This window comes from Musa acuminata, chromosome BXJ1-9, assembly GCF_036884655.1.
Source record: "Musa acuminata AAA Group cultivar baxijiao chromosome BXJ1-9, Cavendish_Baxijiao_AAA, whole genome shotgun sequence".
Lineage (NCBI taxonomy): Eukaryota > Viridiplantae > Streptophyta > Magnoliopsida > Zingiberales > Musaceae > Musa > Musa acuminata.
Window position 1 is genome coordinate 43,387,226 of NC_088335.1, and position 120,990 is coordinate 43,508,215.

Genomic DNA, 120,990 nt, shown 5'->3' on the forward strand with positions numbered 1-120,990 from the left:
AAAGAGGAGGGAGGTAATATTTACTGAAACCTGTTCAAGTCTACTGCCACATTCTTAATGAGGATCCATCAGATCACCAGACGATGATTGATTCAACCAGGCCAACAGCCTCCAGAGCAGTCGGTTGCGCTTCTTGGGTTTGTTCGATAACTCCATCTCCGATATTCTCACCATCTCCCACATAACCTGCACATCCTCGTATCCACACATTTGAACATCATTTTGGAGCTTTATGATTCCACCACCTGATGCAAGGCCACAAAGGTGTTAGCTTCTCTGTGGTTTGCAGACCAAGAACAAGGTAACTGAAAATAACTCATGAAAATCTCTTATAAAGTATATGACAATATACAGATCTATTAATATCTGAGGTCAGTTTAACATTGGACTGAACAATATTCTTCTTCTACAAGTCTTTACCTATAAAGTCCTGATTAGATTTCATTAAATTCTAGGTATTGTACCGAGGGATGTATGTCATGTAACTATAATCATTTAATCGTATCGACCATTATCACTAAAACAAAGCTCATCACCCTGTTAACTAGTCTTTTCTGATTTTAGGTGATTTATGCAAATGTTGAATATTGTCCTCAAACCAGATTGTTCATGTTTGGTGTTTTAACTCTTTTACCTCTCATGGATTCAAGACAACATTGTTCCACCCTCCTATTGTTCTTTTGTAATTAGGAAAAGGCTGATTCATTTCATTCTGAAATCCATAGCATGGACTTCCACAATGTGCACAAATACAAGAGGGCAGAAATAATCTGAGTTAAAAAGCTGCAAAAAAAGGTCATAATATTAAGTTGTTTTTTTTTTATTTGCAATCTGGGTAAACAGGATTTAGGTCACAGAATAGTCTCTTGTTTGAACAAGTAAGACTGCATGCTTCAATCCTTATCAAACACCAGACTGGCAGGGGTGTCATATGAGACATCCCTAGACCCTAGCTTTAGGCATAATGGACTTCTATGAATTGATATGCAACACGAATCTTACAAAAGTTACTACTACTTAGGGATCAGGATCAAGCTTGGTGTGATCAAATACCACAATCGTCTACATGGAATTTGGAGTCTAGCACTAAATCACAAGAAAAATGAACTCCTGTATAAAGAAAGGCAACTATGCCACTTCCGCTGCAGAATGTTCTTCTCTTTTCTTTTGTTGTATAATTTTACTTTTGATACAAGAGCCCTACACCATGGAGATCCACCTCTCTTCCTCTTGACATAAAACATTTAATGATAGAAAGATGAACAAGCAGATGATAGGCTATACAGTAGAAACTATCCTTCGTACCGAAAGACCATCCCGTTGGCAATTAAACAAACACATCATCTCTGAAACAAGCAAGATGAAACACTATGAACTAAGTCCAGGCCAACAGTCTTGTTCCTGAACCATCTCAATTAAATACTATTGACAAACCATATCATCTCATTAATAAGCTTGAATCATTTGGGTGATTCATGACTTGCACCATCAGAGTGACCTCAGTTCTCATTAGTTTGGACAAGACTCAAGCTTATGACTTGATTTGAAGGTTGTTCATTTTGTACAAGTGTCGATTTAAAACCTCAGAATCAGCCTGTGGCTCACACTACAAACTCTGAATATAGACAATCAAGGTGCAACAATCTTGATGAATTATAGTGCGACAACAAAAAATGTCACAAAAAATATACTACTCTGATAGATGGCATCTGCTGAGAGCTCATGAATGTATCTAAAAGTATTTGATCCAATAATTTTGGTGACAATGAGACGAGAACAGAAGCTCAGAATTTTCAACTTAAACAGAGTACTAATGATAAGAAAGGCGAAAAAGTCATAATTTGCATACAAAAAAGCAAAAGAAAGAGAAACAAATATTGAATACTGTGACATTTATAAATCAAGTATGCAAATATAAAAGCATTCTTGAATGCTCAAAGTGAATATTGTAATTAAAAGAAGCACAAAATACTTTCAGGAAAAAAAAAAGAAAACCGAAGGTTGTTCCTAAACGATGCGTACACAACTAAATGAGAAAATCGAAGTCTCTTAAGAGTGATTCTTACTAATCTAACTTTATACAGGTCCGAAGGGATCACTGACCCATTAATTGATATCCCAATAAGTATATGACATATAATACTTAAGTCTAAGTCTAAGTTAATTGATATCCGACGCGCGAGAAAACTAGGATGTTGAAAATCCTGCCTTCACCACAGTATTAACTTATTTGAACATTATATTTAGAGAACAGACAGGAAAAGAACTGTGCATATTCATCATTAGCTATCTAAATTTATAGTAAAGATAGATATAAATGCATAATTACATATGAATTTATATCTAATATCACACAAACTTTTGACAGAAAAAAATAATTAAAGGAGCTAATTAGCTTATTTGCATGCCACTATTAATGACCTATGCACTGATTTATATCTACGAAGTGAAATTTCCCAAGTATTTCTGAAGAGGAGCACCGAATTCATAAAAGGCGAATCGTTCTCATGCTCGGATCGCTATTTACGAGCAGGAGAGGGGAGCGGGTAAGCTTACCGTCGCTTGGAGGCTTGACCCGGGCGGCGACGGCGACACAAGCGCGCTTCACAGGGAACGCCACCACCTTGTGCCACCAGGCCATCACCTTCGCTCCCACTGTCCGCCGCCCTCCTCCAAATCAGCGCGAAGGACCCCAGCAGCCCTCCTCCAAATCCTTAACACACACACCCCCTCATCTGGTACGTCCCCTCCGCTGCCGCCGCAGCCTCCTCCGCCTTCACTGCTCGGCCACCGATCCCCGTCCTTCCTACCCTAAGGAGGCAATTGGTACCGTTGCGTTGTCCGCAACGCGTCTCCGACCGTCGTGCTATTGCCTTTATATCCAAAAGAATTCATCTTGGGGCTTGATATTCTCACGCTCCAATACTTGCGTTTAGCTATCCCACCATAAAAGCCAGGGGGAATAGAGAGTGACTCAGAGCTTTCACATTCTCACTCTCCGATGCTTGCTTTATCAAGCCGCCCACATTTCAGCAGTATCCACACCCATCTCCGCCCTCGTGGCTCTCTCACTAAAGCGGGTCCCACATGTTAAAAGGTTTTGGTGACACGAGGAGAGGGTCGCGCTTTTAATACCATCGGCCCTCCGCAACGCCCTGTGGCCACCGTCTCTCTCGGGAGAATTAGCCACGCGGGACTCGCAACTGAAGCCAACAGCTCCTCTTTTCGTGGGTCCCGCTTTCGGAACCATCAGCAAAAGACCACATCATCAAGAAAAAAATGTTCTCGCTGTTGGTCGTGGAACAGCCAGCATGGTTTGCAAACCACGCAAAGACCGGAAGGACGTGGCCGTTCCCCTTGGAAGGATACGTGGAAAGAGGCTCTTGGTCCAGTTTGGCGCTTGCCTCGTGTCACGTGTCTCACCAGATGGACACGATAAATTGGGGCCTCGGCACAGAAGCACTGCTCCGTCACTCGACTTACCCCACAACTCAACTCTCCACAAACGTCGCATGTTTGTAACTAAAGTCGTGTCAATAACGAGAATGCGGTGAACCAAAGCCCTTGACTCGATCGTCGCTCGTGAGCTCCTCGTCTTGTGAGTCGTTACTCGAGCGGGGGTTCATTAGACGGATCCATTTACCCATAATCTGTAACTCAATTCGTGAAATATACCAGAAGAACCTCCCCACGATAAAAGAGAAAGAATACGATCTAAGCAGAGTAATTATAGAGTAATTATTCATTTACCCATAATCCATAACTCAATTCGTAAAATATACAAGAAGAACCTCCCCACGATAAAAGAGAAAGGAATACGATCTAAGCAGAGTAATTATCCATTTATCCATAATCCGTAACTCAATTCGTGAAATATACAAGAAGAACCTCCCCACGATAAAAGAGAAAGAAATACGATCTAAGCAGAGTAATTATAGAGTAATTACTCCTTATAGTTAGACCCATATGGATATCTGGACTTAAAAAAATTTAAAGACCCTATAATTATGAAAATAAAATATTTGACCCCATTTACCCTAATGCTATTAGCTTTACCAACTAAAGATATAACACACATGAATGACACAAACATGATATACAAAAAAATAATTTCAATGGTGGATAGTTGTTGTGGTGGTAATCGGTGAGAATGATACAGTAATTGACCTTGTCGATGTAACATCAACGACAAGGGGAAAAGGAGATAAAGTGGTGAGGTATCTACTACTAGTCATAGGTGCCCTACAAGTCGATCATATAAGTGATGACACGTGTAACATGACATGTAGTCTTTTTGCTTATTATTATAGCATTTTCTCACTATATAATTGCTCATGTGGGGACATTAGAGTTATAGTGCAGATGCTCATTGGAGAATGAGTTCACTAATCGATTCGCTTATGGAATGCTGAATGGTTGATGATACCTCATTATCATACAATGATCCTATCATCCTAACAGTGCACCTAGTCCTCTGACTTGAGACACCAAGGATATCCTATATAAGTACTTCACTCTTTGATACTAGATTTATAGGTTTAAAAGTTCCAAATCTAGTACAACCATTCATTAGGAGTGACAGCCAACCTTACGAGGGCTATTACTTGTGGACTGCGATCTTGCTTATCAATACCTCATCAGGCCCAATCGTTGAAACTTTGAATGCTTCCCCATTGAATGGGCTTGATGAGGCATTGATCAATAAGACCGCAACCCAACTACTAGAAAGGCGAGGGATCAATGCAAGGCATCAATTGTTTCATTTGCCTTAACATATTTCGGGAGGATGAGGCAAAGTGATGCATCACTAGAGGAGGAAGAGGAGGCATGTGAGGCATTTGCATCGATACCGCATTACTCTGCCTCACCTGCATCCTCTTCCTCCCTTCTCGTTGTCGGTAATGCAAATGCCTCACCTACCAACTCTTCCTTCTCTAGCACTAACACAGATACAAAGCGACGTCGAAGGAGGAAGAGAAGGCAGAGTAGTACGATACCGACACAGATGCCTCACCTCCCTCCACTTCCTCCTTCGACACCGACGTAGATGCCTCACTGCTTTACCTCTTCTTCCTCCTCATTGTCGATATTTAGGTCGATATCATTAAGATCGACTACTATATCATTCTCATTGACTACCACCATAATAGTCACCCATGGTGTCATCCTCTGTCACTATCATGAAAATTATTTTTTTGTCTATCATTTTTGTGTTATTTATGCATATGTTATCACATGTTATATCTTCCGTCGGTAAAATCGTTGACGTTATGATAAATTAAGTTAAATATTTCATAGGTTTCAATATAAATTATCTAAGTATGGAAATCGAAATGTTAAAAACGTCGAACTACTGTAATTAGTCCTACTCTAAGATTCACCACTGCCTAATTATCTTCCGCCTTCTGTTAGCTGACTTCTCCTTCTCTCTCTCTCTCTCTCTCTCTCTCTCTCTGAAAGGGCTGGCGGTAATGGAGCACTAAGCTTGTGTGGAAGAACAATGCAATCAAGAAACAGCAGGATCTCTAATGGATACTGCAACCTTGGTGATGGCCATGCCACTCCGCTTTCCTTTTCCCTTCATGCTTCCTAGGCTTCCTCTTGCTATTGGTCAACCAGAAATCTAGAGAACAAAAACACATCTTATGCGGGTCCTCCCCACAAAAATACTGAGCATCAATGGAGAGACCACCTTGCATTTAGAGTGACCACCAGCAACTTCTTCAGTGTAAATTAATGAAATATCCAGCTTTGTGATGTGTGTGATTGCAAGTCCACATCCAAATCCATTACTTATATTGGTTGTCAAACTTCATGGTATCTCCAATCTAGATTTTGTTATGCTATTGCTCCTGCAGTAGATAAGCATGATACTTCAGCACAGTTCATCAGTTTCAAGTGGGATAGTTGATGATCATGTTGAAACATCATAATTCCTCCATGAAAGTGGCAAAAAGGTAGATCAGGGAAGCCTAGAACGAAGACAGTCTGCTAAGGGTGCACCTAATCCTGTCAATGACTCCATTGTGCTCTTGGAGATAAGCCTTAAGCACCACATTCTTCTTTTGAAATGGAGATGTCAACTAAAATGGCTGTTGCAAAAGTATAAAGTGAGCACTGCTGAAAAGGTAGGCAGCTTCTCCTATAACTCTGCAGAGTTCAAGTTTGTGTTGGTGATACTGCAATCAAGTAGGCATCTTTCTTTCACCTTCTTCCTGTGGCATGTTTCAGAACAATCTTTGGCCTAAATGGCATCCACCTTTCACCTTCTCATATTTTCAGTTCTTGAGATGGGATGATCTCAACACCAAAAAGAATCTATATACCAACTTAGTGTCAGAATTAATCGTTGAGATCCATATCATGAAATCGATTTAAATAAATCCAATTTTCAAGAATTATTGTGATCTGAAAATTAGATCTTAGAAAAAATAATTTAAAAATTATTTTAAAAAAATTATAGGACTCTAATGTTATTGGAATGTAGTTAACAATATCACTTCCAAGCTCAAGTCAGTAAGATGCTTTAGGCGATAACTAAGAAAAGTGTTTTCATATTCTAGGCTATACCTGATTTATTATTGTTAATAGTGAGTGACTAATGAAATCAAGAAAATTTTAGGAAATATTCTTTTGACATGGTCGATGTAATTGATCGATCGAACCCTACATGTTCACTTTGGATTGGGTACAAATATTAATCATGTCACTAATTATTTTGTATTTTACTAAAGAATAACAATAATATTTTAGCTCGAGTTTTTTTCTCTATTTTGGTTCCTTTTTTATTTTTATTTACACTTATTTAATCATATAAATATCCTAATAAATGTTATTGTCTTCTTTAATACAAAATAAAGTGATAACTAAGATTGGTGATAGACTTAAGCATGATAAATCAGGTAAATTCACAATAATTGTATCCTTTGAATTCTCAATAAATAAGATTAGAGTCCTAAATATTTCGAAGAATAAGGGGATAAGTAACTGCAAGATAATCACATAGAGTAATAGCAATTATGTTCTACATGTTTTATTGTCTTTGGAAATTTTGTTGTTGCATATATTTGATATAGATATTGTGATCATGAATATTTTGTTTTGCACTCAGTTAATAGAAATATGCAGGAATATTTTACTAAATAAAAGAAAACATACACTCACCAAGACATACATAGCTTGCTTTCATTCAACCTTTACTTACTGCCAGTTCTATGATGAAAATTCATGTATCAATTAATTGATCATCATAACTATTATATCATTGTACTTTTACATATTTTATGTATTAATACTAGTAAAAAGTTATTTTAATTAAATTTTATCTTTTTATTATAAAATAATATCTAAATCAAAGTAAAATTCTATAGTTATGTGATCGACACCTCGATATCACGTAACAATAGCTTTACGTTAGTGTAAGCTTGAATAGATTGAATGTTATTACGTCTCGGATTTGACTATAAAAAGGAGCTCTTAGAGAGATAGACCTCTCTAAAAAATCAAAAGTCAAATCTTATAAATTAGATTAGCTTAAACATAAAAGAGATATTATTGTGAGCACTCGGATATAGTTTTATATGATTTGATGTGAACCAAATTGGACAAAATTGATATCGATTGAATTCAACTTAGGATTCGATCTTCATTGACTCTGAATCAATATACTAATTAAAACAATCAAAACTAACTTTAGTACAATCAAATAAACGTATTGTAGTAATATGTATTTTTTCCTTTAATTTATGCGATTTTAATGATTACAAGAAATTAAGAATGCTTTATCGCTAATAAATATTATTTGGTCTTATTTTATTAGGATTTAAATTCCACAAATAAGATTTCAATGGCATTCAAAAATGAAAATTCAAATATGATTCTCCATTTCATTTTTCAAATCATAACTCTAAATTATATCAACTAAATAGTCACACACACTTCATACTTTTCAATACATGCAATGGCTTGGAAATTGTCAGCCCCCATTTTTTTATCTACTTTATTATTATTATTATTATTATTATTATTATTTGTATATATATATATATATATATATATATATAATTATAATTAATTAAGAACAAGTCAAAATCTTGTCGAAGACTTTATTTCGAGAAGACGCGAGCTCAAGATGGATCCAGTGTCATCTCGGCCGTTCGTTTGAAAGTCAAGACATCAGACGGCCACGGTTCGGAGGAAAGGATCCAAGTCTCTCTGCCGCGTCCGCTGCCTCGTCCTCTTTCTCCTTCCCGCAAAGCCAAAAAGGAAGCAGAGAGGAAAGCAGGGGAGGGAGAACGATGCATCAGGATCAGGGATTTATACCCAGCTAGCTCGCTACTCGATCTCTGTGCGGAGTTCTTCAGCGATGGAAGCAGGTGCAGGCGACAGGAAGGTGGTGGTTGTGGGTGGTGGCGTCGCCGGCGCCATGCTCGCCAAGCACATGCAGTTTGACGCCGATGTCGTCCTCATCGACTCGTAAGATCCCAATTCTCTCTCTCTCTCTCTCTCTCTCTCTCTCTCTCTCTCATGTGTCCCTCTCTTTCTTCGACACCAGGAAGGAATACTACGAGGTCCCCTGGGCAAGGAGCAGATCGATGGTGGAGCCACCGTTTGCAGAGCGATCGCTGATCCAGCACACCGACTACCTCAGCAATGCCAGAGTCACGGCGTCGCCCGCGATCGACGTCACCGAGTCCGAGGTCTTGACCGCGGAGGGTCGCGCCTTTGCATACGACTATCTCGTCATCGCCACCGGCCATGTGGATTCCACGCCAAGGAGCAGGAAGGACAGGCTCGAGCAGTTCAAGCAAGGCAATTCCAGTGATCATTCTTCTTCTGCTTCTTCCTCTTCAGATACGCATGCAGAAGCCTCTTACCATGCCATCTCATGATTCTCTCAGACAACAAGAGGATAAGATCTTCCAGCTCCGTGCTGGTCATCGGAGGAGGCCGAACCGGCGTCGAGCTCTCTGCGGAGATCGCGGCGGACTACCCGGAGAAGAAGGTGACGCTCGTTCACGAAGGCCCAAGACTGCTTCAAATCCTCGGCCCGAAAGCTTCCGAGAAGGCGCTCAGATGGCTGAAGTCGAAGGGGGTCGACGTGCTCCTGGGCCACTCCATCGACCTGGACGCCATCTCCGAGGGGCAGCGATCATTCACGACTTCCGCCGGAGCAACCATCACCGCCGACTGTCACTTCGTGTGCGCGGGGAGGCCGCTGGGATCCTCATGGCTGCAGCACACCCTGCTCAAGGATAACCTGGATCGGTTTGGGAGGTTGAAGGTGGACGAGAACTTGAGGGTGAGAGGCCGGAAGAACGTGTTCGCCATTGGCGACGTAGTTGATCTTCCCGTAAGTGGTTTCCATCCACTTGATCTGTGCATTACAACCATGACCTTTAGTTGATGTGGAATCTGCTGTGTGGGCAGGAGATCAAACAGGGGTTCTCAGCACGCAAGCACGCTGCGGTGGCTGCCAAGAACATGAAGCTGTTGCTGAGAGGAGGGAAGGAGGAGAAGATGGCCGTGTACAAGCCAAGATCAGCAGCAGCAGCAGCAGCAGCACCGGCAGTCGTTTCCTTGGGGAGGAGACAGGCAGTGGCTCAGTTTCCATTCACCACAGTGAGTGGGTACATCCCTGGCTTGTTCAAGTCCAAGGACTTGTACGTGGGTTGGAATAGGAGAAAGCTGGGGCTGGAAACTGACATTATCTGAATCGATGCAACAGTTCTCTATTCCTTCTTCCCTTTCTGCTTCTTGTTCTTGTCATATGCTTCTTTGTCTGTGCTTCTTGTTGTTGAGCTGCTTTCATGAACATTATGTTTGGGGAATGAAACTAATTACACCTTTTTCAAGGAAAATAGAAGTATATCTTTTTGCCGAATCCTATCGATAGGAGCAGAAGGAAACAATAGGTGAGACATTTGTCTGCACAAGTTTTCGAGTAGGTACAAAAGAATGCATAAGATTGAACTCAGATAAGAGCAGCAATGAAGAGGTACTGAGAAGAAGAAGCTCTACACACACAAAAGAATCAGGCTTTATTGAGCAAACAAGGTGCAAACTGGTTTCCAAACATAAATGTGTTTAGGCTATACTGTACACACATTTCATGCCCTTCGATTACATCATATGACATCATTTTTTTTTTTGGACAACCTCTGTCTCACCTTTGAAACAATTCAGAAATGAACAAACGAAAAAAAAATTGCAAGCTCAGCAAAACAACCTTTGACGACGAAAAGAACACTCCGCACGACCAATAAAACATGGCTCAAACAAAAGAGAAAAATTGCTAAACCTGTGTTGATGGAGAGACTGCGATTTCGGACTCGAAGCAGCAAAAGAATACGATGACCGACACTGTCCCCTTGCAATACTAGGGGTTCTTGCCTGAACTAACTAAAAACCGGATGGGAGAAATCATAACTTGAACTGTACTAGAGTAGGATGCCAGCAGGATCTGGGGGTTTGGCAGTGCTAGAACAGCTGAAGGGCTATTTTGAGTCTGTTCTGCTTCCACTTGGGTAGTTTGTAGAAAGCTTCCTTTGTCATGCCGAATTTCTCTTTAAACTCCACGGAGGATAAATAAGTCTGCGATTGGAATAAAGGAATTAGACCTTGATGGAAGTTCCAGCTAAGCATCAGTCGATTGGATGGATGATATACCTCTCGCTTGGTTACATCAATATCTGTAACAGGATCCGTGGATGCAGTTTTCAGCCTGTCATAGGGGAATATTGACAGCCCCTCTTCATCTTCAGCTTCACCCTCCTTTGCATCTTCCTGTATGGTGAGAGTTTCAATTCTATTGCTCATTGCGATCATGCTCTCCTTGGTGTCCGCTTCTGGTTTTGGCTTCATGTTCTCAGGGCTCACTTCAGCAAAAGAAATTCAAAGGGTTTAAAACGTCAGCACAGAGTGTATTCCTTGAAGACAAACCTATCCCTTCAGAAAATAGGATCACATACCCTTCGATACTTTTGGTATCATCACTTCCTTTGGCCGCTCGAAAGAAGAAGAAAGGGTGGCAATTGCTGCTGATTTTGCAGCCACCGTTGCAGAATCAGGTGACCCAGATTTCGGATAAAGTTTCCTAACTACTGGAGGAGGAGTCGAGAGATTCCTGGCATTTGGATTCTCAAAGTTTGCTGCCAGTGCATTAAATGCAGGAGATCTTCCTCTAACTCGAGCACGTTCAGGGCTGAAAGACATGCTTCTTGAACGCTGAGATTTCTCCGGCACCGCTGATCTCCCACTATGAGATGGTGCCACTCGTCGCTTGGGCTTCTGATAGCAAGAGACGAATATCCAATCAGGAACTTCCCATATAAGGTTTTTCAGGAAAGAAAATCGAACATGAGAGACGAGGTATTATTAGTAAAGGAATATATTGTAAAAGAAAATTGCAAGAGTAGAAAGATTTGATCGTACTACCGGTTAAGACACATGGAAACTAGTAAGAACCAGCTTAGACATAATAAGATACCAAAATTTTTTTCATCTAGCCTTGTAGCTTTACAGTTGCAGAATCTGGCATTGTATTCTTTACTCAATAAGACTTGGGGAGTTTGGCTAAAGAATTCAGGATAAGGATATGTTGTAACTATTCCCTAGTCCACCAAGTCTAAAAGCACGTTGAGGCAACAAAATAAACTTGCATTGCTGAAAAGAAGAAAAGGACAAGTTCTCCCTGTTGGCGATCATGCGAGCTTGCACTGTTGAATAGGGCAACAAGTTTGGCAAGTTCTCATAGACAACATTTCAGAATATTGTATTTTCTCTTCTACAACCAAACAAAAGCATGAAGCAATGAAGAACAGAGCATAACTAGGACATCATCCTTATAACCAAGGAGAGGATTCACATGAATATTTTCCTATGACCTCTAGTTGCTCTATCACCAACTTGAGTTACAGCTGGACATGACACCTATGATTTCGTGCCCATGCTGTCACATGACCAGCCCATGGATCCTTGGAAGAATGAGAACTCACTGACATATGTAATCTATCAGAGAAATCTACCAGCTGAAAGGATTTGTGACTTACATCTGATGTTGGAGTTACTCCGCCTCTCACAATTGCTAGCTTCCTCTGGAAGGAATTACCATGCATCTGAAACAAAAAAGAAAAAGGGGATTCATTAGGTGCTTGTTATATACCTAATTGACTTTTGAGCTACATCCACTAATATCTAATTGACAGGCCATACAAACCTCCAGAGGATGCAGCAAAAGCAAGTTAAAAACAATGTCAATAAAAGGTTATCAGTTGATAATTTAAAGTATTCAACTTTACATCCAAATCCTTACCGCTGATTTTGCAGAGTCCCAGTTGAAAAATCGAGTGAAGAATGGAGGCTCACTTCCTTCCATAATAATGAACAATGGAGTCTCTCTCGAGAGATTTTGCATAAGAAAATCTTGTTCAATAAATTTCTGGTTAAAAAGGCATATAGAAAGACAGACATGCGGATCAAAAAGAAAGGTTGGTAGTAGAAACAAAAATTGCAAAAGGACAAGTACTCAATACCTCTCCAATGTTCAAAGCTTGCAATCTGGTTTTTGAGTCCACCTGTTGTCCAACCCAAACAAAGATGTCTGAATGACAGTCCAGAACAAAAATATCCTCCGTCATCAAATCATCTTGAGTGAAGTTAAAAACCTCTGTCACCTGAAAAGACAGCACAATGCATTTGACAGCTTAACAACCACAGTAAACAAGTGGATCAAAATTTGTAAAAGAGGTTTCCAGAGACTTCACACTACACACCTTCAGAGTGCCTTCAAATTTGCCACACATAGCATCATAAGTTGGTTTGACACACAGAACATATAAAAATTTAGCAACACATGCAAAAGAACTATATGAAAGTTTAGGAAATTAGATAGATAACAGTACCACTGACTTCCTACCTTTTGAGAAAGTACATGAGAACAGGTGGGGATCACTTTCTTGTTCTTTTCCAATTTTCTGACTGGGATATTCAGATTTGCCTCCCAGTAGGCTCCAGAATTGTTCAGTTTCTGTTCCCTCTTTTAGTGGTTTTGTCTGAATATTTGGCTGTAAACGTTGACAAAACATACAAGTAGTTAATACATAATAACAGCATCCTCCCTTCTTCCTTTGCAAATAAACTCATAGAACCTAGGTAAATCTGAATCAACAAAATAAATAAAAGCAGATCTTCAGAGAAGTGGCTAAACTCAATCCATAGGCATTTTACGCTCTGAAAAAATAAATTCCACTAACATTTTCAATTAATATGGCATCCATAGAAACCTATAAAAAGAAAAAAAGAAGCCAGAACATAGTGTAATGACTTTTCTGATGTACTTCAGCAATAATATTAGAACACTTAGTTATGATTATCAAGAAATTTGACATATATTAATAACACCCAATTTATTAGATAAACCACCGGACTAACTTTAGTGGATGTCATCACCTAAACATACTCGATCCAGATATCAAATTGATCAATTAATCAAACACAATGTTTCAAAAATAAAAATAAAAATGTTTTAAAGAACTTGGATGTCTTAGTTATAAAAATTACTTTGACATTAGTTTTAAGTACATATTAGCATTTTTAATGGGCAATTAAAATTCCATGTACAACTCTTAGTTATTTCTACTAGTAGACATCATAAGCTATATGCTAGAGGACTTGGGTCCATGGATATGTGCATGAAACAAATGGTTATTAATTCAACTCTAATAACTCCTTTAAGCTGATGATTGTTTTAGAATGTAACATCAAATTAATTTAGTCTAGAATTGTTATGTAAAATTATAAAATATTAACACCGCTGCATGGCTCTGATTGCCAAAGGCCCCAAAACAGTTGGGCACCACAGCATGTGATGGTTGTATATCATGCCTTACGATTATCATATACTAGCTCAGTTGCAAGTTGCAACTAGATCATAGTTACAGACATATGGTCCAGATGAAAGACATTTCTTTTTATATGTTTCTAGTCAAACGACTTTTGCAAATAGGAAGCTTCCTTGATTTATCAACCTCCCAAAATTAATTGAAAAAAGATGCATGTTCTTATAGCAGTTATGTAACACCTACAAAATCTAAATCAATACAGGATACAAGTAGGAACCTGATAAATGGTGCCAGTGGGGCATAAATTCAAAAAACAAAACAAGACATAAACAGCTAACCATATGGCAAGACATATTTAGCTTGCATGCGACAGAAGACTACAAGAATCACAGGTTTCCACATCTATATAACAATCCAGCTATGAAAGGGGGGAAGATTGGCTCAGATCTTTAGACAAGTTCTCCAAAAGGAGTATGTTATTTGGGTTTGTTGTGGCACACTCTTTAAGAGAATTTGGTTAAGAGATGGGTGATGGAGAACTTAAGAGATAAAAATTTAATCATTATGTACTAGTTGGCTGCAAAATCAAGTAACAAAAACTGAACTGGTTGCTTCCAGTTATGTCCAGTTGAACTGTTATCTGCGAGGTACAAGATGTACCCCAATAAAGATTTGAGGATCAAGAGCATTCACAAGAATTTTAATAATGTACTCACTTAAATCTAAAAAGAAGGGCATTGCAGATGATGGTTTTGTGGAGGTTTGAATATATAAATCATAACTTACAGCTTCCTGCAAATTCTTAAAATGATTATAAAAATATAAAGACAATGGTAATTAAGAAGTAATTTTTGATTTATTCATATGCTAACAAAGCATATAATTTACCACAAAAAGGTTACAAGACCGATACATATATTAAGCAGAACTTGACAAACCTTAATCAGATCTAGCAATCTCTCAGCTAGCTCTTGATCCACAGAGGTGGCCAGGCTTCCAAACCATGTGAAAACAGTATCAGCACTATGTAGTATATAACAGTAAGATGAGTTCAAAGATGACGCTACCTGATCAAACAAAGAGCATGAAGCTTTATCATATATAAAGAAATTACTTGGATGAGTATAAATAATATGAAATATCTTTCTTTCAGTAAGGAAAGCAATTGAAACAGAGTTTATGCAAAACATACAGGTTCGACTTGTATCGCTTGCATGTTTTCTGGCCCAGAACCTTGAACTCGGAAAAGAGCAACACCATCCTTTGAGTATGTCTCATCAGCAATAGTGTTTTCTGCCACAAAATTCTTATATCCAGAGCTAAGACCACCCTGCGAATTCAGCATACAAGCTTAAAGAAAGTAATCAGACTTGGAAAGGAAAAGTGCACCAAGAAGAACCAGTTGCAAAGCAAGAGTCTGCTCCTAGAGAAAAGATTTCTGTGCAAGTAAACCTTGTATGCTAAGAAGCTCTGGAAAATAGAGAAGAATTGTATGGGTTCTTTTCCTTCATAAAGACGAGCCTAGGAGTACATAGACAGGAAATGGTTAGCTCTTTTGAATTTAATATAACAGTGATCTGCATAATTTCAACATTAGTTGCAACTGACAAGTCACCTGAACAGCCTGCGACTTTAGAGATTCAACCGTCTTTCCTGCAAGTGAGATAGCTGCAGTCCTGTCCTCCTGCATAGAGTTGCTTCAGATTACAACAAATACTAGTGAGCTATAAAACGTGTGGTTGATGATTTCTTCACTATTCCACTATTACCAGTTGCTTGTTTAAATGATGACGTGCATAATTCAAAATGGCTATCAGAAAAGAGACCATTTTTAAATAAGCCACAAAGAGTTAGAAGCTAACTGCTGTTGTTATGCCACAAAGTATTTCAGTCATCATGATTTGTCAACCATGAAGTATTTGATCTGACTTAAGACATAAACTTATGGTTCTTAAGTAACTCATCCAGGTCAAACCACGCACAATACAAGAAATGGAGGAATCAGCATGAAAAATGCAACAACATTGCCAAATCAATGTAATCGACCTTATTAACCTTTACATTTAAAGAAAGCATATAAATGCCTATCACATTGATTTATTCAAATTTTAACTATTAGATTTTGAGTAGTTCAGATCGCAATAATCTCATACATCCAGAATGCATCAAGTTTTCAGAAAACAGAAGTTGCACTAGAAATGACCTTCATGGCTTTGTGACTAGAAAATATTCTCTTCTGCCATGCATCAGCATATCTGCTTGAATCCTTTCCGTTCCACTAAATCTCATTTGTTACCTTTAGTTACTCAATATTTTTGTAATTGTTCCCTTGCCATTGTTTTGTTTGGAACATTCCTCATCCTTTTTTACCATCTTTCAAGTTCATTATCCTCTCATCAACCCTAAGCATATTCTCTGGAGGCCCTGATGTCTTGTTTACATTGATGACCAATTTCCTATGTTCCCAGTATATTTTCTACAACACTAATAACGTAAACCCCACCACCAAATTGCTACATCACTCCATCTCATAAAGGATGATAAAACCCTATAAAGATTTGCTACAGCAAACCTCATAGTCAACCATACCATGTATTTCCAATAGAGATACTTGCCCATCAGAATCTATAATCCTATTAACAAGGCAGTGAATTATATTAGTTGCTTAAGAAGGACCAAACACATTACCATTCACCATAAGACCCCTACTATTTTGAATCAGCTTCATGAATCTTTTCCACCAATGAGCTTTATTGAGGGTAACACAGTAGACAAAGTAAGAAACTTTAAATGTCTTTTAATTCTTCTAAGAAAGTTGGATCTTCGCCTATACTTTCTTGCATCACCAATCTGAACTGATCCTTCTAAAAATATTCGGATCTTCCTCTTGACTTCCTTGCACCACCAATCTGAATTGATCCATTATTCCTAACACTCCATGAAAATAAAATCCATCTTAATATATCTTTTCCAATATCTTTACATATTTATCTCAACATTTTCATCTTAGTGACACTAACATTTTGGATATACTGTTTCACAACAGCATTCCAACCCATAAAGCATAAATCGCCTTGCAATTGTCTTATAACCTTTTTATACTTTTCATCTCAAAAATTGTTGTTTCTTTTCCAAAAATCTCTTAATTTGCATACCTTCAAAGATAAAAATAAAGAAACAAAAACTGCAGTATAGGAGAATAATCATAACCTATGAGATGATACATAATATAAACGACCAAAAATTATACAGATATGCTACAAGAAATTGGAAACAAATAAAAGAATGAACTTTGCCACAATGAATATCTAGTCCAGCAAAAATCACTATTCTTGCACAAAAACATTAATTCTTTTAGCAACAGTTTAGCTAGTACAACATCTTAATCTTAAGTACAACATCCCATGTTCAACATCAACATTTTCTAGGACATACTTGGAAAAATGTGCAATGAACTTCTCGCAAAATTTACCTCAATGCTCTTCTTCCCAAACCAAGTACCAATAAGATACTCCTCTTTATCCTCCCCAGGATATGTATATTGAAAAATATAGCAATCTCCACTATAAAACTTAGACTGCTCAGATGGTGGAAGAAGAGTCTTCTCCTTGCCATTTACACGCCAAACCTGTGCATTAATTTGAAAATAGGCTTAGGATGCATTTAAAAGCACAACCTGCAAAGAGACACCAGCCTTTTTATGGAGATAAATCTGAATAAGGACAAAGAATTATAACAGCACCTGTAAATTTCCAGTGCAGTCAATATATGGTTGAGGTTCTTCTCTCGCAGGAGCAGCTTTTGTGAGACCCTTAACATTTAGTCCTTGGCGTCTAAGAAGAGCTACAGAAGGAAACAACAGCCTTATAGCTTGCACAACAAGATCTTTATCTAGATCCAAAATATTTTTAAAAGTTTGGGTGTCATCAACTAACCTGCAACTTTGCCCCTTCCATCCTCAGATACAGCCACTTCAGTTTTCTGTGTCCACTTATCAAACTTGGAGCGAAATGATACAGTCTCAAAACCCTCGATTATGCGAATAAAATGAGCATGTGGTCTGGCAGGTTCACGTAGTAATTCCTGTATGCTATATGTGCATTAACATATAGAACCCACAATGAATTGAAATTAAAGTTTCTAAAAGGCCTTTGAGATTCTAAATGGAATTTTTCAAAAAGCAAGTTGTTTGTGGCCAAGAAAACAGGCTAAAAGACAAGTTACAGTGAATAGAATAGGCTGTCCCATGATCAAATCACACTAACGATACATGAAAATCAAATCAGCGCAACTGGTCCTTTCTCTTTATTTTTAGCACCTCTGATGAACCTGCAATAGGGATTCACCTCCACAACCATTCAAAAGAACCACCCTGACTTTCAAATATGGACATATAACCTAAAAACCACCTCCATGGTTTCACTATGGTTGGCCCTAATGGCTCCTCACAATGCTGCTGCCATTGTCCTTGGTGGATTCCACTACCTTTGCAGGGCCAAGACTTAGTGCCCACACAACACAGGAGGCCAAATGGAAGGTTGAATATTGCTCACCTCTGATTGGCCAAAGTATGACGCACCACTTATAACTTCCAAAAGGACCCTGATTTTCTTAAGGAGGTGGACGTACTATATGCAAAGGAATCATGTCAAGACTTTCATTTCACATGTATGCAGGTGAGATTACACAAATGATGCCCAAGAGAATAAAAGATGAAACTCAAGAAAGCAATGAATTTACTTCTGCTGCGGATGTTGCATTTTTCCTCTCCTCAAGAGATGTGTTTCTGCCCATCCATATATAAACTTCAATTCCACAATCCAGCAAGTAGCATTTATTTGTATCTAATAAGTCCCTTGTCAATGAATCAGCTTCAACGGGCAAAGCTTGCCCTTTCACAACACTGAAAAGGAAAATGGTTCTATCAGTGATGTGCATCAAGTAATTCTGTTACAAGTTGATTCTATGGTTAACGTGAAACTCCAGAAATGTGCCTTGATAATGAATTACCATAGCAGTTTTGTGGAGGAGGGCTCAGCTTTTTTATCTTCTTCAGATGCTGCCTTTCGTGGAAGAGGAGCAAAGCCACCAAACAATCCCCAAAACTCTCCAGCCTCCGCATCAGCCATCAACTTCCCATCCTCTATCAATTATGCACCAAGTCAGAAAGACTAAAAAGTCTTTTGTTGTCAGTAAAACCTCACATCAGAACTTTCAAAAGAGAACTTACCGACAGCTGCCACTTCGGACTTCCCCTCATGGTAAGTATCCTTGAGATGTTGTACAACTTCAAGAGCTTTAGCTCTCTCTTGAATAGATGAATTAGATCCATTAAACTGGAAAATTTTGGACTTTGTATCCAGGATGAATATGTCATCATGATTAAGAGATGATCGAGCAAAAGGAACCTGATGATAAAAAAACTTAAAAATATTAAGTGAGATTCTTCCACTACATAATTTCAAATAAGATTAGTTACACAAATGACTTGCCTCTTTGACATGGACAACATGTTTTCCTCTGCAAACAAATAATCGTGTGGTGTGCTCTTGCTCATTAATTTCAGTATGTTTGAAACCAGATGAGACCCCACCTTGCTGTGGTATAATGCAAGGTTTGAAATAAGAGAGGAATTTCTCAGTCTCATGGCCTTGTATTTCACGATATTGAACAGCACGGCTCCCAAGGGCTGCATCTAGTTCAACAGTTTTAATAGCAGCAGTTCCAGCTTCGTCCTGTAGACATTAATGTTTAAGACCAATCATTGACAACATTATTCTTCAAAAAGTAGTAGTTCAAGCAACAATATATTGAATGTATGGACTTCCATCTGACCTGACTAGTATCTTTACCAAGCCAATAGTGGATATCATGACGAAGGGCACCACTTTTTAAGGCAGTTGTCTGTGCAAAGAACAAAGATTCAATAGCTTCAACATTTGACAAACACTGATCTCACAAAATATAACAGTTTGGAAAAAGTAAATATAGAATCGCAAAGTGGAAAAACAATATACGTAATAATATGTCTAGTTCCTTGAGAACAAAGAGAATTTTGAACTTTACATCCTGAAGAAGACACTATTAAGCATGGAGTAAATTGACAACAGGTAGGATACTCACAAATTTCACCCAATTTGACTAACTACCTAGGCAACCCAAACCCAAAACCAACCTCAAACCCGACTTTTGTCACCTAGTAGACTACTGAACTCAAACCAAACCCAATTAAAAGGTAGCCGAACATGATTTAAACAGGCTCAGGTAGACTCAATTACCTGAAGTACCAACCCACAGGGCTTAAGAGTGTTTGTAACATGACTACCAAAAATCCAATGTGCTGTCATTACCATAAAATATTAGGAATGCCAACAGCACTGGACCCATGAATTTCATCTATTTGAATCCAAACCTGTCTCTGTACCGATTTTTCTAGTCAAACTCATCACAAACCTGATTAAAGGGAACCCAAACCCAGTTTAAGCTGCTCAAGTATATTCAGATATTCAAAAAATCTTGACCAGACGTCGTTCCTATTGGCATGAGGCATGTTCAGTAATTATTCTCAAATTATTGACCTTACAGCATAATAGATTAAAGAAATTGCAAAGACCAAGGAAAGAGGAGACACCATGACTTGACAGTTAACAGTAAAATTCCTCCTATGAGCTGCACCAAAATCATGTTACTTTATCCACAAAATTGAAAAATACTGAATGGAACAACTGCAGACTAAATGAACAAAAGTACATATATACAACTTAATGAGAATGGCATATTGCATTCTCTCATGCTATTTTTTAATATAGTCACAAACTTAATAAATTAAATTTTTTTAACCCCATCTTCTCCAACTTGCCTTAACTGTTTCTTTTCTAGAGAGAAAAAAACCTTAGAGTGTACAAGCATGATCTCAGATGATAGTCTAAGTTCATTCTCATGAATCTACAGAAAAATACTGGCAACAAATAAACGACAGGGTCAGCATTTCTAGAAAAGACTAATAAATAACCTTTAAAATGATGTATGAATCTCCAGTAAAGAATTTTCCATGGGAAGAACTTGGTACAGGGACTGGGCAAAAATTCTCGATTCGCCATATCTCCAATCCACTGTTTGTTGTTAAGGAAATCAAAAGCCAGTACATAACACCATGTGAAGAACCATCGAAGGCTAATAACAGCAACAAATAGACAAATTTCAATAACATATACCACCTTTACCTGCAGGGTACAACATACTACTATTTAGCTATACCGTTTTTATGATTATCTTGCTGAAAAATGTGCACTAGAACAGCTTTAATCTGGACTCAGCCTTAAAAGTCTCCAGGTTCAGGATCCACTTGATGAGAACTGCAAATGCTTTTCCACTGCATTAGTTATTCTACACAATCTTACCACTCTTCAGACCATATATTTGATCTGCTTCCTCCAAAATGTTGTACAATTTTATTTTCAGGCAAGTCAACAATTAACCTATCCAGTTTCCATCTCAACATGGCATCAAGCATTGAAAAAAGAGCCTAGAATTCCACAACCTTTTCATTTACTTGTATCCTAAATTTAGGGTACAAGGTCAAAGGCCAAAGTCGATTCAAACCATTATTGATGATAATCCAATGCAAAAAAACTTTAGGGTACAACTTTGATTAAATTCATGTTCAATTATACAATCAGATGGACGCGAGACATTTAAGAAAGTTCCATCATTTTATAAATTAAGTCTCATCAATCAAGTTAGTCTGCTCTCCGATTTTTGGACCATGTTAACTACATTTCTCTTATGATTTCTTCCAGGTTTTTGGGTAATCTTAATCATAGATGTTGATAATACCAACTCTTCTATTTTGTTAATTATTATGATATCCTTACATATCTCAGATTAAACAACAACAAAATTGGAAGGTGAACCAACAGAGAATTAAGTACGATAAAAGGAAGCTATTGTGAGGATACGCCTTTTGGCCAGCTCCTTGAAAAGCTGAATCAACATTCTTCATGGAGACAGCCATACTAGAAGTGCTATCTAATGGTTTCGGCTTCGAGTCAACAGCAGCAGGATTCTGCATAAAGACAATCAGAGATAGGCATTAGCCCAAAGCAAATCAAGCAATCTAACTTATCACACTTGCTAACTAGACAACATGATGAGTAACTATATATATTCTCAGCGAATAATCATCTCAAACAAATTTCCAATGTGCATCACTTTCCAAATCTGTATATGATTTTAAAAAATATATGGTAGTTTCCTCAGAAGTTTTCATTTCTCTGAAAATCAGTATTACATGCACTTAAAAGAGAAAAGAGGATCCTTTCTTTTTTTTCGGACAACATGTTATAAGAAAATAGTTAGCATCAAAATATAATGCATAACTAAAAATCGACACCACAGTAAAAGGTAAAGAGATACAAAGATCTGTAATAAGCTTGCTCTGTCAAAAAAACTGTTTTCCCATCAAATATGCAAATTGATCAAGCATTTCCATGAAGTTATATGTCAAAATGAAGTTATGTACACAACAACATTCATGACAACTGGTTGGAAACTTTATAACAAGAAAAACAGTCTTTAATGAGAAGTATTCACCAAGAATGATTGCAATTCAGCACTGCACTTTTAAGTCATAAGGTCCACCACAAAAATACACTAATTCAAACAAGCAGACCAACGGAAGAAAATAAAAGAAGAGAATAATGAATGTCACGTCTAAACATGTCAGACCATGTACATGCAGGGAATCAATAAAGAACATACATCAGCAACATGATGGGCAATATTTGTTCATCATACAATTGGAGATTATCGTCAAAAATTCCAAGTTAAAACCTCCAGAGCACTCATATTTAAAGAAAGAATTCTTTAGAAAAAATGCAAATTCCTTGGAGACCCAACAATGACTCGTTGTAACGTGCATTGGAATCACACAAACACAAACAGATGAGATATAGATAACATCATAACATTACAGACTTCAGATTGCGCCAGCGTCAAAACTTCAGGAGGATCATACAGAAAGATGGACTCGGACAGATTCAATAATCTTAAGAGTAACCCTATAGACCAAATTAATCACCAAGCCATCATGCAATCGATCATGTGAAATTTCAGAAACCAATAGAATTCAAGAACTTCCAGATCGCAAACAACACAAAACTCGCAAGAACAAGTTTCAGACGCGTCTTGTGTCAAAATACGAGCCAAGTGGCTCGAAAGACGATACTTTATCAGAAGAATTGAAGCGAATTCCAACCCCAGCACCCTCAAACACAATCACGCACGCAGAAAGATCATCCAAACATGCGATAAGAGATAAAAACCAATCCGCCTCTTCACCTTAGACGAAGCCTCACGACTTGCCATCGCCATACCCAATAAACAAGCACAGAGATCAATTCAGAAACCAGATCGGCCCCTGGGCCGGGAGAAGACCTCGGGAACGATCAGAAAAATTATATAATTCCGTCGCTTTCTCCCGAATCAGGGGTGCGACGGCACAACCCATCTAGAACAAGAGAAGTGTAGGAGTCGGGCAAAAAATCAGAGAAAAATCGCACCTTTGATTACTCAAAGCAAGAAGCGATGACGCCACCACCTATCGACAACCATTGAGCGAAGGGGCAAGTGGTAGGGCAAAGAATAAAAAGGGAAGAAAAACCGCACCTTTGCTCGTTCAAAGCGAACGGCGCGACCGACTCGAGGATCGGACAGGGAGGCACGAAGCGAACCCTACCGAGCAGCTCGATCGATCTCCAAGGCCACCGGTGTCGAAAGAGAAATAGTCGCCACCAAACAGCCCAAAATAATATTAAGGGAGAGAGAGAATGATAGGGGAAGGCGTGCCTGTCACTATTTGGATCCCAAAAGCATCGCCGTAAGTAATAAAATATTAAATTACCCAGACGTATTACCCGAGTTACGGAACAGCTCTACTGTGGCTCCCACACCATCGACCAGTCAACAAGTCGGTACCTTCATCGGTACACGGTTTCCGTCCGTGTCTGTTCCAGAGGTCACACAGGCACCATGATTAATCGCTTCGAGAGTGGGGCCCGCAACGCGTGTGCGCTGTTCGACTCCGTCTGAGATCTTACGTGGCAGGTCCCGGACCGTCGGTTCGGGAGGATGCATGCACGGCATCGCCATTTGGTTCGAGGAATCAGATGCCTCGTGGTTGGTGCCCGATCGGGAACGCCGAGAGCGAGGCGGTCCGGTCGGACCCGCTCGGGCTCCGGCGAGACCGGATTACGAGACGGACACGCCAAATCCCAATCCCGGGAAGCTCGTCAATCAGCTGTTCCGTCCACGACAGCCGTCTGACCACGTGTAGCGTCCGAGCAGGTTCCCGAAGTAGGGACTGCCCCAGCCACGTGTTCACTCCAACAAGACGACATGTCGTACGGCAGCCTAGCTGGATTATTCATGTCGCTTGTGGTCGGTTGAATATCCCCAAAAAAAAAGAAAAGAAAGAAAACTCCGAAGTATTTATTTAATTATTTTTCACTCGTCCGATCTAATTTTAGAAAATATTTTTCAAAATAAAATTGATTTATTAATTTCAAATACCTAATACTATCGATGTTTATAGCATCAGCACTCAAAATATAGGAGAGCAAATCAGGCAAAGACAGATAAGCTTGAATAAGCATATTTTTGTCTACAAATCAGTACATTGATTTTCCACGTAAGAAATATAAAAATAAAAAAAATGAGATAAGCATATCAAAAATACATCGAAGGCTAAAAAAAATTATTAAAAAATATATTTTTTGACATTATTGGAAGGGATTAAAAAAATGATTTGAGAGTCTTTTGCGTACGTAAAAAAGATGTTCATCCCCTCAAGTTTTGTTGAATAAGGATTTCAGTATAAAACATATGGAGGTAAACGATGATATCTTTATTGACTTTTTAAGTACCTCTCGAATTTTTGGAATCTAGTCGCTTCGCGTGGGATGATAAAATAGGTCATAAAAAAATAATAATCAATTAAAAAATAGTGAACTTCATCTAAGTGATTCAACACTTTTTTTTACATACATTAATTTTTAAAATTATAAGTATCGTTGAGTTAATCTAACACTTTTTTTTTTCTCTCGTCCTTCCTTCCGTCGTCTTCTTGCTACTAATGTGACGATGAAATTATAGGAATAAAACGAAACAATACCGATAAATGATAAAATGCTTAATGTATTTTTTTATTTAAAAATATGAAAGAGATTTAAAAAAATCAAATGTTGTGTTATTCAAAACTCCAATTATTACATCTCTTTTTTATCATTTTATACCTTAGAATGTACTGTTGTATTCCTTATAAATAGATAGAAACAATCGAAATAATTGAGAAAAGGAAATTTTTCTTTCTGAGGATACTCAAAAGAAAACGAATATAATGAAATAGTTGGAGCATATAGCTCAAAGGATTATGTCTGATAGATATGAACTATAGTGTCTAAGGGGTTTGATTTCTTCATCATCCATAACTTTTCCTTTTTGGAATGACCTTTCATAAAAAGACCTTTTTAGGGGTTTGATTTCTTTTTTTGAATTGACAAGGGAGAGTAGAAAAATCAAGAGAGAGAAAGGGGACACAAACTATGACTTTTTTAGGCTATATCTCTCCTTCCTCTTCCTCTTCCTCTTCCTCTTCTCCTCCTCCTCTCTCTCTCTTTCTCTCTCTAATAATTTTATTGCCTCTTCTTTTCTCTTCTTCTTCCTTTGGAATTTGTTGAGATAGATGTCCTTTTAATGTGTATATATGATGTTGATATTAATAAAATATCTCCATTATGATTTAATTTGATTTAAAAAAATAAAATTATTATTATTATTATTATTTATGTATATTAAAAATAGAATCACATGAGCCTTGTGATCATATCGGCTCCCATTAGATGTACACAAAGATCCAAAAGAACTACTATGAATCAACTAGGTTTTCCCTCACGTTGACTTGACTCTCCATGTTGACTTGTGCACCGCGTGTTTGACTATTAGATATGCCGTTGGATTCTGTGTCACACGGTTCTAACGTTCTGAAGCCCTTCAGACAACACATGTTTTCCGAATTTTCGCAGCAGTTTTCGCTAACAAGTGCTTCGGTCCAAAAGTGTTTTTATTAACAAAAACATTGTTGCAAGAAAATAATAGGAAGACCGGCGGGAGATCCGGTCACCGACTCGCTTCGTTCTACCTCCTGTCCGAAAGCGCTAAGAGATAGGGTCCGGAAGGGTCGGGTCACCGCTTTCCTTTCTGCCCCCTTTCCTCCTCTCCACACAAAAGAGACGAACCAGCATGCGCTTCTCCTCCCGTCGCCGCCGATGGCTCCCTCCTCGTCCTCCTCGTCCTCCTCCTCATCTTCCCTTCTCTCCCATGCCAAGCGACGCCGCGCCGTCGCCGTCGCCGCCGCCTCCTCCGCTGCTGCGCTCCTCTCCATCTTCCTCCTCGTTATCGCCCCCCAGCGCGCCCTCAAGTCCCCCCTTTCCCTCGTCTCCGACCTCTCAATCTCCCCGTCCCCTCCCCGTCCGCGATCGAAAGCCGCGAGCTTGGCGCAGGTGCCCGCGGATAAGCCGCTTTCCGAGGCGGAAATCTTCCCGTCATCCGAAGCCGCGGTGGAGCCGCCTTCCGAGGCGGAAGAAGCCAGGACGCGTGAAGAGAGGTGCGATCTTTACCAAGGGAAATGGGAGAGAGACGAGGAGGGGCAGTACCCGCTCTACCAGCCAGGTTCTTGCCCGTACGTGGACGAGGCCTACAGCTGCCACGAGAACGGCAGGCAGGATCGCGGGTACTTGAGATGGAGGTGGAAGCCTGACGGTTGTGACCTGCCGAGGTGCCATCCACACCGTCTTCTTGCTTCTTTTTCTGATCATTTTCTTCGCATTTACTCGAGTTTGGTAGCCAAACTTCCTAAGATCACAAATATATGATAGCAAAATGTAGGAAATATTGAAACATGTCATCTTTTTCGAATTATTAGAGGGTTTTCTAAAGGCCACATATTCCAAAATTTCATCTTTGCTCCTCTTTCTTTTCCCCTACTATTTTGTTGTTTTGGCCATTGGAAATAGTATGAAGCTGTTGCTAAACTAAGTAATCATATTCACATGATGTGAAATTTTCACCTGAATTTTTTAGATTGAGCTTCTTCCAAATTCACACATGAATGCAGGGGTCCTGCTCCTGTTGATAGATGGATCTTAAATGTAGATGATCCTGGTCCTTTCCTAATAGGCCTCCTTTTGGGTCTTTTTTTCCGTAAGCACAGATGGGAGAAAGAATCTTAACACTTCCCTTACCGTGTGGAGGGTCGATTGCATAAACCCAACATGTGGCAAGAACATTGGATCTTTTGCTCTAGTACCATGAAAATTTTTTATCAATGCTATGCATCTAAAAGCTTAATCCTTTAGATGAGACTTCATCTATAATTTTATATTCTTGACAATATACTGTTTTAAAACACATTTCTTCACCTTTTTGAGAGTTTTGCTGCATCACTGGTTCAACTTGTTGATCAAATTCTGGGAGAATATTTTGGGTGGAACTGTCATAACTACTAAATGACTTACTCTGATCCATGAGATATATATATATATATATATATATATATATATATATATATATATATATATATATATATAGATGAGGACATGCCAAAGTAGTCATTTGAAAAAAACAGAATCACGGCTGAGAAGATCTTGACGAGATGAATGGTGAAAATTATGTTGGAACTTAAAAGCTTTTGACATAGAGGAGTAAAATCTGAAGCTGACATGGAAGACACTATTAAATTTTAACATAGAGCAGAAAAAATCGATACCGACAAATTAAGTCAGCGCCTGAATAGAAAATTAAATATCCTACTTACATAGATACCCGACAAGCTTAGAAGTATTTTCTGAAGTCAAAAGGAATCCTAATATTTTATATTGTTTCTTACGCTTCTATAGACAAACCAATCTGGAAACACTTACTCTTCGAGATTGATATGACTCTGAGCTTATTTCCCTTTTGTTTAGCAGATATAATTTAGCCACTCTATTGAAGTATCCTAGGTCTATATGAAGAAAGGAATGACTTCTTTATTCATCATTAATAGTTCATTCTCTTTCATTTTTCTTCTTTTTTGTCCTTTTTCATCTTATGTCTTTTATGTTCTTGTGCCATGTAAGTGTAAACTATTAAAATTCTAGGTTCAACATTATAGTTTTATTTCCTCTTCAATATTCACAACCCTCCAGTAGAAGGATTTCCATTATTGTGGTTCTTTTCATAAGCAGTTTCTTCTTTTCCCATTGTCCTTTTACTTTATTCATAGGTTTAATGGAACAGACTTTTTGGAGAGAATTCAAGGTAAAAGGTTGATGTTTGTTGGAGATTCCATGAACCGAAACCAGTTTGAATCGATGCTGTGTCTCTTGCGAGAAGCGCTGCCTGATAAGAGCAAAATGTACGAGACCCGAGGTTATAAAATAACCAAAGGACGTGGCTACTTTATTTTCAAATTTGTGGTATGCCAACTTCTCTTCTGCTTTCATTTATATGCTGCATTATGTTGATCCATCTAGCCTGATTCCAATGTCACATAGATCACTTTCAAGTCTCTAGAAAGTCTATATATTACATCTTATGCACTATGCTTTTATATATTTAATTTTGTGTCAGCTGATGTTTAAATTGAGAATTTGGATGGTTAATTTCACTTTTATTCTTAAGACCTAAAAGTTAGTCAATAAAGGACTGTAAATTATTTCTAATATGCAGTTCTTTGCAGGACTATGATTGTACAGTGGAGTTTGTTCGATCCCATTTTCTTGTTAGAGAAGGAATACGAGTCAATCGACAGGGTAATTCAAACCCAATTCTTATGATAGATCGAATCGACAAGTCAGCCAAACGTTGGAAAAGAGCCAACATTCTTGTCTTTAACACTGGTCATTGGTGGACCCATGGGAAGACAGCAAGAGGGTAAATCCGTGCCTTTAATTCTATTTATCTTTTATTGATGTGTCAAGTTGTTTTACTCAAAGTAGCCAGTTTTACTGCTGCTCTCATGGCGTACATTTGGTAAATTAATATTTTTGATTGACCAGGAAGAATTACTATAAAGAAGGTAATGTTCTTTATCCACAATTTGATGCAACCAAAGCATATAGGAAAGCCATCAAGACTTGGGGAAGATGGATTGACAACAATGTTGACCGATCTAAATTAATCATTTACCGTGGTTACTCTGCTGCTCATTTTAGGTGCTTAACTTCTGGCCTATATATTAGAAATAGCACTTTCTTTTCTTTTATCTTAATAGATTTTGCATTAGAACACTCCATTTTCAAGTATAAGGTCCTATCGACCTGTCTTTTCTCAGAGGCGGAGACTGGGACTCTGGTGGCACATGCAATGGAGAGACAGATCCTATCAGAAGCGGTGCATTTCTAGATAATTATCCATTGAAGATGAAGATAGTAGATAAAGTTATTAGTAGAATGCATGTTCCGGTTGTTCTCTTGAACGTGACAAAGCTGACCAACTACCGTAAGGATGGGCACCCTTCGATTTATGGCAAGAAGCTGACTGATGGGGCAAAGGTGTCCAAGAGGCGGCAGGACTGCAGCCATTGGTGTCTTCCTGGGATTCCTGACTCATGGAACGAGTTGATCTACGCGACTCTTGTCCTCAAACAACATCCACATTTCTTTACATAGACGACGGTTTATCGTCATAGCCGTTGTTACCCATCATGATTCGTATCAAGAAGCTTATGTGCATGCCGAGACAAGAAAACAGATGTAGATGTTCGCCTGCTGATTGAAAAGCTGCTTTGGGGAGGCCGAATGTTCTTGAGAAAGCTCTTTTCACAGCTGCAGTGCTGATTGTGATCAGGGGTACCTCTTTTTTGTTTGATGTTAGAGATAGTGTTCTATTTTATATCCATGTTGTTCAGGAGAACCAATTGTTGTGTCCATAATCAAAGTTGTGTATGTAAAATAATGCATAAGTGATTGGATAAATCGAGAACATATACAAAGATATTCTTATATGAGGATGCAAAGTATTTTGTGATGAGGGTGGATGGATGTAAAACCACCCAAAAGAATAGATGCCTGTCTTTTACTAAACATATTTGCAAATTATCAATTGATAGTGCATGTGAAAATTATATATACTTAATCCTGAATCTTAAAGAAATCATCATGCATAAATATGGTATTGTGAGGGTGTAACTCTCTCTGTCTTCATTTGGTTGAGTGTAAACAAATCTTGTGCTTGCAGTTCAATAGTAAAGAACCGACTCGATCAACATCGGTTCTGATTTGATTTGGTCGAATCGAATTATGATCATGCTTATTAAAAAGGTTTGTGGGTCAGGAAGTTGAAATTAGTGAGAGATGCCTTCGCTTGTAATCTAAGTTAAGAGTGATGGAGTTACAACCAAAAGAACAACTGCGGAGATGCATCAGATCACACTTCATTTGCATGGATGAGATTGATGACCCCCTTGCAGACAAATCCCGTCTGATGTACATACATCTTCAAATGCATGCTTTTACCAACTTAGCACGAACAATTACACCTGCCAACACCATCTGAAACTTCCATGCCTGAGATCTGTAAACCTTAATCATGAGAGCAACTTGTTTAGGCTATGATTTTACTGGAACATATTACTAGTTAGCATGCCAAGTTGATCTGTTGCAAACAAGATGGGGGCAATGAAGACCCAACAGTGAAGAACAGTGAGCAGATCAGCTGTTGATTGTGCAGCTGACATAGAAGAGAGCATATAAATCTATGAGCTATGAATTATCACAAAAAATTATGATTTATTGTAGAAGAGATCTCAAAACTCCAATTCACATTCAATCCTCAGTTGTATTACCTTCACACAGAAGAAGATGAACAAAAAGAACTAAAACAGTATCACCTCTCATGGCTTCCATGCTCGTGGGGAAGACGAGACATCAATGACGAGAATTCGATCAACCTACTCGAATTTTCTTGTTCATCGGCAGCGGGACAAAGATGGAGGCGAGATCGCTCGGCACCGGGTAATATCCGTCCGGTGGAGGGGCTAATCTCCTCTTCACAGGCCGAGGCTTCCTCGGCGGAGGCGGCGGGCACACCAACATCAACGCTTGCTTGACTGCAGGCTGCCCCGACGACCTCGGAGTAACGCACTCTCCCTCTTCGTCGCTCGCCGACTTGGAGGAGCTTTCTGACGTCGTTGTTCGCTTGACACCGATCCCGGGAGTCTGAATTGGTGGGAGGCTTCGCGTTTCCCGATCTACGAGCTCGAACCCCATTGCTCGATGCCTGTGATGTAACGTAGGACAGTCTTACGGCTATGGGGAACTCAAGGCGTGAATATAAGGAGGTGGTGGGCACGTAAAGAAGATGGCCACCACAGCAGTAGCTCAAGGTGGAGAACGCGAGCAAGCATGGGTGATCATTGGCTTTGGCAATGGGAGATGTGAAAAGAAGGGAACAGAATTATATGGTGAGGTAGCGTAAAGAAGAAAAATACTCATTGAGAGAGAGAGAGAGAGAGTGATTCAGCTCATTCTCTCAGAAAGGCCAAGGAATTCAGCAAGCAGCGGGAGATTGATGCCAAAAGCAAAAGCTGTTCACTTTCACATGGCATTTGCTGGATCTAAAGGTGTTTACTTCCTTCTAAGCTTAATATAATTAAACCTTATTTCCTCTACAGTCACAATGCCAGCATAAGTGAGTTTACCATATCATTTGAGACTCATGTGATCTCAATGCAGAATAAATTTGATGTGTAATGGTTGATTACTGCAGAGGGCACTTGATATTCCTACTAATATGTAGATTTCTTTTGATGTTGAGAAAAGTGGTGAAGGGGAAGAAGGCATGAAGGAAGTGATCTAATTGGTGACAGGCTTCTTCTTCATTGCATATATTTTAGTTGTTGAGGAAGATAATAGCTTTCCCATCTTCTCCTTTCTGCTGGCAATTTAACTTGTTTGTTCCTGCAAGATCAAGTATTGGAGAATATGTTTGGGTCATAGCAATGACTGCTTACCTTTGTGGTCTTCCCCACTACTCCACAGACTAAAACATAAAGGAAGAGAAAAAGAGAATGAGAGATCATATGAACAAAAGGGACTGCTTTGGTCAAATTTTGTCAGGGCCAAATGAATTCTACTGTAAGAAGTTGGAATTGTTGGAGTATACAGAAAGAAAGGACTATTCCCACAGACATGAAATCCTCTAAATATAATTAAAATAACAAAACAGAGCTCTTTTATGTGATTATATCATATGAAAATTAAGGAGCAAGCAATGGCTCCTTTAAGATTGATAGACTCCACTAAGATTGTAGCCTGTCAAGTCTTTTAGAGAAGGGATGACATCCTGCAATCAAATGGAAACTAAGCTGATATAATTTCTGTAATAACACTATCAGAAGGCAAAGAAGACTCAGATTACAATGTACAATTAACTGTCAGGAATCAAGAGAGGAGTGTGTTACAAGAAAAGGAAGCCTATGAAAGTAGAAAGTGTAGTGAGACAACAAAGGCTACACTCAGGTGATATTAATCAAAAGAAAGTACAATTAAAGTAAGATTCATGAAACCTCAATAAAGATTCATTATCTAAGAAGAACACAACACAAGATCCTTTCAGAGGATTAGTTCCAAGAACATAGGTTGTCGGTCAAAGAATCAGATTCATAGACAAGAAAAATGAGGTGCAGTAGTTTCATGTTAAAGTATTCAACAGAATCCAAGAACATTAAACTAGTTTAGACTTCTCTTCTTCTCTCATCACCTAAAAAGTATGAAGAGAGAGAGAGAGAGAGAGAGAGAGAGAGATTGCAAAAGGAAATCAAGAAGGCAACCTCCCTCACTTTTGCTTTTGATTTAACAGTTGAGGACTCAACTCATACTGCAGTAAGGTGAGTAGCTTCACATGCTCAACATCATCAGCCACATGGAACAAAGAAAAGATGGAAAAGAAAGAAACAGTAGTGATACATTGACACTGGAACTCACTATATGACATCTACTCCAATCTCCTCCTCTTCATACACTTGAGCATTATGCGAAAAGGTATGGAATCTTCATGAACTTGGAAATCGTAGGATTTGGTTGATGAGCCATATGGCACTTGTGAAGCAGGATTCGGTAGGTTACTCACTGCTTAGATGATCAAAGAACTCCATTTCTGGTTAGGATCTTCTTCTCTCACTCCAACCCTCTACCAAGGAAACTGCACCATTGCATGCCACAACAGCGGGATAAACCTCATTCGAAGCTTAGAAATCTTGTAACCAGCAGTTTTCTTCTTTCTTCTTCCATGTGAAGGTCTCGTTTCAGTTAAATATGTCTTCATGCATGGAAACACGTAAACCCTACTCGAGAACACTCGCGATTTCCAAGTAGGTGACATGTTACCATCTGTGCGGAAAGCGAGAGGAGGAAGAAGAGATCATATGATCCACAATTATGGCTTCCGTTCTGCTAAAAGCAGCGCAAGTGGTGCGCACAGATCCCCATTCTCCGGTGAGGAAACAGCTCCGAGCAACCCTGCGAGTTGAGCTCATCATCATGGCCGCGAGATGATGTTAAGGAAACACGACCCGTGTGGGCCAACCCAACACCTGACAGATTAATGGACTCGGCCCATGTGGGCCACCCTCCATTTTGACCTACCGGTTGTTTGCACCCACAGACGTGCATAACCTCATCCCATTCGGCGTGTGGGACCCACACCTGGGAATCATCCGACGGCGCACAACGCGGACACGAATCCCGGAGGTTGATGCGCGGATCCGACGACCGGCTTTCTCACGTCACCGCGCCGTCGAGGTGCTGTTCCTCGTTTGACTTCCCGCTTGTGCATCGCTGCTTCCTTCCTGACCAAGTAAACGAACCGGCCAAAGGAGTCAGCTTTAACGATTCCCTCCACGCGTCAGCCCTGCGGGCGACGACGGGACACGTGGGCCCCGCTGCCACGCCCCTTTTCGAGGAAACCTCTCTTCCGGTCAACCCCTTCCCGCTCCTTGCACCGTCCGATGCCTCCCCCATTGATCCAACGGCTCCTATAGACCACCGGCAGTTTAATCCATTAATCCCCAGGTTGGAATTAATTATCTGGCTGACCCAATAAAAAGAAGGTTAATAGCATGCATGTTTTCATTTCAACGAGCGTTCAAAGTCCACGATGAATCGTTCAAAGGGTTGACTTGTGAGCCAGAGCACGATGTTTCCATTTCTGCGTTCTTGTTTACCGGGTCGCCTCCAGAAAGTCCACCCATTGGCCGGTTCAACTTCGAGAGGGAGCGTCTGATCTATCTCCATCGAACGTGGACCGTCGGATCCGAACACACGGTTGCGCGTATTCCTTATTGAGCCGGTTTACCGGTGACCATCGCCGCTCTCTCGGCATTATAAATCCTTTTCTATCCTTTGCTTTCGAAAGACTTAATCGCTTCTTCTTCTTCTTCTTCTTCTTCCTCTTCTACTTGGAGGTATTCTAAGGTCGGTTGGATCTGAAGCTTCTGCGGTGATTGCACGAATCTTGGGGGATCCCTGATGGCCGTCGATTCGATGGGCTACCGGAGGATGGACGACCAGATCGCGGTCCGGGAGGCGGCCGACGTGGGGCTTCGCACCCTGGAGCGCCTCGTCTTCCAGCTCTCGCACCAGCAGCCGCCGTCGGACTGCCGCGAGGTCACTGACCATACCATCGCCAAGTTTAAGAAGGTCATCTCCGTCCTGAACCGGACCGGCCACGCCCGCTTCCGCCGCGGCCCGGCCCAGCCCGCCTTCGTACCCCCGGTTGTGGAGGACCCGGCCTTGGTGCCAGCGGCGCTCTACCACCACGCGCCCGCTCCTCCTGCGCCGGCGCCGGTGCCCCTCCCGCAGCCCCCGGCGGTTCCACGGGCCGTGACCCTCGACTTCACCAAACCGAAGGAGAGCTTCAGCGCCTCGGGGACGGTGTCGAGTTCGTCGCTCACCGGCGACGGCAGCGTCACCGGCAAGCAGGGCTCCTCGATCTTGGTTCCCGCCGCCGCGGCCTTCGCCGTCTCCTCCGGGAAGCCGCCGCTCGCGTCGTCCCACAAGAGGAAGGCCCCCGAACACGCCCACCCCCACTGCCCCGAGGACGCCAAGCAGGCGGCCCCCGCCGGCCGCTGCCACTGCTCCAAGAAAAGGTACGTCCCCTCCCTCTTCCCAGCGCACGATATCGGCTCTACGCGTGCATCCGCTAACGTGCGCCTCCTTCAGCAGGAAGAACCGGGACAAGAGGACGGTGCGCGTGCCGGCGATCAGCTCGAGGAACGCGGACATACCGGCGGACGATCACTCGTGGCGCAAGTACGGGCAGAAGCCCATCAAGGGCTCTCCCTACCCGAGGTAACAGAAGCCCCCTTTTCTCTCTCCCTCCACCCCATCCTCCCCCGTCCGATCGCCGCCGCTCATATGCTTGTTGCTCGCAGGGGGTACTACAAGTGCAGCAGCGTGAAGGGGTGCCCGGCGCGGAAACACGTGGAGCGCGCGCCCGACGACCCGACGATGCTCATCGTGACGTACGAAGGAGAGCACCGGCACGGCCAGAGCAGGCCCGGCACAGCGCTGCCCGTCGCTAACGCGGCGTCTGGTTGACTTCGCGTTGACCGGCGTTCTGCTCTGTAGTGTTTGGCTCCTTTTTTTTTTTCCCCTCTCTTTCCCCTTTTTCTTAAAATAGTTTTTTCGAGTTGACTTGTAAAAAGACAGCAAAGGAGATGTTGACCTTTGACCAAGGAAATAGCAAGTTTGGTCCATCTACTGTAGCATAACATATGAATCCATATCATGGTAACTCAATTAGTTTGCCAAAGACATGAATTCCATTACTTGGATCTGAATTTTTCTAACTTCACATTGAATTCCAAGCCACATTCATTGAGCAATAATTTGACCTTTTATTTTCTTTAATAAAATATTTCTATTCAATTGCTTTAATAATAATTAAAAGTTTATAATAAATAATTGAGCTAATTATAAATTACTTTCTATACTTAAATCCTATTAGTATTATGATTTTTATATTTAAAAAATTTATATTGAGAATTTTATGTGTGTGAAAGTGAAACAAATAATTTTATTTATCTTTGTATTGACGAAAAATATAAATATAATACGAAAAAGATAATTTTAACATTTAGGTTAAAATTATTTTTTACTAATAAAATTGTTAAAATAAAAAGTTATTAAAATTATCATTTTACCTATTATTTTCATATATCGATCCAACACATAGTATATTATATTTTTTGTTAATACAGTTAATGATGTTATGATAAATAAGATTATTTATTTTATTTTTAAAATTATAATGATCTTAATATAAATTATTTAAATAAAGACTAATATGATTCAAATATAAGAGACTAATTAGCCTAAATAATCTACTAGTATCTAGACTATCTAATAAATAATAACTAAAATTACTTGGTAAAATAAGATATTTATTTTGATATGACATATATATATATATATATATATTACTTCAAATATTTGACATTCTAGAAGAACAAAATTTTAACTGAGTGATATATATAAACCCACTGAAAGTTGACTTTTTCTTTTGATTTCATTTTATCTCCAATAACTCCATTAGCAAAAATCAGCCAAAAGTCAAAAAAGTCTATATTACATATGTCATTATTTAACTAAGTTGTGACATAGCTTAATGATTCTGATCTCAATGTTAGCTCCAATTCCATGTCAAAAGGGAAATAAAAAACATGTACCAAAATATGCCATGATTCCAATTGCCTCTAATTTTGAGGACTGATTAATATATGGTGCTACATCCAAATCATAGTGTTGCTAGTGGAAGAAATGTGCATTTGACTTTCTAGAAGGAACCCTAAAATAAATTGAGACAGGTGTGTGGATGCTAGAATTTGGATACTTTTAGAGTGTAGAATATTAGACACATAGTGGAAGACTTCCAATCCAACATGTTTAATAAATCATGGTGTTCATTGGTCACCATTTTTTAGTTCATATTGAATTTGACTTTTTTGTGCAATTCCCCTTTTGTTATATGCCAACACATTCAAAAAAATCTAGATGATTTGATTCCTTTTGTTTGACTTGAATCATTATACTTAGAATATTAAAATAACTTAAGTGTTCCACATGCAAAGTGTGTTCCTATCTTTTTCTTTACTTGATCTTATCCCTATCTCCTTTAGTTTTATGCTTGTATAGACTTAAATATAGACTAATGACAATATATTTTTATTTCTTTTATTATACACTTTCTTCTTTGCAGACCTCAAACATGTGTGGAATTGCAATCACTATTAGGGACAAGTCAAAGTCTCAATTAAGTTTGTCAGTGACATTAATGAAACCATTCAATGAAATCAAACTCTCTCTTTTCAAAGTGGAATTTGCAGTTGATAATTCAAATGTGATCATAATTGCTTGGACTATTCAAAAAGTATGAGTACATGGCAAAGCATTGAATATGAAGGAAGCCTAAATCATGTCCTCCGAGAAGAAGACAAACTATATAAATATTATAAAGTTTTATAAAAGGATATTTTTAGGATCATTATATATAATAAGCTTGTATTGTAATAATAAAAACTATGATATATTATATGTAATATATAAAAAAAAATTATATCACGATTGAAATCAAATAATATTATATCATGATATGTACCTTTCGATGTCATCCGAAAAAAAATCTTTGTATTATTCGGACATTATTTTTAGATCCAAAATAGTTATCAATTTATAAGGAGAATTAGACATTATTTTTTCTCTTTTCTTATTTTTTCATAACACCACTTAGATTGATGGTTGGAAATTATAATTTCTCAACTGCGTCCTCTATGATATGATATGCATCATTTAGTTTCTAAAGATTTTGTCTATTTATAGACGAGAGCAAATGGTCTAGAATAAATCTTTCTCCAATCAAGAATATCCCTCGAGTAATCCTATTATAATATAAATTTATTTTTTATTAATCAATATCTATTATCAGAATCCAATTAATTCTATTATATATCTTATTTAGAGCTACTTAATCTAACATGTATAAATCAAATAAAACCAGCCAGTCCAATCCAATTTTGCGATTCTTAAAATTGGATATATTAGGTTATTCTTAGGTGGATCCAATCCCATATCATTGAAATGTTGGTTCGATGGTTCAAGCCAGAAGAGCTCAATGTGAATTTGGGTCAGCTCAAGCTTCAATTTTGGTGGGTTAATTGACTAGACCGGGCTCAAGTGCGGACTCGAGCTCGGTCTCACAAATCCACCGTTCGATCATCCCGCCAGCGGTGAGGATCGTCCAACACATAACGTCCTCCGATGTTTGCACGTATCGCGTGATGCTATCGTGATAAGTCCACCCACCGTCCTGATCATTAGATCAACCGTTTCAGCCCTCCCTCTAAACCCCCCCAACCCGCCCCCGGGCCGGCGATCGTCCGTTTCGTCCGCTCGACGCCATTCCTCTATCCAATTTCCTTTTCCTTCTCTAATTCGAAGGTTTGATCGCTTCTTCCACCTCCTCCATGCAATGCTATCAATCTGTGTTTGCTTTCCGATCACGAAGCCTGTTATTTGATATAGGTAACGAGGATGTCGATGGAGGAAGCGAAGGTGGTGATCCCCGAGTCGGTGCTGAAGAATCGGAAGAGAAAAGCGCATAGGGCGCTGGCGAAGAAGCAGGAGCGCGAGAACCGGGAGCTAATCTTCACCCGCGCCAGCAGTACGCCAAGTAGCACGAGGCACAGGTGCGCAACTCGACCTGATGTAGTATTCTGGCCGTTTTGTAATCTTTTCTGTGCCGTTAAAGATTCTAACGGGGATTTGGGCTGCGTTTAATCTGGTAGGAGAAGGAGCTGATCCGATCGTAGAGGGAGGGGAGGATGAAGGGTGGATTCTACGTCAGCCCGGAGGCCAAGCTTCTATTCATCATCCGCTTCCGAGGGTACGCCACCTTCTTGTGATGCTCTTCTACTGTTTGATTTCTTAGAGCTTACGTTGTCGGTTTGCATTTGCATTTGCTGATTTAGTCATTATTTATGGTTGTTTCTTATCTTACTACTCTTCTCATGTAGTATCAATGCTATGCACCCTAAAACCCGTAAAATCTTGCAGCTCCTTCGACTCAGACAGGTAAAGAGTCAAGTCGCCATCTTTCAGTTTGGTGTAGTTTCACTACTACCCACGCTTGTTAGTGCTATGTTGCAGACAATCAACAGTGTATTTCTGAAAGTTAACAAGGCCACGATGAACATGTTGCAGACGGTGGAGCCTTATGTGACATGTGGGTACTAAATGCTATGCTCTCCGGGATTCATTTGTAGCATTATTATGCTCAGTTTAGTTAGACACAAGGTTTGTCGTGTTCGGTATGGGCGATATATACTTGTCTAATAGGAGGACCGATATAGATGGTACATACTGATTTGTCAATACATTCTACCATACCATGTGTTAGTACATCAGTATAATTTGGTACATGTCAATAAGTTGGTTGGTACATTGGTACGGACCGGTAAGACAAATCATGATTAGACATATTCTAATAAATAATGTGTCTCAGGTATCCTAATCTTAAGATTGTTAGGGAATTGATTTACAAGAGGGGATATGGAAAGTTGAACAAGCAAAGAATTCCTTTGGCAGACAATTCAATCATTGAGCATGTCTGTTATAAGTGGCATGTCTTGTGCCTGTTTGATATGTTCCTGATTACAATTTATTCTTTCTAGTTTACATGTTGAATCTGGTGTATTTGCAGGGTTTGGGGAAGTATGGTATTATCTGCATTGAAGATCTTGTCCATGAGATCATGATAGTTGGTCCACACTTTAAGCAGGCAAACAATTTCCTTTGGCCCTCCAAGTTGAAGGCGCCACTGGGTGGCCTGAAAAAGAAGAGAAACCACTATGTTAAAGGGGGAGATGCTGGAAACCGGGAGGATCACATCAATGAGCTTATCAGAAGGATGAACTGATTTCTGAGTTTGTTCTGCATGTGTTTGTTTATGACAAGAGGTGAATCATTTAAATTTAGGCTTTTAGCTAAGATTTGACTGGTACCCAAGCTCTGCGGTTTTGAGGCTTTTGAATCAATTGTTGGACATGTCGCATATACTGATGTTTTTATTGATCTTTTCCTTCATAGTACATTTTCAATCATCTCTTGGGTAATGTATGCTATGAATGTCATTTGTTGGAAATTAGTTAGTATTAACTTTTATTATGAAAATAGCATTTGTTTTCTCTTATGGTGCCTACTTTTCATGTAGTCTTATTAAAAAAATAAAGTTTGAATATAATGCTAGTGTTCTGATTGTGTTTTCTCATTGTTTTTTCATTCCCAGTATGGTCTCTATGCCTTGGTTTGACCCTTTTATGCAAGTAAAGTTATAAATGTCAAGGACATGTATGCTTGAAAACAGGTTGATGAGAATTAGGTGATGGTTGTTGGAACTATTGAACACTAATAGATGTGGCTTTTTTAAGCCTTCAAACTTGGTTAAATCTGTCAACTGTTGGATGTACTCCTCTTAGAAATTATTAGCTTATACTTTGGAAACCCTTGATTAATCTTGACAATATTTGTAAGGAAATTGTGATGCAGGCAGGAGAAAAATGTTCCATTCCTTCGGGTGTCAAGAACACAAGACTAACCTGAGGCTGTCTCCTTCATGGGCATATTTAGGACTAAACTTGAAGCCCTCCCCTCAGGTTTTGTTTTCTTCCCTGCAGAATGCAGAGGTTTCCTTGCAACTTCTCAATGTGCACCTGAAAACACGTATGTATGATATGTAGAGGAGACATTTTAATGGTCAAGGTGAAGTAATTACAATGCATATATTCAAAGAACGCTTGTTGTACAACTTTCATGTGATTTGAATATGACAAGTTTTGGTAAAGGTTGCCATCACAAAATAGGGACCTGAAAATGAACCTCATCTGAAACATCTCTCTTATGAGAGTGACTTGCAATAGGTGTTGGAAGTGCTAGTAGTGCTAGTAGGTGCCAACACTGTTAGGTTGCAGCATGTTGGAATAAGAAGGGAGAGAGTGTTAGATTCAATTTGTTTCATTCAATAGTTTTCTTTATGAAAGTCTTTTTTTTTTTTTTCAATTTATAGGTGTAAAGAAACCTATTTGGTTCTCCTCATGCCTGCATTGGTAGGAATCTGACAGGTTGATTGGTTAAATTTTGGTCACTAGATAAATATAATTAGGTAATAATAAAATTTTGTATTTGCTCTTTTAAATTTAATTTTTAGATTTTTTGTTATTTAAATTTATTTTTAGATGTTTTTTTTGAAAAAGCTTCTTTGGCCTTTTCTTGGAAGGTATTCATGTTTCCATTTTTCTTGGGATAGTATCTCTTATTTTTTGTAGTCTTGTAAATGCTCTTGTTGCCTTTGCCTCACTCGTACTTTTGCCTCGTCTTACCCTAAGGTCCCCTCCCCTCCATCGTTGCATATGCCTATCATAAGTCTTCATGCTACTAGCTCTATTCCTATAGTATAGTGTTATCGTGGAGCATACCCTCAAACACTCTCGCTTACCTTTTGCCTCCTACCCTTAATGCCAATTTCAAACTTATACTCTTAGAAGTGAAGAGAAAAAGATAACACAAAAACAATAAGATCTTACGATGAGACATCATGAGAGCCTTATAACGGGGCATCATGGCAAGGCCTCGTCCCTTTTGATAGGACGAATGTAACGAGTGACGAACAAGGTATATTTATGAAATTATAAAAAATAAAATTTTAAAAAATAATAAAGCATGAAAAGGCTAAATTTTTTTAGAATTTTTTTTTTTAAATCACTGATAATAAATAGCAGTCAACTAAAGTTTATTGGACTAATGCTATGCTTACAAAATTGATGTTTATGAAAGATATAAGCATGTTTAAGTAAAATTATATATAGTATTATATTTTGAAGGATCAAATATGTTATTCCTAAACTTTGAAAGAACATATGTGCAAAAGCCCATAAAAAAAAACAACAAAAAAAACATCCATCGATCAAAGTAATGAAATCAATTTCGTCCAGTCAACTTCGGCGTCTACGACAGTCTCACTGGTCAAACCATGCTGAATTAGCACAGTGACATTGTAGTAACTTCATGAAATTAACAATCGTGGTCGAATTTAGCTGCGCCCACTCATGCCATTTATCACGGTTCATTGTTTAACAGTCAGTTTGATTGTGTCTCATACGTGAAGGTATATCAAATCTGCACTTGAAATGTTACATCACATTGGATTTGGGGCCACTAAAATCATTAGATTTCACTGCGATTACCAAAGATATTACATCGAATATGCTCCTTTTTCTCTCTTCTTCGAGAGAGACAGAGAAGCAACCACCAACAGTTTCCAAAACCGTATACAAAATCCAAGATGGAGAGAGCATGAAACTATGAATTCCGAGGCAAAGATGATATCTTATTTTACAGAGGTTGGTGGCGGCAGGCTAAGGGTAGGCGACGAGGCGGCGGGAACAGTGGGTGCAGGAGTACTTGCGCTTGACACTGCGGGAGAGGGGGAGGAAGCAGAGCCGCCGCGCGCTCTCCACGTCGGTGGCCATCACCGCGCCGCCGCAGTGAGGGCAGCTCCCCGGCGCCTGCTGCGTCCCCAGCACCTTCTCCTCCTCGCTGCACAGCAACACCAGACACATCTCCCTCCCTCTCGTCTTCGTCTTCGTCTTCTTCCTCCTCCTGCAACTAAAGATCCACTGGACCTGTCACGGCTATAAAGAGAAAGGAGAAGAGCGAGACTCGGCGTTGTTGTTTGAGCCCACACGCACCGAGAGAGAGAGAGAGAGAGAAGAGGCCTACGGAGCTTTATCGTAAAGGGAGGGTGTCTTTGCCTTGTTCTTCCTCTTTAATATTGTATATTTGATCCGAATATTCTTGAAAACTCTATATTACTAAAGAACATTTATATTGATTATAGATTAAACAAATGCAAATATTTATCGTATGTGACAATCTATTTTGGTCCCGCGAGATTACAAAATCGATTTGATGGTAAATCAAGATAAATCTCCTCGATTGTTCTACTAAAGAAATCAAAATTCATACTATTTTTGATATATTATGGAGAAATTATTATTATTTTTTGATATATTAATGTCCATATATAAATTTCTGATCTTTTTATTACGTAATAAGTGTAGAAAAGTCCAACACGAAAGTTGGATAGTCAAAATCAATTTTTTTCTTACGTTCAATTCCTCATTGTGATAAGTATTGTGGAATGTAATAAGTAAGATGTCTTTTTAAAAATATGGTTCAAAAGAAAGGTTGACTTATCAAAGAAACCACCAAAGAAATCACTATTCCTGATGAGACATGTCGGCGAATTTAGCCTTGTAGGAATATTGTAGAAGCATAGGGTAAATTTCTCAAAGATATAATGATGGGTAAACTTTCTAAAAAAATTCTTAAATTTTCTTTTTTCTCATAGAATATTTTTATTTTATTACGTAACTCTAATTTTTTAAAAGGTGAGATTACCCTTATATGATTGGTCTTCGTATCATTGTGAGGCCCTATCACCTTCTACCATGTCGATCATCAAGCCCCCGTGCATCGTGATCATCAAGCCCCTGCATGACCCATCGCACCATGTATTGTTAAATGAACCTATTTACCACTCTACCCCTATTAGTAATGCCACCACCTCCGTCATGGAAGGACTCTCCTCCTCGATCGTCACCCAACCTGGTCGTTATCTTTGATGGATACCGTCCTAGCCATTGCCTCGAAGACCCAAGAGGTCCGCCCGACCTCACTCTTTGTTGACCTCGATGAGATCCCTATGTCACCCTACTATCAATCACAGACTTAGCTAGAAATGCTTAAATTGCCAAACACCCTTACGTTATTCATTTGCAATGGGTCAATCTAGTTGCAACCGCACTCAGGTCTCGAAGAACATGCAAAAGAAAAAATTGATTAGTTCAAAAGCGAGTGATAAACAAATATCAACATATCACAAAGAGGACAACTTTACAATCAATTCAACAAACATTTGGTATGTAAAAGAAAAAAGAGGAAGGAGAAAACAAAGACTTTAAAAGGCAAACGAACAATCGCAAGTCTATAAACGATTGCTCACCAAGTATCATACACGTTAGCAAGTCCCCGTAGGCTTTACAACTGAACTTGTGAATCCAATCAATGCCCAACACCTAGTGAGTAATAGTTTGTGGACTTGTAACTATTCGTTTGCCTTTTAAATTCTATATTATCTCCTTCATTTCTTTTATCTCTTGCATTCTAAGTATTTCCTGAATTGTTTGTAAAGCTATCATCTTTGAGAGATATCGAGACTTATCTATCACTTATTTTTGAAAATAATCAATTTGCTCTTTCACAAATTCTTAAGACTTGAGTGAGGTTGTAATTAAGTTGACCATTTACAAATGGATAACAAAGGATGCCTCATGATTTAGGCAATTCCAAAAGTTTGTGATATTGTAAGATTAGAGTGGACAAACAATTCAAGCAACTAATGAAAGTTTACAATCTCGCCATGATGAAACACCATGGTGAAAAGGGCAAGACAAGGTAAACCAAACCATTGTCCCAAGCAATCATAGGTAGGTTGCAAGTACAAACTTACTCTGAAGCTATTAGAGTCGCTCAAGAAGATCATGGTAGCGAAAATGACAAGCAAGAAGTTGACTATTCTTCACGAGCAGAGAAAGCGCAATTTGGAGCGCCAATCGGAAAGAAAAGCTATAAGGAGAGATTTATAGCTGCGAAAACCTATCTTGATGTTCCTGAAACTAGTCTAAAGAAACTTTACTGAGGCCAACAAAGGCTTTTTGAGATAAAGAACTTTCAAGAGGAGATAAAATTTCAAATCAACAAGATCGAGTCCCAAATAAATTGATTGACGAAAGACACTTAAGACTCAATGCAATACCTACAAGAAGTCATGCTGAAACTCAAGTCTAGGATTACATTACTCACGAGGGCTATTAATATGGAAGGAAATAACACCCGCGTTGCTTCGCCATAAAACTTAAGGGCACCTAAGCTGCATTACTATAAAGGTGCCAAAGAAGCGAAATAGTTCAAGAATTTTCTATTCGACATGGAACAGTACTTTCAAGTTACGAGGCCCAATTCTAAAGAAATCAAAGTTTCGATAATAACTATGTATCTGAATAGAGATACAAAACTTCATTGGCGAACATGTTGGAAAGAGATCTAACAAGATCAGTGTTAAGTGAACACATGGGAGGACTTGAAGCGGGAGTTGAGAACTTAATTTCTACCATAGAATAAGGTTTGTTGCAAGAAGGAAGTTAATATAACTTCGCCAAAGCATTTCCATTCGGGACTATGCAAAATAGTTTTCAGCATTGATATTGGACATACAAGATATGTACAAGAAGGATAAGTTGTTCAGCTTCCTCAATAACCTAAAACCATAGACACAATAGGAACTACATCGAAGGAATATAACTAATTTGGTGGAGGCAATCGTAGATGTAGAAAGGCTCATCAACTTTATTTCGTCGGAGAAAAAGAAACAATTTTTGGAAAATCACTCATCTAAGTATTCCCGAGAGAAATCTGCAACTAAGAAAAAAAAAAAGAGTTCCCACGAGGGTCGAATTAAAAAGGCAAAGTTCCAAAAGTTGATGAATGTTTCTTGTATGATTGACTACACATGTTGAGAGAGTACTTACAAAAGTAAGCATTCAATGCGTTGACAACATCAATCCATCCTCCTAGATTGGACAATGGCAAGGTCACCACACTTAGTTCTAGTAATTTGGAATCCAACAAAGACAATGAAGAGTCACAAGGACCTCGGATGGGAGCAATGCATGAACGTGAAGACAAAGCAATAGGAAGTAAGAAACAACGAGCTAATACACATAGACATTAAGCTAAATAGCCAAACAACCTATGCGATGATGGAGATGAGTGCCACCCATAATTTCATTATCTATTGAGAAGGAAGACAACTTGGGTTAAACCTAGAGAAGAGCCCAAATCAGATGAAGGTTGTGAATTCGGAGACTAAGTAGATCTTCAAGTTGAAAAAGGGGTCCCTATCAAAATCGAGACAGAGTGAAAACATAAACATGATATTGGTGCCACTGAACAATTTTCAAGTGATCCTCATAATGAAATTTATACCTGATGAAGATGATGCTAGGGCTGTTCCTAAACTCTCTATTCTTGATGGGAGGCAAGACTGTTAGAGAAGTCATAAACAAAGCTGGCTTCACAATAATGAAAGCTATCTTTTGCATCTCCTTGAAACGAAACTCAAGAGGTCACCTAACTTACGATGCAGTTCATGAATAAAATTTTTCTGTATAGCTGTAGTTTCTAGCTAGAGAAATTCTAAGCACTATTTTGAAGATTGAATTTAATACAAAGAAAACAGATGATAAGTAAATATCAGTAGTTTGCAGTTTACAAAGTTTGAGGTAAATCTTTTCTCATCATAATCATCATAACCAAATCCTTCACCAACCGACATTGAGTTGACAAAAAGCTTACAGTTGACCATGAGAAGGCCAAAGAACCAACATGGAGCTAATCTTCATCTCCAAGGTCCCACAAGCAGTGACAATGGATTAAAAGAAAAAAAATCTAATAATTGACTACATGATTGGTAGAAGCTAAACTAAGCAGAGTTAAAGAAACAAGAAAACATTTCGCTCATCCCATCCATCCATGCTGTCCATTGACAAGGCCACAAGTATGGATCTCCCACAATGAATTGTGACCATCAGCAGTAATTGCAGGCATCTAAGCATCCCAAGCTTCAGCAGAGATACTAAGGGGAGAAGCAAAATAAAGAATAATGAAAACCATAACCAAAGGGAATAAGGATTTTAAAGGTTTGGTTAGTGCAAAGAAACCATGAGAATGATGGACAGCTGAAAACTCATCATGCTTCTGATGAGGCATTAAGCTTAGCTGGAGATGAAATTTGTTTTTGAAAGATCCTTCAATGTTCACTGCAGGCCTGAGTAAAATGCATTAATATATTATCTGAAAGAAAACTTAGTTTGACGAAAAAGGCCAAAGAACATAAGCATGCCTTTTAGGTAAGTGGCTAACATAAGCAGCAGACCACATTGGATTATGTAGCTTGATTTTAGCTGGCCAATACCACAGATGTGGCTTGCTTCAGTATATGGCAATGTATCTGGTGCAATGCCTTTTCAAGTTATGAGATTACCTAAATAGTGAGTTCATATTATATTTTGGACTTAAATAATGCTTTTAAGTCCTTTAATTAGGTTAGACAAGAAGGGGAGTGACAATTAGCTACAACAAAGTCAATCTAAATGAGTTTACCTTGAAGATACAATAAGTTACTGACAGTTGGGGTGCAATGCCTTTTCAAGTTATGAGATTACCTAAATAGTGAGTTCATATTGTATTTTGGAATTAAATAATGCTTTTAAGTCCTTTAATTAGGTTAGACAAGAAGGGGAGTGAAATTAGCTACAACAAAGTCAATCTAAATGAGATTACCTTGAAGATACAATAAGTTACTACCAGATGGGGTGCAATGCCTTTTCAAGTTATGAAATTACTTAAATAATGAGTTCATATTGTATTTAGGACTTAAATAATACTTTTAAGTCCTTTATTTAGGTTAGACAAGAAGGAGAGTGACAATTAGCTAGAACAAAGTCAATCTAAATGAGATTCCCTTGAAGATACAATAAGTTACTAACAGTTGGGGTGCACTGCCTTTTCAAGTTATGAGATTACCTAAATAATGAGTTCATATTGTATCTAGGACTTAAATAATACTTTTAAGTCCTTTAATTTGGTTAGACAAGAAGGGGAGTGACAATTAGCTACAACAAAGTCAATGAGATTACCGTCAAGATACAATAAGTTACTAACAGTTGGGAGTGCCAAAACTGAGCCATCCAATGTTTGTTGAAATCTTTTACATGACCAAGTTATAATTCAAAGCAAAACCAACAAGGTACCATATCATACAAAATTCTTCAAGATTACATTGCAGACGAAGTAAGCAAACGTCCTTATGTTCTCAATGTCGACAAAGAACATTTTGAAATGCACATCAGAAAGAAGGATCCCTAAAGAATCTTGAAAAAATACTATTGTTTGTACAGTTTATTTGCTTAACACTAACAAAGCAAATTGGTAATGTTATACTATTTGAGAATTTTTGGAAGTGTTGCATCAAGAAGATAGAAGAAAAGAAAACAAAATTTGAGAATAAAAGTTAGAAATATATCTTGTTAGGTTATGCTTAAAATTCTAATAAGTATAAATAAAATTATGATGTTAAAGTTTGATGTGAAACTGAAAAAAATGATGAGCAGCATGAGAAAACTGTAATCCTAAGAATAATTATGGTGGCAGAGGATTCAATCAATAACTTCTTAGTGCGTCAACAAAATACCCTGTTCTCCGTAGAAGATGACGGAAAAAGCTTCAATCCAAGGCTCATCTCTGACCCCTCAAGCGACAAGAGCACGGCTTCAACCTGCCAGTGTGAATTAACGCACAAAAGTCAGCAAGGACGACAATCAATGCCCAAAGATTGGATCTTTAGATACGCACAAACATCAGACATCCTGGGGCCGTGGGGCACGACGAGCGGATCGAACGGCCCTTCCAACTCCATCCCTCGCTCTCGCCGCTCCCATTCCGACGCTACACCATCGCGCATGGACGCCACTGTCACTCCTCCATCCCAGATTGCACGATGCCATCGACGCCGTTCATCTCTCTCGAACGAATCCAAGGAAACCCAAACCCTAGAATTGAGAGGGAGATCGCATTTGCACATAAAAATCATATGCGGACGTTGGCATCTCCCCGCTACAGATCCGACATACGTAGTTTCACCAGATCAGTCATCTTTGGTGTTATGGACGGTGGATCGAGCACTCTCGCATAGACTCTTCTTGGCTTTCTATGCGGTCACGACACCCGCAACCGGTGAGTACCGTGGACGGTGAAGATGTGCTTTAATAAAAGCAAAAATAGGACAACCGTCCCATCGTAATCGTGTCTTATTAGACGAAAACTTACGTTGACGTAAATGTATGGGGTTAATTGAGATCAGAATCAAAGAACGACATCTGTTCATGGAGTTCACACCCGTCTTCATCTCCCTACGTGACCGCAGGATCCCCAACAACAGAGCACAAGTCTTCTCGGAGATGGACACAGATCGCATGGTCTTCGTGCTTCGCTCCGTTGGTCAATTTTGCCGCTGATACCTGTAGATGAAACAATGCAGACGCACCCGTAGTCGTCGGTGCGCGTCCATATGTTTCCTCTTGATGTGATATGTGATTTGGAGTTGGTTTGACCAGCTGTGGTCGATCAACGTGAATCATACGCAGCCAAGCAGATGGGAACGAAGCAAGTTTCTAGAACTTAACCAGGTGTTCGACGAAATGACGGTGGGAGGGGAGGTCGTTGGTTGTGGGAGCTACAGGGAGGGCGTTGTTGGACTGACAACCGTTCAAGGCATGCTTTATCAGCTCACAGTTCATCTCCTTTTAATCTAATCTTAATTTATATTATGAGATATGATAGTTATAAAAAGAGATAGAAAAAGGTACAACTAGACAATTTTTTACGGTTACGAGATTCCAAAAAAAAAGAAAAGAATAAAATAGAAAAGAAAAAAAAAGAAAGAGAAAAAGACAAGGACAATACAGAGATCGTTCTCAATCATTTTATAGTGCTTTCATCTTAGGTTTGATCAGATCTACAGACGAAAAATTTAGATATTATGCACATTGACGTAATCGTTGTATCCCAGTTATTCTTTTATGATTATTGCTAAGGTTTTGAACAAGAGATTGAAATTTGTATATTCATTATTATTATAGTGAATTATCTCTAATTTACTCCATGATTTTTATCCTTCACATTTAAAAGATTTTTTACATATATCTTGATATTCTATTTGATTGTTGTATTATAATATGTTAATATTTGTTCATATATAAAAATTATTTTTCTTTATATCTCACACGTTAAACAGATGATCCGCGCCGTCCCTGTCGAAGACAAGTCAACGTTCTTCGGATCATAACACGTCAATCTCAGAGCGAAAATAAAGTCTGGTTTGGCTGTATCAGTGGGCGGCAACAGCGGGAACACCGGCCAAATGGAAGACCGATGTACCATTGCTTCGTACGACGAAGGGGAAGGTTGGCGTGTAACGACTCCTCCGTTAGTCTCTGTCCGTCGACTTGACTCGAGAGGATTTATACGGGTGCAGCAGCACGCAGTGGATCAGAGCATCCGTGCGTTTCTTGGTCTCATGGACGCCGATCCGAGTGAGTATGCCAACTACTGGGAGATCAAGTGTCTCCTAGACGCGGAGGAGCTCTGCAGGTACACTCCAGCCTTGCATGTTTGTCGTGTTCGTCTTCCATTCTTAGTGTTCCCTTCAGTCTCTCACCTCTGTTCCTACTGAACATGGAACGAAGCAGCTTGGGATTTGATGAAACCTTGTCCGGGTACTGCAACTCCAGCTCGCCGGACATGGCCGCTCATTCGGCGCTACCGAATACCATCATCATGGAGCGGGAACGGAGGAAAAAGCTCAACAGAAAGCTGTACAATCTCCGGAGTGTAGTCCCCAACATGACAAAGGTGAAGAGCACTGCTGCTGCTACTGCTGCTGTGTCTCTGCAACTAATGCATCTAATCTTAGTGTTTGGAGTGCAGATGAGCAAGGCGTCGATAATCTTCGACGCGATCAACTACATACAACAGCTCCAAGAGCAAGAGAAATCACTGCTGAAAGAGATATCGGAGCAGGAGCCTCACAGGAAGAGAGTTGCACCGGTCGATGGACAGCTTTGCCGTGCACAAGCGAAGAAGTGGAGAACGGCGCCACGGAGCTCGTGCAGTGCCGAACTTGAGTTGCCGATGATGCCGTCCGTGGAAGCGATGGAAGTGAGTTTGCCGTCGTGAAGTTGGTGTAGTCCGGTGGAGGTGCTGTGAAGTGCGGCCGTCGAGTGACGTCGTCGTTTCTGACACTGTGTGCAGGTCAGCGTGCGTGAGTTGGGCAATGGGATCTCTGTCATCATCATCACTTGCAGCAAGAAGAGGCATGCCATGGTTCGCGTGTGTGAGGTCGTCGAGTCTCTCGATCTCAGGATCATCGCTGCCAGTGTCGCGTCTAGATCCGGAATGATCTTCCACACTCTAATGGTCGAGGTCTCTCTCTCTCTCTTTCTCTCTCTCTCTCTCCATTCAATGACACAAGTGCTCGACACGTTCAGGTTGATGGAGGGCAGAGTGCTCATCTGAAGGAAAAGATCGAAGCCACCTTCGAGCATTTGATGCCTCAAGAAGCCACTGCATCATTTCGTGAAGCCGATCCAAATATTACAAGACCGAGAACTCCATTGTTCTACGCATAGGATGACAGATCCAAGAGTTTGAGCATGTATGATCAGCTGCTATGTTTCTGTGAATCCAAGTGTATCGGATCATTGCTGAGCTAGCTAGAGATCCTGCAATGTAAAAGACAAGGATGTTAAGAGGTTGTCGAATAGGTCTCAACATTGCAGTGCACCAAACAATAAAATGAATGATGTAGAAGCACTTGTATTAGGAGTCTCTAGTTTTAGGAGATGAAATAAAGAATGCATTAACGTAATCATGTTATTATACATTCTACCACAATTTATGTGTTATGGTGTCTGAGATAAAAAGTGTTTCTTGCATTGCATCTATCACTCTTTCTTGTGGATGTTGATCATGACTCTGTTTTCATGGCATTTTCCCCAGGTTTTGTAGTCACTAAATTCTAAGATGTTGATCTGTTCTGATGTCAGACTATGGATGTCAACTCTTCAACCAAGCTTCCAGTAGGTGAACCTCTGTCTGCAGATGAATGTTGTGGCTTGTGAGAGATGAGATGGATATGCATAATTGAGCATGGAAATTATTGCCAGCCACTGGGGATTCTGTCTCTAAGCATGCATCTCCTGTGCTCACTTGTGGAATGTCTGCAGCAAACAGTTGCTTAGATAAGTACATGGTGGTGAAAATGGGCAGTTTATAACTGGTCATGAACAGCTTATGAACTATTGGTGTGTCCTAAATTGAGGTGTTTTTTTAGTCAGTGTTAATTGTCATTACTAAGAAAATATCCAGACATCTGAACAATACATATCATGCTTTGGTACTGAGGTGTGGCAGCAACTAAGAACATGGACATAAAAGTGACATGGAAAAGGAAGAGAAGCTATACCTGACATGCACCAACACTATCAACAACATGGCCTATCAAATCAAACATTGCCAAATTAAAGCTGGAAAAGAGAAGTAACAAAAGGTAGCACTCCCATCTTCAATTTACCACAGGTTGGAAAAAAAGAAAAAAGTACAGAAAGAAGGAGCATCTAAGCACAAGAAATACTAAGTGATCAACATATAATGAATAAAAATCATATCCAATAGAGAAAACAAAAAGGAATCAAAGGTCTGCCATCAGCTATAGAAGATGATGATTGAAAATGACAGCAACTCCAAAACCATGTAAACACTGTCAAGTGGGTTTGGTTCAGAGTCTGAGGTATGTTAAGAGTGGGCATGAAAGTTGAATGTTCATCTATCTCAACTGAATCAAATTAGAAGTGATGAGACTTTGACATCAAATCTTATACAATGCGAAAAAAGAGCTTGTATTTAGCAACATGAGTAGACATGATGACTTATCATAAATCTTGCAAGCAGTGCCATATACATTAAGCACTAACCTTGTTAGACTGGCTAAGTTTATGATCAATCATTTATTGAAAGCTTACCAAGTATGCTTCCGATAGAGAAGGTTGAGGCATAGAAAAGTTTGCTCATGGAAATGCCTCTGATGACTAAATCAAAGGAACTTGCTCTGCAAACAATCAAACAAATTTAGCACCATTTGAACCACAACCACCAGACACAGGGAATGAAATGGATTTGTCATATATAATTCACGTAGGTAACACCAGAAGACAACACAAAATGAGTGATGGTATTCTTCCAAATAAAGATCTCAACTTTAGTGATCAAGCCAACCTTCTTACAAAATATTCAAGCTTAATTCACGAAAAAGGAAAGACGCATAAAGCTATACAATCAAACCCAAGAAAAGCAAACAACATTTCTTAAGATCCATCATACAACATCATCGATTGAGATATTGCAAATGCCAACAGCCAACAAACAAATTCTGGAGCTGACATATATAATTAGCTACTGTTTTGACCACAAACAAACAATATCTGCTAAACTGGTATGACATCAATTTTTGAGGTGTCCTCACATCTCAACACAATTCCTTCAAGGTTTACCGGGAGTATGCACCTAGCCCACTGGCACCCAGTAGAAAATGTCTCGGATGGTGGAACTATCATCAGAACATTGTCATTCCTTTGGACAACCCCCATCACGCTAACCGTGCTGCCCTCTTTTATGTAGCTGCAGGGCAAAACATTTAATGGTTTACAAACAAAAACTTGTGCCAAATTAGTCATACGCTAACATAACCATCAGTCATTAATCAAAAGCTAATGGATAGTTCTAGTATCTTGGCACTAAGACCACTGAACCAGGAGCTTATCCAAATTCAGTGGAAAAAGCAAAAAAAATCATAACATCTTGCTTCTACATTTCAATTCTGATAAAAGAACATGAACATCCTCAATATAGAATGAATGGAACAAACGCTAGTTTAACAAAGAAACATAAGCTCAGATTACCCTTCTTTCAGTCGCATCACACGATCATCACTTGAAAGGTTCCTTTCCCTCAACCATCTGAGAAAGTCTGGAGACATGTCTTTGTTTGGGTTGATGTCAACGACAATAGACTCATCAACATATGGAGTCACCCTAGCACCGTAACCAGTTTTGACCAAAGCCCTTAACCCAGATTGGAAATCAGAGATATAAAAGTCAACAATATGCCTCTGCCAAAGTTTCAAAAAGTTCAATTGGAAACATCAGATCAGGATCAAAATAAAAAATAAACATATGTTAATACTGTAATATAAATTCCGATCCCAAATAGTTTTCATACCATGGCAGTACAAATAACACTACTATTCATTGGTTATACTGATTTTCAAAAATTAATAACTACCTCCAGTGACCTTAGTCCCCAAGAAAAACGGCGATGCTGGGAATTGGCAGCCTTTGAGTCCCAACCCCTGTATTCATACAGACCAGTAGATGTGTACACACATCTAGGAACTTTGTGGAATGATGACTCAAGAGGGACATTTCCACATGTAACAACCTGCAGGAAGTTTAAAGTCTTATCATCTTGGCAGAAAAAGCCTCAATAGCCAAACATAGCAGAAATAGTAGTGTAAAATGTCAAAAAGAAACATCTTCGCAAAACCAAGAAAAGCCTCAATAGCCACAAAAAAGCAGCAATAGTAGTATAAAATTTCAATAAGAAACATCCAGTCAGTATGTAATTTGTCATTGCACTAACTAAAATAAATCAAGAACTTACGGAAGTATTACACATGAATCATTCTATACTGTCCATTAAAAACCCTCAACCAAAGATCAATCAGGAAGCAATCAATTAGTGATCTCCAGTGTGACATGAAACATGAAATTCACAATTTAACAAAGTTGCAAATCTGAAAGTTTATAGCACACTTGACCAAATCTTATATCAAAGTTGGCCAAAACATGCAATCAAATTCATAGGCAGATTGAAAAAGAACATGCACAGCGAACAACAACATACTGCAAATCCTTCTTGTATGGTGAAAAAATGATGTAAAGAGACCAAATATTTAATTCAACAAATTTTAACTTTTCCACTTCCATATTACTAAGAAAACAAGCTATGTTTTTTGAAAAATTACATACCCCAGAAACCTTTACGTACTGCCCATCTTTTGCAGTTCTCAATTCAGCATCAGGATAACAGGCAATGAATCCTATGATTGCTCGCCTTCCAAAACAAGCATTCCAAATGAAAAGTGCAGCAACAATCCCAAATATAACAAGAACGACTATGAGGAGAATGGCATTGTGAACAGCACCAAGAATGAAGCCACCTGCAATAAACCCCATCACAAACAATAAACCCACACACCACAAGAATGGTTTTGGCAAGCTCCCATTGAATGAATAGTCATCATCCTGGCTGAGCTTAGTAACAGCTTGGTTATGAACAATGGAGGCGCTATGTAGCTTCATTGATCCAGCAGATTCCAGAGGGCCAGATACTTTTCGAGGTGCACCGGATGAGTTAAGAGGACCAGAAGAAATTGGCCCAGATGTGATGAGACCTGTAGCTGGAAGCACTGGCGGTAGTGGACCAGAATTTTGGCGTGCCATTGGAGTGACTCCTCCAGACTGAGGACCAGATGACTTCTTAACAGGATCTCCATGTTTGAGTGGCCCAGAATTAGATTTCTGTCTGTTGGAGCATCCAGTGACTAGTGAAGGACCAGCACCTGGAACTGCAGAAGAGAGTGAACCTGAATAGCTAGACCGACCAGAGGCATTAGGCATAATAGGGCCTGAATGGGAAGCAGAACCTCCAAATGATGTATTTCTTGAAGGGGCATTAAGAGGCCCAGATTTTCTGGACTTCTCCACATGGAGATCAAACATCTTCCCAAGTTCTCCAGACTTTTTTATATCTCCACCTGTATATGGCATGGCAGTAGAGCTCATTGTTGGAGGTTTCTCCTTTGGTGGTTCAGGCCGGCCTGAAACATACAGACCATTGCTGAGCTGATGTGATGGAAATCTGGAACCCATCAAGTTTTGCCAATCTGGCTCCACTACTTATTTAAAAACCACCAGAAAATAGTATAATCCAAAGGGATCAATGATGAGTTGCAATAGCTGGTGCTGCTGATATGAGGCTAAAGTTGCAAGCTAAACATGGGGCAATGATTTTCTTTTCAATCGAGCCTGTTGACAAGAACAAACGACCCATGTCAGATATCGTGAATCCATCACAAGCATTGTTGGAACCACACATGCAAAAACATGGTTGAGAAACTTGTTCTCAATTTTGAAGCATGCAATACAATGGGCAACATATTGCAAGACAAGACAGAACAAATGAACAATGTTATGCATCAGGGTTCGATGTCAAAATGCACTAGAACCATACATGCAGAAACATAGTTGAGAAACTTGCTCAGTTCTAAAGATATAGCCATTGTTGATAATATATTGCATTCTCCAATACCACTGTGGCAAGAGAGAACCACACGGTAGTTGCAGATAGCATACAAGCTGTCTTGAGAATATAGGATCAGAACCTTTATCTTTCTTTCCAGATTAATTTCCAAATGAGAAAAAAGAATTGTCATTAATGCATAAATTATGGTAAATACAAGCATCAAGCCATATATGGAGAATATGGGATTCACATTTGTTATTTTTCCACTTTTAGTTTCCAAGTAAGGCGTGTGTAGATATTTCCAAGTTCTCGCACAATGTCATCCATGCTCATCATCATCAACCTTCTATCACACATAGCAATGATGCCTCCTAATGATCCTTTAGATCTTTGTTTGACGCCAATAATAACTGGTTTGCCACTAATTACCTGTTAATTGATACAACAATCTGTCCCACCTTTTCTAAATAACTCTTGTAGTTGGCAGCTCCTAAAGATTGCCTATTGAACTCAAACCCAAATAGAAGTGGAGATTCAACATCAGTTGACAACCATCAACAGAACACAGCAGTTAGGCTGTGATTCTGGTTTTACATCAAATTTGGTTTTTTAAAAAAAAGAAAACTCCAAGTTAGGCAAGCATGATATGGTCTTGCCATCACACTCGGAAGACTCAAATCAGTACTCCATGATAAATTAGTACTAAATGTCCACCAAGCATATATTCAGATCCAAAAACAAAATTTTGTAACAATTCAGTTGTCCGTATTAAACTTGAACGATCCAAAGATAAAGCTCTCAAGTACTCATACATCAACATATGTTTAATTAGAAAGAGGACATATAACTAGTCAAGACATTATGATGATAACATCAACAATTGAAAGTTGTGATTAATCTCATTACTCTCTAACATGACAGAGACAAAGAGAAATTACAAAAGTGACCACAGCCAGATCTAAATTTTGGAATAAGAATGAAACATGAACTTCAATTTAGGAAAACAATGGTTGAAAAGAAAAACTACAAAAAGCAACAAATTAGGTATTGGTCTCTAGCATAAACTTAAATGTAGCACATCATGAAACAAACAGATCATGTCAGATTTGTTAACATGGCATGAAACTCGAAAAAGCAACAAATTAGGGATTGATCTGCAGCAAAAACTTAAATTCGTAGCACATCATGAAACAAACAGATCATGTCAGATTTGTTAACATGGCATCACATGTTAGAAAGAAGAACAATTAGAAGTCAAGCCTCAGAGTATACAAAGATTCTCCTAATATCCCCCTCAAGAATTGATTTTTGTTTAGGCATGTTCCTTTTTCTGCAGATTCAGCCTGTATAAAGGTTCCTAACAGCCAGAACCATATCTTGCATGAAATAATCATGCTCAAAATCTTCAGAGAATTTAGGACTATAGGTTCCGTTAGAAATAATAAGAACACAAAATAAGAAACCACAATTCTATATACAGTAGATTATCATTTACTGTCATTAAGTATATCATTTCCATCATCCAGTGTTGATCAGCAAACAAAAATAACGGCAGTTAGTAAATTGGTTTTGTTAAACAAACTTAGTCTGTACCAGCAACTGATATGAAGCAATATCATTAGCTAATGCCACTGAATCATCTTATTTTTCCACGTAAAGTATGTACTCCAAGAATTCCTTTTTCTCGTTGTTGCTGTTTTCCATGTGCTGGTCAGCCCAAAAAGGAACAAAAATCATGAAAAGCATTAAAAAATATTTTTAACCAATTCATATTTTCATGGGCAGTGATGCAAAGCCATCAAGACCATGACAAGAATAAAGTCAAAAGGAGATATTTTCAGTTAAGACAGAGTTTTAACACCAAACATAATGGGACAAAAATCCTTGTATTGCAGTGGAATTCTTGATGAAATCCCAATAACTACAAAAGTTGAAGCAGGAGTACGACATTCTGGAGTCACATTTGAAATCTAACTAAACTCTGAAAGTACTGGAATTAGCTAATATATTTCTACGGAACAAAAACAATTCCCAAGGTCAATTTCTCAAAAATTAAGAATTAGACATCTAATAGACAGATCAAATAATATAAAATCCCATTTCCGAAAAAATTCAAATTTTGTTGGTCATTCAATGTTCTAAGACTGTGCCAAAAGGTCGCCTTTCTTTCAATTTTGAGCAGATCCACCTCCAGAAGATCCTAAACGGTAGCAGTAGTGCTAAGAAATACACATTTTCCCCATTTCACCAACAACTATTTCAGTGAAAACCAACATACATACACGTCTAACCTCGAACGAGAAACCAGATAGTATAAAGCGTAGCAACCAACTCTGATACGAATCGAAACCTCTCCACTACCTCGAGACGATCAACACAAGCGCGCCTAATTACGCGCCTTCGCCTGGACAAACCGAAGCCCGGATCAAGGTCAAGCGAGGGACCAGAAGCACATCCGACTCCACAGAAAGAAAACCAAACAAGCAGCATCAGCAACGCCCGCGAGAGCGACCGAACCCCTCTCAAAAACCGAACCTTTAAGCTCCCATTCACTCAGATCTACAACCGTAAAGAGTTAACGTACCCGCATTCCCATTCCAGAGACATAAAACAGCACTCCGCCAACCACAACCTCAGATTGAGAACCTCGACACCCGCACGAAAAGATTAGATTTTCTAGAGCGGAGGAGAAGAAGGTGTGATCTCTCCTAACCTGCGAGCCAAAAGATAGTCCTGCGATCGAGGGACTCGGAGGATGTTGGCCGATCTCAAACGAGGCAGGAGATGCGCTTAACCTGCAAAAGATCACACCATGGCGAGCGATCGATCGCTACAGAGCTGTCTTCGAGTACCAAACCAAAACCTCCGAAGGAACACAGAAGGAGAGTGAAAGGGAAGGGTGAATAATAATAATAATTATTATTATTATAACAATAATGCGGCCAGTGGAAGCGCACATTGAAAAGACTGTACTACCCTGGCTATATATATATATAGCCAGTGGATTATATATATATATATAATCCACTGGCTATATATATATATATATATATATATAATCCACTGGCCGCATTATATATATATATATATATATATATATATATATATATATATATATATATATATATATATATAGTATGAATTTTACTATAGAAATCAACTATTGTTGTAAGAAAATTGTATATAATATTTATTTATATCCTTTGTAGGGATTAAACATTATTATTATGATTTCTTGTTTCAAAAAATTATAATAAATTCTATATGATAAGTCAAATCGATTATATGTAATATGTTACACCTTGATCGATTTTAATGGTCGAGATGTCTACTCATTCAAAATTCATATCATATGACTAAAAAAGATTACCACTAATGTTGGATGAGTCTGATCATACTAATATCAATTTTTATATACAGAAATTAATGATCTTTATTTTTTATCTCTTAGTTTAGATTCGGCATACACATATTACTTATTAGTTATGTCAAAAGTAATTTCATAATAATATCTATTTTTTTGTTGAATTTATTGATTTTTGATAGATGTATGGCTAAGTGAATATATGAATATCATTTTTGTAAGATTTTTTATTGTTATAAATTCTATCTAGAAAATTAGAAAAGAAAAGAAAAGCAAATCACATGAAGGAATTAAACATGTACAAATCATAACAGAAGCCCAAAAAAACATATACAATTCCTAGGATCAAGAATTGTTATATTGTGCCAATGATTTACCCATTATTTTTCTCTCGTGTAATCTGAAGGCCAAGTGGTGTTGCAATTTGCATCTATGAAACAATAATCCACAAAGGTTCTGATGTTTCCCTTTTCCTACAGCTTTCACTGTTGCTAACTCTCTTTACATCTTACTCTGCTGGTTGTGATCTACTTCCTGTAAGAGAGGGAAAGAAAAGATGTGAATCTTTTCTTTTTCTTTGCTCTTTGAATGACCCAAATGCTCAGCTGTCTGCAGAGATAGCAGCAATCATAGGCCTGAGTACTTATAATATGTTCTCTTTTGCTGATTTCTGTTCTTACAGCACAGTAGGTGATCCACTGATACAGCAACAATCTACTTCACAGGGCTTTCTGATGCAATCTTTTTCTTTTCCTCATCCCTGTTCATATGGCTGAGTCATATGTGATCCATCCACCCACAGCAACTGTGCAATGCCTGCAAAATGCCAAGCAAGCAGAGTCATCATCACATGCTTGGTGCACACACCTGCTTTGTCACCAAGAACAGACCACCCTTCACAAGCCATATCTATCTTTGTAGTAACAAATACAAGCTGTGTGTCATGTATTGATCAAAGGAAACATTGACATGAACTCAGCCATGGCTTCTGACCACTATTTGCTGCTGCTGGCTGCAGTCCAGCTAAAACACTTGCTATAATCTTATGGAGCTGAAGTTAAGTGAACAGTTTACCAATCATTTCAGCTGTGCATTGACTAACAGCATGGGATACAGTGTCCTGAGATCATGATGCTGTTGCTGATTCTGATGTTGGATTCTTATACTTTGAGGTCAACCTTTACCATGATGTTCTGACTATCTGATTCTGATACCATTGCTGTAATTGCAAACAAATTGTAGAGTGATGTGAGTGAGTTGATCTTTGGAAGGCCATGAAAATAAGATCAGCAGAGGCATCAAGAAATGATCAAGTTTTTATCAAAAATATTTGACTCAAATTATATCTTACCGATAGATCTTGTTATCAAATGATGGTATCGAAAATCATGACAGATCAATAACAACTAGAGATGACATTAAGTTCTTGATATGTAATCTTTCCTACCTCACTATGCAACTGTGCAGAACTTAGATGTCAACAGTTCATAAATTTGTAAGGGCCTACAGTTCATGTTAATGCATCAGCATAGGTCCAGAGCAACTGTTGCATGCTCAGTTCAAGGTCTTGGTGTATCAGACAATGCCAACATGGTTTCTGTGATGAATTCATTGCACTGAGGTTGAACACAAATTTCTAGTCAATGCTTGTGGAATTCTTCTATATTCACACCAATTGCTCTACATGAAGATTATTTTAGAGAATTTAGGCTATTATAGTAAAACAAACTACATTTGCATTACTCTTAATCATATTCAATCTAAGCTCTATGAGACATAAAAAATTTTCTAAAATAAAACAAAGTTTTAGTCAGTGAATGATCCTAACATGCTGAAGTGAAAAAAGATGATTAGACTATGTTTTTCGGGACTCGACCTTATTATCTCTTGCTATCATACCATGTTAATTTTTTTATTCTTGTCTATTAATCTGAAAGCTTAAATCAATAGATGAGATAGTATAAATTCATTTCAGATTTTGGAATAACTAGAGGCCAAATTAAATATTTCTCTCAAGGGTCTTTGAGTAAAAGTAGTCATTGTAACTTGCATCATCATCTTGCACTTGGCTTCATGTACATAGCTTGACACATGAGTGAGATATTAGAGACTCTATACAAGTGGTTGGCCCCTCCTATTAGTTTTTGGCAAAAGAAAGGCAACAACTCATTAATTTTCCAAGATATGATTCTCTCTGTGTTGCTTAGCATGCACCCAAGTGTGCATGTAGCATAAAACAAAACACCTACTTACAAAAGAGCAAACAAGAAAAGATAGAGAGGACAAAGCATGATCTTGGCAAAGGTCACATAGCAACACAGATTCATAGAACACTCCAAACCACTCTGATGCCTTTTGGAACAAACTGTTGTCCACACTCCATCCCCACAGAGTGAAGAGGCTTCTTCTATTTTGTTCTTTATCTTGGTGTTTCTTCCACAGGATGGGATCTCTCCACCTGCCATTGTCATTGGAAGTTTTAGGTGAGATTCCATTGGCTGTTCTCCATGTCTCTTTGTCACATTGCTTGGAATGTGATACTCCATTAAAAAAAACCAGACATGTATTTGGCTCCACAAAAACAAGGCTCAGTGAAGATGAGTATAATAGGCAACAAAAACAGAGCTTGGTTTGGGTGATGGCATGATGACCATAAATGTACCATATATATTAGTTTATGGACCACTGGGGCATCATTTTGATGAGTCCTTTTTGAGTGAAAAAAATGACTGAAGCAACAATGGAGGAGATCTCTTGACTTAGAAGGAGAAGTGTAATTATGTTGTTATGCTAGCAATATGGAAGAAGGTTGGTAAGAGACCAAAACTTAAGGTTTACTTTAGCTTCACTTGCAAAATGATTGAGCCTAGTGACTACCTTGTCACTTCACTTGTAGGGGGACAAAGGTTCCATGGGTTGTGGAAGTAGTCCTTCAAAGACATTCTTTGAATGGGTAGGGGATGATTAGAGTAACTGAGCCACATGAAGCTATCTGTGTTTGTGTTTCTTCCCTTTCAAGGAGAATGTATACCCTTATCTTTTACTTTCAAACATTAACTTTTGTGAACTATGGTCAATTAGATAATATGCAGCTGATTTGACTGCCTATAATGACTCTATTTGCTGTAATACTTGCAGGCATTTTCAGCACTATTGTTTTATGAGAATGTGCAGTGGTGAATATTCTGTATGTATCTTTCATATGCAGTACTACATAGCACAAAAAAAATTAGAGCACAACTAGTCTTAAATATTTTTATGTGTCTGTCTAATTTCTCCCTTAAGTAGCAGTAGGCATCTTTTGCATAACTCAATGTAATCATCATACTTCATTCTTGTTCATGGTATTCTTATCCATCTATGGCAATTATTACCATAAGCAATATGGAAATATTTTATATTGTTGTTTATCATCTGCACAAAATTCATATATATATATATATATATATATATATATATATATATATATATATATATATATATATATATATATATATATATATATATATATATATATATATGTGTGTGTGTGTGTGTGTGTGTGTGTGTGTGTGTGTGTGTGTGTGTGTGTGTGTATACATATATATATACATATATATATATATGTGTATATATATATGTATATATATATATATGTGTGTATATATATGTATAAATATATATATATGTATATATATATATATATATATATATTATATAATGTTATCTTTGTTTTGAAAAAGGTTTAAGTTGACAGGCTTTTCAAATTTCTGACTTTTAATTTGTGACTTTATATTTTAATTTTGACAATAATAATTCTCCAACCTATTTTTTGACTTGTAATTTCTTGATGGTGTCAAACACAACAAGAAAGATGCATAAGCAAAGCTTGACACCTATCACTTCCTGTTCATGCCAAAATACATGTTTGATTGTTACCTACTGCAAAAACATCCATTATCATTTAAGGCAATTATAATATCGGTTTGCACAAAACAAAGCAAATTTCTAATGCCTGCTACAATCTGCCATACGGATTATCGTTTTGGATTTTGATATCTGATCAGACTAGTATATGCTGATCAGTAATGACATTCAGAAGAGGAAGAAAAAAAAAAAAAAGGAAAGGCAGGCGGAGAAAAAAGAGGGAAGAAGGATAGAAAATGATAGAAAAGAAAGAAAAAGCAAAAAGATGAAGCAAGGTAGGAAGAGGAAGAAATAAGAAGCAGCTGAGAACAAGAGACCCAGGAGATAAAAACTGTCAAATAGTAGCAACGAACGACAATGTGACAAGAAGATGGCAACAACAAAACAAAGAGTGGTGCAAAATCACATGTAGTCGAATGGTAACATGACAATAAAAGCCTCACGACATCAAATGACAGTAGATGACAACAACAACAACAATACCGCAAGGAGAGGGCAAAACATCAATGGCTTACATTTGCAAACCCTAATTGTTACAGTTTTTTTAATATTAAATTAAATGAACCTCATCATCATTTAATTTTTTTTCAAAGTCAGATCAGACCGTCCAAGGCGAGAATGGTCCCTGTATCGATCTACACTGAGAACAAAGATGATCCACGTATCAATCCACGCCCCAGAGACTGATCATCTCACCCATTTGGTACCATTTCAGCCGGTATGGCAGTTCTTCTAGCACAGCATCAGACTATAAATCATACAATCATTCAGGTGCCGACTGAGAGTGGTGTGCTTGGAGCTTTTACTTCGGAATAAATGAGGTTTATGAACTCCTACATAGACCAAATACAGGGCTGCAACAACCTCCAAACCATGTTAAAAGATATCACTTAGCTTAGTCTTTCTTATAGCTCTCTTGAGAAACCTGCATACAAAGACCTGAACACCCAATGAGAGCATTTGATAGCTAAGCCATTAAAAGAGAAAAAAAAAGCACACAGCAATTTACCAAATTAACAAACAGAAAAAGAAATCCAGAATGTGAACAAGCAGAACAATTTGCAATTTCCACGGAATTGAACAATCACACAAACACATCAATTCATGGGAATGCAAGTCTAGAAAGAAAACCACAATCCACAGTTTTATTTCTGCAGCTTCTGCAAACAAAGTATGGCAGAAGAATAGCTTTTGCAACCATGCCAAGAGACAGAACACAGTTTATTTTGTCGACCTCAGAAAAGCTCTTAAACCTGCCAAAATAAGAAAAAGAAAAGAAAGGATCAATACTGCAATTGATATCATCTATAATATCACGCCACCTAATTACCTTCTAGTGTACAAAAAAAAGGGCAATAACTACATTTATATAAAGAATTATTTTTTCACTTGCTGACTGAGAACAGAAAACACAGAAGATTTATTAAAGAGCATATGCTTTGACAATTTACAACACTGCAAAGTCTTCCAACAGAAACTAATCATTGGTATTGGACACTCGTCCAGTATAAGAATCATTTCCTCCTCTGATTATTTACTAGAATAAAGAAATAAAAAGGGGCAAATGGCTAATCTAATGACTGTGGGAGGATCTTGTAATGGGTTAATCTTATAACTCTTCATTCAACAGCCTTATATTTGTTCTGTGCCCTTGATGACATCAACCAGCCTATGCATGTTTATTTCTACAGTCTTTTTTTCCCTCTTCTCTTGACCAGCTCTAGCTATCAACAGTGGGCTTTTCTCCCAATACCATTGATCTGTGGCCTTGGAGCAATATCCAACCACTGTCTCCTCTACATGCATCTCACATGTATTTACCAATATTATGAGCTTAAGTTCTATAGCATTCAGGTCTGAAATAAATTTGACACATATTGAGTGATGTTGGAAAAATCATACCAGCATTCATAACAAGCTGAACAAAAACAAATGTGAATATTAGACTAATAATTCTGGCAAAAATCATCCAAAACAAAAATAGATATGGATTCAGACAAAATTCAGATATACATCAGATCCAGATTCACATGACATTTAGGGTGAAATTTTATATGGATATTACTTTAATCAGATACGTTAGAAACAAGGTGAGTTGACTGCACATATGGATATTTTATCATGGAAAACAGGGTATGGATGTTTTATCATGGTAGAGATAAACTTTATCATTATTAAAAGTATAAAACGACAATATGAAAAGGAAAATATCATCAAGGATTTATATTATTACACTAGAGAACCAGCACTCCCAAAGCCAACAATTATTTGACGGCAGAAACAAGTAGCAGGGCCTTTATAGTTGAGGGATTTCAGGTTTCCATCATAAAAGATACTTGCAACTTCCATTTGTCAATGTGACAATAATAAGAACAAAAAAGTTTTAAGGGTATGAATGAGTTTATTATATGACTAAATGTTGGCAAACCAGGAGTAAATTCAATGGGGGCAATGAAATAAAAGAGAAATGAATATAGGGTTACTTATTATGAATAAAATGAAAATTATGCTAAGACATTAGCCATAGGAGAAACAAATAGCACCAAACTTATAAAATCTATCCAAGGGTTTGCTATGCCCTGTTATTGTTTGACTTGTCAGCTGCTTCTAAATCCATTTGTAGTTTAATCTTCGTAGGCTCAAGGTTTCTACTTATTTTGCATCCAATGTTGTTCCTAGTTCTAAGGCTTCCTAGCATAACATAACTCAAACTTTTAATAAATAACTTGTGAATTATGTGCATATGCGTCTGTCAAAGACACATGCTCTTTCTAGCTTCTAATATGCAATTTAGTCAACTTAGTGATGCTACAAAGTTCATCAACCTTATCTAAGCCCAGTGTACTCCACAACCACAAATCAAGCATTTCATGAGATATCCAACAGAACCAATCAATAATTTTATATTCAGAGACAGAGACCAATGAAGTATTCCGATCTACCATATATGTAGTGTTGCTTTTCTCTAGCTCCTCTTGATCATAACCTATATGAGACATAATTGCAAATTCAACTCCCGGTGAAGAATTAACTTAATCAATATAGAGAATTATATAAGCTAACTTGTCCCCTCGACTAGTCTCCTAAATTTCAGTAAAGGCCTCTCCTCTCCAAAAAATACCTCTTAACTTTTGTCAAACATCTGGTAGATGGAATGTACTTTCTTCCGTTGGTTTAGCATTGGGTGGGTGAACTCTTCAGTATTCCCAATTTGAGATCATAGTTAACCTACTCAATTAGCAGCATAATGATGGCGAAGTTAGGTACTACCAACAATTCTGCTTTTCTAAACATCTAAATACCTTTTTTAGTACAAGATAACAAAAAAGAAGGATTTTGATCGAACTCAACTGCAATACTGAAAAATTATCTTTAAATACTACCCATTTGACACGGATCTGAACTCGACACGGACGAACAGCCGTGTTATCATCTCAAATATCATTGGGCATAAAAAGAGCACAAGGATTCCTTCTACCTGCAAAGATCCAGGCCGGTGGCGGGGATCAGGCAAGATCAGTGGTGGCCCCCGCCGGCGGCCAGCTGCTGCTGGTGCTCGAGGTGGCGACGCTCGTGGGGTAGAGCGAGCAGGTAGCAGAAAATCATTCCGCCGATGCAGACGTGGTAGAGCGGCATGGAGGAGCTCGTCTCGATGTACTTCTCGATGTAGGTATCGGCCGCCTGGTCCGTGGTCTTCTTGATGTTCTCCCACGTCAGCCTCGGCTTCAGGTACGCCGGAAGCTCCCTCACCTTCAGCCCCTTGATCTCGTTGTAGAACGCCCGCAACGCCATAGCCGCAGATCCACCGAAACACCGAGAGACCTAGAAAACCCTAACCCTAGCTTCCCTTCCTTGCGCCTTCGCCTTTGGTAGAGAGAATATACGGGCGATTTCCTTTTGTACAGTTTCATTTCTTCCATTTAAGTCCTTCATATTATTTATTTTTTTAGCTTTAAACCCCTTCTCACGCATCTTTTGGTCGCGTCAGACCCGCTCAATTGTTCCTCTGATTTGATGCACACGACACGTCCCCAAGAAGTCCAACTTTCTTTTGGTCATCAATTCGGATCTGGATCTCGGATCCGAACTCAAAAACTTGTAAAAATCTGATTTGGATCCATTAAATGAGAATCCATCTCGATAAAAAACTTATCAAGGCTTAAACAGGTTATAGTTTGACCAATTTGACCAACGAATGAATTGGTTCCCAATCGAACCGGTCCATCATATCCCTAGTCCATTGGGCCTAAACCGATTGGCCCAATTGAGCCCACAGGAACCCAACTATGCATTGGAGATACGTTCTTAATAAGCCTCTTCATTAACATTCCTCTTATATTATAGGACTAATTACATATTACCCATATAATTAGACCCTTTTGATATTTCGATTTTTAGTATTAAAAAATTTATATTTGTGTCCTATAGTTATGGAAGTGAGATATTCAACTCATTTATCCTAATATCGTGGGGTTTAATAACCAAAGATGTAACATGAGGCAACACGTATATAATGATCGTTTCAAGCATTATCAGTGATACCTTCATGTCATCAAGTTGTCACGGATAAAATTCTAAACATGAAGTTTGATGCAATGCTTATGTATGTCCGTATCGTTTGGTCTGTTCATGCTTTACACAACATATAGAGGAATGGTCGAAGGCTTAACAACCTTATTTTAGTTTGGTTTGGTGGTCGTTTTAGGCTTGTAAATAAAGGTTGTATCATGTGGACATTTGTGAGAGATACTCGATCTGTAGTGAACCATTTTGGCCCTTTATTGTGCAACCATTCAGAGCTTGTAAAATTTGTTTGTAATTTGCATTGTCTATGAAGTGTTTTATGAAATGTTTGCTTGTGGATCATGAGTGAGACGCTTTCTCTAACATGTTTTCTCTTTTGTAGGTCATAAGGGACCATGAGAGGTTTCGGGGAGGCTAACCTTTGCGGACAAACACGCAAGGGTGCCACACGACTTAAACAAAATCAACTAAGTCCATGAGAGATGGTATTAGAGTGGGACAAGCACTCATAGAAACACTTGGCATATAAAAATAGGGGACCTAGTGGGGCTGCGTTGAGGGCAATCAGCACACGCAACCGTTTGGGGGAAAACGGGCATGGAGATGCAGGGAAAATGAGTCGCTCTGAGGAGCGGACATCTAAGATTAGCATTTAGAGGAATGGCCAACCCTTTGCGCAAGATGCACCATAAGAACAAGCAAGCTTGGAAGAATGCGTAGTGCATAAAGGTTGGGATGGCTAAGTTCGAACTACGACTCGATGTTGACAACCATACTTGATAGTGCTCAAGGCAAGCGAGGCACTTAGTAATGGATGAAACCATGCAATGTGGAATGGGTTGCTCAGTAACTGAAAGAGTTGTGCAAAGCTCACAAAGGTGAGGAGAATTGCTAACTCGAAGAATTCGGTACTCATGCATGGGCTTGTATACGGATGATGGAATATTCATGGTCATCCTAAGGCAACCGAAACTCGACGCCATGGAGCATTAAAACTTTCTCTTCGACATAAGAAGGATATGTCTATAGGAGGCTGAAGTGTGCAGCGAGTTCAGCATGCTCCTAGGCCTTAAGTGGTGCAGCGGGGGCTGTATCGATGTGGAGTCGTAATATAGCAAGTTTATTTGCAGGAGGGAGTTCAATGCACAGTTTGTTCAGCAAATCGGAGTAGTTCAAGAGAATGGTAGTCTCCGAAACTTTTAAAGGGAAGGAAATGAAGAGAGATGCTGCTCCAATGGGATAGATATCCAAGAGGGATAAGTCCCAGCTCTCTAGAGGGAGAATCATGTGCAATAGACCGCACATGTTGAGGAGTGCTAGTCATAGGTGCCCAGCAAGCCAATCACGTGAGTGATGGCACGTGTGACTTGATACAGAATCTTTTTGCTTATTATATTTTGGCGTATATCACTTTATAACTATTGCATAAATGCATACATATATTGTGATGTCCTTGGATTTGTGCAATGGGAATCGGATCGTGATGAGATCACGATAATGAGATCGATTCACCTTTAAACACATATCCTAAATAATCCCGGTCATAGGTTACTCGAGAGGGACATCGTGATAACCGGATAGACTGGTGTGCTGTATACCCGTCCATATGATGGATGCAGCTGGTCTCATAGCTGCTCGTATAGGGACACTAGGGATATAGTACAGGTGCTCATTGGAGAATGAGTTCACTGATTGATCCGCTTACGGAATGCTGGATGGTTGATGATGCCTTATTGTCAGACAGCGATTCCGTAGTCCTAGTGGTGTATCTGGTCCTTAGACTTGAGACACCAAGGATGTCATGTATGAGTGCTCCACTCTTTGATACCAGACTTATAGGTTTGGCTGTCCCAGATCTAGTACAGCTGGTCATTGGGAGTGGTAGTCGACCTTACGAGAGCTATTGAGTGTCGATAGAGGATCATCCACTCTCGGCGTCATGAGAGGAATATCCCATGTGTTCTTGCTCAGACAAATCCCTGGCCAGGGTCATTCGGGTTGAGAGAGAAAGAGTTCTCCGGGAGAATCCGATTAGAGCGAGACTCGAGTAGAAACCGTATGGGTCTGACAGCACCATGCTCGATATACGGTCTCTGGGATATTAGATGGATGAGGGATTATAGGTACACGGTAACTGAGGACAGACAGGTTCAATGGATTGGATTCCCCTGTATCGTCTGGGGACTACGGCGTAGTGGCCTAGTACTTTCGTAGTCGATGAGTCAAGTGAATTATTACAGAGATAATAATTCACTGAGTTAGAAGGAGTTCTGACAGGTATGACTCACGGCCAGCTCGATATTGGGCCTAGAGGGTCACACACATATGGTAGGGATTGCGATGAGTAGAGGTTCGGATATGAGATATCCGACGGAGCCCTTGTCTTATTGGATGCAGATCCAATACCCACTAGGGGAGGACCCATTAGGGTTTGACAGGGGACCTCTATAAATAGGAGGGATTCAGAGCCTCATAGGCTAGAGCCTTTGCTTGCCTTTCCTATTCTCCTCTTCCTCTCCACCTCAGATCAGGCCTGGAGTTTTGAAGAGCGTCGTCGCAACCCTGCTCTGTGGATCACCGCTAAAAAGGAGGACGTTTGACCTCCTTCACCCTCTCCTAAGGATCTGCAAGGAAACAGGGATATACGATCTCCCTAGGTAACACAATCTACTCTATACGCAGTTTTATGTTTCGCGGATTTTTGCGCACCAATCTTCGCACGACAACGAACATCTTTTTGGGAATCGGGGATTTTGTTTTCTTGTTCTTCCGCTGCGCATGTGATGTCGCTCCCATGATTTCCCAACAAGGAGTACCTTAAAAACAATAACTCCACGAAGCTCAATGGACTGAGCGAGCGACAAGGAGTCATCGCATAATCTCGCTTGAGAGAATGTATTGGTGGATGCATTGCGAGATCAAGTGGGGGAGTGACCCAAAGCAACACAAATGAATGTATACTTGGAGTTGATATAGAGATCGAACTCAATGGAGGACTGACCCATGGAATGGTGAGCGCGAGGGGCACTATCAACTCAATACAAAATGAGGAGCGGAGCAACTTGGGTATAACTTGGCGAAGTACCTAAGCCACATGAAGGCAGCCAACATAAAAGATAGTGCTAGTCATAGGTGCCCAGCAAGCCAATCACGTGAGTGATGGCACGTGTGACTTGATACAGAATCTTTTTGCTTATTATATTTTGGCGTATATCACTTTATAACTATTGCATAAATGCATACATATATTGTGATGTCCTTGGATTTGTGCAATGGGAATCGGATCGTGATGTGATCACGATAATGAGATCGATTTACCTTTAAACACATATCTTAAATAATCCCGGTCATAGGTTACTCGAGAAAGACATCGTGATAACCGGACAGACTGGTGTGCTGTATACCCATCCATATGATGGATGCAGCTGGTCTTATAGCTGCTCGTGTAGGGACACTAGGGATACAGTGCAAGTGCTCATTAGAGAATGAGTTCACTGATTGATCCGCTTACGGAATGCTGGATGGTTGATGATGCCTTATTGTCAGACAGCGATTCCGTAGTCCTAGTGGTATATCTGGTCCTTAGACTTAAGACACCAAGGATGTCCTATATGAGTGATCCACTCTTTGATACTAGACTTATAGGTTTGGCTGTCCCAGATCTAGTACAGTTGGTCATTGGGAGTGGTAGTCGACCTTACGGCGTCATGAGAGGAATATCTCATGTGTTCTTGCTCAGACAAATCCCTGGCCAGGGTCATTCGGGTTGAGAGAGAAAGAGTTCTCCGGGAGAATTCGATTAGAGCGAGACTCGAGTAGAAACCGTATGGGTCTGACAGCACCATGCTCGATATACAGTCTCTGGGATATTAGATGGATGAGGGACTATAGGTACACGGTAACTGAGGACAGATAGGTCCAATGGATTGGATTCCCCTGTATCGTCTAGGGACTACGGCGTAGTGGCATAGTACGTCCGTAGTCGATGAGTCGAGTGAATTATTACAGAGATAATAATTCACTGAGTTAGAAGGAGTTCTAACAGGTATGACTCACGGCCAGCTCGATATTGGGCCTAGAGGGTCACACACATATGGTAGGCATTGCGATGAGTAGAGGTTCGGATATGAGATATCCGACGGAGCCCTTGTCTTATTGGATGCAGATCCAATACCCACTAGGGGAGGACCCATTAGGGTTTGACAGGGGACCTCTATAAATAGGAGGGATTCAGAGCCTCATAGGCTAGAGCCTTTGCTTGCCTTTCCTATTCTCCTCTCCCTCTCCACCTCAGAGAAGGACTGGAGTTTTGAGGAGCGTCGTCGCAACCCTGCTGTGTGGATCACCGCTAGAGAGGAGGACGCTTGACCTCCTTCACCCTCTCCTAAGGATCTGCAAGGAAACAGGGATATACGATCTCCCTAGGTAACACAATCTACTTTATACACAGTTTTAAGTTTCGCGGATTTTGCGCACCAATCTTCGCACGACGACGAACATCTTTTTGGGAATCGGGAATTTTGTTTTCTTGTTCTTCCGCTGCGCATGTGATGTCGCCCCCAAGATTTCCCAACAAATAGAACATGGAGTAGAGGCACAGAGCTTTCCTTAGACAGAGGTCAAGGACATGAACTCTTGTAGAGGTAAGAGCGGGATCATGTCGTTCCATAGGTCTTTCATTCTAATGGAGCGGACTCATCTTGCATGATGCCAAAGATAAAGAGAGCTTCTGGGCACATGCACCTTATCTCGGAAAAACATTTGATGGAGAAACTAAGGAGACTCAAATTGCGAAGGCTAAGTTAGGTTCATAAGGCCTTGACATGGGGCAAGAGGATCCAAAGGCAGGTACTCTTGAAGAATATACCATAGTGCTACCATTCAAGTTGCCATGAAGGAAGCGGTGCATGGCGGAGATTGTGCTGGTAGGGGCAGAGGCCCAAGATCTAGACAATAATACACCAAATTTAGCGAAGTCGGTGGACTTCGGGAGCTACTAAGTGACAGACTGTCCTAGAGCTGTGTTTTGTCTGAGTGTGACCCGAGAGCGGGTGGACGAATGTAGATTACAACATGGTACAGCAGATTGTGGTGGAATAGTTCGTGGCAATGCGATATATACGAATATAGTCCCATGAGGGACTGTATCATATGGAGGTATGATCATGAGCTATTAGGAGCTCTACTTCGGTGAACAATACGACGGCAAGAAGAGCTATGAATTTAACGAGTGAAGGACATGGTACCGCAGAGGCAGGTCTTCCGTGCATGCATCGAATTTTGCATCAGATGAAAGCCTTGGTCATTAGCATATAGGCGTTGTGTACCACCAAGGGAAAAGTTCAAATGCAAGTACCAATGAGTTCCATGGGAGGGACTTGATCATGCAAAGGTATGATCAAAGCAACTGGAGAGTTGGACTACTCCAGAGCCTATATTCGCTTAAGGGAGCCCAGCAAGTCAAAGGACAAGGTCGAGTAAGCGAACATTGCTACCAAAGAAGCTAAGGAGAATAGAATCGGTGCAAACTCTACAACATAATGACAAAGGCCATGCATAAGAGTTGTAGTCTATCTTTCCATCGACCAAAGGGAGCTACTTGGAGAACATAGATGTGTTGAAGTAGGGGGTCGAAAGGGGCGATGAAGCGACGATGAGTCTAAAGGGACTTAGCTACCAAAAACCAAGTATTAGTTGGAATGAAAGTGGACTCGGAGGAGTGCCATAGAGACATATCTACTGATCGTGAAGAAAAGGGGATATAGATGCGAGACGATGGATAGTAGGGCCATGGGCATGGTAGCGCCATGGTACCGTAAAGGTGGGACTTACGTGAAGTCATCAATCCGTTGCTCTCATTGAGGGTGCTTGGTCATGAAAGAGGTCGAGGAGGTGAAGCATGCAAAGGCAAACTCCAAGTACCGAGACAAGGCTGAAGGGCAGAGGCCAAGGAACTTCGTAAAACTAGTGTCAACAAGGTTCTCATCAAGATAGCTGAGAGTGAAGGACTTCGGGTCATGCAAGAATGCATGACCAAGGAACGAAGTAGGCAGTACATGGTATTGTACCTTTGCTACTCAATGGAGTAGGCGACAAGGTTAATGGAGAAGACGGTACAATCCTAGAGGCGACCAAAACTATTAGAAACTTACTCTATTGGGGTGAAAACTTCCTGCATTCCAGAAGTTTGATGACATTGAGAAGGTGAATCATAGTAGCTAACTTAACGTAAGAAGTGCAAATACTTCGAGTGCTTCAGAAGTGTGAGCAAAAAGCAGGCGAAGGTCAATAACCAGCTTGATGCATAGAGTACAACCCTCGAGGAGGTGGGCGAAGTCAAGTAACATTTGCCTTCTCAACTCATAAGAGAATGGGTAAAATCGAATACCTCAATTTTCTTATCTATCTAATAGAGAAGCTCTGCACAGGTTCAAAGATCATTCGAAGATAATGGAAGACAATAGTTGTCAAATCCTCACCAAATGGTGATTAGTGCTACTGAGAGTAGATTATCCACTTCATTTCTCAACAGAATATTAATCGAAAGTGGAAGTGATGCGAATCTACTTGGACGTGACAACTAAGTGAAAGAAGAGTCGATGGGCAAATTTTGTGGAGGAATGACCCAAAACTTCAAAAGTTTACGAGATGATGCTCATTAAAGCTCCAACAAGCATCCACCTAGTTCAAGCAGCATGAGGCATTTGAGATATTGGTATATAGTATGGATGGCCTTTTCCGAAGGATCTGCAGGAACCAACAGGGATCAACACAACTCAGTTAATCCCATACTAGAGTCAGAGTTATTGGTGAGTTGAAGCAGCATGATGGATCAAAAGTTCGACTACTCAATAATAGCAGCGGAGAGTAGCTGAGAGCCAAGAGACGTATTGCGGCTAGAGCAGAACATCAAAGACTCAGCAAAGGCGAGGAGTTGTAATGTCGACAAATGCTTCGTCGAAGACGTCGAAGGAATAAGTGGGGGAGAATGTCATAGACAAAATTCTAAACATGATGTTTAATGTAATGCTTATGTATGTCCATATCTTTTGATTTTTCATGCTTTGCACAGCATGTAGAGGGACGGTCAAAGGCTTAACAGCCCCATTTTAGTTAGGTTTGGTAGTCGTTTTAGGCTTCTAAATAAATGTTATGTTATGTAGATATTTATGAGAGATACTCAGTCTATAGTAGACCATTTTGACCCTTTGTTGTGCAACCGTTCAGAGCTTGCAAAGTCTGTTTGTAATTTGCATTGCCTATGAAGGGTTTTCTGAAATGTTTGCTGATAGATCATAAGTGAGACGCTTTCTCTAACTCGTTTTCTCTTTTATAGGTCCTAAGAGACAATGTGAGGTTTCAGGGAGGCTGACCTTTGCGGACGGACACGCAAGAGTGCTGCACGACTTAGGCAAAACTAGTTAAATACGTGAGAAATCGACCATCATACCTCGTCACCCTCCTCCAATAGCACCTCCATCTACTCTCCTTACCAACACATACACATCCTCTCATCCTCGTCGATCACACACGTGCACTAGTACCCTACCTCCGCCATGTCACCCCACCTTCACGCGAACACGTCAAAGTGCTCCGTAGTCAATGAGAATTATGCTTGCATTTCTATAGGGAAGCCACCGAGAACACAAAATGCATCTCACGTGAAGCCACGTCACTTGTTGTGGTCCCATGCCATGTTAGGTAGGTGGACCCACATAATGGCCACCACGTCGTAGGTTAGCATGGACCGCAATGTATTCTTTCTCTTGTTACACCCGTATTATGAACACCATCCGGCACGCCTCCGACCTAATGCATGCAAAGGAGGAGCGTCATGGGTTGGGCATGGTAGCCCCATGGTGCCAAACTCAGGACGCCACATCATAGACGTGGATGTCATCAACAAAGGCCCAAGAGTGGTAGCCCAATCCACCAACCACCACTAATTCCCTCTTGATAGCGGTTAGACGATAGTAGAGCGAGAGGCTATGAGAGCAACCAAGGATTGGTGGTAGTGAGATCTAGGCACCAGTGGTCGGCTTGAAGAACAAAGATGGGAAATTAAGGGGGAAGAGAGGGTTGTTGTTAGGGAGAGATAGACTTCCATTAGACGAGGTAATGGAAGTCCGTTGGCCTCACTTGACCTGTTGTCACCCTCGTTTAGTCCCATCCACAAGGTGTCCTAAGTTAGGCACCATGGAGTCCCCATATCCAATATGTGGCGCTCCTCTTTTGTGTGTGTCAGGTTAAAGGAGTGCCAAATAGTGTTTGTGGCTAGCAAGCACGACAAGAGAAAGTGCATTGTGTCCATGCTAGCCTACAACATGACAATTGACGCATAGGTCCACTTATTTGATATGGCGTGGGGGCACGATGAGTGTTGTGGGTTCACACACTATATTATGCATCGTCGATGGCTTCCTCATGATGGCACAAGCGTAATTTTCACGGATCGTAAAGGCCTTAGACATGATCGTGTAGAGGGTGGGGCAACGTAGAGGAGAGAAAACTATTGGAAGTGAGGTACTAATGCGAGTGTAGTCTGAGGGGATGAGAAGATGTGCATGTGTTGATAGTGAGATTAGATGGAATTGTTGTTGGCGGGGATGAGAGTGAATTTCATTGATAACACTTGAAATGATCATTATATCATTGATAAAATTAATAATTCTGTACGTGCTATTTCATATTTATATATTTTGTTAGAAAATCTGATGACGATAAATAAGATTAAATATCTTATTTTTATATTAAAAATATAATATAAAAATTTTAAATCTAAAAAATCAGAATACTGAAAAGGTTTAATTACGAGGGGGGCTACTATATAAGGAGCCCCGTATTCTGCCGCTCGAACCAAAGCTTCGTTCTCTAGGTCTTCTCCGAAGGCGAACGTTTGGAGATTGGATCGAGATCATGTCGTACGACGAGGTGGAGATCGAGGACATGGAGTGGAGCGAGGAGCTGCAGGCCTTCACCTACCCATGCCCCTGCGGCGACCTCTTCCAGATCACCAAGGAGGAACTCCGCCTCGGAGAGGAGATCGCCCGCTGCCCTAGCTGCTCCCTGTTCATTACTGTCGTCTACAACCCCGAGGACTTCGCCGCTGACCCCACCCCCGACCCCAACAGCAGGAAAAAGACCCCCGCCCAGCCCTCCCCTGTCGCCGTTGCTTGAGCTGGAACAGCAGGTTAGGGTTCCGATCATCTGATTTGTTTCCCCAGAATTCGCTACTCCTAAGAATTTTTTTAAAATTCTAAATGTTTGTTTTCACGAATTCAACAATAATTATGGCGAAAAATAAAAAAGATCCCATACAACTTGTCGATTTGGCCTCTTCAGAGTAGGGAAGACTGACTGGCTGATATGTTTGCAATGCCAATTTCTTGTTAAGCAGGAGGATCTTATGCTGCCATTAGTCATCATTGGCTGTTTCCCACAAGAAAAAGAAAAATAATAGAGTATGGATATACAAAAATCATTGCTTTTATCCTTAAATGCGCTTTTATGCGGCTTTTATTCTTACTCGCATGTAAGGATTGGTATCTTTCAACAGAACTATGGTGACTAGTAGCTCAACAAATCTACGATGGTTTTGGTAATATCAAGTGAAGCACTTTTGGCTTTATATGAAAAAAATTGACACATATACTGGGATACTCATGAAAGATAATTAGATACTGTTCTTGGTCTGTAATTGGGTACGAAGATCTAGTAGGGCATGGACCAGATTCTATGGCAACTTACATGGTACGAAGATCTAGTACGAAGATCTAATACATACACTGTAGTTGTAATTTGATTATGTTAGAACATAACCAAACAAAATTTTGATTCCATCGTACTACTGTAATATTTATTGACTCAACTGAATCAAAATATCTTATCTGAACATGGCAAACTACTCATGTTGTAGTATGTACCATGGCCCAAACTAGCGAATCAACAGACCATATTTCCTATGTACCATAAACCATGCAAAGTGATGTCCATATGCTTGCACCCGCACCATGACCTAGAGTGCTTAATATTTTCATTATGGCTTTGCTTGAGCTCATTATTTTAAGCTAAATCGACTTGTTTGTCTGGCTTTTCTTTGTTTTGAGTATTTTTATACCTCAGTGAAGTACTGTTTGAAAAGCTTTCTACACTATTCAAACCTTAATGATTTAGTTTTTGTTAAAAAAAAGTATACAACACAAATGTATCAACCCTCTAGAATAACTGAAACAATGATGGTTGATCTTCTGAAATTACTTTAGAAAAAGTGTTGTACTTTGACACAAGCTATGACTTAAAAGAAACCTACAGGTATCTGACCAATGTTCGACATCTGAATAGTTCACTGGATTGATTCAGTTAAAAATTTGGAGTTTCTTATCTAGGTTATTTTTTCTTGCATCTTAAAGAAGACAAAATTTTCTTGTAGAGTTGAGAGCCTCAATAGAACATGGCAGGAAGACAGCTAGTTGGCAAATGCTTCTTCCTTGCTGGGTCATTTAAACTAATGAATTGTTCTCGCAACATTACTGGAATCATGGATAATTCTTGTCTTGACATCGCGAATTTATCCCTTTGCCAATGGAATTATAAATATAAACCATATTTGTTATGCTTTTCAACTGCATAATTCACTGGTATCATTCTCATCTGCTTCCAAATTCTTTTATGCTAAATATGGGTGAATTATTTAATAAAACACTGGATTCAAGATGCGTGTTGGAGGTTTGAGCATAATCTGTAGTTGGATGTTAACTTGAATTTGATGTTTTTAAGTATTGCAAAAACACCATAGAATGCCAACTGACTACAAATCTTAGTGTGTTTTACCATCTGTATAAATCAAAGGAGTCTAGTTAGCAACCAAGGATAGTAATTTTAATTCTTGTGGACTTGGAAAGAGCCTCTAGGAAGCAACAATTTCAATCTGAAGCTTAGGCCAACAGAATGAAGTACATCTATGGTGTAAAGAATTATAAACTACTACATTGTAAAGAATTATTTGGCTGACAAGATTGCTGTGTATGGAAATATACTAAATCTTCTAATAGGCCTTTTATGTTATATTCTTTTTAGCTAGTCAAGATCCCAATGGAATATAACCCATGATCTAACCAATCTGTCTTTTGCAGGAATCACGAGATGTCACTGGCAATAGAACACAGACATGGAATTATGGATGCAACCTGACGGTATAAATTTAAAGTTGAGATGTCACTGGTAATAGAACACAGACATGGAATTATGGATACAACCTGACAGTATAAATTTAAAGTTTCCGAAGCTTAAGTCATCAGAGTCCAAAGATTTTCTCTCTGTCCTTTTTGTATTTGGTGTATTAGTTCTAAGTTGAGTTTCTATACAGAGGAAAAGAGTTTGAACATTAACTAAGGCCAATATATGAGAAATTTGTTAACACCGAAAACCATTGTGCTTTTCCTTGTAATGTCTTTTTAAACTTGTGCCACTCATGACAGGAAGATGACTTGATATCCATTTTTGGGCTTTGGCCTCTTTATTATTAGGTTGGCATTGTTGTTCCAATGTTGAACTTTTGTTTGTGATCTTTAAAACTGAGTTCTAGTAGCTGAGTTATTAACAACAGTATTAATGGATTGTAATCAGCATATCAGTTCAAATAGATCCAGAATCAGCCTGGGCCACCAAATAGTTTTTGATGAAAGCTTTACTATTTGGTTTGTTGATACATAACTCTGGTAACAGTGTTTGCTCATGTTTTTGAATGCATTAAAATGGTTTACATTTCACTACATTTCTCAAATGAGTGGCGGAGGCCAGGATTTAAACTATATTTACTGAATTACAATTGTAATGTGATAGTTAACCATCAAAGTGCAGTGTTGAAATTAGAAGATTGTCTTTTTCTAAGGAAGTGTATGATTGCTATTGCTCTTAAATTTTATTTTATTTTATTTCCAAATGGTAAGTGGTGATGACGGGATTTGAGCTCAGGACCCTATGATGATTTGTCAAAGTTTTTATTAATTAAGTTAATCAGCATCTTCAAATTCCACTTTATTTAACAATCAATGAACAGATCTTGTAGGAAGCACGGTAAGAGAAAAGGATTTGGTGAGAAGCAGCAACAACAAAAGCTGTCGAATGCAAGTTTCAGCATGAGCATGAATTAGAAGGTCAATAGTGTTTACCTGTTCCTGTGATAATTCTGTTCAGAGTCTTAAGTCTTGTTTCATTTATATTTATAGGCATTAACTACAGGATTCAAAGTCCAACAGTGTATACCTGTTCCTGTGATAATTCTCTTGTTTCATTTCTATTTATAGACATTAATTAACTACTGGATTGAAAGGCCAACCATTTGACTGTGAATAGGTCTCTGATGTTTGTTGCTTGATGCATTTGTATTTTGATGACATTTGATATATCTGCATTAAAGTATCATCTTCTATTTAGAACAAAAGAAACTATTGTGGATGGCAAGATGTCAATGTGGCCAGCAAAAAATTATACATAGGTTAAACCTTATTTCTGGTTGCTGGTTAACAACAGGTGCCACCAGCTTTCTTTTTCTATTATTTTTTTAAAAGATAATATATAATATAGAGATTTTGGTAAGTGAGTTTGATATATCATCAACTATCAGATCAATATTTCAGGCATAAAAATATATTTTAAAAAATTTAAACCTTCAATCTTGATAAATGATTTAGTTAGCAAAAATTTTAATGCTTAAATTTTGTCTTTGTTATTTATCTTTAGAAAAATAAACTTTGACTTTTGAGTGTTGTGAATCAAACTCTTGTCCCTTTCCAGCTGTAGATTTTTAATGTGTTTTCTCTGTGCTCAGTGATCATCTTCTCTTGTTTTTCTGCATGTCTTCTCTCTCTGCCTCTTGTTCTTCCCATGACAATGTCCTGTCAACTTCTCCCACTCTTCACGACTCAGTTTAAACATGCCGACATGTTCAGCCGACATCGGTGGCCGTGAGACACATGGGAGATGCAAACGTAGTTGACCATTAATGCAACGATGTTGAGACTCAAATGGACATTAACGCCCCTTTCGAAGACTCAAATGATGTTGAGACTCATGGACATTAATGCAATGATCTTTTTTACACTTATAATATTTTCAATAAGTTTGTGGACTTGATGGTGTTGTGTGTCACATGAGATCTCATTTTTCTAGTTGTCAATTGAAAGTCATTGGTGCGGCCCGAATGTTCGAGGAATTATTTGCTTCGGACAATGTATTCACATGATTTTATTTTTTCCGAAGCATATGAGCTTTAAAAAACATCTTTAAAAATAAGGAAGATCTGAGCCATACTCCTCAATCAATATGGGACTAAATGATCTTATCAAAATTAAAACCCAATCTCCTCTTATAAACCACGTCCAGTTGTTGAGACTCAAATAGACATTAATGCAATGATCTTTTTTACACTTATAATATTTTCAATAATACCTAAAAAACACTGTAATACAATACAAAGACATTGTAACATAGTATTTTGTATAAATTTTGTAAAAATATTATGTTTGAAAACATTATAGAACATTGTAACACCATATTTTTATTTTCAACAATGATAAGAAAATACTATTGTGCAGTATAAAAATATTATAACATAGTATTTTCCTACTATATTATAATGCTTTTCAGATATTATCAAAAATATTATAACATAATATAAAAATACAGTAACAAGATTAGTTCATCGATTCATTAAAAAAATAAGAAAAAAAGAAAGATAATAGATGATTTATTTTTTGAGAAAATTAAAGAAAAAAAAGAGTTTACCGGAAGACTAAAATTTTGAAAGGGTAAATATGTTATTTTCAAACTTTAAAGAACGGCAAATAAGTAAAATTTCTCTCTACCTTCCTATTTCCATGTCTCTTAGGATGAGCTCAAAAGCACTTCTTCCCATGAGAACCTTCTGAGAAGTAGGAAACGTGCCGCGAGCAATCAAATGAGAACACGCCCGTGAATGCGACATAGAGATTAGATTATATGATCTAATCTAATTAGATAAGATATATTATAGATATGATTAGATTCTGATTATAATTAATAAAAATAAATTTTTTTTAATTATTTATCCTAGATCCTTCGTTAATAGATTTATATAAATGATAGGAATATAGAAGAAGACGAATCTAATTCTTGGATTCGGTAGATCAAATAAAGATTTAAAAAGATATTTATCATAAATTTAGATCCATTATTATCTGATTTTGAAATTTAAAATTTATTTATTTTTTCATAAAATAACAAAAAATTATGAATTTTATGTTTGTAGACTGTTACATAATATTTGCACCGCAAATTATCACCAGAAATGTCATTTCATTACCTGTCGTTTTAAGGAAAAGGATCCAAAGACGATGACTTGTCTTAGGACCTCTCCTTTTAATGGCGGGCGGTAAGAGAAGAAGCCTCATCACATAAACTTGATCTGCTCTGTCTCTCTTTCTTACACGCACGCACACAAACACGCACTCTTATGGCTTGCCCCGTCCATGGAATCCCGAGGACTGCAATGTGGAGCGGTCGCGCCACAGCGGCACACCGCCGCCGCCTCCCCCTCGCCGTCAGATCCGCCTCCACTCGGCCGCAAGCTGAGCCGGAGGAGACGACCGGCGCGGCGGCCGCGCAGTTCGACCTCAAGTCGTACATGGCCGACAAGACCCTGCGTGTGGACGCCGCCCTGGACCGCGCTGTTCCCCTCTGCCACCCTGCGCGGCTGTACGACTCCATGCGCTACTCCCTCCTCGCCCCTGGCAAGCGCGTCCGCCCTGTGATCGCCCTTGCCTCCTGCGAGCTGGTGGGCGGCCCCGAGGGCGCCGCCATGCCCGTCGCCTGCGCTGCTGAGATGATGCACGTCATGTCCCTCATCCACGACGACCTCCCCTGCATCGACAACGACGACCTCCGCCGGGGCCGGCCCTCCAACCACCGCGCCTTCGGCGTGGGCACCGCCCTGCTCGCGGGTGACGCCCTCGTCTCCCTGGCTTTCGAGCACGTCGCCACCCGCACCACCGGCGTGCCGGCCGAGCTGGTGCTCAGCGCCGTCTCGGAGCTCGCTTCCGCCATGGGGCCGAAGGGGCTGGTGGCGGGCCAGATCATGGACATCGAGAGCGAGGGACAGGCCGTGGGCCTCGACGTGCTCGAGTTCATCCACCTGCACAAGACGGGGAGGCTGCTGGAGGCGGCGGCGGCGTGCGGGGCGATCGTGGGCGGCGGCAGCGACGCCGAGGTGGACCGCGTCCGCCGGTACGCACGCTGCGTGGGCCTGCTGTTCCAGGTGGTGGACGACATCCTGGACGTGACGAAGACGTCGGAGGAGCTGGGGAAGACGGCCGGGACGGACGTGGCGAGCGGCAAGACGACGTACCCCAAGCTCATCGGCCTGGAGAAGGCGCAGCAGCTGGCTCGGACGCTGGTACGGAACGCGGAAGCAGAATTACATGGGTTCGATTGCGTCCGGGCGTTGCCGCTGCGACGTCTCGCTCACTACGTCGCCGACCGCCACAACTGAAGCCAATGCCTTCCCCCATCACTTCGTCGTTCTCGCTCTGTGTTTTCCTCCTGTTGAGTGATCACTAAAGAACAAAGGAATCTTTGGGGCGTCATAAACAACGAATGAAGACACCGCAAGTGCTCGCAATTTTGTCGAACACTTGCAGTGCTCAACAGCCAGCCAACTGTTCGTTCATGCTGCCTTTTCTTTGTTCCAAATTGCTGCGTGTATGAGAAAAAGAAGAAGAAATTAAACATTTAAAAGCTGTAGACTGTGATGTGCTACCTGTGGTGGAATAGAACAGCACAAGTAAGATCACAAAATCCATGCCATGAATCTATCTACCTAATATCATTAAATAAAATAATAAACTTAATAAAAGAAACCATAATTATAGTGGTATCTAAATAGATGACTAATTGGATATGATGTCCTACACAACAATAATAATGTACTCCTTGATGATATGACATGACATGCAAAGTGGGTTTAACCTATGCAAAGCCTCGACTGTCTGATAGAGAAAGCAATTTATATATTTCAGTCATTCTGACATGCAACAATGGGGGTAAACTTAAGTACAAACAATACCTCACTTGGTCACAGAAGAAGAGTGCACACTATGTGATCCAACACATCTAAATCTTGCTTGATATCCCAGAAAACAGGTTTCAAGATCATGAGAGGGAAAGACAATATTTGAATTTCAATTATTCACTTTGGAAAAGAAGAAAAAGATATGGATATATGTATAAATATGAGGTGGCTTGGAAGACACAACTGCACAATAGGTTTGACAGATCACATATCATTTTAAGACACTCAAGAAAACAATAATAACAAAGAAAAGACATGTCTTTGAACCATAATTATTAATCATCACATTCAGATAGGAAGTTGCTAATATTACGAAGCTCTTCAAGAGCAGCCATCGCTGCAACTTGCCCGTCTCCGCTAATTGTGGTCGACTTGCTGTCCTTGGAGCCATCAAGGCCTTGATCTTGCTTGAAGATTGACTCGATGACCTGACAACCAAAAGAAATGATCTTAAATGGTTAGCATAACAGGAACAATATGCGAAGTTGATGTGTACAGAATCAGATAGCACAAATCTGAAGCCTAGACTAGCTTGTGATCTCATCTATTAAAACTTTCATTTTGTAACATAACTTGTTGGGCAAGTGATGGAGCAGAATTTAGTGCTAATGAGGGTTTTTTCTGTTTGCATGTTTCATGTTCCAATGCTGAAAATAAAGTTGGACAAAGTAGAAGATTTATGGTTTCTATGTTTTCTTGACAATCAAGATGAATCATGAAGGGAAAAAGTTATTGCAGTTTTATCAATGTAGGCCTACTCAGAAGAGTAAAACCACAAAACTTCCTTCTTTACCTATTATAATTGTATCAGATATTTGACACAGAGGACACTATCTTCTTGTTGCAATGCATAATATGCTAATAATTTTATATTCACTGTACAGTAGTGCTGAAATTGATGCATACAACTAAACAGTGTAAACTATATATATGGAGACTGCAAACTTAGAGCAGGCAAGATAATATTTAATTCATAAAGTGGCAAATTAGTCATAAAAAAATTTCACGTAAGATGATATGCATAATTAGAAATCCAATTGAAATTAATAAATCCATGATATATATCTAGAAGTTTTGAGTAGAATTTGAAATGATGAGATGATCATGTTAGTGCTATGCTGGATTTTTTTATTTCTTGTTGCAAACATACTAAGAGAGTATTTGTAGGCACAAGAAACAAAGAATAGGAGCTGAAACAAACTGTGAACTCTTACCTGAATGTTTTCAAGCATGGCCTTTGCGATGCCTCTTAAATTCCCAGCAACATTTTTGTCTTCATCTTCTATCGCCCATTGAGCTTCAAAGGAACTGTGACATGGATCTCCTGAAGTCCCAATAACATTTTTGTCTTCATCTTCTATATTCCTGGAAACTTCAAAAGAATTGTGGCATGGATCAGAAGCTGGAGCACTATAAATACTTCCACAGTTATCTGCAACAATGTGGGATTTTTGTGGTTCAACAGCTATTCTGTTCCCCATGTTCCCTTCAGCATAGCCTCTATTAAACCTCCGAAGCCACTGAAATCTGCCAGAAAGTGGTTTCCACTTTTTGAGACCTCCTGCTTGTTTTTCTACACTATAAGGTCCTTGTCCACTCCTGCTGCTAGTAATAGAATTCTCTTCCTTATCAATGCTGGCATTACATGGCTTCTCCGCAGAATTGGTCTCATCACAGGTTCTGCCGATCAGTGAACTTGAAGTGATGCTGCTATCCTCTGAGTCATACTCATGGTCATTAACCATTCTATGGGGACTGGTGGCTGTGGACAAGGAGTTATCTGCATTGAAGCGTGATTCTTCCGCTACATCCAATCCCTTAACTATGACATCTTGATCAATATGTTCCTCAACATAATCTGTTTCTGCTTCTATCTCCAAGCACAGAGATTCATCAGTAGCTGAGATGCGTGGAACTTTATCGGATCTATAGATACCATGGTTTCTATCAACACCGGTACTTGTATCAGAAGGCCCAACATTTTTATTCTCACTCTGAAATTCTGTGGGGCAAGGATCAGAAGCTGTCCTAGGTAAATTGAATCTTTCTATTAGTGGCCCGTCAGCCATATCGCTTGAAACTGTATCGCCACAATTTTCCTTGTCAAGTTCCTCTGCTGCATGCAACAACCTCCATTTCTCTTCCCAGTAGCTATCTGATAATAGGTTTGGAGTAACAGGACTAGAACCATATGAAAGACTCTGACCTCGTCTACCTCCACATTGATGCCCTGGGATTCCTCCTTGGGATGAACAAGAGAAAACCGTATCAAGTGCAAGAGATTGCAATGACTTTGCCTTCTCAATTGACTTCTTCACACTAATATCTTCAGGTAAATTTAACAACCGTTGGAGACAAGCAGTCGCATACTCAGTGGCTAGTATTGAAGATCTTAGCTGAAGTAGCATGGAAACTGCCATTGCCAAGATGAAGGCTCCCCTCGGTGAGCACAATATCCGGCATCCAAGCTCTGACTCATTTGCTTTATCAGGAAAAGATATAAGGTTAGGAAAAGAGAATATTTCATCCCAAACAACTAAAAGATCCTCAAGAGAAAATTCACGTCCAAATAAAAGACGCAGCCATCGTAATGCGAAGTATTGGGGCTCTACCCCAAGCTCAACAAGATGGCTATGAAGAGATGAGTCGATGATGGAGAGCAATTGATACATTGCAGAAGATGCTTCTATTATAGGTGGTAATCCAGTACTGGACCCTATGGAAGGAGATGGAGAGAAGAGCTCTGCCATGACAACCACACTATTTGCATCATTCATTAAATAATCAAACATGCAGTAGGCATCATGTTCCATGAATTTTTCAGATAAAACAACACCTAATTCGCCCTCTACTCCATAAGCATCACTCATCAAGAATATGTCCTTTGTTTCAGGATCAAGCTCATCTAGACTTCTTACTTTGGCACTCTTCTCCTGGACACTACCATCTTTATCAGTTGCTGCTGTATTCATATTCATGATCTTTTCAAATCTGTAGGCAGAACTTAATTCGATTTCAGGGAGGGATACCCCATGAAATTCATCACTGAAGTAGTCTTCATATTTGTCCCGTACTTGGGAAAGGTACTGCAGATCAATATGAAGTACATACAAAAGTGGAGCCAGTAGTTCATGCATTCCTGTAGGTACAGATACATATTTATTGTCACTTCAAGTAGAAACACAATCATAGTGGTCAAAATGCTATACAAAATAAATGGCATGTCTGAAATCTGTTGGATAAGACACAGTCATGGTTGTTCAATTGGACAGAGTAGCAGTTTGTAACTTACAAGCTTCTAAAAAATAATATAGCCTTACTTTCTAAGCACCTGTTCCCTATTGCATAATGTTTGGGCTAAAACCAAACAGCACAAGGACCAGAGTTATAGAGTTGTATGCTTCTCATAATAACATAACGTAACATAACCGACATTTTGATTAGATGACAATAAAATTTTTTTTGAAACATTCAATCTGAGCACTAGAGGAGAAAAATAGAACTTTGTGATTCATTATTGAAGTTATATGTGACACAAGTGATCCATGAAGATACGAATTCATACTTGCCTTAGTGACTATCATCATTTTTGCATTTATTAAACATTGGAATACCTAGAGAACTAGTCTTGAAATCAAGCTGGTTGAAGGTAGCAAATTCTGATCTTTTATTTGTAAGGGAAAACTTCACCTTGAAAACTAACACAAAATTACTTGTGGAACTGTAGCCACACAAGTACTGACAGCGATAAAACAATGGTATCTCCAGCAAGCATAACAAAAACATAGTTGGAAGCCTGGACACACTTAATATGTGTACTAAAGAAACAAAAAATTGGAATGGCATTAATATGTTATATTAAGTGGCTTTTGAGAAGGCATGCTGCTGGTTTCAATTGCAAAAGAAAATACTGATGCAACAGCCAAACTACCTAGAAATGGGAAGCAAATTTCTACATAAAAAGATGAATAGCCACCTTGTCTATATCCACACTCTGGATGAATAAGACACCACAATAGGAGTATTTGCCTCAACATGGCCTGACATGTAGCTGTCTGGAAGTAGCCTTCCTGGTCAGGATACAACCGTGACAAATCTTGATCAAGCATCTTCTCCAGTTCAGCATTTCGAAAATAGAGGCTCCACAAGCTATCTGTGAAGAGAATGCACTACAAGATTAGGACTATAACCCCCCCAGGAATAAGTAAGGCTGAGCAGGTACATCTTTTATGAACTCATCCAATCCAAAGAAAACATAAAAATCAACTTCTGAGAGTGGGTTAGTGTGCATTTTATACAGAGGAATCTGGCTACGTCAATTTGCAGAACACAAATGTGATAACCACATCCTACATTCACAACGCATGAATATAAACATTAGAAAAGCTGCATTACACAAAGAGGAAGACTTTTGGATAGTGATTTGTTGTACGCATAAGCATAGTTTGGTCAAGATAGGATCTTTTGATAACGATCAGGCTTTGAACTTTTGAAGGAGTGCACAATATACACATAATAATCAAGAAAAGAGGTAGAGCCAGTTTACCACTTCACCTGGACTTTGTGATAATGGATTGTCCACAATAAGATCAGGTGATTTGCTTTCATCCTTGGAGAGATGAGGATCTACTATAAGCCGGCGCCTTAAATGGGCATACCTATCAACAAAAAGTTACAAATAATAAATAAAGACAAATTTCCAATAACAATAAATAACGGCTTAAATTCGAACCCATTTAGAAGAGAAATAATGGATTCACACACAGAAGATGTCATCTTGAAGCTGATGATACTATAGATTTGCATTTGATCAATTGGAGATTCGCCATTGCCAGTCTAAATCAAGAAAACATAAAAAATGAGAATTCTTTTAGGTGATAGCCGACCGGTTACCAATTGGGGAACCCATTTATGGAATTCAATGAAACATCGTCTTCTCATTTGAGGTATAATTGAGAGAAACAACGGAGAAAAGCTCAACAAGGCATAATTCTACCTTCTCCTAGAATCTGCGGCGACCCGCCGGATATCATCGATCGAAGCAGGAGACTTGGGCAGGATGCCGAGATCGATGCGCCATCGGACACCTCGAAGGCTCGTGAATCTGGACCCCGAGATGGATTCCCGAATCGGAGACGCATGATCGGATGCAGGGACAGGCGGCATCACCCTGCTCCCGGTCAGCGTGGAACTCCGATCGCTTTTCGACTGCTTCGAAGAAGAAATCTGGAGAAAAGGTGAAAGAATAAGAGCACGAGGAAGGGAAAGTTGGGATCTTTATCGGAATTTGGGGAGGGAAAGGCAACGAAGAATTCGTAACGAATGTGCTGCTAACCTTTTCTTTCTCTCTCTCTCTTCTCTCTCTCTCTCTCTCCCTCTCTTTTGTCCTATCTTATTTGATGTCCTGCGTGGAAGGGGACGAGGGAGAAGTTGCAAGAATGGCAGTTGTATAATTTTTATTTTTATTTTTTTGCTTCTTATTTTTGGCAAGGTTGCAAATACTAAGTCAGTGGTTTCATATTTTTAAGCTTTAAGTTATATATATATATATATATATATATAATGGAAGTGTATTTTTTGGGTTGTCAACGGAAATAGAGACCAGTTATAGGGTCTCTCGCTGATGATTAAATAAATAAATAAAACCTTTTTAGAAAAGGAAAACTTATAAATGTGAGTTGAGAGACGGGTCGGAGGCTTAAGCTTAATTGTATCAATAAAAGAGAATGAAGGTTGTGAGCTCGCCTCCCTGAGTTCAGAGTAGCAGATACCGAGTTTGGTCAAGGATGAGAGAGAGAGAGAGAGAGAGAGAGAGAGAGAGGGAGGGAGGGAGGGAGGGAGGGTCTCAACCAAAGGGCATTTAAAACATTGTCAAGGTCAAAGCAAATCCGAGATTAATACAAAGTCAAAGCAAACCTTGTCAAGGCCAAAGCAAAACCTCGACAAGGTCAACGTAAATCCAAAGGGCATATAAGTTCCAAAAATATCAAATAAGTCATAAATTAATGAGATAAAAATTCGTGTGCTACTCATCGATGATTCAACAATTTGATCGAATTAATACAATCAATAAGCACAAAACCCGATGGACACCAAAATCTCTAATTGCTTGTCTGATAAAGCAAATCAAGAAAGCAACACAAGTGAATTACTCACCAAGGATGCCTGAGATCCAAATAGATGGATTAACATAATGGTTTGTAGATTTATACATCCACCTTTTTATTATAAGAGAACTTATAAGATAGACACTCGTTGATTATTACATTAGACAACAAAGGACAGACATATTAAGTAATGTTATTACAAATATCAAAACTTTTTCAGGCACTAACATGGATCACGCCATAATGCTACATTGGAGAAAAAATGAGGCTGCTTATGAAACCCACAGCTTGACAAGTAAATAGGAAGAGAGATCGTCGTTACTTATATAGTCTGTCACCGTGCTTCATCTTCGAGGTTGCGGAACTCAACAGTGAGGTCATCATACAGTTTCTGGAATTTTGCGATAAGAGCTTCCTCACCTTCTGCAGGATCTTCAAATTTCTGGGACCTAAAAAAAGCAGACAACGAGATGGATTGTTGCTATGGAAAACATGGCTAATAAAGGATGGATTAATACACTCGTGTCATAAACAAGAGTAATCCTGCTTACACTAGTCGGTAGAAGAGTTGCCCCAAGCGATGCTTAATGACACTGTATGTTATCTTCTGGCCATCAGGACCTGCTCCTCTCTCTACAGCCTGAAAATTGCACAATTATAATAAAATTAAACTTTATGAAATATTTACTACAATGGAAGCAGTTCTACCGCCATGTTTACGGACAGGACAATTTTTGTGTAATGCATGAAGATAATTAGATCATTCAATGAGATCATTATTGATTCTTTGCTATGGCACAATTCTTTGGAGAGCAAGATCAACCTAGTGATACCAAAAAAACCCATCCTATGATTACCTGATTGGCCAATGTATTGAAATGGATGATGTTACGCATCATCCAAACTGATTTGTAAAATGGGCAGAATTTATCATATCTGTATTCAACAAAGGAGATCAATAAGCGGCAACTCTGTAAAGAATAGGGAGCTAAATATAATGCTAGTGGCAAAACTTATCATAAAGAAGAGGCAGAACTCACGGAGTAAAAGCATTCTGCGCAAGATAATCTTCTCTCAGAAGCTTTGCTGTCTCCAGGGTAATTTTGTCTGTTTCAGCCAATGCATCTTTACCAACAAGCTACAGAATTTTGAGGGATAAATTTGGATCAAAGGCGGATATGTAAGAATTGACTTTCCAGTAGTAGTTTAAAGTTAATGCAGATATCATTTAAAATCAATCGGATAAGGTATATGAAACCCAACATAGTAAAAAAAAGAAATGCCGTAAATAATTCTAGCACAGATAAAACTGGAAGCTGATACTAAAACTAATTCATAATTTTAAGATATATAAAAAACAGAATGAATTGCAGGAACTAAAACCATAATAATCCCAGGTGAGGAAAATAGTAAACCTGCACAATTTCGTTTAGGTCATCTTCTCTCTGTAATACTTCACGAGCTTTAGTTCTTATGTCAATAAAATCTGGATCAAATTTCTCATAGAAAGATTCCAAAGCCTGAAATAAAAACCAATGGAGGAACTTAATTTATATTAGCCAAGAGAATAAACTACCTGTGATAAAAATGAATAATAATCAAAAGGTAGTATTAGAATCCTAAATGTAACACTTACAGAAATATTCTGTAGTTCAAAACTTCTAAGAGCAAGACAAATTGTAGTTATCAATAATGTCCAACAATCTAAGATAACTGGAGTGAATATCCAAAACTTGCAGGCAGTTCCAAAGTAATGCATTACTTTTACTTAATCATTGCTATCAAATTAAACAAAAGGTGCATGACATAGATATTTTTAGTGTATGTCCCTGAATATGTGAGTGCATGATTGTCTAACCAACAAGGTAAAAAAACCAAGCTTATCTTATCTTGCATGATAAACATGATGGTCAAAGAGATGAAGGGCACAAGACCTTTGAGTACTTGGAATAAGATATAAGCCAATTAACTGATGGGAAATGCTTCCTTTGAGCAAGCTTCTTATCCAGTCCCCAGAAGACCTGCAATGCATTCACAAAAGGTTGAAGAGCACAAGATCCAGGAATACTTTGACCTGCTGAAAACTAACCAATGCTTCATTACCTGAACAATACCAAGGGTTGCAGAAGTAACTGGATCTGAAAAATCACCACCTGGAGGAGAAACAGCGCCAACGATTGTGACACTACCTGATCGGTCTGGCGCACCGAGACATTTCACTTTACCAGCTCGCTCATAGAAAGATGCTAGACGTGCTGCCAGATATGCAGGATAACCACTATCTGCTGGCATTTCAGCCTGAGAAAGAGGTGATGTTTACCACAAGGAACAAAACCAGTTGGGCTATAAATTAAAAGAAAAAAAAAACATCATGTGTACATATTTATGTAAAAGTATAAATAACAGGGGAGACATGAAAAGGACAAATACCAGACGCCCAGAGATTTCACGCAAGGCCTCTGCCCAGCGAGAGGTGGAATCAGCCATCATGCTAACATTGTAGCCCATATCTCGGAAATATTCAGCTATAGTGATGCCTGAGAAATAAATATAGCTGAAAATTAGTAGTCACAGTTTGCATCAATAAAGCGCTTGATAAAGCAGAATACAAACAATATTATCTATAAATACACTCCTGGATAACTATTGTTTCACCCAAAAAAAAAAGAGAGAAAAAAAGGATTGACACAGGATGCCATAACAGCAACCAACATATAGCGGCTTAAGCTCCAGCCTCTGCTAGTCCTTATTTCTTTAAAGCATTACTTGGAAGTTTGTGAAAGAAAGGATAAGAAAGAAATATTTGTCCATAACTAAAAGATGATTACATTGGGATCAAGATTGTCATATTTTATTTGACTTTCCTTTCATTTACAAGCACAACATATAAAAGGTAAGGGTAGCATTACTTGTAGTTTGTTTCCTTTCATTTTCATGTCTAACATCTGAAACAGCAACAGCAGAAGAAAAATCTAAATTTAAGATAGGCACCAAAAGATGAAAGCAGATTACAAAATACCTTGCACAAGGATAATTTTGTGATTTACACAAAACTTGAAGTAGAACAGTGATCATTATGCACAAGGATTATTTTTGTTGAAAATGGTCAGACAACTTTTCAACCTATATATCATCTTCTTATCAAGTGTGCTAACACTCTATGCCTAATGTTATGTATAAGATTTACAATATTCAATAAGTGTAAAATGTAAATAAAAAAGATAATATAAAGTTTATCACTAACATAAAAAATATCAGTCCCCAGCATTAGAAATCTTTCTAAACATCAGTCTTCCAAATAAGATAAACTCTTGGACATAACAGAATAGCCAAAGAAGAAATATATGTGTACATATCCGAACTCTTAATAGTCCTAATGACATAAATAACAACAAAAAGTTTTAACAGTCCAAAAATAAATAGAAAGATTGTTGTTGGTGTCTTTACCACAGTTATATCAGCTTAGGAAAAATATTTTAATATGAAAAGATAATTTGTTATAAGTTGAAGAGCAGTAGAGTGTCAGGCTTCCATTGACTAGCTCTCTCTCATGATAGGGCATTAAGGTCTTGTGTTTTCTTGATTGTCACTAGTTTGCCGTTTCTATTCAACAAATACCTGTATATATGGAGGCCTCACGAGCAGCCACCGGCATATTGGAAGTGTTTGCTACAAGTGTTGTCCTCTTCATCACAGATTCTTCACGACCATCCGGCAATGTCATTGTTAGTTGTGGGAAATCCATTAGAACCTGAGGTGTTGGTTAATATTTAACAACCAATAGAACAAGAAAAGACAAACCAATGAAATGCAGAAACAAACCTCAGCCATTTCATTTCCTCTCTCTCCACATCCCACATAAACCACTGTGTCAGAATTAGAGTACTGGATGCATTGACAAAGGGTAAGTTTAAGATCACCAATAAAAAAAAGAAAGAAATATCTTCTGAAATATTTACCTTTGAGAGTGCCTGACTGATAACTGTTTTTCCACAACCAAAAGCTCCAGGTATCGCACAAGTGCCTCCAAGAACCGAAGGGAAGAGAGCATCAAGTACACGCTGAACAGCAGTTGCAGAATTCAGAACAAAGTACAATCATCATAAAGTATATCTTACAGAATCTATGAGAAAAACCAAATCGCTAAAGAAGGATAATGGTTCATTGCTTATTGCAATTTTACCTGCCCAGTTAAGAGTGGTGTATCAGCTGCAACTTTTGCTGCAACAGGCCTTGGTGTACGCACTGGCCATGTCTGCATAAAATAAATCAGAATTCTAGCAGCAATTGAGAATGTCAGACAATGGATGCCATACTGTAAAATAATTGGAAAAAACAGACAACCACAAACCTGGAGCATAGTGATCTGCTTTTTAACACCTTGAAACTCCAGCTCAAGTACTGTATCCTGTGAATATAGTGGCAGTAAAAGACAAAAGAGTAAAGTTAGGAGAAGAACATCATAATCAGCTTGCCTAAATGAATATGAAAGGAAATGGTCACAGACCTTCAGATTGTATTGACCAGCAGGGGCAATGTAACTAATTTTTCCCATGGAACCTGGAGGAATAGCAACATGATGCTGCATCAATGTGTTCTCGAAGACAGTCTGCATGTTTAATAATGAAATGAGAATCTTGGACAAGAGTCAATACACTGATTTTCAAAAGAGAATAAATTTCAAGAAATGTCAAGGTTGTTGAACTTACTGCAAATAGATCTCCACCAGTAAGAAGATCTCCTACAGCTGGAGGAAGTACAAAAAAAGTCATAAACTTTTTAAAAATGTAGAGAAGGCAACAATTCAATGACTTGATAAAAAATGCATAAGAGGCTATTTAAACTCATGCTATATGCAATTAGCAGGATTACCTAACTTCTTAGGATCAAATTCCCACAATATATCTTTGTCCAGTGCAGGAACAGAAACACCACGAGGTATATAGACATCACCAGACTTGATGGCAATAGTTTTCAGAGGACGCTGTAGGAAGAACATGGAATATGCTATCAGGAAAGTATAATTAGCCGATTCAAGGAATGGAACTTTTGCATATATTTACCTAAAAACAATCCTGACAATTTGTATACATGGTAGAAGCAAGAAGTTGTGATCATTTTGTAGTCAAGTTAGATGGTGCAAGCCACATGTTTCCATCTAGGCAGCTAACGGCATGAATAACATCGACTATACATCATGTAAAGCAGTAAAGTACATGCCAGCGACCAAATTCAATTATTGATGTTTCAAGCAGACCTGAATGCCATCAAAAATGTTGCCCAAAATTCCAGGTCCTAGTTCCACTGAGAGAGGCTGCACAGAAAGTTTGAATTCATGATGATTCAGATGGGACTGTAATGAAACTGTACTGGTTATGAGTATTTAAGGTCTCTAATATTACCTTTCGAGTTCGCAAAACAGGATCATTGACCATCAAACCAGCAGTTTCTTCATAGACTGAGATTCAAAAGTGATAAGAAATAGTTTCATAAATCCAAAGTTAATATGCAAGATCTAAAGTGACTGGCGACAGAAAGCAGTATAACATGACAAAAATTCATATAATACTATTATAGTAGACAAGAATTGTCCAGTCCTGTACCCTGAATGGTAGCTGAATCACCCTCCAAACGGATAATTTCACCAATAAGCTTATCATGACCAACACGAACCAGTTCATACATAGCAGCACCTCCCATTCCATCGGCCACAACAACGGGTCCAGAAACCTGAAAATTTGAAGGCAAGAGAAAGGTCAAAGTGTTGCATTAAGACTAATTTCTTCTTAAATATCATCTTGCAGCAAAAAAAGAAAGTGCATTTCTGAGTGGACATCATAATCAAGGCTATCCGATATCAGACAAAAACCATATTTTTCCAAATTACATAATAACCAAGAAAATACAATATTATGATAATAAGTTTTAATAAAATATTCTAAAAAGGTGGCTTAGTTGATGAGGCTGATACCAATGCAAGGTGTATTAGTGGAATCTTTTGTACAATATAGTTAAATGTATCAATGTGCTGGCCAGGTCTGATAGCTAAAGGACCTTATTAAGATTTAAATCCATATATAGTTTTGGCACAGCAGGGTCCACACCACAAAACCTGAAGTATAACCAATCTAGTCAAGGACCTAAGCAAACCTTCAACTAATAAATTGTGCAGGTCATCAGGCTGGCCCTCCCCGATTGACAACAATTAAAGGCCTCCTTTGGGTCAGATTGTTTGGGGCCTTTGGGCAATACCACTGTAAAAAATAAATCAACTAAAATCTGGAGCTTTGGATATTAGAGCAAAAGTCACAAAGCAAGTAAATGGATGTCTTCTTCAACTTACCCATACAAAATTACAATGGCATCGACATCTCTAAGTGTGTGAAAGATATACAATGATCAAGCACGACAAAAAAATCAAAAAATCAAAAAATAAGTTTGACATCAAATGTACCAAAATGGGGAAGACAGTCCAGACAAGACCACTGTAGAATTGCAAACAATTATAGTCCAACGATGCAGTTCTTCCACTTAGACTGCTAAAACTATTTTCCCTGCCAGATCACAGAAGGAAAAAAACCCAGAAGAAAAAACAACATGATCAAGTTCTTCCAAATTTTAACTCAATGTGAATCTGAAGAGTAAATATTCATTCCGTTCCCTTATCTTTTAGGAGTAACACAGCTAGATATAATTATCTGAAGAATTGGCCATTGGAACAGAGAGTGCAAGAAACTCTTTGATAGGTGCAAATCCGCAAGAGGAAAGGACTAATTTTCATTAATAACCTGGGGGACTAGATTCTCTTGGATGCATTTGATAGGATCTTTCTGTTGAATAGGTGAAGCCATTTGCTAATCAAAAACATCAAAATTTGAACCCACTAGAATATTTCAATAATTGAACAGGAATGCCACGTTATCTATAAAGAACAAATTAGTTGTCCAATACAGTTGGAACAGCAGTTCGGTACAGAATTACAATCATCTCCAGATAAGTTCTACTTGAGCGAAGAACTAAAGGGAAAAGAAAAAGGAAAAGGGGCCATTTCTTTAAATTGTGATCTAAACATGGATTGAAGATAAATCATCACAGGGGAACATGGTCCACTGGAATATCCCAGCGGTCTATAACAACTTCATCAAGAACGCACTTAAACTTGGATTAACGCGTCAAAATCATTTACCCAATGCTCAGCTCATCTCTACCGAACTTCATCTTCGTTACTTAGCACAATTTTAATTCACTTTCTTTGACAGAACACATCTTCTCAATTTTTACGCTCACTTCCAATCATGCCAATAACACACCGATGAATCGGCAGGACCATGAAGAAAAAGCCTAATCAGCACTTAATACACAGAATATCTGATCAACAATAGAAACCGATCCACAACAAGATATAGCGAACTTAAAGCTCCGGCGAAAAACATGAAGCACCTTACGGACGTATCCGTACTCGCTCTCCTTCTCCGAATCCTCGAACGTCGTGAGGCGATCGCCGTAGGCCATCTTCGCGGGTGAAGACCAAAAGCGGAGGCAAACACCTGATCCAACCGAAAACCTTCGATCGGACAACAAATCTCGAGCGGCAGCAACGCAACCGGAAAGCGATCCCTCGGGTTTTTGGATCGATCCGAGAGACGATGAGACCCGTAGGTCGCAAGCAGAGAGAGAGAGAGAGAGGAGGGGATTCGGGAGCAGACTGAACCCTTCTCTCACGACGTGCCACGAATATAGCGCGCAGGTTGATTTTTGTACACGTCGCTAACGGTGTGGTGTCATCGACTGCTTTAAGGGGACAGATCCTCTCCACCGTAGTTTTTACATCATCCTCTTGTTCTCGCATCTTTCCCGTCCATTTGTAAAAGTTCCGTCTGAAAACCGTTCGATCCGAATGTCATACGCACGCTGTCGGGGGAGAATCCTTATCACTTGGAGAAATGTGGGCATTGCCAACTTCACGTGATCTGTTGTGCCTCTGGCTGTGTTGTGACAGACAGCCAACAGCTGAGACGGTTATCGTGGCTGCGAAGAGGACAACGGTACCGGACAATAATCAAGCATGAGAACGCATCACCGTCCGTCCACGTCCCACGTGAATCACGCGGCGATGGATCCGTCCGACACCACATCATGTGCGACGTGACAAAATTTGAGGATCTTGTCCAATCCTCAGGAGGCATATCGACCATCTCATGATCCCTATCGTTCATCTCGGCCGCTTATTGTTATCATTCGTCACCCGTCACGTGCCACATCCAACGTAGATGGAGGATGAGAACCAATGGACGGCAATGATGTGAAATTTCAGTCCTCTATACAAAGTGAACTGTAGAGGATCCCATCCAATGTTAGATCCTGCTCCCAGACCAGGGGAGGTTGCAGTTGACCTGGCTCGGATTAGGCGAGGACCAACAGGAACGGGTCGGGTTGTTTTGGATGTTGGATTTATCCGACCCGTTTAAGTCGGTTATAGTAAACCCCTAAATTAGGCTTAAGATTGACTCATTTAACAAAGAATTACTCTAGTTTTGGACACGTTATGTGTTTGGATAATAACATGTTATATTTTTCCGAGTATTAAGTCCACCTAAACCGTGTAAAGTGGATAATTATGAAACTTGATTATTCGTCCCAGTGTACTACGTATTGCATTAACATTTGACAAATAGTAAATTAGGCTAATTACATATATCCTTATAGTTAGACTTTTTTTATATCTTGAACTTTATATTTAAAAATTTTAAATTAAAATCTTTATAATTATAAAAGTAAAATATTTAACATTATTTATCTAACATTCACTTTATCGATAGAAAATATAATACATGTTGATTGACACAAAGATAATGAGCTAGAAGATAATTTTAGTGGTGATAGTCGACGATAGTGCCATGGCTAACTGTTGTGGTGGTGATCAACGATAATGATATAATGGTTGGCCTTATTGTTAGAGCTAGCCCCAGGATATTTACCAAAGGATAATTTTGGCAACACAACAAAGACAATAAAGCGGAAAGAATAAAGCGACAAGAACAAACAAAACACCAGAACACCAGATATACGTGGTTCGGTCAATTGACTTTGACCTACATCCACGGAAGAAAGAGGAGCAAATTACTATTATAAAAGAGGGACACTTACAAATGCCTTAGGAAATGTTCCTAGGCCATAAAACACCTTCAGCTTCCTAAACAAGAAGACTTCAAACCATAAGCAGGTTTTCTTGTGATGCCTGCTGTACTTCTTGTGGTGTCTGTGGTACTTCTCGTGGTGTGTCTAACATCAAAGCTCAGGCCCTTATTTATAGTTTCAAGACGAGACAACAAGTCTGATTTTCCCGATGTGGGACTATGGGACTTGCCAAACTAACAAATCTCCACCTTGGCATGTCCCAACAAAACTTGCTCCACCTTCTTCACAAAAGCCCCAACGGGCAATCACCAACAATGAACACCAACCAAGTCCAAGCACTGCTTGAACTTGTAAACCGGAAGAGGCTTCGTAAACATATCAGTTGGATTGTCCTTCGTATAAATTTTCTGAACAAGGACCTTTCCCTCAGCAATCAACCACTTAGCGGAATTATCAAAAGAAACTGCATCTGAGTAGGAAGTAGGCTCACCAACTTCACTTGTCTCTTCTGCAACAGAGAAAGCATATGCAACCAAATTTGCATATCTTTGTGGTGGTCGAATATCTCTCTGTGGTCTATCCTTGGCTATGGAATATTGCTCTTCCTCTGGATCATCTGTGTCAGTAGACTCGGGACCACCTACTGGCATTCTTTGAGTAGAAGAGTTCGACTTAAAGGAATCTGAACTCCCAATCTCAAGCTCCACCTGCTTCTGTGCACTATCATTTGTACAACTAGTAGATTCCTCTTTAGAAGATAGCATAGATAATTCATCAAAAGTAACATCTCTATTGATTATAAATTTTGGGGATTTGGGATCAGGACACCATAATCTGTATCCTTTCACCCCAGAAACATACCCAAGGAAAATACACTTTTTAGCCCGAGGCTCTAATTTTCCTTCATTTACATGCATGTATGCTGGGCACCTAAAAATTTTAAAATCAGAATAATCAGTAAGAGTACCTGACCAAACTTCCTCTGGAGTTTTAAAGTTAAGTGCTGCAGAAGGAGCGCGGTTGACAACGTAACAGGCCATATTAATCGCCTCTGCCCAAAAGTCTTTTGTCAACCCTGCATTTGAGATCATACACCTCGCTCTCTCCAAGAGTGTTCTATTCATACGTTCAGCCACACCATTTTGCTGAGGTGTCATCCTAACAGTGCGATGCCGAACGATTCCTTCATTTTTGCAGAATTCTTCAAAGTCACATTCACAAAATTCCATGTCATTATCTATTCGAAGCCGCTTAATCTGTTTACATGTTTGCTTCTCAATCAAAGCCTTCCATTGTTTAAAGGTTAGAAAAACATCATTTTTATGCTTCAGAAAATAAACCCAAACTTTCCTGGAATAATCATCAATGAAAGTCAACATATACCTGGTACCACCCTTAGACTGAACTTGAGCTGGACCCCAAAGGTCTGAATGAATATAGTCAAAAGTACCTTTCGTTTTGTGAATTGCCGGAGAATTGAAGCTGACTCTTTTCTGCTTTCCAAAAATGCAGTGTTCACAAAAGTCCAGTGGCCCAGTACTCTGTCCGCAAAGTAGACCTCTTTTGCTCAATATGCTCAAACCTTTCTCGCTCATATGACCCAAACGCATATGCCATAATTTGGTGATGTCAGAATCAGACAATGATGATGACGAAACTACAACTGAACCTGTGATAGTAGTTCCCTGCAGAATATACAAGCTACCAGACCTACAAGCTTTCATAACAATAAGGGCATTTCTAGAAACTTTCATAACTCCACCTTCAGCTGTGTATTTATACCCAAGGGCCTCTAGGGTGCCTAAAGAGATGAGATTCTTTTTCAAATCAGGAACATGTCTAACATTAGTGAGCGTCCTCATAATACCATCATGCATTTTAATTCGGATTGTTCCTCTACCAACAACATCACATGCGGCATTATTGCCCATCAAAACAATTCCACCATTACAAGATTCATATGTGGAAAACAAATCCCTATTGGGACACATGTGATAAGAACAACCTGAATCTAAAATCCATTCATTTTTAGACTTTGTCCTGTCATCAGTAGCAAAGAAAATATTTCCAAAATTCTCATCAGATGCTACACTAGCTTCAGCGGATTCAATAGTTTTCTCAACAAATTTTTCCTTTTGCTTTAATTTATTTTTCAATTTAAAGCAATCAGATTTAATGTGCCCCATTTTATGACAATATCTGTATTCCAAATTTCTATGTCTGGATTTAGATCTAGATTTAGATCTACTACTGTCAAATTCTCTTTTATCCATTTTATCCCTGACAACCAGACCCTCAGCCTGATTTCCTCTACATTCCCAAGTGATATTCTTGTCTATCTGCTCCTTAGATTTCAGTGCAGATTTAATTTCTTGATACGAAACTGTTTCTTTTCCATAAATCAAAGTATCACGGAAATGCTTAAAAGATTGGGGAAGAGAACACAAGAGCAACAAAGCCTTATCCTCATCATCAATTTTTGCATCTATATTCTCCAAATTCATAACCAAAGAATCAAACTTATCAAGATGCGAGAGTATAGATGTACCTTCAACCATCCGAAGCATATACAGACTCTGCTTCAAGTAGAGACGATTCTCCACTGTCCTCTTCATGTACAAGGCTTTAAGTTTGTCCCACATGCTCTTAGCCGTAGTCTCCGTAGCTACCTCCTGTAAAACCTCGTCAGAGAGGTTTAGAATGATGTTGGATCGGGCCTTCTTATCCATACCCGCAAGATCTTCCTTTGATGTACCATCTGGAATGTTCTCAGCACCTTGAAGTACCAAATCAACTCCGTCTTGAACCAAAATGGCCTCCATCTTGAGTTGCCATAAGCCGAAGTTGACATTTCTGTCGAATTTCTCGACAACAATCTTTGTTATTGTCATCGTTGCCAAAAGATCCCAGAACCAGGCTCTGATACCAGTTTGTTAGAGCTAGCCCCAGGATATTTACCAAAGGATAATTTTGGCAACACAACAAAGACAATAAAGCGGAAAGAATAAAGCGACAAGAACAAACAAAACACCAGAACACCAGATATACGTGGTTCGGTCAATTGACTTTGACCTACATCCACGGAAGAAAGAGGAGCAAATTACTATTATAAAAGAGGGACACTTACAAATGCCTTAGGAAATGTTCCTAGGCCATAAAACACCTTCAGCTTCCTAAACAAGAAGACTTCAAACCATAAGCAGGTTTTCTTGTGATGCCTGCTGTACTTCTTGTGGTGTCTGTGGTACTTCTCGTGGTGTGTCTAACATCAAAGCTCAGGCCCTTATTTATAGTTTCAAGACGAGACAACAAGTCTGATTTTCCCGATGTGGGACTATGGGACTTGCCAAACTAACAAATCTCCACCTTGGCATGTCCCAACAAAACTTGCTCCACCTTCTTCACAAAAGCCCCAACGGGCAATCACCAACAATGAACACCAACCAAGTCCAAGCACTGCTTGAACTTGTAAACCGGAAGAGGCTTCGTAAACATATCAGTTGGATTGTCCTTCGTATAAATTTTCTGAACAAGGACCTTTCCCTCAGCAATCAACCACTTAGCGGAATTATCAAAAGAAACTGCATCTGAGTAGGAAGTAGGCTCACCAACTTCACTTGTCTCTTCTGCAACAGAGAAAGCATATGCAACCAAATTTGCATATCTTTGTGGTGGTCGAATATCTCTCTGTGGTCTATCCTTGGCTATGGAATATTGCTCTTCCTCTGGATCATCTGTGTCAGTAGACTCGGGACCACCTACTGGCATTCTTTGAGTAGAAGAGTTCGACTTAAAGGAATCTGAACTCCCAATCTCAAGCTCCACCTGCTTCTGTGCACTATCATTTGTACAACTAGTAGATTCCTCTTTAGAAGATAGCATAGATAATTCATCAAAAGTAACATCTCTATTGATTATAAATTTTGGGGATTTGGGATCAGGACACCATAATCTGTATCCTTTCACCCCAGAAACATACCCAAGGAAAATACACTTTTTAGCCCGAGGCTCTAATTTTCCTTCATTTACATGCATGTATGCTGGGCACCTAAAAATTTTAAAATCAGAATAATCAGTAAGAGTACCTGACCAAACTTCCTCTGGAGTTTTAAAGTTAAGTGCTGCAGAAGGAGCGCGGTTGACAACGTAACAGGCCATATTAATCGCCTCTGCCCAAAAGTCTTTTGTCAACCCTGCATTTGAGATCATACACCTCGCTCTCTCCAAGAGTGTTCTATTCATACGTTCAGCCACACCATTTTGCTGAGGTGTCATCCTAACAGTGCGATGCCGAACGATTCCTTCATTTTTGCAGAATTCTTCAAAGTCACCTTCACAAAATTCCATGTCATTATCTATTCGAAGCCGCTTAATCTGTTTACATGTTTGCTTCTCAATCAAAGCCTTCCATTGTTTAAAGGTTAGAAAAACATCATTTTTATGCTTCAGAAAATAAACCCAAACTTTCCTGGAATAATCATCAATGAAAGTCAACATATACCTGGTACCACCCTTAGACTGAACTTGAGCTGGACCCCAAAGGTCTGAATGAATATAGTCAAAAGTACCTTTCGTTTTGTGAATTGCCGGAGAATTGAAGCTGACTCTTTTCTGCTTTCCAAAAATGCAGTGTTCACAAAAGTCCAGTGGCCCAGTACTCTGTCCGCAAAGTAGACCTCTTTTGCTCAATATGCTCAAACCTTTCTCGCTCATATGACCCAAACGCATATGCCATAATTTGGTGATGTCAGAATCAGACAATGATGATGACGAAACTACAACTGAACCTGTGATAGTAGTTCCCTGCAGAATATACAAGCTACCAGACCTACAAGCTTTCATAACAATAAGGGCATTTCTAGAAACTTTCATAACTCCACCTTCAGCTGTGTATTTATACCCAAGGGCCTCTAGGGTGCCTAAAGAGATGAGATTCTTTTTCAAATCAGGAACATGTCTAACATTAGTGAGCGTCCTCATAATACCATCATGCATTTTAATTCGGATTGTTCCTCTACCAACAACATCACATGCGGCATTATTGCCCATCAAAACAATTCCACCATTACAAGATTCATATGTGGAAAACAAATCCCTATTGGGACACATGTGATAAGAACAACCTGAATCTAAAATCCATTCATTTTTAGACTTTGTCCTGTCATCAGTAGCAAAGAAAATATTTCCAAAATTCTCATCAGATGCTACACTAGCTTCAGCGGATTCAATAGTTTTCTCAACAAATTTTTCCTTTTGCTTTAATTTATTTTTCAATTTAAAGCAATCAGATTTAATGTGCCCCATTTTATGACAATATCTGTATTCCAAATTTCTATGTCTGGATTTAGATCTAGATTTAGATCTACTACTGTCAAATTCTCTTTTATCCATTTTATCCCTGACAACCAGACCCTCAGCCTGATTTCCTCTACATTCCCAAGTGATATTCTTGTCTATCTGCTCCTTAGATTTCAGTGCAGATTTAATTTCTTGATACGAAACTGTTTCTTTTCCATAAATCAAAGTATCACGGAAATGCTTAAAAGATTGGGGAAGAGAACACAAGAGCAACAAAGCCTTATCCTCATCATCAATTTTTGCATCTATATTCTCCAAATTCATAACCAAAGAATCAAACTTATCAAGATGCGAGAGTATAGATGTACCTTCAACCATCCGAAGCATATACAGACTCTGCTTCAAGTAGAGACGATTCTCCACTGTCCTCTTCATGTACAAGGCTTTAAGTTTGTCCCACATGCTCTTAGCCGTAGTCTCCGTAGCTACCTCCTGTAAAACCTCGTCAGAGAGGTTTAGAATGATGTTGGATCGGGCCTTCTTATCCATACCCGCAAGATCTTCCTTTGATGTACCATCTGGAATGTTCTCAGCACCTTGAAGTACCAAATCAACTCCGTCTTGAACCAAAATGGCCTCCATCTTGAGTTGCCATAAGCCGAAGTTGACATTTCTGTCGAATTTCTCGACAACAATCTTTGTTATTGTCATCGTTGCCAAAAGATCCCAGAACCAGGCTCTGATACCAGTTTGTTAGAGCTAGCCCCAGGATATTTACCAAAGGATAATTTTGGCAACACAACAAAGACAATAAAGCGGAAAGAATAAAGCGACAAGAACAAACAAAACACCAGAACACCAGATATACGTGGTTCGGTCAATTGACTTTGACCTACATCCACGGAAGAAAGAGGAGCAAATTACTATTATAAAAGAGGGACACTTACAAATGCCTTAGGAAATGTTCCTAGGCCATAAAACACCTTCAGCTTCCTAAACAAGAAGACTTCAAACCATAAGCAGGTTTTCTTGTGATGCCTGCTGTACTTCTTGTGGTGTCTGTGGTACTTCTCGTGGTGTGTCTAACATCAAAGCTCAGGCCCTTATTTATAGTTTCAAGACGAGACAACAAGTCTGATTTTCCCGATGTGGGACTATGGGACTTGCCAAACTAACAAATCTCCACCTTGGCATGTCCCAACAAAACTTGCTCCACCTTCTTCACAAAAGCCCCAACGGGCAATCACCAACAATGAACACCAACCAAGTCCAAGCACTGCTTGAACTTGTAAACCGGAAGAGGCTTCGTAAACATATCAGTTGGATTGTCCTTCGTATAAATTTTCTGAACAAGGACCTTTCCCTCAGCAATCAACCACTTAGCGGAATTATCAAAAGAAACTGCATCTGAGTAGGAAGTAGGCTCACCAACTTCACTTGTCTCTTCTGCAACAGAGAAAGCATATGCAACCAAATTTGCATATCTTTGTGGTGGTCGAATATCTCTCTGTGGTCTATCCTTGGCTATGGAATATTGCTCTTCCTCTGGATCATCTGTGTCAGTAGACTCGGGACCACCTACTGGCATTCTTTGAGTAGAAGAGTTCGACTTAAAGGAATCTGAACTCCCAATCTCAAGCTCCACCTGCTTCTGTGCACTATCATTTGTACAACTAGTAGATTCCTCTTTAGAAGATAGCATAGATAATTCATCAAAAGTAACATCTCTATTGATTATAAATTTTGGGGATTTGGGATCAGGACACCATAATCTGTATCCTTTCACCCCAGAAACATACCCAAGGAAAATACACTTTTTAGCCCGAGGCTCTAATTTTCCTTCATTTACATGCATGTATGCTGGGCACCTAAAAATTTTAAAATCAGAATAATCAGTAAGAGTACCTGACCAAACTTCCTCTGGAGTTTTAAAGTTAAGTGCTACAGAAGGAGCGCGGTTGACAACGTAACAGGCCATATTAATCGCCTCTGCCCAAAAGTCTTTTGTCAACCCTGCATTTGAGATCATACACCTCGCTCTCTCCAAGAGTGTTCTATTCATACGTTCAGCCACACCATTTTGCTGAGGTGTCATCCTAACAGTGCGATGCCGAACGATTCCTTCATTTTTGCAGAATTCTTCAAAGTCACCTTCACAAAATTCCATGTCATTATCTATTCGAAGCCGCTTAATCTGTTTACATGTTTGCTTCTCAATCAAAGCCTTCCATTGTTTAAAGGTTAGAAAAACATCATTTTTATGCTTCAGAAAATAAACCCAAACTTTCCTGGAATAATCATCAATGAAAGTCAACATATACCTGGTACCACCCTTAGACTGAACTTGAGCTGGACCCCAAAGGTCTGAATGAATATAGTCAAAAGTACCTTTCGTTTTGTGAATTGCCGGAGAATTGAAGCTGACTCTTTTCTGCTTTCCAAAAATGCAGTGTTCACAAAAGTCCAGTGGCCCAGTACTCTGTCCGCAAAGTAGACCTCTTTTGCTCAATATGCTCAAACCTTTCTCGCTCATATGACCCAAACGCATATGCCATAATTTGGTGATGTCAGAATCAGACAATGATGATGACGAAACTACAACTGAACCTGTGATAGTAGTTCCCTGCAGAATATACAAGCTACCAGACCTACAAGCTTTCATAACAATAAGGGCATTTCTAGAAACTTTCATAACTCCACCTTCAGCTGTGTATTTATACCCAAGGGCCTCTAGGGTGCCTAAAGAGATGAGATTCTTTTTCAAATCAGGAACATGTCTAACATTAGTGAGCGTCCTCATAATACCATCATGCATTTTAATTCGGATTGTTCCTCTACCAACAACATCACATGCGGCATTATTGCCCATCAAAACAATTCCACCATTACAAGATTCATATGTGGAAAACAAATCCCTATTGGGACACATGTGATAAGAACAACCTGAATCTAAAATCCATTCATTTTTAGACTTTGTCCTGTCATCAGTAGCAAAGAAAATATTTCCAAAATTCTCATCAGATGCTACACTAGCTTCAGCGGATTCAATAGTTTTCTCAACAAATTTTTCCTTTTGCTTTAATTTATTTTTCAATTTAAAGCAATCAGATTTAATGTGCCCCATTTTATGACAATATCTGTATTCCAAATTTCTATGTCTGGATTTAGATCTAGATTTAGATCTACTACTGTCAAATTCTCTTTTATCCATTTTATCCCTGACAACCAGACCCTCAGCCTGATTTCCTCTACATTCCCAAGTGATATTCTTGTCTATCTGCTCCTTAGATTTCAGTGCAGATTTAATTTCTTGATACGAAACTGTTTCTTTTCCATAAATCAAAGTATCACGGAAATGCTTAAAAGATTGGGGAAGAGAACACAAGAGCAACAAAGCCTTATCCTCATCATCAATTTTTGCATCTATATTCTCCAAATTCATAACCAAAGAATCAAACTTATCAAGATGCGAGAGTATAGATGTACCTTCAACCATCCGAAGCATATACAGACTCTGCTTCAAGTAGAGACGATTCTCCACTGTCCTCTTCATGTACAAGGCTTTAAGTTTGTCCCACATGCTCTTAGCCGTAGTCTCCGTAGCTACCTCCTGTAAAACCTCGTCAGAGAGGTTTAGAATGATGTTGGATCGGGCCTTCTTATCCATACCCGCAAGATCTTCCTTTGATGTACCATCTGGAATGTTCTCAGCACCTTGAAGTACCAAATCAACTCCGTCTTGAACCAAAATGGCCTCCATCTTGAGTTGCCATAAGCCGAAGTTGACATTTCTGTCGAATTTCTCGACAACAATCTTTGTTATTGTCATCGTTGCCAAAAGATCCCAGAACCAGGCTCTGATACCAGTTTGTTAGAGCTAGCCCCAGGATATTTACCAAAGGATAATTTTGGCAACACAACAAAGACAATAAAGCGGAAAGAATAAAGCGACAAGAACAAACAAAACACCAGAACACCAGATATACGTGGTTCGGTCAATTGACTTTGACCTACATCCACGGAAGAAAGAGGAGCAAATTACTATTATAAAAGAGGGACACTTACAAATGCCTTAGGAAATGTTCCTAGGCCATAAAACACCTTCAGCTTCCTAAACAAGAAGACTTCAAACCATAAGCAGGTTTTCTTGTGATGCCTGCTGTACTTCTTGTGGTGTCTGTGGTACTTCTCGTGGTGTGTCTAACATCAAAGCTCAGGCCCTTATTTATAGTTTCAAGACGAGACAACAAGTCTGATTTTCCCGATGTGGGACTATGGGACTTGCCAAACTAACAAATCTCCACCTTGGCATGTCCCAACAAAACTTGCTCCACCTTCTTCACAAAAGCCCCAACGGGCAATCACCAACAATGAACACCAACCAAGTCCAAGCACTGCTTGAACTTGTAAACCGGAAGAGGCTTCGTAAACATATCAGTTGGATTGTCCTTCGTATAAATTTTCTGAACAAGGACCTTTCCCTCAGCAATCAACCACTTAGCGGAATTATCAAAAGAAACTGCATCTGAGTAGGAAGTAGGCTCACCAACTTCACTTGTCTCTTCTGCAACAGAGAAAGCATATGCAACCAAATTTGCATATCTTTGTGGTGGTCGAATATCTCTCTGTGGTCTATCCTTGGCTATGGAATATTGCTCTTCCTCTGGATCATCTGTGTCAGTAGACTCGGGACCACCTACTGGCATTCTTTGAGTAGAAGAGTTCGACTTAAAGGAATCTGAACTCCCAATCTCAAGCTCCACCTGCTTCTGTGCACTATCATTTGTACAACTAGTAGATTCCTCTTTAGAAGATAGCATAGATAATTCATCAAAAGTAACATCTCTATTGATTATAAATTTTGGGGATTTGGGATCAGGACACCATAATCTGTATCCTTTCACCCCAGAAACATACCCAAGGAAAATACACTTTTTAGCCCGAGGCTCTAATTTTCCTTCATTTACATGCATGTATGCTGGGCACCTAAAAATTTTAAAATCAGAATAATCAGTAAGAGTACCTGACCAAACTTCCTCTGGAGTTTTAAAGTTAAGTGCTGCAGAAGGAGCGCGGTTGACAACGTAACAGGCCATATTAATCGCCTCTGCCCAAAAGTCTTTTGTCAACCCTGCATTTGAGATCATACACCTCGCTCTCTCCAAGAGTGTTCTATTCATACGTTCAGCCACACCATTTTGCTGAGGTGTCATCCTAACAGTGCGATGCCGAACGATTCCTTCATTTTTGCAGAATTCTTCAAAGTCACATTCACAAAATTCCATGTCATTATCTATTCGAAGCCGCTTAATCTGTTTACATGTTTGCTTCTCAATCAAAGCCTTCCATTGTTTAAAGGTTAGAAAAACATCATTTTTATGCTTCAGAAAATAAACCCAAACTTTCCTGGAATAATCATCAATGAAAGTCAACATATACCTGGTACCACCCTTAGACTGAACTTGAGCTGGACCCCAAAGGTCTGAATGAATATAGTCAAAAGTACCTTTCGTTTTGTGAATTGCCGGAGAATTGAAGCTGACTCTTTTCTGCTTTCCAAAAATGCAGTGTTCACAAAAGTCCAGTGGCCCAGTACTCTGTCCGCAAAGTAGACCTCTTTTGCTCAATATGCTCAAACCTTTCTCGCTCATATGACCCAAACGCATATGCCATAATTTGGTGATGTCAGAATCAGACAATGATGATGACGAAACTACAACTGAACCTGTGATAGTAGTTCCCTGCAGAATATACAAGCTACCAGACCTACAAGCTTTCATAACAATAAGGGCATTTCTAGAAACTTTCATAACTCCACCTTCAGCTGTGTATTTATACCCAAGGGCCTCTAGGGTGCCTAAAGAGATGAGATTCTTTTTCAAATCAGGAACATGTCTAACATTAGTGAGCGTCCTCATAATACCATCATGCATTTTAATTCGGATTGTTCCTCTACCAACAACATCACATGCGGCATTATTGCCCATCAAAACAATTCCACCATTACAAGATTCATATGTGGAAAACAAATCCCTATTGGGACACATGTGATAAGAACAACCTGAATCTAAAATCCATTCATTTTTAGACTTTGTCCTGTCATCAGTAGCAAAGAAAATATTTCCAAAATTCTCATCAGATGCTACACTAGCTTCAGCGGATTCAATAGTTTTCTCAACAAATTTTTCCTTTTGCTTTAATTTATTTTTCAATTTAAAGCAATCAGATTTAATGTGCCCCATTTTATGACAATATCTGTATTCCAAATTTCTATGTCTGGATTTAGATCTAGATTTAGATCTACTACTGTCAAATTCTCTTTTATCCATTTTATCCCTGACAACCAGACCCTCAGCCTGATTTCCTCTACATTCCCAAGTGATATTCTTGTCTATCTGCTCCTTAGATTTCAGTGCAGATTTAATTTCTTGATACGAAACTGTTTCTTTTCCATAAATCAAAGTATCACGGAAATGCTTAAAAGATTGGGGAAGAGAACACAAGAGCAACAAAGCCTTATCCTCATCATCAATTTTTGCATCTATATTCTCCAAATTCATAACCAAAGAATCAAACTTATCAAGATGCGAGAGTATAGATGTACCTTCAACCATCCGAAGCATATACAGACTCTGCTTCAAGTAGAGACGATTCTCCACTGTCCTCTTCATGTACAAGGCTTTAAGTTTGTCCCACATGCTCTTAGCCGTAGTCTCCGTAGCTACCTCCTGTAAAACCTCGTCAGAGAGGTTTAGAATGATGTTGGATCGGGCCTTCTTATCCATACCCGCAAGATCTTCCTTTGATGTACCATCTGGAATGTTCTCAGCACCTTGAAGTACCAAATCAACTCCGTCTTGAACCAAAATGGCCTCCATCTTGAGTTGCCATAAGCCGAAGTTGACATTTCTGTCGAATTTCTCGACAACAATCTTTGTTATTGTCATCGTTGCCAAAAGATCCCAGAACCAGGCTCTGATACCAGTTTGTTAGAGCTAGCCCCAGGATATTTACCAAAGGATAATTTTGGCAACACAACAAAGACAATAAAGCGGAAAGAATAAAGCGACAAGAACAAACAAAACACCAGAACACCAGATATACGTGGTTCGGTCAATTGACTTTGACCTACATCCACGGAAGAAAGAGGAGCAAATTACTATTATAAAAGAGGGACACTTACAAATGCCTTAGGAAATGTTCCTAGGCCATAAAACACCTTCAGCTTCCTAAACAAGAAGACTTCAAACCATAAGCAGGTTTTCTTGTGATGCCTGCTGTACTTCTTGTGGTGTCTGTGGTACTTCTCGTGGTGTGTCTAACATCAAAGCTCAGGCCCTTATTTATAGTTTCAAGACGAGACAACAAGTCTGATTTTCCCGATGTGGGACTATGGGACTTGCCAAACTAACAAATCTCCACCTTGGCATGTCCCAACAAAACTTGCTCCACCTTCTTCACAAAAGCCCCAACGGGCAATCACCAACAATGAACACCAACCAAGTCCAAGCACTGCTTGAACTTGTAAACCGGAAGAGGCTTCGTAAACATATCAGTTGGATTGTCCTTCGTATAAATTTTCTGAACAAGGACCTTTCCCTCAGCAATCAACCACTTAGCGGAATTATCAAAAGAAACTGCATCTGAGTAGGAAGTAGGCTCACCAACTTCACTTGTCTCTTCTGCAACAGAGAAAGCATATGCAACCAAATTTGCATATCTTTGTGGTGGTCGAATATCTCTCTGTGGTCTATCCTTGGCTATGGAATATTGCTCTTCCTCTGGATCATCTGTGTCAGTAGACTCGGGACCACCTACTGGCATTCTTTGAGTAGAAGAGTTCGACTTAAAGGAATCTGAACTCCCAATCTCAAGCTCCACCTGCTTCTGTGCACTATCATTTGTACAACTAGTAGATTCCTCTTTAGAAGATAGCATAGATAATTCATCAAAAGTAACATCTCTATTGATTATAAATTTTGGGGATTTGGGATCAGGACACCATAATCTGTATCCTTTCACCCCAGAAACATACCCAAGGAAAATACACTTTTTAGCCCGAGGCTCTAATTTTCCTTCATTTACATGCATGTATGCTGGGCACCTAAAAATTTTAAAATCAGAATAATCAGTAAGAGTACCTGACCAAACTTCCTCTGGAGTTTTAAAGTTAAGTGCTGCAGAAGGAGCGCGGTTGACAACGTAACAGGCCATATTAATCGCCTCTGCCCAAAAGTCTTTTGTCAACCCTGCATTTGAGATCATACACCTCGCTCTCTCCAAGAGTGTTCTATTCATACGTTCAGCCACACCATTTTGCTGAGGTGTCATCCTAACAGTGCGATGCCGAACGATTCCTTCATTTTTGCAGAATTCTTCAAAGTCACCTTCACAAAATTCCATGTCATTATCTATTCGAAGCCGCTTAATCTGTTTACATGTTTGCTTCTCAATCAAAGCCTTCCATTGTTTAAAGGTTAGAAAAACATCATTTTTATGCTTCAGAAAATAAACCCAAACTTTCCTGGAATAATCATCAATGAAAGTCAACATATACCTGGTACCACCCTTAGACTGAACTTGAGCTGGACCCCAAAGGTCTGAATGAATATAGTCAAAAGTACCTTTCGTTTTGTGAATTGCCGGAGAATTGAAGCTGACTCTTTTCTGCTTTCCAAAAATGCAGTGTTCACAAAAGTCCAGTGGCCCAGTACTCTGTCCGCAAAGTAGACCTCTTTTGCTCAATATGCTCAAACCTTTCTCGCTCATATGACCCAAACGCATATGCCATAATTTGGTGATGTCAGAATCAGACAATGATGATGACGAAACTACAACTGAACCTGTGATAGTAGTTCCCTGCAGAATATACAAGCTACCAGACCTACAAGCTTTCATAACAATAAGGGCATTTCTAGAAACTTTCATAACTCCACCTTCAGCTGTGTATTTATACCCAAGGGCCTCTAGGGTGCCTAAAGAGATGAGATTCTTTTTCAAATCAGGAACATGTCTAACATTAGTGAGCGTCCTCATAATACCATCATGCATTTTAATTCGGATTGTTCCTCTACCAACAACATCACATGCGGCATTATTGCCCATCAAAACAATTCCACCATTACAAGATTCATATGTGGAAAACAAATCCCTATTGGGACACATGTGATAAGAACAACCTGAATCTAAAATCCATTCATTTTTAGACTTTGTCCTGTCATCAGTAGCAAAGAAAATATTTCCAAAATTCTCATCAGATGCTACACTAGCTTCAGCGGATTCAATAGTTTTCTCAACAAATTTTTCCTTTTGCTTTAATTTATTTTTCAATTTAAAGCAATCAGATTTAATGTGCCCCATTTTATGACAATATCTGTATTCCAAATTTCTATGTCTGGATTTAGATCTAGATTTAGATCTACTACTGTCAAATTCTCTTTTATCCATTTTATCCCTGACAACCAGACCCTCAGCCTGATTTCCTCTACATTCCCAAGTGATATTCTTGTCTATCTGCTCCTTAGATTTCAGTGCAGATTTAATTTCTTGATACGAAACTGTTTCTTTTCCATAAATCAAAGTATCACGGAAATGCTTAAAAGATTGGGGAAGAGAACACAAGAGCAACAAAGCCTTATCCTCATCATCAATTTTTGCATCTATATTCTCCAAATTCATAACCAAAGAATCAAACTTATCAAGATGCGAGAGTATAGATGTACCTTCAACCATCCGAAGCATATACAGACTCTGCTTCAAGTAGAGACGATTCTCCACTGTCCTCTTCATGTACAAGGCTTTAAGTTTGTCCCACATGCTCTTAGCCGTAGTCTCCGTAGCTACCTCCTGTAAAACCTCGTCAGAGAGGTTTAGAATGATGTTGGATCGGGCCTTCTTATCCATACCCGCAAGATCTTCCTTTGATGTACCATCTGGAATGTTCTCAGCACCTTGAAGTACCAAATCAACTCCGTCTTGAACCAAAATGGCCTCCATCTTGAGTTGCCATAAGCCGAAGTTGACATTTCTGTCGAATTTCTCGACAACAATCTTTGTTATTGTCATCGTTGCCAAAAGATCCCAGAACCAGGCTCTGATACCAGTTTGTTAGAGCTAGCCCCAGGATATTTACCAAAGGATAATTTTGGCAACACAACAAAGACAATAAAGCGGAAAGAATAAAGCGACAAGAACAAACAAAACACCAGAACACCAGATATACGTGGTTCGGTCAATTGACTTTGACCTACATCCACGGAAGAAAGAGGAGCAAATTACTATTATAAAAGAGGGACACTTACAAATGCCTTAGGAAATGTTCCTAGGCCATAAAACACCTTCAGCTTCCTAAACAAGAAGACTTCAAACCATAAGCAGGTTTTCTTGTGATGCCTGCTGTACTTCTTGTGGTGTCTGTGGTACTTCTCGTGGTGTGTCTAACATCAAAGCTCAGGCCCTTATTTATAGTTTCAAGACGAGACAACAAGTCTGATTTTCCCGATGTGGGACTATGGGACTTGCCAAACTAACAAATCTCCACCTTGGCATGTCCCAACAAAACTTGCTCCACCTTCTTCACAAAAGCCCCAACGGGCAATCACCAACAATGAACACCAACCAAGTCCAAGCACTGCTTGAACTTGTAAACCGGAAGAGGCTTCGTAAACATATCAGTTGGATTGTCCTTCGTATAAATTTTCTGAACAAGGACCTTTCCCTCAGCAATCAACCACTTAGCGGAATTATCAAAAGAAACTGCATCTGAGTAGGAAGTAGGCTCACCAACTTCACTTGTCTCTTCTGCAACAGAGAAAGCATATGCAACCAAATTTGCATATCTTTGTGGTGGTCGAATATCTCTCTGTGGTCTATCCTTGGCTATGGAATATTGCTCTTCCTCTGGATCATCTGTGTCAGTAGACTCGGGACCACCTACTGGCATTCTTTGAGTAGAAGAGTTCGACTTAAAGGAATCTGAACTCCCAATCTCAAGCTCCACCTGCTTCTGTGCACTATCATTTGTACAACTAGTAGATTCCTCTTTAGAAGATAGCATAGATAATTCATCAAAAGTAACATCTCTATTGATTATAAATTTTGGGGATTTGGGATCAGGACACCATAATCTGTATCCTTTCACCCCAGAAACATACCCAAGGAAAATACACTTTTTAGCCCGAGGCTCTAATTTTCCTTCATTTACATGCATGTATGCTGGGCACCTAAAAATTTTAAAATCAGAATAATCAGTAAGAGTACCTGACCAAACTTCCTCTGGAGTTTTAAAGTTAAGTGCTGCAGAAGGAGCGCGGTTGACAACGTAACAGGCCATATTAATCGCCTCTGCCCAAAAGTCTTTTGTCAACCCTGCATTTGAGATCATACACCTCGCTCTCTCCAAGAGTGTTCTATTCATACGTTCAGCCACACCATTTTGCTGAGGTGTCATCCTAACAGTGCGATGCCGAACGATTCCTTCATTTTTGCAGAATTCTTCAAAGTCACCTTCACAAAATTCCATGTCATTATCTATTCGAAGCCGCTTAATCTGTTTACATGTTTGCTTCTCAATCAAAGCCTTCCATTGTTTAAAGGTTAGAAAAACATCATTTTTATGCTTCAGAAAATAAACCCAAACTTTCCTGGAATAATCATCAATGAAAGTCAACATATACCTGGTACCACCCTTAGACTGAACTTGAGCTGGACCCCAAAGGTCTGAATGAATATAGTCAAAAGTACCTTTCGTTTTGTGAATTGCCGGAGAATTGAAGCTGACTCTTTTCTGCTTTCCAAAAATGCAGTGTTCACAAAAGTCCAGTGGCCCAGTACTCTGTCCGCAAAGTAGACCTCTTTTGCTCAATATGCTCAAACCTTTCTCGCTCATATGACCCAAACGCATATGCCATAATTTGGTGATGTCAGAATCAGACAATGATGATGACGAAACTACAACTGAACCTGTGATAGTAGTTCCCTGCAGAATATACAAGCTACCAGACCTACAAGCTTTCATAACAATAAGGGCATTTCTAGAAACTTTCATAACTCCACCTTCAGCTGTGTATTTATACCCAAGGGCCTCTAGGGTGCCTAAAGAGATGAGATTCTTTTTCAAATCAGGAACATGTCTAACATTAGTGAGCGTCCTCATAATACCATCATGCATTTTAATTCGGATTGTTCCTCTACCAACAACATCACATGCGGCATTATTGCCCATCAAAACAATTCCACCATTACAAGATTCATATGTGGAAAACAAATCCCTATTGGGACACATGTGATAAGAACAACCTGAATCTAAAATCCATTCATTTTTAGACTTTGTCCTGTCATCAGTAGCAAAGAAAATATTTCCAAAATTCTCATCAGATGCTACACTAGCTTCAGCGGATTCAATAGTTTTCTCAACAAATTTTTCCTTTTGCTTTAATTTATTTTTCAATTTAAAGCAATCAGATTTAATGTGCCCCATTTTATGACAATATCTGTATTCCAAATTTCTATGTCTGGATTTAGATCTAGATTTAGATCTACTACTGTCAAATTCTCTTTTATCCATTTTATCCCTGACAACCAGACCCTCAGCCTGATTTCCTCTACATTCCCAAGTGATATTCTTGTCTATCTGCTCCTTAGATTTCAGTGCAGATTTAATTTCTTGATACGAAACTGTTTCTTTTCCATAAATCAAAGTATCACGGAAATGCTTAAAAGATTGGGGAAGAGAACACAAGAGCAACAAAGCCTTATCCTCATCATCAATTTTTGCATCTATATTCTCCAAATTCATAACCAAAGAATCAAACTTATCAAGATGCGAGAGTATAGATGTACCTTCAACCATCCGAAGCATATACAGACTCTGCTTCAAGTAGAGACGATTCTCCACTGTCCTCTTCATGTACAAGGCTTTAAGTTTGTCCTACATGCTCTTAGCCGTAGTCTCCGTAGCTACCTCCTGTAAAACCTCGTCAGAGAGGTTTAGAATGATGTTGGATCGGGCCTTCTTATCCATACCCGCAAGATCTTCCTTTGATGTACCATCTGGAATGTTCTCAGCACCTTGAAGTACCAAATCAACTCCGTCTTGAACCAAAATGGCCTCCATCTTGAGTTGCCATAAGCCGAAGTTGACATTTCTGTCGAATTTCTCGACAACAATCTTTGTTATTGTCATCGTTGCCAAAAGATCCCAGAACCAGGCTCTGATACCAGTTTGTTAGAGCTAGCCCCAGGATATTTACCAAAGGATAATTTTGGCAACACAACAAAGACAATAAAGCGGAAAGAATAAAGCGACAAGAACAAACAAAACACCAGAACACCAGATATACGTGGTTCGGTCAATTGACTTTGACCTACATCCACGGAAGAAAGAGGAGCAAATTACTATTATAAAAGAGGGACACTTACAAATGCCTTAGGAAATGTTCCTAGGCCATAAAACACCTTCAGCTTCCTAAACAAGAAGACTTCAAACCATAAGCAGGTTTTCTTGTGATGCCTGCTGTACTTCTTGTGGTGTCTGTGGTACTTCTCGTGGTGTGTCTAACATCAAAGCTCAGGCCCTTATTTATAGTTCCAAGACGAGACAACAAGTCTGATTTTCCCGATGTGGGACTATGGGACTTGCCAAACTAACACTTATCAATGTCGATCTGAACATCACGACGATGAGAAAAAGGAGGTAGAGCGGTGAGGCATCTGTGTTGGTGCTGGAGAAGGAAGAGACGAGAAGTGAGGCATCTTTATCGACGTCGTGACAGCAGGTGATGATTGATATAAAAATGATAGACAAAAAGATAGTTTTAATGGTGGTGGTTGACGACAACAATACAGTGGTTGGTTTTGTCGATGTCGATCCGAATATTGACAATGATAAGGAAGAGGAGATAGGGTGGTGAGGTATATGTGTCGGTGCTTAAGGAGGAAGAGAAGGGAGGTGGGCATCTTCATCAATGCATCACTGCTCTACCTCCTCTTTGTCCTCCAGCACTGCATTGCATTTGTCTCAATATTGGAGGAGGAAGATAAGGTAGGTGAGGTAACTACGTTGTTGACAATGAGGAGAGAGAAGGAAGAGGAGGTAGGTGAGGTAGAGCAGATACAATCGATCAATCTCGAAACCCCAGCAAAAATAGCAATTACCAATCCGAAGGCTAACCATAGTGCAACGATCCATTGTTTCTACATCGTCTCACTTGCCATATCCATCATCGCTATCTTTCTGATAGTCTCCCTCATCACCACGGTGTCATATGTGAGTGGGAAGCAGGACGGGGGATTATTGTCTCTCCTGTCATCGGATCTGTAGTCTTTAAGCCTCCATTTTATGCAATGATCAGTTCTCATTATCTGATCAAATCCCCTCCGATCACAGGTGGAGTTGATCCAGAAGCATGTCAGTGACCACGTTGCTACAGCAAGGCATACGTGTCGTTTGCGTATCAACTAAAGCTCGAGAGCTCGAAACAGGCGTACCGAGCTCACTTGCAACCTCTCCCTCCTTGTCACCTACCGTTGCTTCCTTGAATCCATCCCTCCATTGGACAAAAGGACCGTTTGAAGATTTTTGCTTCTTTGAATCCATCCCTCTATTGGAAAAAAGGACCGTTTGAAGATTTGACAGCAACATTGACACAAATGCCTCACTTGCCTCATCTTCTTGCTCCCTCCTCATCGTCAGCAACACAAATGCCCCACTTGCCTCCTCTTCCTCCTCTAGTGTTAACACAAATGTAGAACGATGCCGGAGGAGGATGAGGAGGTTGTTGAATCTTGGATTTTGATAATGAAACCAATCGATATGTTTTTATGTTTTAATCTATGTTTTGAGTGATGCAGGATGCTTCGATCAGGATGAGACAATTAAAGCAGAAAAAATCATGTTGTGCTGGATAAACATGTCAAAAGATTGGACGTCGGGCCGGTGGATCAATCGACGTATCGACAGAAGGCTTCGGACCGTAGATTTGAGCATTGGGCCAAGAAGAGCGGATATTGCACCAAGGATATCGGAGTTGTGGAGTCAATTGACCGATTGGGCAATAGGCCGCAAGATAGGACGATGCGTCGAAGAATCGAACGAAGCGTCGAGAGACCAATGACATGCCAGACAACTTGATTAATGCTTAGTATTAATTGTCTAGATCAAAGTGTGTTTTTACATGTGCAGGATTAACTACGATAGCAAGGCATGAAGCAAAATGAAGTCCTAGAGTCAAGGACACGATTACGTTGGGAGTTCGAGAGTTCGTCGGAAGTTCTGGAGGAACCAGTCGAGAAGTCTAGGAGCTTGCTAGAGAAGCTCATCGGAACTCGCTAAGAAGATTGTCGTGAAGTCCAGGAGTTCGCTGGAAGCTCGTCGAAAGAATAGACATAGGGACTTGTTTTACTTAGCAAATGTCTTATGATTTCATAGTTAGCACGTAATTGGGCTTGGATTTGGGCCAACCCAATTAGGGGCCAGCTAGGCCCATGTAAGAACTGTGTTGGGCCCAATAAGAAGCCCAAATAACGCCCCAAGAAGTCTCACTATCGTGGCACAATCTTTGAGACTATGTCAAGCGGTGGTACCACCAGTTTGGGCGATTGTACTGCCCCTGGCAGGGTGCTAGGCGATGGTACCGCCCAGCACTGCACCCCAGGCAGTGGTACCGCCCAACGTAGGCGGTAGTACCACCCGTGCCCGGGGAACCCGGGATGGGAAAGTTTTAGGCTCCAAGTTTGAATTAACTTGAAGCCTATAAATACTCCTCTCATCCCTAGTTAAAGCATACAAGCACAAAGAGTTTTATAGTGATAAAACGCTACTGCAATCTCTTTAGAATTTCTCTTCTCTATTCCAACTTTAGAATTCTGTTTAGAGAGGAGTGTATGTGCTTGTAAGGGTTTTCTCCTAAACCCGATAAAAGGAGAAGAGGAGTGTAAAAGGTGATTGGCCTTCGCATATTGAAGGAAGGCCTCTAGTGGACGTCGGTGACCTCGTCGGAGGAGGAAGCCAAAAGTAGATGTAGGTTAAGATTGACCGAACCACTCTAAATCTCGGTTTGCATTTACTTTCTGCTATTTATTTTAACTGCAAATTGTGTCCATTGCTTTACATCTACTGCACTTCCGTATGCTTTCAATTTAAGTTAAGTTTCCGAAAACGGTTTTACGTCGGAAATGGTTTTATCGTATGAAAGTTTTTAAACCATCGTGATTTTACCGCTGTATTAATTCACCCCTCCCCCTCTTAGTGTCGACCCTGATCCTAACAAAGATAGAATAATATGATACTAATGCGGATGCCTCACCTCCCCCATCTTCCTCCTCTAGCATTGACATAGATGTCTCACCGCTTTGTCTCCTCTTCCTCCTTGTCGTTTATTCGGATCGATATAACAAAGCTAACCATCATATTGTTATCGTTAATCATCACCATAAATCATCATCTGTTATCACTATTGAAATTATCTTTCTACCCATCATTTTTATACCATTCATACATATATTATGACGTGTTATATCT

At 39.3% G+C, this 120,990-nt stretch overlaps 11 protein-coding genes and 2 long non-coding RNA genes across 21 annotated transcripts; 6 read left to right on the forward strand and 7 right to left on the reverse strand.

Annotated features, from left to right (window-relative positions):
- The first annotated feature begins 8,252 nt into the window (after positions 1-8,252).
- On the forward strand, positions 8,253-10,291 carry LOC135593643 (uncharacterized). 2 transcript variants are annotated; one of them, XM_065083840.1, is made up of 4 exons: positions 8,253-8,475; positions 8,555-8,811; positions 8,901-9,352; positions 9,430-10,291. In XM_065083840.1, exons 1-4 carry the CDS (start codon positions 8,366-8,368, stop codon positions 9,712-9,714), a joined length of 1,104 nt encoding a protein of 367 aa, XP_064939912.1. In that variant the 5' UTR covers positions 8,253-8,365; the 3' UTR covers positions 9,715-10,291. The 2 variants fall into 2 exon arrangements, with proteins under 2 accessions (XP_064939912.1, XP_064939913.1); XM_065083841.1 differs by having other exon boundaries at positions 8,384-8,458.
- LOC135586649 (villin-3-like) lies at positions 10,018-23,667 on the reverse strand. 2 transcript variants are annotated; one of them, XM_065083838.1, is made up of 23 exons: positions 23,508-23,667; positions 21,800-21,906; positions 20,854-20,953; positions 19,677-19,745; positions 19,334-19,576; positions 19,072-19,249; positions 18,852-18,984; positions 18,582-18,744; positions 17,777-17,924; positions 17,584-17,684; positions 17,314-17,469; positions 15,457-15,525; positions 15,294-15,362; positions 15,034-15,171; positions 14,780-14,908; positions 12,917-13,064; positions 12,774-12,784; positions 12,534-12,674; positions 12,314-12,439; positions 12,051-12,116; positions 10,971-11,289; positions 10,669-10,877; positions 10,018-10,593 (listed from the first exon to the last, which is right to left on the reverse strand). In XM_065083838.1, exons 2-23 carry the CDS (start codon positions 21,853-21,855, stop codon positions 10,480-10,482), a joined length of 2,886 nt encoding a protein of 961 aa, XP_064939910.1. In that variant the 5' UTR covers positions 21,856-21,906; positions 23,508-23,667; the 3' UTR covers positions 10,018-10,479. The 2 variants fall into 2 exon arrangements, with proteins under 2 accessions (XP_064939910.1, XP_064939911.1); XM_065083839.1 differs by having other exon boundaries at positions 23,402-23,660.
- Positions 23,668-26,033: 2,366 nt separating this feature from the next.
- Positions 26,034-29,886, forward strand: LOC135593644 (protein trichome birefringence-like 5). Its single transcript, XM_065083842.1, has 5 exons — positions 26,034-26,673; positions 28,162-28,354; positions 28,618-28,811; positions 28,937-29,092; positions 29,212-29,886. The coding sequence occupies exons 1-5, from the start codon at positions 26,165-26,167 to the stop codon at positions 29,546-29,548; spliced, it is 1,389 nt and encodes a 462-aa protein (XP_064939914.1). The 5' UTR covers positions 26,034-26,164; the 3' UTR covers positions 29,549-29,886.
- A 4,413-nt stretch (positions 29,887-34,299) lies between these two features.
- LOC135593645 (WRKY transcription factor WRKY51-like) lies at positions 34,300-35,690 on the forward strand. Of its 2 annotated transcripts, none has more exons than XM_065083843.1 (3): positions 34,300-35,025; positions 35,099-35,227; positions 35,311-35,690. In XM_065083843.1, exons 1-3 carry the CDS (start codon positions 34,406-34,408, stop codon positions 35,474-35,476), a joined length of 915 nt encoding a protein of 304 aa, XP_064939915.1. In that variant the 5' UTR covers positions 34,300-34,405; the 3' UTR covers positions 35,477-35,690. The 2 variants fall into 2 exon arrangements, with proteins under 2 accessions (XP_064939915.1, XP_064939916.1); XM_065083844.1 differs by having other exon boundaries at positions 34,301-35,025; positions 35,102-35,227.
- A 2,594-nt stretch (positions 35,691-38,284) lies between these two features.
- On the forward strand, positions 38,285-39,620 carry LOC135586987 (uncharacterized). Its single transcript, XR_010480078.1, has 4 exons — positions 38,285-38,374; positions 38,459-38,622; positions 38,722-38,819; positions 38,990-39,620. It is a non-coding gene; the product is annotated as an uncharacterized LOC135586987 (long non-coding RNA).
- Positions 39,621-42,135: 2,515 nt separating this feature from the next.
- Positions 42,136-42,698, reverse strand: LOC103998728 (uncharacterized). Its single transcript, XM_009420282.3, has one exon. It carries the CDS (start codon positions 42,547-42,549, stop codon positions 42,346-42,348), a length of 204 nt encoding a protein of 67 aa, XP_009418557.1. The 5' UTR covers positions 42,550-42,698; the 3' UTR covers positions 42,136-42,345.
- A 3,729-nt stretch (positions 42,699-46,427) lies between these two features.
- Positions 46,428-48,652, reverse strand: LOC135594368 (uncharacterized). Its single transcript, XR_010480079.1, has 3 exons — positions 48,464-48,652; positions 48,303-48,386; positions 46,428-46,685 (listed from the first exon to the last, which is right to left on the reverse strand). It is a non-coding gene; the product is annotated as an uncharacterized LOC135594368 (long non-coding RNA).
- A 299-nt stretch (positions 48,653-48,951) lies between these two features.
- Positions 48,952-51,536, forward strand: LOC135594132 (transcription factor bHLH35-like). The gene is made up of 7 exons (XM_065084547.1): positions 48,952-49,104; positions 49,225-49,381; positions 50,002-50,260; positions 50,359-50,521; positions 50,597-50,827; positions 50,921-51,091; positions 51,157-51,536. The coding sequence occupies exons 1-7, from the start codon at positions 48,952-48,954 to the stop codon at positions 51,295-51,297; spliced, it is 1,275 nt and encodes a 424-aa protein (XP_064940619.1). The 3' UTR covers positions 51,298-51,536.
- Positions 51,537-52,879: 1,343 nt separating this feature from the next.
- Positions 52,880-58,937, reverse strand: LOC103998730 (uncharacterized membrane protein At1g16860). Of its 2 annotated transcripts, XM_009420289.3 has the most exons (6): positions 58,743-58,937; positions 57,623-57,736; positions 54,754-55,812; positions 54,008-54,163; positions 53,626-53,834; positions 52,880-53,344 (listed from the first exon to the last, which is right to left on the reverse strand). In XM_009420289.3, exons 3-6 carry the CDS (start codon positions 55,654-55,656, stop codon positions 53,152-53,154), a joined length of 1,461 nt encoding a protein of 486 aa, XP_009418564.2. In that variant the 5' UTR covers positions 55,657-55,812; positions 57,623-57,736; positions 58,743-58,937; the 3' UTR covers positions 52,880-53,151. The 2 variants fall into 2 exon arrangements, with proteins under 2 accessions (XP_009418564.2, XP_009418563.2); XM_009420288.3 differs by lacking the exon at positions 57,623-57,736 and having other exon boundaries at positions 58,743-58,936.
- Positions 58,938-64,341: 5,404 nt separating this feature from the next.
- On the reverse strand, positions 64,342-67,177 carry LOC135593647 (uncharacterized). Its single transcript, XM_065083845.1, has 2 exons — positions 66,778-67,177; positions 64,342-64,552 (listed from the first exon to the last, which is right to left on the reverse strand). The coding sequence occupies exon 1, from the start codon at positions 67,089-67,091 to the stop codon at positions 66,816-66,818; it is 276 nt and encodes a 91-aa protein (XP_064939917.1). The 5' UTR covers positions 67,092-67,177; the 3' UTR covers positions 64,342-64,552; positions 66,778-66,815.
- Positions 67,178-82,235: 15,058 nt separating this feature from the next.
- On the forward strand, positions 82,236-83,600 carry LOC103998733 (geranylgeranyl pyrophosphate synthase 7, chloroplastic). The gene has a single exon (XM_009420293.3). It carries the CDS (start codon positions 82,315-82,317, stop codon positions 83,347-83,349), a length of 1,035 nt encoding a protein of 344 aa, XP_009418568.2. The 5' UTR covers positions 82,236-82,314; the 3' UTR covers positions 83,350-83,600.
- A 411-nt stretch (positions 83,601-84,011) lies between these two features.
- LOC103998734 (uncharacterized) lies at positions 84,012-89,402 on the reverse strand. 4 transcript variants are annotated; one of them, XM_018818515.2, is made up of 6 exons: positions 89,264-89,402; positions 88,925-89,154; positions 88,483-88,586; positions 87,905-88,081; positions 85,143-87,067; positions 84,012-84,356 (listed from the first exon to the last, which is right to left on the reverse strand). In XM_018818515.2, exons 2-6 carry the CDS (start codon positions 89,092-89,094, stop codon positions 84,204-84,206), a joined length of 2,529 nt encoding a protein of 842 aa, XP_018674060.2. In that variant the 5' UTR covers positions 89,095-89,154; positions 89,264-89,402; the 3' UTR covers positions 84,012-84,203. The 4 variants fall into 4 exon arrangements, with proteins under 4 accessions (XP_018674060.2, XP_064939919.1, XP_009418570.2 ...); XM_065083847.1 differs by lacking the exon at positions 89,264-89,402 and having other exon boundaries at positions 88,475-88,586; positions 88,925-88,952; XM_009420295.3 differs by lacking the exons at positions 88,925-89,154; positions 89,264-89,402 and adding an exon at positions 88,693-88,889 and having other exon boundaries at positions 88,475-88,586.
- Positions 89,403-90,113: 711 nt separating this feature from the next.
- Positions 90,114-97,761, reverse strand: LOC135584899 (V-type proton ATPase catalytic subunit A-like). 2 transcript variants are annotated; one of them, XM_065083848.1, is made up of 20 exons: positions 97,476-97,761; positions 95,639-95,765; positions 95,438-95,493; positions 95,293-95,349; positions 94,908-95,019; positions 94,745-94,782; positions 94,543-94,644; positions 94,387-94,443; positions 94,219-94,290; positions 93,995-94,096; positions 93,858-93,920; positions 93,654-93,786; positions 92,466-92,572; positions 92,139-92,333; positions 91,970-92,056; positions 91,451-91,555; positions 91,076-91,173; positions 90,893-90,971; positions 90,587-90,675; positions 90,114-90,484 (listed from the first exon to the last, which is right to left on the reverse strand). In XM_065083848.1, exons 1-20 carry the CDS (start codon positions 97,545-97,547, stop codon positions 90,370-90,372), a joined length of 1,866 nt encoding a protein of 621 aa, XP_064939920.1. In that variant the 5' UTR covers positions 97,548-97,761; the 3' UTR covers positions 90,114-90,369. The 2 variants fall into 2 exon arrangements, with proteins under 2 accessions (XP_064939920.1, XP_064939921.1); XM_065083849.1 differs by lacking the exons at positions 95,293-95,349; positions 95,438-95,493; positions 95,639-95,765; positions 97,476-97,761 and adding an exon at positions 95,099-95,235 and having other exon boundaries at positions 94,908-95,042.
- Positions 97,762-120,990: the final 23,229 nt, after the last annotated feature.

Excerpts from the sequence above, each read along its gene's own strand:
- LOC135593644 (XM_065083842.1), top strand. The coding sequence starts at position 26,165 with ATGGCTCCCTCCTCGTCCTCCTCGTCCTCCTCCTCATCTTCCCTTCTC. Across the intron at positions 26,674-28,161 it reads GACGGTTGTGACCTGCCGAG|GTTTAATGGAACAGACTTTT; the intron begins GTGCCATCCACA and ends CTTTATTCATAG. Across the intron at positions 29,093-29,211 it reads TACTCTGCTGCTCATTTTAG|AGGCGGAGACTGGGACTCTG; the intron begins GTGCTTAACTTC and ends GTCTTTTCTCAG.
- LOC103998734 (XM_018818515.2), bottom strand. The coding sequence starts at position 89,094 with ATGCCGCCTGTCCCTGCATCCGATCATGCGTCTCCGATTCGGGAATCC. Across the intron at positions 87,068-87,904 it reads AGAGTGTGGATATAGACAAG|GAATGCATGAACTACTGGCT; the intron begins GTGGCTATTCAT and ends CTGTACCTACAG. Across the intron at positions 84,357-85,142 it reads CCATGCTTGAAAACATTCAG|GTCATCGAGTCAATCTTCAA; the intron begins GTAAGAGTTCAC and ends TTTGGTTGTCAG.
- LOC103998728 (XM_009420282.3), bottom strand. The coding sequence starts at position 42,549 with ATGTGTCTGGTGTTGCTGTGCAGCGAGGAGGAGAAGGTGCTGGGGACG.
- LOC103998730 (XM_009420289.3), bottom strand. The coding sequence starts at position 55,656 with ATGGGTTCCAGATTTCCATCACATCAGCTCAGCAATGGTCTGTATGTT. Across the intron at positions 54,164-54,753 it reads AGTACGTAAAGGTTTCTGGG|GTTGTTACATGTGGAAATGT; the intron begins GTATGTAATTTT and ends AACTTCCTGCAG. Across the intron at positions 53,835-54,007 it reads GGGGACTAAGGTCACTGGAG|AGGCATATTGTTGACTTTTA; the intron begins GTAGTTATTAAT and ends AAACTTTGGCAG.
- LOC135593647 (XM_065083845.1), bottom strand. The coding sequence starts at position 67,091 with ATGGCGTTGCGGGCGTTCTACAACGAGATCAAGGGGCTGAAGGTGAGG.
- LOC135586649 (XM_065083838.1), bottom strand. The coding sequence starts at position 21,855 with ATGGCTGTCTCCATGAAGAATGTTGATTCAGCTTTTCAAGGAGCTGGC. Across the intron at positions 15,363-15,456 it reads TAAAGTCGCAGGCTGTTCAG|GCTCGTCTTTATGAAGGAAA; the intron begins GTGACTTGTCAG and ends ATGTACTCCTAG. Across the intron at positions 10,878-10,970 it reads GATACCAAAAGTATCGAAGG|TGAGCCCTGAGAACATGAAG; the intron begins GTATGTGATCCT and ends CTTTTGCTGAAG.
- LOC135593645 (XM_065083843.1), top strand. The coding sequence starts at position 34,406 with ATGGCCGTCGATTCGATGGGCTACCGGAGGATGGACGACCAGATCGCG. Across the intron at positions 35,026-35,098 it reads TGCCACTGCTCCAAGAAAAG|CAGGAAGAACCGGGACAAGA; the intron begins GTACGTCCCCTC and ends CGCCTCCTTCAG. Across the intron at positions 35,228-35,310 it reads AAGGGCTCTCCCTACCCGAG|GGGGTACTACAAGTGCAGCA; the intron begins GTAACAGAAGCC and ends TGTTGCTCGCAG.
- LOC103998733 (XM_009420293.3), top strand. The coding sequence starts at position 82,315 with ATGGCTTGCCCCGTCCATGGAATCCCGAGGACTGCAATGTGGAGCGGT.
- LOC135594132 (XM_065084547.1), top strand. The coding sequence starts at position 48,952 with ATGGGGTTAATTGAGATCAGAATCAAAGAACGACATCTGTTCATGGAG. Across the intron at positions 50,522-50,596 it reads TAGTCCCCAACATGACAAAG|ATGAGCAAGGCGTCGATAAT; the intron begins GTGAAGAGCACT and ends TTTGGAGTGCAG. Across the intron at positions 51,092-51,156 it reads TCCACACTCTAATGGTCGAG|GTTGATGGAGGGCAGAGTGC; the intron begins GTCTCTCTCTCT and ends CGACACGTTCAG.
- LOC135584899 (XM_065083848.1), bottom strand. The coding sequence starts at position 97,547 with ATGGCCTACGGCGATCGCCTCACGACGTTCGAGGATTCGGAGAAGGAG. Across the intron at positions 95,350-95,437 it reads CTGTTTTGCGAACTCGAAAG|CCTCTCTCAGTGGAACTAGG; the intron begins GTAATATTAGAG and ends CTTTCTGTGCAG. Across the intron at positions 94,645-94,744 it reads CTGGTGGAGATCTATTTGCA|ACTGTCTTCGAGAACACATT; the intron begins GTAAGTTCAACA and ends TTAAACATGCAG.
- LOC135593643 (XM_065083840.1), top strand. The coding sequence starts at position 8,366 with ATGGAAGCAGGTGCAGGCGACAGGAAGGTGGTGGTTGTGGGTGGTGGC. Across the intron at positions 8,476-8,554 it reads GATGTCGTCCTCATCGACTC|GAAGGAATACTACGAGGTCC; the intron begins GTAAGATCCCAA and ends CTTCGACACCAG. Across the intron at positions 9,353-9,429 it reads GCGACGTAGTTGATCTTCCC|GAGATCAAACAGGGGTTCTC; the intron begins GTAAGTGGTTTC and ends CTGTGTGGGCAG.